Genomic DNA, 144,179 nt, shown 5'->3' with positions numbered 1-144,179 from the left:
CCAGGACTAGAACCAGCGAGGCTGAGACCGGAGCCTGCCACATGGTGAGGCCGGGATGAGAGCCAGTGAGGCCAGGATCAGAGCCAGCAAGGCCGGGAGTGGAGCCTGCCACTCGGCGAGGCCAGACTGAACCCAGCGAGACCTGGAACGGAGCCTGCCCCACAGAGAGGTCGGGATAGAGCTAGCGAGGCCAGGACCAGAGCCTGCCGCACAGCAAGGCCGGGCCGGGGCCTGCTCCACAAAAAAGGCCAGCGGGTCATTCCAACTGCAGTCAGGAAGCACTTGAAGCTGCTGCTGCTTCATCTCATCTTTCAGCAGATTCCCAGATCCAAGTGACCTCTATTAAAAAAATTAGTTGTGAGTGGATCATTTCAAAGTTAACCTTCTGGCTTTCAGGATTCCAGTAAGTTGGAATCAGTGTGCAAAATAAAAAAGGTCTTCCAAGGAAGAAAGAAACTGTAACTGATCGAATGTGGAGAAACAGAAACTCTTAATACATTATTGGTGGGATTGCAAATGCAACCACTTTGGAAAACAGTATAGAAGATCCTCAGAAGAATGATAACGAACTTATGATATGATCCAGGAATATCACTTCTGGGTATCTACCCAGAAGAATGAAAACCAAAATACCAAACTAATGCACGAGTAACTATGTTCCTAGCTGCACAATTTACCATTGCCAAACTATGGAACCAGAAAGATGTCCTTCAACAGATGAGTGGACTACAAAACTAATGGGATATGTACACAATGGAATTTTACCCAGACATAAAGGAGAACGAAATTATGGCATTTACAGGGAAATGTTACAAAAAATAAGAAATCAGATGCTTTCCCTAATATGCAAAAACCAGGGAGAAATGGGTAACAGGAGGAACTCTAGATGAAGAAGGGATCCTATAGAGAAGCAATTAAGGTGATCTATTTGAAGAGATATAAGGAAGGAAAAGAGAAACTCTAAAGCACATGATGTACTTAAACAAACATATCAAAGTCAATCATGAAACCAAGCATGGGAAGGAGGGAGGGGGAAGGAAGGGGATAGGGATTGGGTAAGGGCTAATTGGGTGATGTGTGTACATATATCTCCACAAGTTTCTTACCCCATTAAGATGTATGACTACAACGAACCAAAAAATTTTATTAAAAAAAATAGCTGAGCATGGTGGCATACACTTGTAATCCCAGTATTCAGGTGTCTGAGACCGGAGGATCATGGTTCATGGACAGCCTCAGCTACTTAATGAGACCCCCCCCCAAAAACTTAGACCCTGTTTCAAAATAAAGAATGAAAAACAGGGCAGGGGGTGTAGCTCGTGGGGAAATGCCCCTGGGCTCTATCCCCAGACCCACACACACACAAAAAAAAAAACCTAGCTACGCAGGGCGTTGTGGCGCATGCTTGTAATCTCCGCTCTTGGGAGGCTGAGACAGGAGGATCACACAGGTTCAAAGCCAGCCTCAGCTACTTAGTGAGGCTCTCAACAACTTAGTGAGACCCTGTTTCCAAAAAAAAATATAAAAAAGGTCTGGGAGTATAGCCCGGAGGTAGAAAGCCTCTGGGTTCCACCCCCAGTACCTCCCCCCAAAAAACAACCTAGCTACAAAGCTACGGTAATCATAAAGATAGACATCCAATAAAAAAAAGAAGCAAGAGTCCAGAAATAAACCTGCACATCTATGGTCAACTGCTTCTCAAGAGTGCCAAGACCCTTCAACAGGAGAAAGAACACTCCTCAAAACTGGTGTTGGGACAACTGGACAGCCACATGCAAATGAACAAAGCTGGACTGCTTTCTCACACTGCTTATAAAAATATTTATATTAAAAAATTAACTCAATATAGGTCAAAAGACCAAAGAGCAAAAACTAACCTCTTTTTGAAGATAACAGATCATAATAAACATGACCTTAGATCTGATGATGGAATCTTAGAAATGACATAAAAAATATATACAACAAAAGAAAATATAGATAGCCCATTTAATCAAGACCTCACTTGAAGGTGCCGGTTGATTAAAGAGGCCTTTAATAACTTGGTTGGTGTTTTCCTCCTTCGCAACCCCCAATTCAATTTCAATGTTACACGGCCCTATTATTTAGTCTTTTTGTGTGTGTGTGTGTGTGGTACTAGGGATGAAACCCAGGGGCTTTCTACCTCTAGGCTACACTCCCAGACCTATTTTATATTTTATTTGGAAACAGGATCTCACTAAATTGCTGAGCGCCTAAGTAGCTGAGGCTGACTTTGAACCTATGCAATCCTCCTGTCTCAGCCTCCCGAGTACTGGAATTACAAGCGTGTGCCACCATGCCTGGCTTTTTTGAATAGGCATTTCTGAGGGGAAAAAACCACAAACATACATACATATACATATGTATAGGGAAGAAGAACATGAAAAGATGTCATTAAGGAAAAACCAAAGCCATAATGAGATATTTACTAAAATTCACATTTACTAAAATGATTAAAATTAAAATGATTAGCAACAAATATTGTGAAGGACATGGAAAAACTGGCACTTGCACATACTGCTGGTGGAAATATAGAATAAGCCGGGCGTGGTAGTGCACACTTGTAATCCCCGCGCTTGGGAGGCGGAGAAAGGAGGATCGTGCAGGTTCAAAGCCAGCCTCCCCTGGCTTAAGAGACCCTGTTTCCAAATTTTAAAAAGTATAAAAAAATAAGTCTGGGAGTGTGGCCCGGAGGTAGAACGGTTTCCAGGAATCCCAGTACCTCCAAAAAAAAAAAAAAAAAAAAGAGTAAAAAAATTGGACTGGGAGTGTAGCTCTGAGGTAGAATGCCCCCTGGATTCAATTCCCAGTATACCCACAAAAACTTTGCACAAATGTTCAGGGAAGCACTGTGCATAATAGTAACTTTGTAGCTAGTTTTTTTTATTTTTAGTACGGAGGTTGGGACCCAGTATTGTATCTCAAGGTGAACTAACTACACCCTAGCCTTATTTTTCAGTCTTTTTATTTTTGAAACAGGGTCTCACTAAGTTGTGAAGGGCCTAAGTAGCTGAGACTGTCCGCAAACTGCAATCCTCCAGTCTCCTCCTTCCAAATGCTGGTATTACAAGCGTGTGCAAACATGCCTGGATTGTAGTTATTTTTTTAAAGCCATAAATAAAAAAAATCAATAAATATACAAAATAAGGTACATTTCTACAATGGAATATTACTCAGTCATAAAAAGGAATGAAGTCTGATACATCCAACAACATGGATGAATCCTGAAAACATTGTGCTAAGTGAAAGAATACAGATATTAAAAAATAATAAAATGAACGGGGTGTGGGGGCACAATTTGTAATCCCAGTACTTGGGAGGCTGAGACAGGAGGATCTAGGTTCTCGAATAGCCTCAGCTATTTAGTAAAGACCTCCAAACCTTAGCGAGACCCTGTTTCTAAAATAAAGAATAAAAAAATCGGCTAGGAAAAAAAAAATCGGCTGGGGGTGTAGCTCAGAGGTAGAATGCCCCAGGTTCCATTCCCAGCACCACAAAATAAATAAATAAATAAATAAATAAATAAATAAATAAATAAATGTATTTTTTTCAGTACTGGGAATAGAACCCAGGGGCATTGTACCTCTGAGCTACACTCCTCAGCCGATTTTTTCTTTTTTTTTTTGGTGGTGGTACTGGGGATGGAACCCAGGGCCCTTCTACCTCTGGGCTACACTCCCAGACCTATCTTATATTTTATATGGAAACAGGGTCTGTTAAGCCAGGGGAGGCTGGTTTCGAACCTGCACGATCCTCCTATCTCTGCCTCCCAAGCGTGGGGATTACAAGCGTGTGCCACCATGCCTGGCCTAGTCTTTTTATTTTTGAAACAGGGTCTCACTGAATTGTGAAGGGCCTCGCTAAATAGCTGAGGCTGTCCGTAAACCGCAATCCTCCGGTCTCCACTTCCCGAAAGCTGGGACTACAAGCTTGCGCCACCATTCCTGGCGCTAAAAAATGTAAATTTCAGGTTCTATTCTCTTAGTCTCTGATTTAATAACTTTCCAGGTAATTATTGTCCACTTTAGTTCCTCCCCTCCTTTGGTACTGGAGATTGAACCCAGTGGCATTCTACTGCTGAGGAAAGCTCCCTGTCCTTATTTATTTTGAAACAGTCTTGTTAGATTGCTGAGAGCCTCAGTACACTACTGAGGCTGGTCTTGAACCTTTGATCTTCTTGTCTTAGCCTCTCAAGTATTGGAACTATAGGTGTATACCACCATACCTGGTTAACACTAACTTTTTTTTGTGTGTGTGTGGTACTGGGGATTGAACCTAGGGGCATCCTACCTCTGAGCTACACCCCAACCCTAGTTTTTATCCTTTATTTTAAAACAGGGTCTCACTAAGTAGCTGAGGCTGGTCACAAACCTGTGATCCTCTTGTCTCAGCCTCCTAAGTAGTGGGATTACAAGAGTGTGCCACGAGCTGGGTGTGGTGGTACATGTTTGTAATCCCAGCACTTGGGAGAATGAGACAGCAGGATTACACAGGTTCCAACCTAGCCTCAGGTACTTAGTGAGATCCTGTTTCCAAATAAAGTATATTAAAAAAAAAAAAATAGGTCTGGGAGTATAGTCCAGAGGTGGAAAAGCCCCTGGGTTCTACCCCCAGTACCACACACACACACAAAAAGTATACCACCATGCTTGTCAACACTAACGTTTAAAAACCATTCTATTGCTAGGCGTGGTGGTGCACACTTATAATCCCAGCATTTGGGAGGCTGAGACAGGAGGATAGCGGTTCACAGACAGCCTCAGCTACTTAGTGAGGCCCTTTGCAAATCAGTGAGATCCTGTTTCAAAATAAAGAATAAAAAATAGGACTGGGAATGTTTCTCAGAGGTAGAATGCCCCTGAGTTCCATCCCCAGTACCATATATAAAATAAATAAATAAAAATAAAAACCACTCATTTACACTGTCTCCTTGAAGTTCATTACATCCAATTCTACTTTTCCATTTTAAGCATAGAAGTCATTAACCTCAGAAAATCCACTGTAAGGCCAGGCGTGGTGGCGCCTGCTTGTAATCCCCACGCTTGGGAGGCAGAGACAGGAGGATCGCGCAGGTTTGAAGCCAGCCGCGTGCGCTGGCTTAGGAGACCCTGTTTCCAAATAAATATGTAAAAATAGGTCTGGGAGTGTAGCCCGGAGGTAGAAGGGCTTCCAGGAACCCAAAAAAATAAAAAAATAAAAGAAGAAAGAAAATCCACTGTAAAACAAGGTATAGGTTAACAACTCACGTGGGATTTCCTCATTTCTGTCAATCTTGGGAAAATGTAGAGCTCTCTGATGGTACAGCTGGGATAGAAAGAAAAAAGGGGAGTCACTAGAAATATGAACTGCCTTGCAACTCCTTGATTTGCTTATTTAAAATGCTGCAAACATCACCTGGTTAGTTTTGCATCACTGTGACAAAGTGTCCAGGAGAAATTAACTTTAATGAGGAACCGATTGATTTTGGCTCATGGTTTCAGAGATTTTAGTCCATGGACCTGTAATGAGGCAAAATATCATGATGGGGAGCACTGTGTGCAGTAAAGTTGTTTACCTTGTGGCAGCCAGGAAGGGGTGGGTGAAATAGGATATATCCAAGTATATGTGCCTCATGACCTACTTCCTCCAAGTATGCATCACCTCCTAGTTTTCATCATCTCCCAATAGCCCAATAAGTTTGAAAAACATCAATGAGTTAACCCCTTGAGGTAAGAGCCCTCACAATCCATTCACCACCCAAAGGCCCCTTGGGTGAATACTGCTTCATTAGAAAAAAGCCTTCAACACATGAGCTTTGAGGTCACAGTTAAGATTCAAACCATAACATCTGGATAAAATGCCTCTTTATGGGAATATATACTTTCAGTCTGGGTAAGGGCAGGAAAGGACATATGAAAAATCATACACATGTCCACTGTGACTCTACTATGATGTGAAGAAGTGTCCTGAGAAACAGAGAGATGTTCAAATTTTTAAATTAGGTGGATATAACTGTTTCTATCGGTTTTTTAGAAAACAATATATGCACCATTGTGTTCTCAAACAATTGTTTAAATTATGAACAAATTGGCTGAGCCAGGCATAGTGGTGCAAGCCTGTAGTCCCAGTACTTGGGAAGCTGAGACAGAAGACTGCAGGTTTGAGGGCAGCCTTAGCAAGTAGTAAGACCTGATGAGACCTGTTTCCAAATAAAAAATATAATAGGGCTGAGGGTGTACCTCAGAGGTAGAATTCCCCTGAGTTCAATCCCTAGCAACACTAAAACAAAAACAAACAAAAAAAGGGGTTAAACAAATTACAACATAAAGTTGACACTAAGCTTTCATCAAAAACTATACTAAAGCCGGGCATGGTGGCGCACGCTTGTAATCCCAGCATTCAGAAGGCTGAGACCGGAGGATCACGGTTTGCAGAGAGCCTCAGCTACTTAGTGAGGCCCTCTGCAACTCAGTGAGACCTGGTTTCAAAATAAAAAGAATAAAAAATAGGGCAGGGGGTGTAGCTTGGAGGTCAAATGCCCCTGGGTTCCATCCCCAGGCCAAAAAAAAAAAAAAGCTATACTAAGCCAAGCATGGTGGCACACACTTGTAACCCAACATTTGGGAGGCTGAGACTGGAGGATAGTGGTTCGTGGCCAGCCTCAGCTACTTAGTGAGGCCTTTTGCAATTCAGTGAGACCCTGTTTCAAAACAAAGAATAAAAAAAAAAAAAAAAAAGGCTAGGGGTGTTGCTTAGAGGTAGAATGGTTCCATCCCCAGTACCACAAAAAACTATACTAAGAGCATGACACACACTTGTAATCCCAGTACTTGGGAGGCAGAGACAAAAGGATTGCAGGTTCATGGCTGACCTCAGCAATTTAAAGAAGTCTTCCACAACTTAGTGATCCTGCTTAAAAAAAAAAAAAAAAAAAAAAAAAAAAAAAAGTTGTATCACATAAAACTTTTTCTCAGCTTACCCCTGAAATTAAAGAATTCATTCAGAGGTATGAAAAAAGGATAGAGACTTTAAGGTAAACCACTTTATTGTTTTCTACAACTACATGCATATAATTTTTTAAAACAACAGCCTGTTCAAATCTAGGATCTGCTCGTTTCTGGGAACTCTTGCTTCTCCCAGAAGCTCGTTCAGATGTGGAGGGACTCTCTTTTACGCAGGCTTTTGTTCCTTCTTACTTCACGAGGTGGGATCTGCTCCAAGGAAAATGAGAAATAAGTCTAAGGAGCAAATTCATTATAATTAGAACCTATGCCCAGGGCCACAATTTAACTCTGAATAAACCCTGTCCTATAAAACCTGTAAAGTCTAACCAAGGCTGCTGGGAATATAGGCATTTCTGAACTCAGAAGCAATTAGGCTGTATTTCAAGGGCTCTAGAGACAAACCAGGAAATTCTCGAATCAAACTGCTGCTAAACGGTAAGATTCATTCCTTCAAATCACTTCTTCACACTACATTTCTGCTGAGTGTGGTACAAGCTTCAATAGTAGCTAGCGATTATAACCAGGATGGTAAATCAGGAAATGTCTAGACTTGTTTTCTAGTGTGTAGTTTGCTTGCTAGTTTTGTGAGTTTGGATATATAACTTTTCTCTGTCCCATTTCCTTATGCAGTGGTAACAGAAGTTATGCTGATCAAAGAGTTAGGTTGTAAGAACAGGTGTGTGGGTTTCTTGTTTTCTTTTTTGATATTAGGGATTAAACTCCGGGGCATTCGATCTCTGAGTTACAGGGTCCGGCTAAGTTGCCAAGGCTGTCCTCGCACCTGCGACCCTCCCCTCTGCCTCCGAGGACCACAGATACGCCCGGCAGGAATACGTGTTTCCATTAGCAGCAGGAGCCAAGGTTCCCGGCCAGACCCTGTGCTTCTGTCTCCGGACCCTCGGGGCGGCCAGGGCCCAGGCTGCTCGGGTCCTCGCCTTAGGGACGCCGGGCTCAGCGCTCCGCCGAGCTGTCTCCCGGGGCAACTCGTGCGAGAAAGCCCACCCGCGGCTACACGCCTACGGCTCCCAGCCCCGCCCGCCCCTTAGCCCGCGCGCGACCCCGCAGCGCGCCCGCCACTCCCGCTCCAAGCCAGACCTGGGCGACACGCGACCTGGAGCGGCGGCCCGGCTCCCACCTACCGTCCAGGGTCCCGCCGGGTCCGCGGCCGTCGAAGGACGCATGCGCAGTTGCCGCAGCGGGCCCTTGCGCGTGCGCAGTTCCTCCCCGGAGGCGAGCCCGTGCGCATGCGCAGTGCGCCCCAGTGCCCACACTCCGTTCCCAGAAGCCTTGCGCGGACCGCGGGATCTGGACCTTCTTGCTCTCTGTTTTGCTTAGTTGGCCTGGCTGCCACTCCTGCCCTTTGCAGCCTAGGTGTTTCCAGTACCCCAGATAAAGGGGCTGTGTCTACAATGTGAACATTAGACTAACCAAAGGAAGTAAAGCTATAAATCTGTGTGAATTATAAATACAAGTGAGGGACTAGGGGGTAGCTTAGCATGCTAGAGAGCCTGAGTTTGGTCCCCAGAACCATAAACAAACTAGGAATTTATTTAACATACTTAAAAACAAAGCTGGGCACAGTGATGCGCCACCTGTAATCCCAGGACCTGGAAGGCTGAAACAGGAGGATAGCAGGTTCCTAGCTGTCCCGCAATTTAGTGAAGACTTCCACAACTTAGTGAGACCTTGTTTAAAAATACAAAATAAAATGAGGCTGGGGGTGTAACTTAGGATGTGCCTGGGTTCCCATTCCAGTAACATAACACACACACACACACACACACACACACACACACACACACACACACACGCTGTACTGGCATAGGCAACAACTTCCTGAGTAAAAATAATAGCAGGAATCAACAAATGAGATTCCATCAAATTCAAAGGCTTCTGCACAGCAAAGAAAACAATGAGAGCCAGGAGTTGTAATGCCAGCATTGGGAGGCTGAGACCGGAGGATCCCGGTTCGTGGACAGCCTCAGCTACTTATTATGGCCCTGTTTCAAAATAAAGAATAAAAAATGGGGAAGGGCATGTAGCTTGGAGGTCGAATGCCCCTGGATTCCATCCCCAGATACACACACACACACACACACACACACACACACACACACACACACACACACTACAATGAACAGAGCATACAGAATGGGGGAATTTTTATTTATTTATTTTGTGTGTGTGTGTGTGGGTCTGGGAATGGAACCCAGAGGCATTTGACTTCCGAGCTACACAGAATGGGGGGAATTCTTTGCCAGCTATTTTTCCAGCAGAGAATTGTTATTCTGAATATGTAAGAAGCTAAACTCTTGGATCTCAACCACTGGACTATATTCCCAATATTTTTTAAAATTTGAGACTGGGCCGGGTGTGGTGGCGCACGCTTGTAGTTCCCGCACTTGGGAGGCAGAGACAGGAGGATCACGCAGGTTCGAAGCCAGCCGCGGGCGCTGGCTTAGGAGACCCTGTTTCCAAATAAAAATGTAAAAATAGGTCTGGGAGTGTAGCCTGGAGGTAGAAGGGCTTCCAGGAACCCAGTACCACAAAAACCATATATATATTGAGACTGGGTCTAAGTTGCTGAGGCTGGCTTCCAACTTTCAATCCTCCTGCCTCAGCCTCCTAAGTTGCCGGAATAAGCACCACTATATCTGGCCTGAACAGACACTTCTCAAAAGTACAAATAGCCAATACTTATATAAGGAAATTCAACATCTTCAGCAATTAAGGATATGTAAATCCTACATACACTGAGATGGGATATGCAAATCCTACATACAACTACATAGAGATTCCATCTCATCCCAGTTGCTACAGAGAATAGAAAAAAACAAGGTGAGCAACTTAAAGAATCTGAGAAGCCTGGTGTAGTGGCGCATTCCCAGCATTTGGGAGGCTGAGACAGGACGATCCCAGTTCGAGGACAGCCTCAGCTACTACTTAGTAAGGCCCTTTGTAACTCAGTGAGACCCGGTTTCAAAATAAAGAATAAAGCCGGGCATGGAGGCACATGCTTGTAATTCCCGCACTTGGGAGGTGGAGACAGGAGGATCACACAGGTTTGAAGCCAGCCTCACTGGCTTAAGAGACCCTGTTTCCAAATAAAAAAGTATAAGCCAGGCGTGGTGTCGCACGCTTATAATCCCCGCACTTGGGAGGCTAAAACCCGAGGATGGCACAGGTTCAAAGCCAGCCTCTACTGGCTTAAGAGAACCTGTTTCCAAATAAAAAAATATGAAATAGGTCTGGGAGTGTAGCCCGGAGGTAGAAGGCCCCTGGGTTCCATCCTCAGTACCACCAAAAAATAAAAATAAAAAAATAAATAATAATAATAATAATAAAGTATAAAATGGGTCTGGAAGTGTAGCCTGGAGGGAGAAAGGTTTCCAGGAACCCCAGTACCACCAATATATATATATATATATATATATATATATATATATATATATATATATATATATATATAGGCTGGGGGTGTATGTAGCACGGAGGTAGAATGTTCCTGGGTTTCATACCCAGTACCACACACACACAAAAAAAAGATTCTAAGAAGAACCAGCCATCACCTTCTCTATGCTGTACCATCAGAAGAATCAAACTCATTAATCTGACACCACCCCTCTATGCTTTTTTCCTTTAAAACAAGAAGCCTGTGACCTCAAAAGTGTGTCTCAACCTTGAGTGCTAATACTTCCTTTCCCTTTGAATGTGTATCCTGCTTGCTCTATTTTTTATTTTTCTGAATAAAACTACTTGCTTTTCTAAATAAATCTCCACGTGTCCCTCTTTGATATGACCTCAAATTCCTTTCTGTGGCACAAGTCAATAACCTGCCAAGAGCTAAGTTGAGGTCCCTGTCTCCCTTCTGAGGACCTCCTTAGATACTATCTGGTGAGAGAACTACCATATGATTCATCCGAACCACTCTTTGGTATATACCCAAAGGAATTAAAGTCAGTATACTATAGAGATAGCGGCATATAGAAGTACAATGCACACTTGCTAAATTATGAAACCAATTTAGGGGTCTGTCAACAGATAAATGGATAAAGAAAATGTGGTGTGTGTGTATATATATGTATATGTATATGTATATATATATATATATATGTGTGTGTGTGTGTGTGTGTGTGTGTGTGTATACATACAATGAAGTGTTACTCAGATACAAAGAAGAAAAAAATGATGTCATTTGAAGAAAAATATATGAAAATAGAGAACATCAAGCTAAATGAGATCAGTCAGTCTCAAAAACTTTAAGGGTCATATATTTTCTCTCATATATTGAAGCCAGAGGAAAAATAAGAAGGAAAAGGGACTTCATGAAAATGAGGAAGGAGACCAGTAGAATAGTGGAAGGGAATTGGGGATTGGAGGGGAAGAAGGAGGCTTGAGGAAGGAAACAGGTGAAATCATATTATATTTTATATGAAGTTATCACTACCAATCTAACTAGCATGTATGGAGAGAGAAGAGAGGGTAAGTGAATAAGATGCAGAGGAAAAGACACCAAAAGATGGCATTTGCATATATGAATGTATCACTTTGAATCTCATTGTGCTGTATAATTACAATTCACCAATAAATCTCTCTCTCTCTTTTTCTTTTAAATTTTTTTATTGGTGCATTATATTCAAACATCATATTGGGGTAAAAAAAACTTGTGTGTACAAACATGTGCACATCGCTGAATTAACCCCTAACCAATTCCCACCCCATTCCCTCCTCATCCCTCCCTCCCTTGTTGGCTTAGTGGTTGACTTCGATATGTTTAAGTACATTGTGTGTTTTAGAGATTTTCCTCTTCCCCCCTCCTTTCTCCCCCTTTAGGTTGTCTTGTTTGCTCCTCTATAGGATTTCCTTTTTCAAGAGTTCCTCCTATGACCCATTTCTCCCTAACTCTCACATATTAGGGAAAGCATCTGATTTCTTATTTTTTGTGACTGACTAATCTCACTTAGCATAATGTCCTCCAGTTGCATCCATTTCCCTGAAAATGATGTAATTGTGTGGGGTTTTTTATGGCTGAGTAAAATTCCATTGTGTACATATCCCACAGTTTTGTCATTCATTCATCTGTTGATGGACATCTTGGCTGGTTCCATAGTTTGGCTATGGTGAATTGTGCAGCAATGAACATAGATATACATGCATTAGTTTGGTAGTTTGGCTTCCTATCTTTTGGGTAGATACCCAGAAGTGGTATTGCTGGATCAAATGGTAGATCTGTTCCCATTTTTCTGAGGATTCTCCATACTGTTTTCCAAAGTGGTTGCACTAATTTGCAATCCCACCAACAATGTCTTAGAGTTCCCACTTCTCCACATCCTCGCCAGCATCTGTTGTTGTTTGTGTTTTGAATGATGGCCATTCTAGTTGGAGTTAGGTGAAATCTCAGGGTAGTTTTGATTTGCATCTCTCTGATTGCCAGTGATGTTGAGCATTTTTTCATGCATTTATTGGCCATTTGAATTTCTTCTTTTGTGAAGTGTCTATTTAGTTCATTTGCCCATTTTGTTATTGGATGCTTTGTTTTCTTAGTGTTGAGTTTCTTGAGTTCTCTGTATATTCTAGATATTAGTCCTCTATCAGTGGTGTAGGTGGCAAAAATCTTCTCCCAGTCTGTTGGCTCTAGATTGAGGTTCTTGATAGTTTCCTTTGCTGAACAGAAGCTCTTCAGTTTCATGCAATCCCATGAATTGATTCTCCTTTTAATTTGTTGTGCCTTTGGGGTCTTGTTGAGGAAATGTTTATCTGTGCCTATGTGTTGCAGTGTTGGACCTATGCCCCCTTCAAGGAGCTTCAAGGTCTCTAGTTTAATTTCCAAGTCTTTGATCCATCATGAGTTGACTTTTGTACAGGGTGAAAAAGTGGGATTAACATCCAATTTTTTGCATATGGTTAACCAGTTTTGCCAACACCATTTGTTGAAGAGGCTATCTTTTTTCCAGTGTATGTTTTTGGCCCCTTTGTCAAAAATCAATTGGCTGAAAGTGTGTGGACTTATTTCTGGGTCTTCTATTTTCCTCTTTTGGTCTATATATCTGCTCTTTTGCCAGTACCATGCTGTATTTATTACAATGGCTTTGTAGTATAGTTTAAAGTCAGGTATTGTGATTCCTCCTGTGTGGTTTTTGTTGCTGAGAACTACTTTGGCTATTCTGGGCTTTTTGTTATTCCAGATAATTTTTTTTTTTTTTTGCAGGTCTGGGGATGGAACCCAGGGGCATTTGACCTCCGAGCTACACCCCCTGCCCTATTTTTTATTCTTTATTTTGAAATCGGTCTCACTGAGTTGTAAAGGGCCTCACTAAGTAGCTGAGGCTGTCCGCGAACCGCAATCCTCCAGTCTCAGCCTCCCGAATGCTGGGATTACAAGCGTGCGCCACCACACCTGGCTTCCAGATAAATTTAAGGACTGATTTTTCTATGTCTGTGAGGAATGATCTTGGTAGTTTAATGGGCATTGCATTAAATCTGTAGATTACTTTTGGGAGGATGGCCATTTTAATGATATTTATTCTGCCAATCCATGAACATGGAAGATCTTTCCATCTTCTAAGATCTTCTTCGATTTCTTTTTTCAGTGTTTTATAATTTTCTTTGTAGAGATCTTTTACCTCCTTGGTCAAGTTTATTCCTAGGTATTTTATTTTCTTGTGGGAGATCCTGAGTGGAAGTGTTTTCTGAATTTCTTTTTCAGTGGATTTATGGTTGGTGTACAGGAAAGCTTCTGATTTTTTAAGATTGATTTTGTATCCAGATACTTTGCTGAATTTGTTGATCAGTTCTATAAGCCTTTTGGTTGAGTTTGTTGGGTTTTCTAAATATAGTATCATGTCATCTGCAAATAGTGAAAGCTTAAGTTCTTCTTTTCCTATTTGTACTCCTTTGATTTCCTTTTCTTGCCTTATTGCTCTGGCTGGAGTCTCTAGTACTATATTGAAGAGAAGTGGTGATAATAGACATCCTTGTCTTGTTCCAGTTTTTAGGGGGAATTCTTGAAGTTTTTCCCCATTTAATATGATGTTGGCAGTGGGCTTATTGTAGATTGCCTTAATAATGTTGAGATATGTTTCTTCTATTCCAATTCTCTGCAGTGTTTTTTTTTTAATCATAAATGTATGTTGAATTTCATCAAATGCTTTTTCAGCATCTATGGAGATGATCATGTGATTTTTGTCTTTGATTCTGTTTATATGATGAATTACATGGATTGATTTTTGTATATTGAACCAGCCTTGCATCCCTGGGATGAACCCTACCTGGTCATGGTGTATGATTTTCTTGATGTGGTTTTGAATGCGTGTTGCTAGTATTTTGTTTAATAGTTTTGCATCCAAGTTCATCAGAGATATAGGCCTGTAGTTTTCCTTCCTTGAACTGTCTTTTTTCGGTTTGGGTATTAGTATGATGTTGGCTTCATAGAATGTATTTGGGAGAGTCCCGGTTTTTTCTATTTCCTGAAATAGTTTGAGTAGTATTGGGATTAGCTCTTCTATAAAGGTTTTATAGAGTTCACTTGGGAAACCATCTGGTCCTGGGCTTTTCTTTGATGGCAAGCTCTTTATTGCTGTTTCAATCTCTTTGATTGTTATTGGTTGGTTTAAGTGTTCTATATCTTCTTGACTCAGTTTAGGAAGGTTGTATTTATCTAGGAAGTTGTCGATTTCCTCCAGATTTTCCATTTTGTTGGAGTATAGTTTTTCAAAGTAGTTTCTAATAATCCTCTGGATTTCTATGCTGTCATTAGTAATGTCTCCTTTTTCATCTCTTATCTTCATAATTTGGGTTGATTCTCTCTTTTTTTAAAATTAGGTTGGCTAGTGGTTTATCAATCTTGTTAATTTTTTCAAGATACCAGCTTTTGGTTTTGTTGATTTTCTGTATTGTTTTTTTTATTCTCTATTTCGTTAATTTCTGCTCTAATTTTAATAATTTCCCGTTTTCTGCTGGCTTTGGGGTTCAATTGTTCCTGCTTTTCAAGAGCTTTGAGGTGTGTCATTAGGCTATTTATTTGAAGATTTTCTGTTTTTCTTATGTGAGCACTCAGTGCTATAAATTTTTCTCTTAATACTGCCTTCAAAGTGTCCCAGAGGTTTTGATATGTTGTTTCTTTATTTTCTTTATTTATCTGAGGATTACAGCGAAGTTTAAAGACAAGCTGAATGGAAACACTGATGAATCACCCTCATTGAAGATTCAGGTTTTAAGGAAGTGCTAACTAACACTCATCACCTAAGTGGGTAAGAAGCCAGCAAAGGGAAGATGGGAAAGTTTGAATGCCCAGGCCTGGCAAGGAGGAAGCTACAGTGAAGAGAAACAAACAGCCACAAAATATCACAGAAAGAAAACTCAATGGGAAAGCAAAATACTTGACAATAGTAATAAGTAGCAGAAGGTAGAGAAAGCACAGTATCTGCCTTGTCAGCATACAGATTTCAAGAAACCCCATGTGACAATCCAAAGAATGATGTGCATGTTAAAAGACTTTACTTGACCTCACAGAGAAAATCGCTGTCTGCACATCGGCATCAGGAGAATTCCAGGTTTGCAGCCCGCTTCAGGTACTTAGTGAGGTCCTCTACAACTTAGTGAGACCCTGTTTCAAAATAAAGAATAAAAAGTAGGGCTAGGGGTGTAGCTCAGAGATAGAATACCCCTGAATTCAATCCGCAGTATGGCAAAAATAAATAAATAAATAAATAGAATATATATATATATACAACATCCAGTTTTTAATCAGAGTGCCATGATTGGAATGTCAAAAGTTTGATCACTTCTAATTATCTTTGCTTAAAGATGGTCATAATACAATTTGGGAACACAAATATAAATGTAAACGAAGTCTATTACTATTAACAATTTTTGTTCTAAATATTTAGAAGATAAACACAAATATACTTAACATAAAAAGAAGTCCATAGGCCATCTTGCCTCACAGAACCAGACTCCAGGGAGGAAAAGCAAAGGAGCTGAAGCAACCAGTTGCAGTCCAATCAGATGTAATTCAGCAGTTCTTTCAGAGCAAAGATGGGGGGGGGGGATTCAAGAATTCCCTCTAAAAACTGGAACAAGACAAGGATATCTATTATCACCACTTCTCTTCAATGTAGTACTAGAGACTCTAGCCAGAGCAATAAGGCAAGAAAAGGAAATCAAAGGAGTACAAATAGGAAAAGAAGAACTCAAACTTACACTATTTGCAGATGACATGATACTATATTTAGAAAACCCAACAAACTCAACCAAAAGGCTTATAGAACTGATCAACAAATTCAGCAAAGTGTTGGGATACAAAGTCAATCTTAAAAAATCAGAAGCTTTTTGATACACCAACCATAAATCCACTGAAAAAGAAATTCAGAAAACACTTCCACTCAGGATCTCCCACAAAAAAATAAAATACTTAGGAATAAACTTAACCAAGGAGGTAAAAGATCTCTACAAAGAAAATTATAAAACACTGAAAACAGAAATCAAAGAAGATCTTAGAAGATTGAAAGATCTTCATGATAAATATCATATAATGATATATCATATTTAATGATAAATAAATATCATTAAAATGACCATACTTCCAAAAGTGATCTACAGATTTAACGGAATGCCCATTAAATTACCAAGATTATTCCTACAGACATAGAAATATCAATCCTTAAATTTATTTGGGACTTCTGGAAAGATGGCGACCGAGAAAAGCGGGGCTTAAGAGCCCCGCTAACAACCAATCTCTATTACCACAAAATCAGCGCCTTTCATAGCCAAAAAACACCATCACCAGAGAAACAAAAAAATCACCAGGCTCCAGAGAAGAGGGGGACTCAGAACGGAGCTCAAAGCCACAGAGGAGATATGCCGGCCGCACGGCCAAGGACGTGGCAGCAGTGCCTTACTGCCGGCGGCAGTGGCGACTTCACCGGATGGCTACGGCTACAGACCAACGCACTCAATAGCTCACCAGGCTCCAGAGAGGAGTGGCAGACAGCGAGCCAAGGTGAGCCGCTGAGGAACAGCTGGGCGGAATTCGGCAGATTTTTAGGCGCATGGAGCATCTAAAGCTCCCAGTGGCTGAGCTCAGCACACGCTGCAGGGATTCAGAGCGGAGCTCAAAACCAGAGAAGAAATACGCCAGCCTCACGTCCGAGGGCGTGGCAGTGGCACCATATTGCCATCAGCGGCAGCAGCAGTGAATTCACTGAGTCCACTACAGCTCCATTTGTGTACTCAACAACAGTAAGTCAAATTGTGAGCCCCAGAGGAGAAATCCCAGTACTGTACTCCCAGGGACTTGACCCAGTGGGGGAGTGGAGGTGGCAGAGATATCACACCATAGGAGAACACTCAACCTGACAACCCCCATAGGCTAAAGCAGCCTCTATCGACTCCCTGGGTCTGAGACTCTGTGATACAACCCAGTAAAGGAGTAGTGGGGTCTGAGATACCACAGACTCGAGACCCAGAGCACCTTAAGTGAAGTCATAGTGACCCAAAGGAAGAACCCAGAGAAGTCACAAACTTCGGAAATCATGGGAAAGAGGAATAACAATGGAGCAATGAATGCACACAACCCCACAACATCAGAACCCGATAAAACAGAATTCAGAAATTTCTAGATCAAATCAGGAAAATAACTGTAGAAATAATAGAGGTGTTTTGAAAAGAATTCAGAGAGAGCCAAAAAGAGATAAAGGATGCAATTAATGAAGTAAGGCCTCAATTCAAAATACAAACAACCGATTAGACCACATGGAGTATAGAATCTCACTCTTAGAAGATGATCACTCCAAAAATGAACGCATAGTTTCTAATCTAGAAAAAAATATCCGACAGCAGGAATCTGACATTGAAGAAATATGGGTCCATTTTAAGAGAGCTAACCTAAGAATAATTGGAATAGAGGAGGGAAAAGAAGATGAAACCAAAGGGAACAACAATCTCTTCAAGGAAGTAATAGCAGAAAATTTTCCAAACATAGAGCAAGAGGTTGATACACAGGTCCAGGAAACTTATAGAACTCCCTTTAGACAAGATCGTAGAAGAGGACCCTTCTTCTCCCATGCCACATAATTGTTAAAATGACCAATGTGGAAGCCAAGCAGAGAATCTTAAAGGCAACAAAAACAAAGGGCCAAGTGACATTCAGAGGCAAACCAATTAGAATCACTCCAGACTTCCCAAACTAAGTCATGAGAGCCAGAAGTCTTGGAGTAACATATTCAAAACTCTGAAAGAAAACAATTTCCAGCCAAAAATTTCCTACCTAGCAAAATTTTCTATCAAATTAGATGGGGAAATAAGAAGCTTCCATGACAAACAGAAACTGAAGGAATTTATGTCTTCAAACCCAGCGCTAGAGAAAATACTCAAAGAGATTAACTACAAAGAAGAAATAGGTAACACACACCAGAACCAGAGAAACAAGAGTTTCCATCCAACAGACAACTAAGATTAGTTATCTGTGGAGATTCATTATTTATGTTAGTCTTTTACCTATCTCTAAATTGTATTGTTTGCTTTTATTGTTTCTAATTTTTAGGATTTCTATTTGGAATATTAATATACCTTCAGATATAGCATTTGGAAATATTTTATCCTATTCTATCAGTAACTTTTAACTCTGTTTACATTGTCTTTGGATATACAATTTTTTTTTAATTTTTTAGGGAGTTTGTATACTCTTCTATTGCCTGTGCCATTGAAATCATATCCAAGAAATCACTGCCAATTTCAGTGTTGTGAGGTTTTATGACCCAGATTTTCTTCTAAAAGTTTATAGTCTTAAGATTTATATTTAGGTCTTTTATCTATTTTGAGTTAATATTTGTATATGAAATTACGTAAGGCCGGGCGTGGTGGCGCACGCTTGTAATCCCCGCGCTTGGGAGGCGGAGACAGGAGGATCGCGCAGGTTCGAAGCCAGCCGTGCGCTGGCTTAGGAGACCCTGTTTCCAAAATGAAAATGTAAAAATAGGTCTGGGAGTGTAGCCCTGAGTTAGAAGGGCTTCCAGGAACCCCAGTACCACCAAAAAAAAAAAAAAGAAAGAAATTAGGTAAGGGTCCAAATTTATTCTTTTTCATGTAATTATTATTTTTCAACAATATTTAGTTAAAAGATTATTATTTCCTCCACCAAATGTTCGTGGAAACCTTGTCAAAAATAACTTGACAAGGGGACTTCCGGGAAGATGGCGACCGAGAAAAGCGGGGCTTAAGAGCCCCGCTAACAACAAATCTCCATTACCACAAAATCAGCGCCTTTCATAGCCAGAAACACCATCACCAGTGAAAAAAAAATCACCAGAGAGAAAGCGGACTGAGAACAGAGCCACAGAGGAGATACACCGGCCTCGCGCCTGAAGACGCGGCAGAAGCGGCAGCAGCGCCATACTGCCGGCGGCACCGGCGAATTCACGGGACGACTACCGCAAGCCGAGGTGAGCCACTGCAGAACAGCTAGGCGGGATTTCTCCGCGCAGAGAGCATCTAAAGCTCCCAGTGGCCGAGCTCAGCACACGCTGCAGGGATTCAAAGTAGAAATCAAAATCAAGAAGAAAAACGCCAGCCCCACAGCTGAGGGTGTAGCAGCGGCGCCATATTGTCACCGGCGGTGGCAGCAGCAGCGAATTCAGTGAGGCCAGTACAGCTACATCTGCGTACTCAAGAACAGTGAGTCAAATTGCGGGCCACAGAGGAGAAATCCCAGTACTGTACTCCCTGGGACTTGACCCAGTGGGGGAAGGGCGGTGGCAGAGATATCACACCATAGGAGAACGTGCAACCTGGCACCCCCCACAGTCTAAAGCATCCTTTATCGACTCTCTGGGTCGGAGACTCTGTGATAAAACCCAGTAAAGGAATAGTGGGGTCTGAGATACTACTGACTCGAGATCCAGAACACCTTAAGGGAAGTCATAGTGACCCAAGGGAAGAACCCAGAGAAGGCACAAACATCCGAAATCATGGGAAAGAGGAATAATACTGGAGCAATTAATGCCCACAACCCCATAACATCAGAACCCGATAAAACAGAAAATCAGAGATTTCTAGAAGATCAAATCAGGAAAATAACTGTAGAAATAATAGAGGTGCTTCGAAAAGAACTCAGAGAGAGCCAAAAAGAGATAAAGGATGCAATTAATGAAGTAAATGCCTCAATTCAAAGCACAAACAACCGATTAGAACACATGGAGAACAGAATCTCGCTCTTAGAAGACGAGCAATCCAAAAATGAACTCATAGTTTCTAATCTAGAAAAAAATATCCGACAGCAGGAATCTGATATTGAAGAAATATGGGCCCATTTTAAGAGAACTAACCCAAGAATAAGTGGAATAGAGGAGGGAAAAGAAAGTGAAACCAAAGGGATCAACAATCTCTTCAAGGAAGTAATAGCAGAAAAATTTCCAAACATAGAGCAAGAGGTTGATACAAAGGTTCAGGAAACTTATAGAACTCCCTTTAGACAGGATCGGAGAAGAGGATCCCCACGCCACATAATTGTCAAAATGACCAATGTGGAAGCCAAGCAGAGAATCTTAAAGGCAACAAAAAAAAGGGCCAAGTGACATTCAGAGGCAAACCAATTAGAATCACTCCAGACTTCCCAAACCAAGTTATGAGAGCCAGAAGGGCTTGGAGTAACATATTCCCAATTCTGAAAGAAAACAACTTCCAGCCAAAAATTTCCTACCCAGCAAAACTTTCTATCAAATTAGATGGAGAAATAAGAAGCTTCCATGACAATCAGAAACTGAAGGAATTTATGTCTTCAAAACCAGCGCTAGAGAAAATACTCCAAGAGATTAACTACAAAGAAGAAATAGGTAACACACTCCAGAACTAGAGATACAAGATTTTCCATCCAACAGACAACTAAGATTGGTTATCTGTGGAGATTCATTATTTATGTTAGTCTTTTACCTATCTCTAAAGGGTATTGTTTGCCTTTATTGTTGTTAATTTTTAGGATTTCTAGTTGGAATATTAATATACCTTCAGATATAGCAATTGGAAATATTTTATCCCATTCTATTAGTAACTGTTAACTCTGTTTACATTGTCTTTGGATATACAATTTTTTTTTTATTTTTTAGGGAGTTTGTATACTCCTCTGTTGCCTGTGCCATTGAAATCATAACCAAGAAATCACTGCCAATTTCAATGTTTTGAGATTTAATGACCCAGATTTTCTCCTAAAAGTTTATAGTCTTAAGATTTATATTTAGGTCTATTATCTATTTTGAGTTAATATTTGTATATGGGATTAGGTAAGGGTCCAATTTTATTCTTTTGCATGTAATTATTATTTTTAACAATATTTAGTTAAAAGATTATTATTTCCACCACCAAATGTTCGTGGAAACCTTGTCAAAAATAACTTGACAATATAGGGAAGAATTTAGCTCTAGGCTTTTATTTAACTCCACTGGTTTATATATCTGCCTTTAGAATAGTACTACACTGTTTCAATTATTGTAGCTTTATATGGTTTGAAATCAGAAAATATATATCTTCTAGCTTTGTTCTTTTCAAGATCGTTTTGGGTACTTAGAGTCCATATTCCATATTAGGATAGATTTTTTTCTAAAAAATAAATATATAAATATATGATAGTTTCACCTAAAAAATCGAAAAAAAATTCTCTGGTAAGAAAGAAAGCAAAAAGAAATATTGAACTGTTATCTTTTAGTCATCAAAAGCTTGGTATCAGACAAATGAAACTGTTATGTGAGATTATCATTTTTAATTTTAGATAAATTGCCATAATACTAGATGTCAACTACTAAGCCAAGCATGGGAGGGAGGGATAGGGAGAGAATGGGGTGGGGATTGGGTGGGGGCTGACTGGGAAAAGTGTGCATGTAAGTCTACAAAAGTATGTATCCTACTATGATGTATGAATACAGTGCACCAATAAAAAAAAAATAACTTGACAATATATGGAAGAATTTAGCTCTAGGCTTTTATTTAACTCCAATGGTCTATGTATCTGCCTTTAGAACAATACTACACTGTTTCAATTATTGTAGCTTTATATGGTTTGAAATCAGAAAATATATATCTTCTAGCTTTGTTCTTTTTTGAGATCGTTTTGCGTATCTAGAGCCCATTTCCATATTAGGATAGATTTTTTTCTGAAAAATAAATATATAAATATATGATAGTTTTACCTAAAAAAAAAGAAAAAAATATTCTCTGGTAAGAAAGAAAGCAAAAAGAAATATTGAAATATTATCTTTAAGTCATCAAAAGCTTGGTATCAGACAAATGAAACTGTTATGTGAGATTATCATTTTTAATTTTGGATAAATTGCTATAATACTAGTTGTCAACCACTAAGCCAAGCATGGGAAGGAGGGATGGGGAGGGAATGGGGTGGGAATCGGGTGGGGGCTGACTGTGCGATGTGTGCATGTATGTCTACAAAGTTTTTTTTGTATCCCACTATGATGTATGAATACAGTGCACCAAAAAAAAATTTTAAAAAAGAAAAAAAATCTATTTGGAATAACAAAAAGCCCAGAATAGCCAAAGTAGTTCTCAGCAACAAAAACCATGCAGGAAGAATCACAATACCTGACTTTAAACTATACTACAAAGCCATTGTAGTAAAAACAGCATGGTTCTGGCACAAAAACAGATACATAGACCAATGGAGCAGAATAGAAGACCCAGAAATAAGTCCACACACTTTCAGCCAATTGATTTTTTTTTTTTTTTTTTTTTTTTTTTTGGTGGTACTGGGGTTCCTGGAAGCCCTTCTACCCCCGGGCTACACTCCCAGACCTATTTTTTACATTTTCATTTTGGAAACAGGGTCTCCTAAACCAGTGCGCGCGGCTGGCTTCGAACCTGCGCGATCCTCCTGTTTCTGCCTCCCAAGCGCGGGGATTACAAGCTTGCGCCACCACGCCCGGCCAGCCAATTGATTTTTGACAAAGGGACCAAAAACATACACTGGATAAAAGATAGCCTCTTCAGCAAATGGTGTCAGCAAAACTGGCTTAACCATATGCGGAAAATTGAAAATTAATCCCACTTTCTCACACTGCACAAGACTCAATTCAAGATGGATTAAAGACTTGGAAATTAGACCAGAGACCTTGAAGCTCTTTTAAGAGGGCATAGGTCCAACACTGCAACACACAGGCACAGGTAAAAACTTTCTCAACAAGACCCGAAAGGCAGAACAAACTAAAGGCGAATCAATACATGGGATTGCAAGACTGAAGAGCTTCTGTTCAGCAAAGGAAACTGTCAAGTAGAAGGGGGGGGTAGAAGGAATCTCTAAATCGCACGATGTATTTATTCATATCATAGTCAACCACTAAGCCAAGCATGAGAGGGAGGGATGGGGAGGAAGTGAGGTGGGTTTTTGGAGGGGGCTGGCTGGGTGATGTGTATATTTATTTCTACACAATTTTTGCTTCATTATGATGTATAAATACAATGCACCAATAAAAAAATTTAAAAAGTTTTTCAAAAAGAAGTTCATAGCCAGGTGTGGTGGTGCATACTTGTAATCCTAGTACTTGGAAGCCTGAGATAGGAGGATCATGCAGGTTCAATGCCAGCCTTAACTACTTAGTGAGGCCTTTGGCAACTTAGTAAGACCCTTTTTAAAAAATTAAATAATAGAGCTGGGCATGGTAGCACAGATTTGCAATTACCATGTTTGGGAGGCTGAGACAGGAGGATCACGCAGGTTCTAATCCAGCCTTGCTGGTTTAAGAAACCCTATTTCCAAATAAAATATAAAATAGGTCTGGGAGTGTATCCTGGAAGTAGAAGGGTTCCATTCCCAGTACCACCACCAATAAATAAATAAATAAATAAATAAATAAATAAATAAATATAATAAAAATAGGGCTTGGTGTGTAGCTCGGAGGTAGAATGCCCCTGGGGTTCTATCCCAGGTCGTACACACACAAACAACAAAAAATGTTCATAATACTTAACATTACAGTTCATATATATATATATATATATATATATATATATATATATATATATATATTAACTTAATCTTTACTATTGGAGTGAAATTTAGAATTCACTACTCAGCAGATAACTATAATTACAGCTTTATCTAGGTTAACAGCATTGGCAAAAAAATTAAAGAATAGCTCTAAACCTTTTATTAGTCTAGAGAACAGTGTTATCAGAAACAGGCTTATTATCTGATGGCCAATTGTATATATCTTTTATAGAATAATAAAACATTCAAAGCAAGTAGATATAAACCAAGTCTTAAATGGCAGAGATTTTTGAATGATATTAAACATCAGATACAATAAACATTGCATAAAATGATCAACTATTTATTACCTTGCATGTATATAAAACCTAACTGGTGAGGCCTGGGTCCCTCCAGCTGTTTGACAAGGTCCCAGCAAGAGGAGGACTCCTACAAGGCAGGAGGATGACGACTCTGCTCACATTGACCCTGTTTTATAATCTGTATTCTAACTGGATTATTAATCAAGACAAATGATCTGGGTGGTCTCAATGAGACTTTTTCTCTGCATATAAGATGTATTAGAAAACAGGGTATTACGCCGGGCGTGGTGGCGCACGCTTGTAATCCCCGCGCTTGGGAGGCGGAGACAGGAGGATCGCGCAGGTTCGAAGCCAGCCGTGCTGGCGTAAGAGACCCTGTTTCAAAAAAATATATAAAAATAGGTCTGGGAGTGTAGCCCGGAGGAAGAAGGGCTTCCAGGAACCCTAGTACCACCAAAAAAAAAAAAAAAAAAAAAAAAGAAAACAGGGTATTAAGAAATGTAGGAATTGCTGAGAAATTCATAAAATCCCAAATAGTAAGAATCTCACTAGTAGAAATGAAAACAATTACAGTTGATTATAGAAGCTAAGTTTTTTGAGGAAAGGCCTGACGTGATTCCTGCAAAATTAATTGGGCCAGCTTACATGATTAAAGAGTGTCCATGGTTACCGCTTCAGGGAGGAAGAGCTAATCAATATATAGTCCCCCCTTTCCCTTTTAGAAATAATATAGGATGGGGAGTGTGTTACGGTTTGGGAGAATATGGTTTGGGAAACTGTTCCCCGGGAACTTCTGTGAGGGTCCCAGACACACCTCTCCCAACCCATAACATAACCCAAAACGACTAAAAACAGAACTAAATCACGGGTTCTTGTCCTAAGCTAAGAATAAATATGCATAGCTTGGACAGTTGCTGAAGATTTAAAGAAGTTTATTAGAAAGATAGAAATACAGAAAATAGAAATACAGCTCCATACCAGACTGGCATGGAGGGGTGACTCGAAATGAATACACCAAAGGGATTACACGTGGACCGGACTTTTTATACCCATGACCTCCATCTTGTTTACGTAATTCTGATGTAGTGAACATCCCTGTAAGGTACCTCCCATTAACCCTGTAAGGTACCTCCCCTAGCAAGGTGTGGCAAGGTGTCTCCTTTCATGAAGGTCAACCCCTCCTACCATCTCTGCTAGCTTATCCAATCATGTAGATCTGTCTTTAGATAAAGGCCTAGTTCTCCTCTCCTATTGACTTGCTAATTACATGTAGCTAAGTCAATCTAAGTTTCAATAGCTGTTTGCTTACTGACCAAAGCCTAGCCTTTCTCTGTCCAGGTCTGCCGCCATTTTGACACAATTTTTTTTTTAATTTTATTTTATTGGTGCACTGTATTCATACATCATAGTGGGATACAAACTTTTGTAGACATACATGCACACATCGCCCAGTCACCCCCACCCGATCCCCATTCTCTCCCCATCCCTCCTTCCCATGCTTGGCTTAGTGGTTGACATCTAGTATTATAGCAATTTATCCAAAATTAAAAATGATAATCTCACATAACAGTTTCATTTGTCTGATACCAAGCGTTTGATGATTTAAAGATAGCATTTCAATATTTCTTTTTGCTTTCTTTCTTACTAGAGCATATTTTTTTCTGTTTTTTTATGTGAAACTATCATATATTTATATATTTATTTTTCAGAAAAAAATCTATCCTAATATGGAATATGAATTCTAGATACCCAAAACGATCTTGAAAAAGAACAAAGCTAGCAGATATATATTTTCTGATTTCAAACCATATAAAGCTACAATAATTGAAACAGTGTAGTACTGTTCTAAAGGCAGATATATAGACCATTGGAGTTAAATACAAGCCTAGAGCTAAATTCTTCCCTATATTGTCAAGTTATTTTTGACAAGGTTTCCACGAACATTTGGTGGTGGAAATAATAATCTTTTAACTAAATATTGTTGAAAAATAATAATTACATGGAAAAGAATAAAATTGGACCTTTACCTAATCCCATATACAAGTATTAACTCAAAATAGATAAAAGACCTAAATATAAATCTTAAGACTATAAACTTTTAGGAGAAAATCTGGGTCATAAAACCTCACAACATTGAAATTGGCAGTGATTTCTTGGATATGATTTCAATGGCACAGGCAACAGAAGAATATACAAACTCCCTAAAAAATAAAAGAAAATATTGTATATCCAAAGTCAATGTAAACCGAGTTAAAAGTTACTAATAGAATTGGATAAAATATTTCCAAATGCTATATCTGAAGGTATATTAATATTCCAACTAGAAATCCTAAAAATTAACAACAATAAAGGCAAACAATACAACTTAGAGATAGGTAAAAGACTAACATAAATAATGAATCTCCACAGATAACCAATCTTAGTTGTCTGTTGGATGGAAACTCTTGTTTCTCTGGTTCTGGTGTGTGTTACCTATTTCTTCTTTGTAGTTAATCTCTTTGAGTATTTTCTCTAGTGCTGGTTTTGAAGACATAAATTCCTTCAGTTTCTGTTTGTCATGGAAGCTTCTTATTTCTCCATCTAATTTGATAGAAAGTTTTGCTGGATAGGAAATTTTTGGCTGGAAGTTGTTTTCTTTCAGAGTTTTGAATATGTTACTCCAAGCCCTTCTGGCTCTCATGACTTGGTTTGGGAAGTCTGGAGTGATTCTAATTGGTTTGCCTCTGAATGTCAGTTGGCCCTTTTTTTTGTTGCCTTTAAGATTCTCTGCTTGGCTTCCACATTGGTCATTTTGACAATTATGTGGCGTGGGGATCCTCTTCTCCGATCCTGTCTAAAGGGAGTTCTATAAGTTTCCTGGATCTGTGTATCAACCTCTTGCTCTATATTTGGAAAATTTTCTGCTATTACTTCCTTGAAGAGATTGTTGATCCCTTTGGTATCACTTTCTTTTCCCTCCTCTATTCCAATTATTCTTAGGTTAGCTCTCTTAAGATGGGCCCATATTTCTTCAATGTCAGATTCCTGCTGTTGGATATTTTTTTCTAGATTAGAAACTATGCATTCATTTTTGGATTGCTCATCTTCTAAGAGCGAGATTCTGTTCCCCATGTGGTCTAATCGGTTGTTTGTGCTTTGAATTGAGGCCTTTACTTCATTAATTGCATCCTTTATCTCTTTTTGGCTCTCTCTGAGTTCTTTTCGAAGCACCTCTATTATTTCTACAGTTATTTTCCTGATTTGATCTTCTAGAAATCTCTGATTTTCTGTTTTATCAGGTTCTGATGTTGTGGGGTTGTGCACATTCATTACTCCAGTGTTATTCCTTTTTCCCATGATTTCGGAGGTTTGTGCCTTCTCTGGGTTCTTCCCTTGGGTCACTATGGCTTCACTTAAGGTGCTCTGGATCTCGAGTCTGTATTATCTCAGACCCCACTACTCTTTTACTAGGTTGTATCACAGAGTCTCCGACCCAGGGAGTCGATAGAGGCTGCTTTAAACTATGGGGGGTGCCAGGTTGCACGTTCTACTATGGTGTGATATCTCTGCCACCGCCCCTCTCCCACTGGGTCAAGTCCCAGGAGGCCCAATACTGCGATTTCTCCTCTGTGGCCCGCAATTTGACTCACTGTTCTTGAGTACGCAGATGTAGCTGTACTGGACTCGGTGAATTCACTGCTGCTGCCGCCGCCGGTGGCAATATGGCGCCTCTGCCACGCCCTCGGCCATGAGGCTGGCGTATTTTTTCTTCTCTGGTTTTGATTTCCACTCTGAATCCCTGCAGCGTGTGCTGAGCTCAGCCACTGGGAGCTTTAAATGCTGTCTGCGCCGAAAGATCCCGCCTGGCTGTTCCGCAGCGGCTCTCCTGGCTTGCTGTAGCCGTCCGTTGAGTTCGCCGCTGCCGCCGGCAGTATGGTGCTGCTGCTGTGTCCTCGGGCGCGTGTGTCTCCTCCGTGGCCCTGAGCTCTGTTCTCAGTCCGCTTTCTCTCTGGAGCCTGGTGGTTTTTTTTGTTTTTCTGGTGATGGTGTTTTCTGGCTATGAAAGGCGCTCTTTTTGTGGTAATGGAGATTGGTTGTTAGCGGGACTCTTAAGCCCCGCTTTTCTCGGTCGCCATCTTCCCGGAAGTCCTACAATTATTTTTGAAATGTATTAATAATCATAGCTTTCTCAAATCTTCCTAGGCCATTCCCAATACTGGCACAGAATGGATAGTAAGAGTTAAGGGAAAATAGACTTTTATGGAGATGTTGGTTAGGCAGGGACCTCTTGGTGCCTGCTCACAAAAGCACAAAAGAGCTACAACCCAAGCCCTATGTACCTCTGAGCTACACCCAAGCCCTATTTTTTAGTCTTTTTATTTATTTTATATTATTATTATTATTATTATTATTATTATTATTAGCCAGTATTGGGAATGGCTTAGGAAGATTTGAGAAAGCTATGATTATTAATATATTTCAAAAATAGTTGTGTCAAATTGGCGGCAGACATGGGTAAAGAAAGGACTTGATTTCTGCCTAAAACAGGCAGCTATTCCAATGTAAATTAACCTAACTCAAAGCAATTAACAAGTCAATAGGAGAGGAGAACTAGGCCTGTTTCTATCTAAAGACAGATCTTAAGAGAGGAGAACTAGGCCTTTCTCTAAAGACAGATCTACAGGATTGGATAAGCTAGCTAAGATGGTAGGAGGGGTCGACCTTCATGAAGGGAGACACCTCCCCACACCTTGTTTGGGAAGGTACCTTACAGGGTTAAGGGGAGGTACCTTACAGGGACATTCACTAAGTCAGAGTCACACAAACAAGATGGAGGTCATGAGTATAAAAAGTCCGGTCCAAGTGTCAGCCCTTTGGTGTATTTATTTTGAGTCACCCCCTCCCATGCCATTTTGGCATTGGGCTGTATTTCTAATTTTCTGTATTTCTGTCTTTCTAATAAACTTCTTTAAATCTTCAGCAACTGTCCAAGCTATGCATATTTATTCTTAGCTTAGGACAAGAACCCGTGGTAATTTTCTGTTCTGGGTCATTTTGGGGTTTTGTTATGGATTGGGGGAAAGTGTGTCTGGGACCCTAGCAGAGGTTCCCGGGGAACAGTTTCCCAAACCATATTCTCCCAATCTGTAACAACTATTATTATTATTATTATTATTATTATTATTATTATTATTAGTCCTGGGAATGGAACCCAGGGGCATTCTACCTCCAAGCCACATCCACCTCTTCCCCAGTCCTAGGTCCTATTGTTTAGTCTTATTTTTTTGAATCAGTGTTACTGAGTTGAGAAGGGCCTAGCTAAGTAGCTGAGGCTATCAGACAACCAGGATCTTCTGGTCCCTGCCAACCGAATGCTAGGATTACAAGCATGCGCATGCACCACCATGCCAGGCTCTCCTCTTTTTATTTATTTATTTATTTTTGCGGTACCCGGGATGGAATCCAGGGGCATTCTACCTCTAAGCTACACCCCTAACCCTCTTTTTTTTTTTCAGTCTTTTTATTTTTTGAAACAGGGTCTCACTGAGTTAGGAAGGGCCTCGCTAAATAGCTGGGGCTGTCTGGGAACCTATTTCCTCTGGTTTCTGTTTCCTGTATGCTGGGATTACAAGCGTGTGTGCTGCTACGCTCAGCAGATTTTTTCCTTTTTTAAAGCTACAACACTGGGAAAAAGAGGAAAAAAAGCCAAAAACAATGAATTTTATTTTTTATTTTAATTTTATTTTTATGGTACTGGGGATTGAACACAGGGGCATCCTACCTCTGACCTATACCCCCAGCCATATTTTTATTCTGAAACAGGGTCTCAAGATAAGCTGCAGGGGGCCTCACAAGTTGCTGAGGGTGGCTATGAACCTGTGATCCTCCTGTCTCACCCTCTCAAGTACTGGGATTAAAGTGTGCGCCACCACGCCCGGCTTAAAAACGACTTTACATGGAGGAATTTTCAAAGTAGTTAATTTCGAATAGGGGAGGAAGAGATCAAATTGGTACTGTTGAAGATGGGGGTGGGGAGTTGCTTTATTGCTATCCTCAAACTCCTGATCCTTCTGCTTCAGCTACTTGAATCGCTGCTGCCACCCTGCAGCGATTAACACGAATTGGTAGCTTGTCTTTTTTCTTATTCTGGAAAATAACTGTGATAGATGCAGATTTTACCTTCTCCAAGCACTTCCTTCTCCTGGAGTCACTACACACTGGTTCGGTGCACTGGCCGACTACTGACTCTAGGCAAGAGTAACTGAATAATCTCTCACTAAACAAGGCAGACACTCTGCAGGCGATTCCTAGAGGCATGGGCACGGTGACTCATGGGACGCGCTAACATGAGAAAGGTGCTGAACACTTTACGAGCCAGACACTGCTCTACGTGCTTTTAAACGCAAACGCCTTCATGTTTCGCAGAAATCCTCTCAGCACCTTCACCATCGCAGGTGAAGCCCGCAGCGTCCCTTCCTAGAGCGGCGCTCCGACAGACGGCGTAGCAGGGAGAGGGTCCAGCTCGCGGCCCCTCCTTGTGCGCATGTGCAGCCCGCCTTCCCCGCCCGGCTGCAGTCCCGGGCCTCCAGTCCCTCGTGGGGAACGGCCGCCGGCCTCTGGGTCCACGCGCCGAGGGAGCAGCGGGTGAGCGCGGCCGTGGGCGGGCAGGAGGCGGCCGGTGCAGGGGAGGCCGCGGGCCGTGGCGAGCCGCGCGCTGTCGGCTGGGGAAGGTGGGCCGGGTGGGTGGCCTCCCTGCAGGGGAGGGGGCGGGCGGGAGGGCGGCGCGGGGCGCTGCGCCGGGGCTCGCGGGCCGCACGCCTCAGGCCCTACGCCGAGTCGGGGCTACGGTGGCGGGGTGCGCGTGCGTATCCCGGCTGAGTCTGAGTGAGGGGGCGTGGCTACGCAGGCGCGGGGCTGCTGGGAGGGTGCGCGCATGCGCAACTTGTGACGCGCCGACGTGCGCGCAGCGTGGTGAGGCGTGCGTTCTTCCCGGCCCGGGGGAGGGGCGGGGCGGCAGAAGAGCACTACAGTGTCTGGTGTGAATGAATTACTCCGACAAAGTGATCCCCGCGAGGCTCTCTTTCTTTCTCTGTAAAATGTGGACATCAGAAGTACTTGTCGCCTTGGGTCGTCCTGAGCATTTTCATTGTTTTAACTGCGACTGTATTGATGTCTTGTGTATGTAATCCTCGCGGAGACCCCCCTGGCTGCTGGAGATGGAAGAGGAAGGGGTGGCCTTGCTAGTCACCAAGGCCCTCCCCCGGCCCTAGCATACCCAGATCCCAAGCTAGTCCTTACCTGTCACGTGTTTGCTGTTTATTATGTACAATCATGACACAGTGTCCTGAAGCCATCGACGGCTGTGTGTCCGTGCAAGGTCTGGGACAAGTGTAAGAAGAGCGAGGTGAGCCGGCGCTGAGAGGGGCGGGTACCCAGGCTGCACAGGAAATGGCACCTCTTTGAGTGTGGTCGGGATGCAAGGCTCACCAGCCACAGCCATGTACATGCTGTGATTCCTGTCCCTAAACACTCCTCCCACACCCCTTACATCTTGTTCACTTTTCAAGGTGTCTGGCTGTTCTTAGTGTCTGCCCAAGGATGGAATTTAGACAGATGCGAAGCTTCCTGACCCGGCCTCTGGATGGTAGTGCAGGCAGGTTCATCTGTTTTGACGTTATTTTAAAGATTAAAGAAAAAAGTTGAGTATGAAAGTGGTTCACATCATGCCAGTACGCCCCCAACACACACACATTTTAACTAAAAAAATCCTTGTGAGAAACTATAAGCAAGTTAGAACAAACATTTTCAAAAACCTATCTTTGTGTGTGTGTGTGTGTGTGTGTGTGTGTGTGTGTGTGTGTGTGTGTTACTGAGGATGGAACCCAGGGGCATTCTACCTCTGAGCTATACTCCTAGCCCTATTTTTTATTCTTTATTTTGAAACAGTGTCTCACTGAGTTGCAAAGGGCCTCACTAGTTAGTAGCTGAGGCTGTCCTAGAACCGTGATTCTCCTGTCTCAGCCTCCCAAAAGGATTACAATCTGCTGGGATTACAAGCATGCACCACCACGCCCAGCTGAAAAACCTATTTTGCTTTAGAACCCTGTCCTTTTTTTTAAAAATTTTTTTAGAGGTTTCTTGTATTATCTTACATCAAGAGGTTAATGGAATTAGCAGGTGAATAAATAATGTGGTCTGAGGTTTCTCTTCCCCTACAGCAAACATCAGTACCCATAGTATTTCTTCCTTTATATAACTGTTATTTGTTAAGCTCATATTTTCATGTTTTAATTTTTTTGTGTCACAGAACCTAAATTGGTAATAAATCAATAAGAAACAAATGTTTACATTCACTCAGTGAAAAGTATCATGTCTAAGCTCTACATATATTGGAGCTGCACATGGACATGTAAGTATCTTTTGTGTGGAGCTGTGTAGGCTGGTGAATCCAGGAACTGCAAGGCAGGCCAAATTTCCTCTGACATCTTTCTTCCTTCTCTCTCAGCTCTTCCTCGTCCATTGAGAGTGGAAAATGAACAAGTCTCAGGTGAGTTTTTGTATATTTACTCCCACTTTCTTTTAATTTTATAGAGATTCATATTTTTAACTGAAAAAGTAAAAATGTACAAAAGTTTACATTAAAGGAAATATAGCTAGAGTAGCAAACCCAAAGTAGGGCAGTTAGTAAAATTAGATGAATGACTTTCAGTTTTATGGGATTATCCAGGTTATTTAAAATTTTCTGTGATCTTTCTAATAACACTCCTGAAATAATATAATACATTGTCCGTAATCTTTTCTTGGTAGAAAAAAGTCCAGGGCCAGAACAGAATTCAGGGCATATACTTTTCCATGGACCAAACATTGAATTTTGAGAAGGCTGCTCTCTGATGGTCCTGCTTGATCCAGGAGTAAAACCTGGAAGATGTGGAGAAATGGAGGGCTACATTCTTTCAACCCAACAGTCTTAAATGTGTCAGCTCATTTGTATTTCTAGGTAGTTGTGGTTTATGTTTCTGCATTTGTCATTTAGATTTTAACCTGGTAAGTACACTCTGTCCCTCACCACTATTCATCTGAGTCAGTTCTAGTAAAGGCCACCAAATCAGAGTTAAGGCCAGTGGAGATTGTCCTTGCCTTACCATACCATTCAGTAGCATTTGATAGGATCAGCCACAGTCTCTGTTTTGAAAGTCTTCTCTCTCTGTGTTTGAAATACCACACTCAAAACTCACCGTGCCAGGTTTCCATTCTTGGCCTGCTGCTCTTCTCTGTTTTACTGATTGGTTTCATGTGTTTTGTGTTATTTTTTAATATTTTAAAAAATTAGTAATATAGTAACATGTTTTAAAAAGCAAATATATTAAATATAAACCTTCTAACCAAGAAAGTAAGATAGAAAAGATACAAGAATTTCCTTTCGAGCTGGGTGTGGTGGTGCACGCTTGTAATCACAGCATTTGGGAGGCTGAGATAGGATTGTAGTTAGCGGCCAGCCTCAGCTACTTAGTGAGGCTCTTTGCAACTCAGTGAGACCTTGTTTCAAAATAAAGAATTAAAAAAAAAAAATAGGGCTCGGGGTGTAGCTTGGAGGTAGAATGCCCCTGGATTCCATATTCCATCTCCAGTACCAAAAAAAATTTTTTTTTCTTTTCTCTCAGCCAGGCATGGTGGCACATGCCTATAATCTCAGTACTTGTGGGGGCTCAGATAGGATCGCAGGTTTGAGGACAGGCTCAGCAACTTAGTGAGGCCCTCAGCAACTCAGTGAGACCCTGTTTCAAAATAAAGAATAAAAATAGGGCTGGGGGTGTGTAACTCAGAGGTAGAATGCCCCTGGGTTCCATCCCCAGTACTGCAAAAAAAAAAAAAAAAAAAAAAAAAAAATTATGTGGGGACAACTGGAATATATTGGGACAGTCCCAGACAAACTGGAGTGGATAAATAACCAGGTTTTAATTGTTTCCTGGCTATCCTTTCCATGCTTCTTTATCCAGTTAAAAGAAAATAAAGCTGGGCATGGTGGTGCACCCTTGTAATCCCAGTACTTGGAGGCTGAGACAGGAGGATTGCAGGTTTGTGGCCAGACTCAGCTACCTAGTGAGGCCACCCCCAAAACTTAGCAAGACCTTGTTTCCATATAAAAAATTAAATAGGGTTGGGGGTGCAGTTTGGAGGTAGAAAGCCCCTGGGTTTCATTTCCAGTTGCATGCACACACACACACATAAAAGAAAATGTGTGTATGATCTTATATATTCCCTTTTTGTTTGTTTATCAATTTATTTTAATTTGGGGGCACTGGAGATTGAACCCCAGAGGCATTCTTCCTCTGAGCTATACCCCATCCCTTTTTATTTTTTATTTTGAACAGAGTCTCACTTAACATTGTTGGGGTTTGCCTTGAAACTCATCTTCTATCTCAAGTACTGGGATTTTAGGCATGTACCACTGTAGCTAGCTATTCCCTTCCTATATTTAAATGGGAATCAATTATACTTAGGGCTTCTCAAACATAGATGAGCCTGTATATCTCTAGAAATGTGTTAACATGCAGATTCTATTTTAGTAGATACACGTTCTGAATTCTGATTTTTTTTTTTTTTTGTGTGTGTGTGTGTGTGTGTGTGTGTGTGTGTGTGTGATAGGATTGAACCTAGGGGTGGTCTAGCTCCAAGCTACACTCTAGCACTATTTAATTTTTAATTTTTTTGTGTGTGGTATTGGGGATAGAACCAGGGACATTCCACCTCCAAGCTACATCCCAGCCCTATTTTTTATTCTTTATTTTGAAACAGGGTCTGGCTGTTCTGGAACCGCTATCCTCCTGTCTCAGCCTCCCAAATGCTGGAATTACAAGTGTGCACCTCCACGCCTGGCCTATTTTTTATTTTAAAACAGGTTCATGCTAGGTTGCTGAGAGTTTCACTAAGTTCCTGAGGCTGGTCATGAGCCTGTGATCTTCCTATCTCAGCCTCCCACGTATTGGGATGACAGGTGTGAGCCACCATGCTTAGCATGAATTCTGAATTTCTTATAAGCTTTCATCTGAAGTCAATTCTGCTGTTTGGGGATCACCCTTTGAGTAGCAAGCCTATATGCTATTTTCTATTCTTTTTTCACTTTACACTATGTCTCAGAGATTTCTGTGGCAGAACATGGATTGCTTCTTTGTAACAATTATATGGTAATTTAAGTGTAGATATCCAAGCTTATTAAACTGCTTTTAACTTTTTTTTGGGGGGTATTGCAGAATGAACCCAGAGGCATTCTACCTCTATTATACACCCCCAGCCCTATTTAATTTTTATTTTTGAAACAGCAGCTCACTGATTTGCAGAGGGCCTTCCTAAATTGCTGAGGCTGGCCATGAACCTGTTGAACCTCCTGTCAGCCTCCCAAGTACTGGGATTATGGGTATATGCCACAATGCTTGACTATTTTAGTAATTTAAAGTATGGCATCCAAATGTCTTTTATTTTGTGTGTGAAGGAGTACTGGGAATTGAACCCAGAGATATTCTACCTTTGATCTATACCCCAAGCCTTTTAAAAATTTTTTGTTTGAAACAGGTTCTTGCTAGGTTGCTGATAGTCTCACTAAGTTGTTGAGGCGGGTCTCAAACCTGCAATCAGGTCTCAGCCTCCTGTCTCAGCCTCCCAAGTACTGAGATTGCAATTGCATGCCACCACACCCAGCTCCAAATGTCTTTTGACTATTTTTATCTCAAGAAGTCAGTTTTATTTATTTTTTGTATGTATGTATGTATGTATGTATGTATGTATGTATGTATGTATATATTTTGTGGTACTGGGGTTCATGGAAACCCTTCTACTTCCGGGCTACACTTCCAGACCTATTTTATATTTTTATTTGGAAACAGGGTTTCTTAAGCCAGCACGGATGGCTTTGAACCTGTGCGATCCTCCTATCTCCACCTCCCCAGCGTGGGGATTACAAGTGTGTGCCACCATGCCTGGTAGAAGTCAGTTTTATTTATTTAAATTGTGTGTGTGTATGTGTGTGTGTGTGTGTGGTGCTGGGAATCAAACCTAGGTTTGACAGGCCGTCCACCGTTGAGCTGTATATCCCCAGCCAGAAAAGTCAAGTTTGAATATTCTTCCCTTTTGGAGGCAATCAATCCTTTGTTAGAATTCTGGCTGCTTGTGAGAGTTCTCTCTGTGTATGTGTCTCTATCTCTCTTAGTTGTTACTTGGTGGATACCATTTAGTTCATTTTTCTCTATACATATTTATCTTGTGTTGGGAAGGGCCATTGATTTTGAGATATGATGTCTTTTTTCAGTTTGAGAAAATTCTCAGCCATGCTCTACTTTTCTATAGCTGTGGTGTTGCACACCTGCAATCCCAGATACTCAAGAAGCTAATGTGAGAGGATTACAATTTAATGAGTAAAAATAAAAGGAGGCTAGAGATATAGCTCAGTGGTAGAGTGCCCTGGGTTTAGTCCCCAGTACCACAAACACAAAACAAAACAAAAAACACTTCTCCTTCTCCTCCTCCTCCTCCTCCTCCTCCTTCTCCTCCTCCTCCTCCTCCTCCTCCTCCTCCTCCTCCTCCTCCTCCTCCTCCTCCTCCTCCTCCTCGTTCTTCTTCTTTTTTTCTGTACTGGGAATGGAACACAGGGGCATTCTACCTCTAAGGGACACCCCAGCCTTATTTTTATTCTTTATTTTGAAACAGGGTCTCACTGAGTTGCAAAGGGCATCACTAAGTTGCTGAGGCTTTCTGTGAACACGGATCCTCCTGTCTCAGCCTCCCAAATGTTGGGATTATAAGCATGCGCCACCACGCCCGGCTCACTCTCTACTACTTCCCGTCTGTGATTGCAGTTATACTTATCAGATCTGTGTATTCTCTGTATCTTATCATATATGTTTCTTGTGATTTTTTTTTCTGTTGTTTTATCCTTTCCTGTTTGAACAGACACATGTCTTTCAAGGTGTTAATTCTTCTTTTTTTTTTTTTTTGGTGGTGCTAGAGATGGAACCCAGAGGTGTTCTACCTCTGAGCTGCACCTCTAGCCCTATTTTTTATTCTTTATTTTGAAACTAGGTCTCACTGAGTTGCAAAGGGCCTCACTAAGTAGCTGAGGCTGTTCACGAACCACAGTCCTCTGGTCTCAGTCTCCTGAATGCTGGGATTACAAACGTGGGCCACCACGCCTGGCTTAAGGTGTTAATTCTTCAGCTGTCTTTGTCCTGTTGTAATATCCTGTATTTTTTACCCAAAAAGTTCTTTTCCCTTAAGGAGTCTACATTTTGAGAGTGAAGATTGAACCCAGGGGCATTCCAACTCCAACCTACACCCTCGCCCCTTTATTTATTTATTTATTTATTATTTATTATTATTATTATTTTTTTTGGTGGTACTGGGGTTCCTGGAAACCCTTCCACCTCCGGGCTACACTCACAGACCTATTTTATACTTTTTAAAAAAAATTTGGAAACAGGGTCTCTTAAGCCAGCACAGCTGATTTTGAACCTACGTGATCCTCCTGTCTCTGACTGCCAAGCATGGGGATTACAATCGTGCACCACCACACCCGGCCTCGCCCCTTTATTTTTGAAACAGCATCTCATTAAGAGGCTGGCCTCGAACATGTAATACTCCTGTCTCAGTCACTCAAATTCTTGGATTACAGGTGTGTGCCACCCTACCCAGCTTTCTTTTTTTTTTTTTTTTTTTTTTTATTTTGTATTTTTTTTTAATTTTATTTTATTGGTGCACTGTATTCATATATCATAGTGGGATACAAACTTTTGTAGACATACATGCACACATCGCCAAGTCAGCCCCCACCCGATCCCCACCCCATTCTCTCCCCATCCCTCCTTCCCATGCTTGGCTTAGTGGTTGACATTTATTATTATAGCAATTTATCCAAAATTAAAAATGATAATCTCACATAACAGTTTCATTTGTCTGATACCAAGTGTTTGATGATTTAAAGATAGCATTTCAATATTTCTTTTTGCTTTCTTTCTTGCTAGAGCATATTTTTTTCTGTTTTTTTAGGTGAAACTATCATATATTTATATATTTATTTTTCAGAAAAAAATCTATCCTAATATGGAATATGAATTCTAGATACCCAAAACGATCTTGAAAAAGAACAAAGCTAGCAGATATATATTTTCTGATTTCAAACCATATAAAGCTACAATAATTGAAATAGTGTAGTACTGTTCTAAAGGCAGATATATAGACCATTGGAGTTAAATACAAGCCTAGAGCTAAATTCTTCCCTATATTGTCAAGTTATTTTTGACAAGGTTTCCACGAACATTTGGTGGTGGAAATAATAATCTTTTAACTAAATATTGTTGAAAAATAATAATTACATGGAAAAGAATAAAATTGGACCTTTACCTAATCCCATATACAAGTATTAACTCAAAATAGATAAAAGACCTAAATATAAATCTTAAGACTATAAACTTTTAGGAGAAAATCTGGGTCATAAAACCTCACAACATTGAAATTGGCAGTGATTTCTTGGATATGATTTCAATGGCACAGGTAACAGAAGGATATACAAACTCCCTAAAAAATAAAAGAAAATATTGTATATCCAAAGACAATGTAAACAGAGTTAAAAGTTACTAATAGAATTGGATAAAATATTTCCAAATGCTATATCTGAAGGTATATTAATATTCCAACTAGAAATCCTAAAAATTAACAACAATGAAGGCAAACAATACAACTTAGAGATAGGTAAAAGACTAACATAAATAATGAATCTCCACAGATAACCAATCTTAGTTGTCTGTTGGATGGAAACTCTTGTTTCTCTGGTTCTGGTGAGTGTTACCTATTTCTTCTTTGTAGTTAATCTCTTTGAGTATTTTCTCTAGCGCTGGTTTTGAAGACATAAATTCCTTCAGTTTCTGTTTGTCATGGAAGCTTCTTATTTCTCCATCTAATTTGATAGAAAGTTTTGCTGGATAGGAAATTTTTGGCTGGAAGTTGTTTTCTTTCAGAGTTTGGAATATGTTACTCCAAGCCCTTCTGGCTCTCATGACTTGGTTTGGGAAGTCTGGAGTGATTCTAATTGGTTTGCCTCTGAATGTCAGTTGGCCCTTTGTTTTTGTTGCCTTTAAGATTCTCTGCTTGGCTTCCACATTGGTCATTTTGACAATTATGTGGCGTGGGGATCCTCTTCTCCGATCCTGTCTAAAGGGAGTTCTATAGGTTTCCTGGATCTGTGTATCAACCTCTTGCTCTATATTTGGAAAATTTTCTGCTATTACTTCCTTGAAGAGATTGTTGATCCCTTTGGTATCACTTTCTTTTCCCTCCTCTATTCCAATTATTCTTAGGTTAGCTCTCTTAAGATGGGCCCATATTTCTTCAATGTCAGATTCCTGCTGTTGGATATTTTTTTCTAGATTAGAAACTATGCATTCATTTTTGGATTGCTCATCTTCTAAGAGCGAGATTCTGTTCTCCATGTGGTCTAATCGGTTGTTTGTGCTTTGAATTGAGGCCTTTACTTCATTAATTGCATCCTTTATCTCTTTTTGGCTCTCTCTGAGTTCTTTTCGAAGCACCTCTATTATTTCTACAGTTATTTTCCTGATTTGATCTTCTAGAAATCTCTGATTTTCTGTTTTATCAGGTTCTGATGTTGTGGGGTTGTGCACATTCATTACTCCAGTGTTATTCCTCTTTCCCATGATTTTGGAGGTTTGTGCCTTCTCTGGGTTCTTCCCTTGGGTCACTATGGCTTCACTTAAGGTGCTCTGGATCTCGAGTCTGTATTATCTCAGACCCTACTACTACTTTACTGGGTTGTATCACAGAGTCTCCGACCCAGGGAGTCGATAGAGGCTGCTTTAAACTATGGGGGGTGCCAGGTTGCATGTTCTCCTATGGTGTGATATCTCTGCCACCACCACTCCCTCACTGGGTCAAGTCCCAGGAGGCCCAATACTGCGATTTCTCCTCTGTGGCCCGCAATTTGACTCACTGTTCTTGAGTACGTAGATGTAGCTCTACTGGACTCAGTGAATTCACTGCTGCTGCCGCCGCCGGTGGCAATATGGCGCCTCTGCCACGCCCTCGGCCATGAGGCTGGCGTATTTTTTCTTCTCTGGTTTTGATTTCCACTCTGAATCCCTGCAGCGTGTGCTGAGCTCAGCCACTGGGAGCTTTAAATGCTGTCTGCGCCGAAAGATCCCGCCTGGCTGTTCTGCAGCGGCTCACCTGGCTTGCTGTAGCCGTCCGTTGAGTTCGCCGCTGCCGCCGGCATATGGCGCTGCTGCCGAGTCCTCGGGCTCGTGTGTCTCCTCTGTGGCCCTGAGCTCTGTTCTCAGTCCGCTTTCTCTCTGGAGCCTGGTGGTTTTTTTTGTTTTTCTGGTGATGGTGTTTTCTGGCTATGAAAGGCGCTCTTTTTGTGGTAATGGAGATTGGTTGTTAGCAGGACTCTTAAGCCCCGCTTTTCTCGGTCGCCATCTTCCCGGAAGTCCCTACCCAGCTTTCTCACTGAGTTTTTAGGCTTTATTGTGAGTATTCAGTTCCAAAATATTTTTTTTTAGTTCCAGAATATGATTTTTAAAAATTCTTTGCCTATCTTTAATATCATTATAGCTAATGAGTCTGATCCCTTGTTGTCGGTTTATATTGTATGTAATTTCCCCCTATTTTCTATAACATTACCTTGTTCATTTGATGCTTGGTTAATTTTGATTCAGATCAGGACATTAAGATTCAGGATGTGGGTTTCTTCTTTCAGAGATGATTCATGTACTTTTCAGGCAGACAGCTAAGGCTGCAGCCATCTCAAGTAATCTCTGTACAGTAAATTCCTAGGGCTGGAATATATCTTGGTTGTCATTCAACTCTTGGGTCTCAAACCATATTCTTTGGGCTCTAAACTTTTGTGTTTCCTGTCAACAGATCTCCTCATCTTCTCAACCTCTTACCACTTCTATAAATCAAAAGATGCCCCAAATGTTGGACTTGCCCCTCCAGGTTTTCCAAATCTGGATTTTATAATTCTTGTTTTGTTAGATCTTGATGACTTCAAAGGCACTTAACATTAATTTTTTTTTTATAGTGTTCTCTGTATGTGTAGGGTGTAAGCAGGGCAGGGGAGGGTAGTTCCTGATGACCAATCCCTTGTTTTTTGTTTCATTTTGGTTTTTCAGTACTGGGGATTGAACCCAGGGGCACTCTATACTGAGTTATACCCCCTGCCCTCTTATTTTAGAAACAGGGTCTCCTAAATTTCTCAGGCTGACTCATTGTTAGAACTTTCAAATACATTTTCAGATGGCACCTGGAGAGGTTCTACATAAGTTCCTTCCAGAAACCAATTGAATATTTTATTTTATTATTATTCTTTTTTGGTACTGGAGATGGAACCCAAGGGCTTTCTACCTTTGAGCTACACTCCCAGACCTATTTTATATTTTATTTGGAAACAGGGTCTTACTAAGTAGCTAAGGCTGGCTTCGAACCCTTGTGATCCTCCTGTCTCAGCCTCCCAAGTACTGAGATTACAAGCATGTACCACCACACCCAGCTCCGATTGAATATTTTAAATTATTTATTAATGTAGCATCTTTTTTGCATTAAATTAAAATTTTTATCAATCATATATCAATGTATTGCACATACTGAATCCATTTCTGGGCACTGTCCTTTATAGTACTGATCTATTCGCGTATTTTTATAAAATTCCCATTGTCTTCTTTTCCAAGATTTTCTTTTTTTTTTTTTTTTTTTTTGAGGGGGTACTGGGGATGGAGCCCAGGGACATTCTACATTTGAGCTATACCCCTAGCCCTATTTTTTTTTTTTTTTTTAATTGTGGTACTGGGGATGGAACCCAGGGGCTTTCTACCCCTGGGCTATACTCCTTGACGTATTTTATATTTTATTTGGAAACAGGGTCTCACTAAGTTGCTGAGAGCCTGACTAAGTAGCTGAGGCTGGCTTCGAACTTGTACGATCTTCCTGTCTCAGCCTCTCAAGCTCGGGGATTACAAGCGTGCGCCACCACGCACACTACGCACACCCGGCTCTATTTTTTATTCTTTAATTTTAATTTTAATTTATATTTATTTATTTATTGTTTTGGTGGTACTGGGATTCCTGGAAGCCCTTCTACCTCCGGGCTACACTCCCAGACCTATTTTTTATACTTTTTAAATTTGGAAACAGGGTCTCCTAAGCCAGCGCGTGCGGCTGATTTCGAACCTGCGCCATCCTCCTGTCTCCGCCTCCCAAGTGCGGGGATTACAAGCGTGTGCCACCACGCCCGGCCTTTTATTCTTTATTTTGAAACAGAGTCTCACTGAGTTGCAAAGGGCCTCACTAAGTAGCTGAGGCTGTTTGTGAACCATGATCCTCCTGTCTCAGCCTCCCAAATGCTGGGATTATAAGTGTGCACCACCACGCCCAGTTTCCAAGATTTTCTTGACTATGTTCAATATTTTTTTTTTTTTTTTTTTGGCAGCAGTACTGGGGATGGAACCCAGGGACATTCTATCTCCAAGGTACACCCCCCCTCCCCCAGTCCTATTTTTTATTCTTTATTTTGACTTTTTTTTTTTTTTGGTGTACTGGGGTTCCTGGAAACCCTACCTCCAGGCTACACTCCCAGACCTATTTTATATATTTTTTATTTTTTATTTGGAAACATGGTCTCTTAAGCCAGCGAGGCTGGTTTTGAACCTGTCTCTGCCTCTCAAGCACGGGGATTACAAGCGTGTGCCACCATGCCCGGCTTTTTATTCTTGTCTGTGAACTACGATCCTCCTTTTTCATCCTCCCAAATGCTGGGATCACAAGTGTGAGCCACTCAAGATTTTTTGAACACTGATTCTTCCTTCTGAATTTGACTTTAAAATCCAGATGGTCCTCCTCCCATCCTTTAATAATAGCATTGAAGAATTAGGCTTTAGCCAGGTCTGGTGGCACATGCTTATAATCCCAGCATTCAGGAGGCAGAGACCAGAGGATTGGAGTTCGCTGATGGCCTCAGCTACTTAGGGAGGCCTTTTGCAGCTCAATGAGACCCTCATCGTAAAATGAGAAAAAAAATTATTTTGCAATACTGGAGATGAAACCCAGGGACATTCTACCTCCAAGTGACACCCCAAGCCCTATTTTTTTATTTTTTACTTTGAAACAGGGTCTCACTGAGTTGCAAAGGGCCTCACTAAGTAGCTGAGGCTGTCCATGAACCGTGATACTCCTGTCTCAGCCTCCTGAATGCTGGGATTACAAGTGTGCACCACCACGCCTAGCTTGAGAACACATTTTGTCTGATAACTATTCTTTTCTAATTGAGCTCTCCGTTTTTTTGTTTGTTTGTTTGTTTGTTTTGGTACTAGGGATGAACCCAGGACATTCTGTTTTTATCTCCAAACTATACCTCCAGCTTTTTTTATTTTTATTTTGAAATAGGGCCTTGCTAAACTGCTCAAGGACTTGCTAAATTAATAAGGTTGGCCTTGAATCTGCAATCCTCCCATCACAGCTTCCATGTAGTGGAACTACAGGTGTGGTACCACTGTACCCAGCCTGAGCGCTTAACTTCAGATACTGTGTTTTTCATCTTTACTATGCTTATACCAGTAATCAGGAGGCTGAGACAGGAGGATCTCAGGTTTGTGGCCAGACTTAGCTACTTAATGAGGTCTTCTGCAACTTAGTGGGATCCTGTTTCCAAATAAAAAATAAAATAGGACCAGGGGAGTAGTTTGGAGGTAGAATCCCAATCCCCTGAGTTCAACCCTGCAGTGTGCATGTAGGCATGTGTGTGCATGCACGTATACACACACACACACACACACACACACACACACAGTATGCTGATGAAACGGGGGGTTTCTTGGGTTTCTTGAGAAGAAACCCAGTGTTTCATCAGAGATGAAATGGAGTTTCTTGAGAAGAAACTCGGCGTTTCCTTACCGGGTTCTTGTCTATGGTGAGTGAAGAATAACACCCACAGACTGCAGGAAGGGGAGTAAATGGTTTATTGGAAGCAGCAGGGAATAGGGAAAAGTTGCCGAACACCCCAAAGGAGCTGTCGGAACTCTGGAGTCTAGCGCTGCCTTCAGGACAATACTTGAGAGTAGCCCAAGCCGAATGCCTTCAGTTGCAAGCTTCTTTCTTCCAGAGTCCACGTGATCTGCCAGAAAAGAGGTGCAGGTCACCCCTACGGGCCCTGGTCGGCCTTGATGTCCAGCAGAGGCCTTCAGGTTACTACCCGAGTGTAGCCGAAGCCACGTGCCCTCAATTGCACTCTGCCTTCTCTCAAAGCTAATGCGACCTGCGAGAGAGAAAAGCTCCCCAAAGGGGAGGGATTCCCTGAGAGGGAAAAACCATCCTGGTGGCTGGTCTAAGGTTTTATAGATGTCTTCGTGTCCTCTGTTGGTTGTGGTGAGTTTGGGATTTGGGGAATTCTGGGAAGCAACTCTCAGAATTTGCATGTCCTTTGAAGAGTCTCCTTTCAATAGGGGTGTCAGACTTGCTCCAGTGATGTCTCCTGGGTTTGTTGATTAGCAACCAGATGGTTTTGTGAAACTTTGGTCCTTCTTATCTCTGAACCTTGGCTCCTCGCCCCTCAGGAAATTAAGTTTTTTCTACTGAGGCCTCTTCCCTATCTGCCTATTTCCTTTCTATCTCCTCACTGAGAGAAAGAGAGTAAGTGTTGTGTGTGTGTGTGTGTGTGTGTGTGTGTGTGTGTGTGTGTATAAGAAGTCCCGAGATCATCCCAGGTTCATGAGACTCCCTAGGATGACTCAGCACTTAGTCATACCTATGGCCATGACTTTTTTTTTAGTATATGTGTGTATATGGTTCTGGGGATTAAACCAAGGAATGTTCACCTCCAAGCTACACCCTGAGCCCTATTTTATTTTTTATTTGAAACAAGGTCTCACTAAGATGCCAAGGGCCTAAGTTGCTGAGGCTTGCTTGAACTTGTGACCCTATGTCTCAGCCTCCCAGGTATTGGGATCACAGACATGCACCACCATACCTGCAACCCTGGTGTTTTTTTTTTTTTTTTTTTTTTTTTTTAACAGTAAAAGGATAACATAGCAAAAGGAGTAGGATTTTAGGAGTCTTCTTCCAGTGGAATCTCTTAGAACAAGAGTCCTTTAGCAATGTCATGTGAAATACATATCAGGGAAGCTCAGAAAACACATGGCACCCGGAGTTTTTATAAGGGGCTGGTCACAGAGGAACCCTCTGTCTTATGTACCAAAATTTTAGACTCTCAGTAGGAAAGCATATGTTTAGTAAAAACTTTATTATTTACATAAACATTTCAGGTTCTGTGGTCATTCTTATGAGGAAATGATAAGGTGAGAATTCTCCTGAAATCCAGGTTCCCAGTTGCCAGCAGAGGGGGTTCCCGGAGCAGACCTTTCAAAGGATATTGGTCTCAGGCCTATGTTTTTAACCCTTTTTCTACATAACACAAGTCTGTTGAAGTTTTCCCATCCTCTTATTTTGTTAATATTTTCCTTTATTGGACTCATAAATCATTATTTTGAAGATCTTTGTTAATTCTGGTATGTGAGTCTTTTTTTTTTGCAGTGCTTGAGATTGAAGCCAAGGCCTCTCACAAACTAGGCCTATACTCTACCACTGAGCTACATGCCCAGTGCTTTTTATTTTTTATATTGAGACAAGGTCTGACCAAGTTTCCCAAACTGGCCTTGAACCTGGGATACTCATGCATCAGTCTTCTGAGTAGTTAGGACTATAGACATGCACCACCTTGCGTGGCTAGGGGATGCTTTCATCCTCCTCCTCCTCCTCCTCCTCCTCCTCCTCCTCCTCCTCCTCCTCCTCCTCCTTCTTCTTTCTCTCTCTCTCTCTCTCTCTCTCTCTCTCTCTCTCTCTCTCTCTCTCTCTCTCTCTCTCTCTCTCTCTCTCTCTCGTCCTCCTTGTTTACATGCTATTACATTTTTTTAAACTATATATCAAATGCTATGTTTAAAAAGAAAAATCAACCAGGTGTGGTGGTACATGCCTGTAATCCAAGTATTTAGGAGGCTAAGTCAAGGAGGATCTCAGGTTTGAAGCCAGTCTCAGCAACTTGGTGAGACCTGTTTCAAAATAAAAACTAAAGAGGGTTGGGGATATAGACTGGAGTTAGAATGCCTCTGAATTCAATCTTCAGGACCCCCCCCAAAAAAAAAATCCTTAGAGACTCTAGAAGATGAACTCTTCAAAAAAAGAGAGTTCATCCTTTACTCTGGTAGGCAGTCAAACTGCAGGGCAGTCATGCAGATCATGGGCATCTCAGGACCTGCACCAGAGTTTTTTCAATCCTACTGATTATTTATGTTACTGTTTGAAATGGTGGGGCTTCTTTTTCTTATTCAACTAAGGTTGGTTGAATAGAAAACTTAAAACTAACAGGCAGCTCAGTGCAGCTTTAACAAATCTTTATTACAAAATTAGTAGGAAATAGACTAGTAGGAAATAGAGAAGGAAAAAGCAGCATGCTGACCTGCATGCTGAAGAGCCTGAAAATGGAACTCCAGCCCCTTTTGGGGACCCCAACCTTTAAATAGATTTTGTATTGTTATCTTTCTCATCAGCGTTACCAGGGCAATGGGCTAGTTATTTATTCCTTAGCCAGGTGGTACCTCTTTGTCTCCGGACAGTGTACGTACTAAGTGCAAGGGTTAAGAATCAACTTGGCTCTCGGCTCTATTGTATTGGGTAGTATTAGTTGCTCATCAACTAAGGTGCTTTGAAGCCGTACACAAAGTTTACCTTTCCTATGCCCAAGCCGGATCCCAGAGGAAAGGAGGTAAACAGAGGCACTGGTTGCCTCTATTGTAATTTTAGGGCTAATGGCTTCAGTTGACTCTAAGGCTTTTACTATAAATTAATGATTAGAATGAAGGGCAAAGACAGAGAGGAACTCTGCATTGTAATTGCTACAGCCCCCTACCTGCCTGACTGCTTGCATAGCACCTAAGCTCTGACTATATTTTATACTTTGGAAATTATCAAAGCAATTTTCCAGCACCTTAATACATTTTGATGTCTCTTCCCAATATTGGCATAATTAATTAATTAATTAATTTGTAGTACTGAGGATGGAACCCAGGGGCATTCTACTTCTGAGTTACACCTCCAGCCCTATTTTTTAGTCTTTATTTTTGAAACAGGGCCTCACTGAGTTGCAAGGGGCCTTGGTACTAAGTAGCTAAGTAGCTGAGGGTGGCTTCAAATCTGTGTGATCCTGTGCGATCCTCCTGTCTCAGCCTCCCAAATGTTGGGATTACAAGCGTATGCCACCACACCTGGCTTTCACTGATTTTTTTTTTTTTTTTTTTTGGTGGTACTTGGGGTAGAACACAGGGGCTTTTCTACCTCCGGGATATACTCCCAGACCTATTTTATACTTTATTTGGAAACAGGGTCTCACTAAGTTGCTGAGAGCCTCACTAAGTAAGTAGCTAAGGCTGGTTTTGAACCTGTGAGATCCTCCTGTCTCAGCCTCCCAAGCACTGGGATTATAAGTGTGCACCACCATGCCTAGCTCCTACTGATATATACATACATACACACACACACACACACACACACACACACACATATACATATACATATACATATACATATATACATATACATATACATACATATACATAAATACACACACACACACATATATATATATATATATATATATATATATATATTTTTTTTTTTTTTTGGTGGAACTGGGGTTCTTGGAAACCCTTCTACCTCTGGGCTACACTCCCAGACCTATTTTATATTTTATTTAGAAACAGGGTAAGCCGGGCGTGGTGGCTCACGCTTGTAATCCCAGCATTCAGGAGGCTGAGACCTGGAGGTTCGCGGTTTGTTTACAGCCTCAGCTACTTAGTGAGGCCCTCTACAACTCAGTGAGACCCAGTTTCAAAATAAAGAATAAAAAAATAGGGCAGGGGGTGTAGCTCGGAGGTCATATGTCCCTGGGTTCCATCCCCAGACCCTCAAAAAAAAAAAAAAAAAAAAGAAAAAGAAAAAGAAAAAAAAGAAACAGGGTCTCAAGCCAGTGTGGCTGGCTTCAAACCTGCGCGATCCTCCTGTCTCTTCCTCCCAAGAAGGGGGATTACAAACCTGTGCCACCACACCCGGCCTCCCACTGATATTTTAAAGGGAAAGTTTTACTTCCTGATGAAAAGTAACCTGGTATGTAAAAGACAGCAGGAGAGAATTGTTCCTCTGTAACTATAGTCTACTCTGCACACAGTTTCTGCAGCATCCAGCTTTTGAAAATGCTCAAGTGCAGGGTTTGGTGGCACATGCTGGTAATTCCAGCGCTTGGGAGGCTGAGACAGGATTACACAGGTTTGAAGCCAGCCTCAGCTACTTAAGAGAGGCTCTCAGGATTTAGTGAGACCCTGTTTCTAAATAAAATATAAAAAAGGTCTGGGAATGTAGCCTGGAGGTAGAAAAGCCCTTGGGTTCCCCCAGCACCACACACACAATAAAATATAAATGCTTGTGTGCATGTATCCTAATCAGGGCATGAGTATTTGAGAGCAGGAACCATGTTCTTTTTGTTGTTGTTTTGGCAGGAGTTTGTTTGTTTTGTGTTCCCTGTGGCCTCAGGGATGAAATCTAGGCTCTTGCACATGCTAGGCAAGGCCTCTACCACTGAGCTGTATCCCCAGCCCAGAACTTTGTTTTTTGTTTTCATCAGTGGCAATTAAGTTCCAGATCCTTGGTGAAAACTCAGTTTGTACAAGATATTTTGTACTATTCTATATAGTTAGCACAACTGGCCTCATCTTAGATATTTTTTCTTGGTTAGTTTATCTATTAAAATTTATTCTTCTCCATTTCACCTTCTTTTAGCTCGCATATATTAATGAACTAATTCTACTTGTCATTTTGGGGTAAACTCTGAAGAGATTAGTTCTAGTAATTCTTTCTACACCATCTAATTCTGAGCACTTGATGTAGAAAAGGAATATTTTCTTATAGGAACAAGTGTCATTTAAGGATGTGTGTGTGGACTTTACCAAGGAAGAATGGTATCTCCTGGACCCTGCTCAGAAGGTATTGTACAGAGATGTGATCCTAGAAAATTACAACAATTTCGTCTCTGTAGGTAAGGATTCTTTTTTTTCAAAGTGGCTCCCAATTGCATGCATTTCTTAGTTGCTAAAAGTGAATGCCCTGTGATTTTCTGATTTGAAACTTGAGAATCAAGGCTCTGAGTAACCAATCCCTTTAGCCTTTTATAAAGAATGTGTTTTCTACTTACACAACAGAAAGTGTAGAAACAGAAAATGAGAATTGTAGACTAGATCCCATAATTGATAATTAATTGATGAAAATTAATTTGTTCCATAATTAGTGATAAAGCTAAAATGTGAATGTTAAATGAAGAAAGTATTGATTTAAACTGTAGAAACTCTAAAAAAAAAAAAAAAGAATCTGTTTTTACTTTCTCCGTATTGATTTCTGATACTTTCTTTGAGCATCTCCTGAAGCTGTACCTTTCTTTCCCTTCATTTTTTTCAGAGTTCACAAAGCTAAGATATTTAGTCCCATCCCTGTGTTATTTTTGTCTTAACAGGGTATTGTATTACTAAACCAGAAGTGATCTTCAAGATAGAGCAAGGAGAAGAGCCCTGGACAGTAGAGAAGGGATTCCCAGGCCAGGGGTACCCGGGTGAGTTAGTGCATTTACAGGCAGTTGAAAGCCAGAGGAATCAGTCTTATCAGTCTTATATTATTGGCTTAGGGTTTGTTTCCTCTGGAATATTTTTCAGAAACGCCTCGTTTAGCTCCAGACCTTTGGAAATGCCCAGGACTGTTGGGCCCCTCCTGTCACCGTCATCACTCCCCATTCGTCCCTCTCACTCGTAAATGCTGTTATTTTTCTTTGACATGTTGGAGTAGTTTACTTGTAACCATAATCAAAAGTCAGCTTGCCTCATCTTAGATATTTTTTCCCGGTTATTTTATCTTTTAAAATTACTCATTTTTTCTCCATTTTCTGTGGATACCTTTTATTAGCTAACATATATTCATGCACCAATTCCATATTTCCATTTAACAAGTATATGATGATGAACACTCCCTGTGACCCAGCTATTTTTTTAAATTAATTAATTAGTCAATTAATTAATTAATTATTGCAGTATTGGGATGGAGCCCATGGGCATTCTACCACCGAGCTACACCTCCAAGCTGCTTTTTTTTTGAATTTTTTCACAGGTCTGGGGATGGACCCCAAGGACATTTCGATCTTCAAGCTACAACCCCTGTCCTATTTTTTATTCTTTATTTTGAAACAATGTCTCATTAAGTTGCAGAGGGCCTCACTAAGTAGCTGAGGCTGTCCTCAGGTGATCCTCCAGTCTCAGCCTCTTGGATACTGAGATTACAAGCATGCTCCACCACTCCTGGCTTCTGAGTTTTTATTCTTTATTTTGAAACAGGGTCTCACTGAGTTGCAAAGGGCCTCACTAAGTAGCTGAGGCTATACTCAAATACTCCTGTCTCAGCCTCCCAAATGCTGGGATTACAAGCATGTGCCACCACACCTGGCTCCCAGTTATGTTTTTAAGTGATAACAGAATTATTTCTTTGGTATCACAAAGCAGTAGTTGTTGTTGTTATGTAGGGGGTGTGGTGTTGGGGATCGAAACCAGGGTCATTATTATTATTATTATTATTATTATTATTACTTATTTATTTATTTTTTGGTACTGGAGGTGCAACCCAGGGGCCGTCTACCCCCAGGATATGCCCCTAGATCTACTTTATATTTTGTTTGGAAACAGGGTCTCACTAAGTTGCTGAGGATGGCTGTATACTTGTGATCCTCCTGTCTCAGCCTTCCAAGTACTGGGAATACAAGCATGTGCCACCATGCTTAGCTCAATCTAGGGTCATTCTATCTCCAAGCTGTACCCCTAGCCTTATTATTTTTTAATTAATTAATTTATTTATTTATTCATTTTTGTGGTATTGATGATGGAACCTAGGGGCATTCTACCTTTGAGCTACATCCCCAGCCCTATTTTTTTGTTCTTTATTTTGAAACAGGGTCTCACTGAGTTGCAAAGGGCCTCACTAAGTGGCTGAGACTGTCCACGAACTGCAATCCTCCTGTCTCAGCCTCTCAAATGCTGAGATTACAAGCATGTGCCACCATGCCCAGCTTATTTTTTTAATTTAAAAATAGAGTTTCTCTAAGTTATTGCAAGCCTTCCTAAATTGCTGAAACTGGCTTTAAACCTGTGCTCCTCTTGTCTTAGCCTCCCAAATACTAGGATTACAGGTGTGCACTACCATGACGGACTTAGACTGAATATTATAATCAGGGACAAAGAGTATCATAGAGTGTATATAATAGGGACAAGCATGTGAATACATGTGCATATATAAACTGTGTTTGGTGGCGGTGAGTATTGTGAAGAGCGTTCCCATGGGCGAAAAGAGACTGGAAAATGAGAAGGAGGTCAGAGAAAATGTTTTTGTTTGTTTGTTTTTATGGTACTGGAGATTCTACCTCTTTGCTACACCTGCAGCCCTATTTTTTATTTTATTTATTTATTATTATTATTATTTTTGGTTGTACTGGGGTTCCTGGAAACCCTTCTACCTCCAGGCTACACTCCCAGACCTATTTTATACCTTTTTTTTTTTAAATTTGGAAACAGGGTCTCTTAATCCAGAGAGGCTGGCTTTGAACCTGCGCGATCCTTCTGTTTCTGCCTCCCAAGCGCGAGGATTATAAGCGTGTGCCTCCACGCCTGGCTCTAGTTTTTATTCTTTATTTTGAAACAGGATCTCACTAAATTGCAGAGGGCCTCACTAAGTAGCTGAGGCTGGTGGCAAATCTGCTTATCTCAGCCTCCCAACTACTGGGATTATAGATGTGTGCCACCATGCCTGGCTAGAAAAAAAAATTTTTTTTTTTTTTGTGATATTGGGGGTGGGACCCAGGAGCATCCTACCTTTGAGCTGCAGCCCCAGCCCTAATTTTTTTTTATATTTTTATTTTGAGTCAGGGTCTCACTGAGTTGCAGTGGGCCTCAGGAGTAGCTGAGGCTGTTCGCAAACCGCGATCCTCCTGTCCCAAATGCAGGGATTACAAGCGTGTGCCCATGCCCAGCTTGAGAAAATGTTTTGATAAGGTTCACATTAGACCAATACTTAGTAAAGTAAGAGTATTAGCTGTGTTTATTGAGAGTATTCCAGGCAGCGGGAGCATCAGGTACCATACCTCTTGGACAAGTGTGTTCTTTGACTGCACAGTGGCAGGGAGAACAGTATGATTAGAGGCTGGTGGTTTAGCGGAGATGGTGTTGGAAGAGATAGCAGCTCTGGCCATGGTTGATATAGCAATTTTATTTATTTACCTATTTATTTATTTATTTATTTGTTTGTTTATTTATTTTTGCAGTACTGGGGATGGTACCCAGGAGCTTTCTACCTCTGAACTACACCCCCAGACCTATTTTTTATTTTTTATTTGGAAACAGGGTCTCACTGAGTTGCAAAGGGTCTCACTAAGTAGCTGAGGCTGGCTGTGAGCCTGGATCCTCCTGTCTCAGCCTCTCAAATGCTGGGATTACAAGCATGTGTCACCATGCCCGGTTTAGTAATTTTATTTATTTGTTTGTTTGTTTATTTTGTGGGTCTGGGGATGGAACCCAGGGGCATTCAACCTCTGAGCTACACCCCCATGCCCTACTTTTTATTCTTTATTTTGAAACAGGGTCTCACTAAGTTACAGAGGGCCTTATTAAGTAGCTGAGGCTGTCCGTGAACCATGATCTTCCAGTCTCAGTCTTCCAAATGCTGGGATTACAAGCATGTGCCACCATGCCTGGCTTAGTAATTTTATTTTGAGGGATGTGAATAGCACTTTTTTTTTTTTTTTTTTTTTTTTTTAGTAAATGTAGGTTAGATGAAGTCATCCAATCCAATTTACAGTTTAAAAGGATCTCTCTGGTTTGTGTGTGGTTACTATATTGTGGTGGGTGGCCATGAGCAGGAAGGGGTACGAGTTGGAGAACATAGTGGCTAACTTCTTGCTTCACGTTTGAGAAGTGGTAGGTTTGAACAGTTGCATTGAAAATGGGGGCACAAGGATTTGTTGTTGCATGAAGAGTGTGAGAGAAGTCAAGCATGACTCCAATGACTTATTTCAAGCAATTAGTTAAGGTGCTTTTATTTATTTATTTTTTTTGCAGTACTGGGGATGGAACCCAGGGGTATTCTACCTCCAAACTACACCCACAGCCCTATTTTTTATTCTTTATTTTGAAACAGGGTCTCATTGAGTTGCAGAGGGCCTCACTAAGTAGCTGAGGCTATCCGAGAACTGCGATCCTCCTGTCTCAGCCTCTAATTAAGGTGCTATTGACTGAGATAGAAAAGATTACAGAGGAGACATGATAGGTCAGTTATTACACATTTAATTTTGAACAGAAGCGCTGGGCATAGTGGTGCATGACTGTAATCCCATTATTTGGAAGGCTGAGACAGGAGGATTGCAGGCCAGCTTTAGCAATTTAGGGATACCCTTGAGAATTTAGTGAGGCACTGTTCAAAAGTTAAAAAAAAGCCGGGTGTGGTGGCGCACACTTGTAATCACCACACTTGGGAGGCAGAGACAGGAGGATCATGCAGGTTCAAAGCCAGCTGCGCTGGCTTAAGGGACCCTGTTTCCAAATAAAAAAGAAAGTATAAAATAGGTGTCTAGGAGTGTATCTCGGAGGTAGAAGGGTTTCCAGGAACCTCAGTGCCACCAAAAAAAAGTTAAAAAAAAAAAACAAACAAAGAAAAAACTAGGATGGTGTGTGGCTTGGAAATAGAATGGCCCTGGGCTCAATCTCCAATACCACACAAATTTTTTTTTTTAGCCAGGCTTGATGGCGCACACTTTTAATCCTAGCATTTGGGAGGCTGAGACAGGAGGATCATGGTTCGCAGACAGCCTCAGCTATTTAGTGAGGCTCTTTGCAAGTCAGTGAGACCCTGATTAAAAATAAAGAATAAAAAATAAGGCTGGGGGTGTGGCCTGGAGGTAGAATGCCCCTGGGGTCCATCCTCAGTACTGATTTTTTTTTTTTTTTTTTTTGGACAGGAGAAGTTAGAGATAGTTGTTAGAACCTATGTTGTCTCTCCTGGGTATTGACTGGAAGGTTTGGTATAGCTAAGTATGGAGTATATGGTTAAGGCTGAAACTAGATATATTCCTTTGAAAGGCATCAACTTTAGGATGGTGTTCAAGGTATGGGCTAGATGAAATTTAGACCAGAGATTTGCAGACTTTTTGTAAAAGTCCAGCTAAGTATTTCAGGGCCCAAAGTCCCAAAGGTTATATGTCCTGGTGTTTCTGTTTTTTCTCCTCCTGCCTGTTTCATCCTTCTCTTTTCCTCCCTCCTTTCTTCTCTACTTTCCTACTGCTTCTTCCATCCTTTTTCCTTTAGAAACTGAAGACTCAATTTCTTTTTCTTTTTTTTTTTTTTTTTTTTGGTGGTACTGGGATTACTGGAAGCCCTTCTACCTCTGGGCTACACTCCCAGACCTATTTTTACATTTTTTTATTTGGAAACAGGGTCTCCTAAGCCAGCGCGTGCGCCTGGCTTTGAACCCGCGCGATCCTCCTGTCTCTGCCTCCCAAGCGCGGGGATTATAAGCGTGCGCCACCACGCCCGGCTTGAAGACTTAGTTTCTAAAGCTTCAGGCTATTGCCTGGTAGTCATAGTTTGCCAGTCCCTCTTCTAGTGTGAGTACGTGTGGACAAGAGCAGTCCTGGGATGACAGTCCTTTTCAAAGGCATCATTCTGTCCATTAGAGGAGACTGAGCAGCCTGAGCTGCACAGAGCCACAGAGCCCACCTGCTTCCCTAGCATCCTACCTGAAGTGGCAGCCACAAGTCCCTGTGCTAAATATTCTTTATTTTGAAATAGCTTTCACTGAGTTGCAAAGGCCCTCACTAAGTAGCTGAGGCTATACTCAAACCCGGATCCTCCTGTCTCAGCCTCCCATGTCTCAGCCTCCCAAATGCTGAGATTACAATCATGCACCACTACGCCTGCCTCACCTGCATCTTTTCATATTTTACTTCTCACCAATAACATTCAAAAACAGAATTCCATCTGTGTTCTCTCATTCCTGACCTAGTCTAATGCTTAATTAGCTTTTTTAGACTTAAATTATCCAATATTTTGTTCACTAGCCTGACAAAGTGATCTATAGAAATAATGGGATTAACGTGGGAGTGTATCCTGGAGGTAGAAGGGCTTCCAGGAACCCCAGCACCACCAAAAAAAAAAAAAAGAAATAATGGGATTAAAATATTTTCATTATCTATTACAGTGTCATTCTGTTCTGCCTGTCTTATGTTTCTTTCCTTCTGCTCTCCAGAACTTACTTTAAGCCTCATATTACCCTGTATTTTAAATTGTGTTTGAATGTTCTTTTATCTAAAAATTTCATTCTTCTGTACTTTGCCTTTTTCAGATATTCAATGCTGTCTGTGTAAAGTGTTTAGACATTGCATGGTACATGGCAATGGCTTATTGTTATTATTTCCCTTATTTTAAGTTAGAGTAACTTTTGCTGTTGTCTACATTTTATGACTGTAACCCACCAGTGGCTAAAGTCCCAAATCAGACCTAATTTATATATGGCTTGGAGTTTTCCTCATCCATAAAAGTAAAGAAAAATTGGATCCTGTACTCTCAGACTTTTTTTTTTTTTTTTTTTTTTGGTGGTACTGGGGATGGAACTCAGGGGCATTCTAGCTCTGAGCTACATTCCTAGACCTATTATTTATCCTTTACTTTGGAACAGGGTTCACTAAGTTGCAGAGGGCCTCACTAAGTAGCTGAGGCAAACCTGCAGTCCTTCTGTCTCAGCCTCCCAAGTACTGGGATTACAAGTGTATGTCACCGTGCCTGGCTTTGAACTATTAGAAAGTTGGTATTTACAGAAATTTCAGTTAGTGTTGATGCATAGAAGAGAAGATGGGTTCTAGTGGGAATGTGCCCTAGGCATCTGTATATGAGGAAAGGTCAGGACTAGTCTCTGTTCTGTCTCCAGCTAGCTTAGTTCATCCTCTTAAGCCCTTGGGTACTCATCTTCACTGTTACTTTATATAATTTATTTATTTATTTTTGTGGTACTGGGGGTTCAACTCAGGGGCATTCTATCTTTGAGCTACACGTACTGCAGCCCTATTTTTTATTCTTTATTTTGAAAGTGTCTCACTAAATTGCGGAGGGCCTCACTAAATAGCTAAGGCTGGCTATGAACCCAGATTCTTCTGTCTCAGCCTCCCAAGTACTGAGATTACAAGCATGTGCCACCATGCCTGGCTTCACTGTCACAGTTCCCTGTTTCTGAATCAGCCACTCTTGTTCTTTGGGCTGTAAGCTTCATTTTACCTTTTTATATCCAGTTTTGAAGTTTGAACTTAAAAGTGTTAACTGTCATTGCCCATTTCCTCTCACTGCTTCCACAGCAGTTTGTTCAAAATATTAACAAACCACTCAGCCAGGCATTGTGGCACACGCTTGTAATCCTAGGATTCAGGAGGCAGAGACTGGAGGATTGAGGTTTGTGAACAGACTCAGCTACTTAGTGAGGTCATTAGCAACTCAGTGAGACTTTGTTTAAAAAATAAAAGACTGAGTTGGGCGTGGTGGCGGACACGCTTGTAATCCCCGCATTTGGGAGACAGAGACAGGAGATCACGCAGGTTCGAAGCCAGCCTCTCTGGTTTAAGAGACCCTGTTTCCAAATAAAAAATATATAAAATAGGTCTGGGAGTGTAGCCCAGAGGTAGAAGGCCCCTGGGTTCCATCCTCAGTACCACCAATAAATAAACGAATGAATGAATGAATGAGTGAATGAATGCATGTCTGAGCCTTGAGCCAGGCGTGGTGGCACACACTTGTAATCCTAGCACTTGGGAGGCTGAGATGGGAGGATTTAGCAGGTTTGAAGCCAGCCTCAGCTACTTAGTGAGGCTCTCAGCAACTTAGTGAGGCTCTCAGCAACTTAGTGAGGCCGTTTCCAAATAAAATATAAAATAGGTCTGGGAGTGTAGCTCAGGAGTAGAAAGACCATGGGTTTCATCCCCAGTAACACACACACACACACACACACAAAGAATAAAAAATAGGGGCTGGGGGTGTCACTCAGAGGTAGAATGCCCCTGGGTTCCATCCCTAGTCCCCCCCCCCTTCAAAAAAATATAAAAATATTTGGCTAGGGGTATGGCTGTGAGGTAGAATGCCCTTGGGTTCCATCCCCGGTGCCTTGTTCCATAAGACATGGTTATTTTTCTCACTTGTAGAAAGGAGATGGAAAGCTGGTGATCTACTAGAAAACAGCCAGGAGTGTCCAGAAGAGCACCGGTGGCAGCCCATGTTCACTAGCAAGGCAGTGAGTGTGAAAAGTGGTGACAGACTTGGGAACACCTTCAGTCTGGGCACAGACCCTGTTTCTTCAAGAAATTCTCCCTTCCAAATATGTGACTCATGTGAAATGAGTTTGAAAAATATCTCGGGTTTAATTATTAGTAAAAAAAATTATTCCAGAAAGAAGCCTGAGGAATTCAATGTATGTGAGAAATTATTGCTTGATATTAGGCATGAGAAAATTCCTTTTGGAGAGAAATCTTATAAATATGATCAAAAAAGGCATGTCCTCAGTCATTGCCACGATCTCACGGAGCCAATTTTTGATCAGCCTCTTGAGTATAACAAAAGTGAGCAAGGCTTCCATGAGGAAGCAGTGTTTTTTACAAATCAGAGATCTCAGATAGGGGAGGCACTTTGTAAATATACTGAATGTGGAAGAACCTTCATGGATAATTTAAAGCTCAGTGTATCTCAGAGAACTCGTTTAGAAATGGAGCTGCATCAATGCAGTATCTGTGGGAAATCCTTTTATGTGGATATACAGTTTGGACATCAGAGAGCTCTTGCAGAGGACAGTCCCTATGAGTATAATGAATATGGGGAAATCTTCTGCGATGATTCAGCTTTCATTATCCATCAGGGAGCTTACACAAGAAAGGTTTCCCAGGAATATAAAGCAAGTGACAAAACTTGGGAAAAATCGGCCCTCTTTAAACATCAGATGGTACCCATGGGAGAAAAATCCTATGAGTACCATGGAAATGGGAACAACTTCAGCAAGAAGTCACACCTCACTCATTCTCGTAGAGCTCACTCAGGAGAAAAAACTTTTGAGTGTGGTGAATGTGGCAAAACTTTCTGGGAGAAGTCAAACCTTACCCAACATCAGAGAACACACACTGGAGAGAAGCCCTATGAATGTACTGAGTGTGGGAAAGCCTTTTGCCAGAAACCACACCTTACCAACCATCAGCGAACACATACCGGAGAAAAACCCTATGAATGTAAGCAGTGTGGAAAAACATTCTGTGTGAAGTCAAACCTCACTGAGCATCAGAGAACACACACAGGGGAGAAGCCCTATGCATGTAATGCCTGTGGGAAATCCTTCTGCCACAGGTCAGCCCTAACTGTCCACCAGAGGACACACACAGGGGAGAAGCCCTTTATATGTAACGAATGTGGAAAGTCCTTCTGTGTGAAGTCAAACCTCATTGTACATCAAAGAACTCACACAGGGGAGAAACCCTATAAGTGTAATGAATGTGGAAAAACCTTCTGTGAAAAATCGGCTCTCACTAAACATCAGAGAACTCACACAGGGGAGAAGCCCTACGAGTGCACTGCATGTGGGAAGACCTTTAGTCAGAGATCAGTTCTCACTAAACACCAGCGAATTCACACAAGGGCAAAGGCCCTTTCAACATCTTGAATGTTCAGAAGCCTTCACACACCTCGCAGATTTGTTGTACGATTGCAAAACTGAAATTAAGGAAAGCCAAAGAATGCCTTGGAGTACTAGAATATGATATCTCATTTAAAAACATAAAAGTTTTCAAAAAAATTAAAACTTTCTTTAGATGATTTGTATTGAGGGAAAATATAGTCATTTAAGTAGTATGGTAAAAATCTTTGGAATTTGTTGTTTAATATCTTTCAGATGTAATACCAAAATTGTATTATAAATGTAGTGGCCAATATTAATTCTATCCATATTCGCTGGGAGAACTGAAACTTAAAAATATAATGAAAGTAATTAAACATACGTGTGAAGAGTCTTTAATTTTTATAGACCTCATCTGAGTGTGTCAATGTAACAGAAACTAAGGGTATGTTTGATTGGTATATTGGAGTTTAACATTATTGTGAGAAGAAAATAAAAACCCTTAGTTTAGTAACTATTAAGGTATAAATATTTTCCACACTAAATGCCACCAGTGGCTTTATAGGTTGGTATGATTATGTGTGTATACACATATGTGTGAATGTTGTCTTTATGTCTATATGTATATGTATATATGCATATGTGAATATATTTGTACACAAATGCCTATATACATACAGTGATATGTTAGTTTCATATTGTACCGACTTAAAAGTGCTGCTGATTATTAAATTTTCAGGAATTTAGTGAGCCAGTTACACAGGTCAGTATTTAGAATTGTGTAAAATTATTTTAATAACAAAGGTAATAAATATTCATCACTCGTCGAATCCTAATGATTTTGCTCCATTTCGTTATTAGTTGTGGTTACTTACATATTGGAATCTGTATGGTGAGACTGTAGCTTAGTGGTGTGCTGCTACACACTTGTGTAGTCTCTTCTTGACTCACATTCAGTGCTATCACGTTGGTAGCTTAGCCTTAGTTGGAATATTTATACCATGAAAATTGGCAGAATCTACATATCAGGGTATTTATTTTCTCAGAGAATCTGTTGTCTAATGTTTACCAGCACAACTCTGTTTATATTTGGCAGATTTAAAGTTCAAATCACCTCCCTTACTCTGTTTCCTGAAATAAATGACCATTATTACTGAACTGCCTCTTCAGTAAAAGAAGCCAAAAGATGTTTTGTGAGGTTTTTAACTACCTCTGATCCAGTCCAATTCTAAATACTACCAGTCTCTCTATAGGTTAGCCAGTATATGTTTTTTGCTCTTTTTTTTTTTTTTTGGTACTGGGGACTCAACCCAGAGGCATTCTACCTCTGAAAAGTACCTCCAGCCCTATTGTGTTTATTTTGAAACAGGGTCTCATTAAGTTGCTGAGGGCCTTGTTAAATTGCTAAGGCTGGCTTTAAACCTGTGATCTACCTGTCTCGGCCCTCCAGGTACTGGTATTACAGGTATGCACTACCATGCCCTGCTCAGTTTCTTTTTTTTCCCCTTGGTGCTAAGGATTCATCCTAGAGGTGTTCTACCTCCAAGCTACACCCTCACCCTCAGCCCTATTTTATTTTTTATTTTTTGTGGTACTGGGGATGGAACCCAGGGGCATTCTAACTCCAAGCTACACCCCCAGCCCTATTTTTTTTTTTTTTTATTTTGAAACAAGGTCTGAATTGCAGAAGACCTCACTAAGTAGCCGAGGCTGTCTGTGAACCATGATATTCCTGTCTCAGCCTCCCAAATGCTGGGATTACAAGCATGTACCACCATACCCGGCTCCATATTTTATTTGGAAATGGGGTCTTGCTAAGTTATGAAGGCCTTACTAAATTGCTAAGGCTGGCTTTGAACCTGTGATTCTCCTGTCTCAGCCTCCCACATACTAGAATTACAGGTGTGTTCTACTATTCCTGGCTTCAATACATACATACATAAACATGTATATATGTGTATTTTTTAATTTTTAAAATTAAAAAACAATTGCAGTACAGGGGGTGAAACCTGGGGCATTCTATCTCCAAGCTACACTCCCAGCCCGATTTTTGATTGTTTATTTTGGAACAGGGTCTCACTGAGTTGCAAAGAGCCTCACTAAATAGCTGAGGCTATCCAAGAACTACAATCCACCTTCTTACCATCCCAAATGCTGGGATTATAAGCATTTACCACCACACTTGGCTTCAATATATATTTTAAGTGAAATAATTATACAAAGAACCATATCACCTACTTTTAACTCTTTCCTGGCATGTCTGAGTGAATATGGCCATTATTACCAAACTACCCCTTTAAGAAGTCAAACTGTTTTTCTGAGGCTTTTCAGGTATTTATGGGTCAACCAATATTATAAAAAGAGTACAAAGGTTAATATTAACATCAGTTTTAAATGGTAATACTCCCTGCGCTCTACAAAATATGGTGGTATGTAACAAAATGGCCCTTTCAGCTCTTGGTATTTCACTGTGGCTCCAGGCATGATATATGTAACTAGTTCTGTGTAAGCCCAGACACCGTGTACTTGTATTTAGTGTTATAGTGTCATGTGGTGTTCCCGCTTCCTTTGTTTCATTGCTCCTTATGCTTCCTGGGAACATATTCATAAGCAATTCTAAAGAGCACTGCCCATCTACTACTACTTTTCTGAGCCAAATTTTCTCTCTGTTCATCCTTCCCCCGGGGCATATAGCGGGTAGATCCAAATTAGTTCAAGCTAGTCATGGAAATTCCATTCTAATGATTTTGTTGGATGAACATTGCAAGCAATGAGGTTCTTAGGGAAGAGTTTGCAGTACTTCGGGGAAAGATCTCAGTGATAAAAAATTGTCATGACACTAGATGTGACATGAGAAGAGATTGTCCCACTTCTACTGGACTTCTTCATGTCTGTATTTGATGTTGGCTTATAGTTTGTGTCCCCAAAGGGCAGAGGCCTAAAAATGACAGTGTACAAGATGGGAAAAGCTGGCCCAGAAATGACATTGTGAGCTACTGAACTTTCTGCACCTGCTGTCCTGGGACTCTGTATTATGAAGGCACTTCAGCTGATACAGAGGAACACATTTCTAAGTCTTAACAAGTTCTATATAGTGATTTGGGGGGAAGAACTTTTTTTTTTTTTTTTTTTTTGCAAGTTGATACAGGGATGGGTGTTTGTATAAACCATGGTTCTTTCTGATGTAAAAAGTACATTCCAACTGAAAAGATTTTAATGGCAGACTTATTACAGTGATGTGGGCCAGAAACAAGGGATATTACACACCTAGAGACTATTAGCTGCAGGAATGCATTCCTATTTGAGTCCTCAAGTGGACAAGGGAAACATAATTCCCAGAGCCCAGTTAGAGCTTCTGTCATGGAGGAAGTATTGTCACGATCAGAATGGTGGCACAAATTTGATAGAATCTCCCTCTGAAGAACCCAGTCATATTCATCTGCAGGTGAGCATGGAGGTGGGCACAGCCAAGGGGGAGAGAGTGGGTGGGGAAAATGTAAACTAAGCAATACAGTGTTTTCCTTTTCTGTAAATCCCTATGTAAAAGGTTCAGTATTAGAAATAAAGTTGTGATACTAGTTGAAAGTTAATTGTTTCTGTTTTGTTGTGTTTTCATATTGGTATGAGTATATTTCCTTTGGGACTGAGCTTTGTAGCAGGTACTTCTGTCTTTTGACATATATAATACAGTTAAACTGCATTATTCATGTGTCTCTGTGGCATTCCTTATTATACATAATGTGAGGTAAGTCGCTCTGCATTCTTTCAAATAAATACCCAGGTGCCCTTGTAGTGTTTGTTTTATTCTTCCTTTTTCTTTCTTTTTTTATTGGTGCATTGTAGTCATACATCTTATTCATCTTTTTCTTAGTGATCTAATAGTCATGTTATTACCATGTCCTTAGACAAAACATGTCTATTGCTTTTGTCTGCTCAATGCGACTTTTCAACACGTTTATAGTAGAAAAACCCGCTTTTGTTCGCATAGAGTCAGCATTTGCCCCAGATGGTACTCTCTCTTCCTGGTCTGTATTGGTATTGATCCCATTTTTCCAAAATAGGCCAGTGAGAAACCATTCTAGCGTACTCTCATTGGTAAGCCACCATGGGCCAGAAGGTCTGTGTTCTTGCCACCAGTTACATCAAGAAAATAACACTTGGATTAAGATCTATTCAAAGTCAGTTTAAACACACACACACACACACACACACACACACACACACAAACACAAACACATAGATTTGCAAGGGAGACATTGGTGTTAAATGTTATGAAGAATAATTAGAATAGTAAAAGAGGGATGGTTTGATTTTATTTATTGTTTGTATGTATGCTACTTGGGATTGAACCCAGGGGGAGTCTACCTCCAATGCACACCCCCAGACATTTTTATTTTTAATTTTGGGACAGGATCTTGCCGGGTTGCCTACAATCTTGCTAATTTGATGATGCTGGCCTCAAACCTACACTCAGGGAAGAACCAAGCACGAATTTCAGGAACTGTGTGTGAAAAATACAACAATTTACCTAATTTTCTGTTTCATGAAACATTTACCTGTAACATACTTTGGTATTTTCTTTTGTGTTATAGTACATTCTACTTAAAGAAATACTTGTTCCTGGATAGGCTGTAGTGCAAACCTATGATCCCAGAACTCGGGAGGCTGTGATAGGAGGATTGTAGTATCAAAGCTCACCAACTTAATAAGACCCTGTTTTAAAATAATAAATAATAAAATATAGGGCTGGGGGTGTAGTTCAGAGGTAGAATCCCCCTGGGTTCAATCCCCAATACTGCAAAAAAAATTGATACTAATAAATAAAAAGAGCTGGGGGTGCGCTTTGGAGGTACAATTCCCCTAGATTCAATACCCAGTACCCCCCAAAAAATATTGCCAACCCTAAAATGTGAAGTGGTATCACACTGGTTTTCATTCACATTTCCATGACAAAAGGTTTTTAGCATTTTTTCTAGGTAGTATCAATAAATAAAAATTTAATATAAAAATGCAATACCATTCATTACTGAAACATAAAAAATATTTAGGAATAAATCTTAAGAGAAGATATTTATACTGTAAACTGAAAAATATTGGTGAGAACTGGTTGTGTTGTATGTTTATAATCTCAGAACTTGGAGGCTGAGACAGGACAATCACAGGTACAAGGCCAGCCTTAGCAACTCAGTGAGGCCCTCAACTATTTATTGAGAACCAATTAAAAAAAAAAAAAGGATGGAGGTATAGCTCAATGGTAGAATGCCCCTGGGTTCATTTCCCAGTACAATAAATAAATAGTAAATATTGGTGAGAAAATTTCAAGAAATCATATACCAATAGACTGAGAATATTAAGATACCAATCTCTCTTCAGTTGAATTTATCAATTTTGAAAATTTGTGCATCAGTGGATGCCATCAAGAGAGTGACAAGAGTGGACATGGTGGCACATACTTGTAATGCCAGCATTTGGAAGGCTGAGACAGGAGGATCCAGGTTTGTAGACAGCCTCAGCTACTTAGGTTTACGGACAGCCTCAGCTACTTAGGCCCTTTGCAACTCAGTGAGACTGTTTCAAAATAAAGAATAAAAAAATAGGGCTAGGGCTGTTGCTCAGAGGTAGAATGAATGAATGAATGAATGAATGAATAAATACAGTGGTAAGAAAACTGTAGGATGAGGAAAACATCTTCAAATCATATGTATGGCCGGGTGTGGTGACATACAGTTGTAATCCCAGTATTTGGGAGGCTGAGACAGGAGGATCCAGGTTTGTGGACAGCCTCAGCTACTTAGTGAGCCCCTTTACAACTCAGTGAGAACCTATTTCAAAATAATAAAATATAAATAATAAAAAATAGGGCTGGGGTGTAGCTTGGAGGTAGAATGCCCCTGCATTCCATCCCCAGTACCACAAAATAAACATCAAACACAAACAACAAAAGACAACCAAGATGTGAGAGCTGGGTGTGGTCATTGCTACAGGAGTATTATTGCTTCTGGGCTATTTAGGTGGACAGAGTTAGAAACACACACAAATACACACACACACACACACACACACACACACACACACACCTTGACTCTATGCCATCACAACATAATTCATTCCAGTCTTCGCTTGATTCCTGTGAAGTCTCTCTCCAATAGTAAAAACTCTGGCTCTTGCCAACCAATATCCATTCACTTTGCAATATACTGCAATATAAAAGTAAAACCAGTTCTGAAATGGTAGCATGTACCATTTTGTAAAATACTTTTTACCAATAGGAATACATGCCATTCTTTTTAGCTTTTCAGTTTCCAGTCAATATTTTCCAAAGTTACTCAAGTCAATTCCTTGGTATTATATCATACATTTTGAATTGTTAGATATCTAATTTTCAGTCTGCATTTCCCTCTGGAATCCCTAGACTTCCTTTTTTTGTGGTACTAGGGGTTGAACTGAGAGGCATTCTACTTTTTTTTTTTTTTGGAGGGGGTGGTACTGGGATGGAATCCAGGGGCATTCTACCTCTGGGATACACTCCCAAACCTATTTTATATTTCATTTGGAAATAGGGTCTCACTAAGTTGCTGAGAGCCTCACTAAGTAGCTGAGGCTGGCTTCGAACCTGCATGATCCTTCTGTTTCAGCCTCCCAAGTAATGGGATTACAAGCGTGCACCACCACGCCTGGCTGGCATTCTACCTTTGAGCCACATCCCCAGCCCATTTTTTTTTTTTTTTTGTGATACTGGGGTTCCTGGAAGCCCTTCTACCTCCGGGCTACACTCCCAGACCTATTTTTACACTTTTATTTGGAAACAGGGTCTCCTAAGCCAGCACGCGTGGTTGGCTTCGAACCTGCGCGATCCTCCAGTCTCTGCCTCCCAAGCGCGGGGATTACAAGCGTGTGCCACCACGCCTGGCTCTCCCCAGCCCAGTTTTATTTTTTATTTGGAAACAGGATTTCACACTTAATAAGTCTCACTACTTGCTGAGGCTATCCTCGAATCTGCAACCCTCGTTTTAGCCTCCCAACTATAGGAATTAGTCATGCGCCACCATGCCCGGTTTTCTGGTTGACTTAAATATTATTTTTCATATGGTTGACTGTGTGTATGTGTTTGTGGGCACTGGGAATTGAACCCAGAGGCATTCATCCTCTGAGGTACACCCTCAGCCTTTTTTTTTTTTTTTTTGCAGGTCTGGGGATGGAACCCAGGGGCATTCAACCGCTGAGCTACACCTTCTGCCCTATTTTTTATTCTCTATTTTGAAGCAGGGTCTAAGTTACAGAGGGCCTCACTAAGTAGCTGAGGCTGCCCACAAACAGCAATCCTCTGGTCTCAGCCTCCTGAATGCTGGGATTACAAGCCAAGCGTGTGCCACCGTGCCTGGCTTCTCAGCCCTATTTTTTAAATCTCCAAACAGGATCTTGCTAAATTGCTGGGGCTGGCTTTGAACTGGCAATCTTTCTGTCTCAGCCTCCCAAGTACTGTGATTATAGACATGTGTGACCGCCCCTCGCCCCTATGGTTGGTTTTTAAATGTTTCATATGTTTTTCAAGTGAGTTTGGTGGGGGTAGTCTCCTATCCACCACCACAGTGTAATGCAGAAGTTTCATCTCTTTAAAAATTTCTCTGTGGAGAGCTGGGCATGGTGGCGTAAGAACATAATCCCAGCCTTCAGGAGGCTGAAACAGGAGGATCGTGGTTAGCGGCCAGCCTCAGCTACTTGGTAAGGCCCTTTACAACTCAGTGAGACACTGCTTCAAAATACAGAATAAAAAAAAAAAATAGGGCTGGAGGTAGAATCCCCCTGGTTTCCATCCTCAGTATTGCTAAAAAAAAAAAAAAAAAAAAAAAAAAAAAAAAAAAAATTTTTCCCTCTGTGGAACCAGATAATATATTGATAAGTTTTTTATATTTACTTATTTATATTTTGATTCAGGGGATTGAATCCAGAGACGAGACATTCTACCTCTGAGCTACACTTATGTTCTTTATTTAGTGCTGAGAGTATAGTTGTGTGTCACCATGCCCCAGCTTTTGAGGTTTTTTTTTTTTTTTTTTTTTTTTTTTGCGGGTCTGGAAATGGAACCCAGGGGCATTCGACCTCTGAGCTACATCCTGTGCCGTATTTTTTATTCTTTACTTTGAAACAGGGTCTCACTAAGTTGTGGAGGGCCTCACTAAGTAGCTGAGGCTGTCTGCAAACCAGGAGCCTCTGGGTCTCAGCCTCCCAATGCTGGAATTACAAGCGTGCGCCACCACGCCTGGCTTGAGAATTATTTTGTGAAGTTTTCCGCAAAGGGAAGCAAAGAAAATATGCAATTACTGGTATAGGAAACCTGGTCAGGAGGAGTTTGAAAATAGTCAAGCAGGAAAGAAAAAAAAAACTTGATGTTGGAAAGAGAATAACAGACTGAATGGAGTGCTACTCTGGAGCAATAGGAGATAATAGGATCCAGGATTTCATTGCAGGGTTCCCTAGGTGCACACTGCAGTGGTTCAGGCACAGAAAGAGGCAGGCAAGCAATGGCAGATGAGTGAATATTGTGGGGGAATCTGGGGAAGACTTCTTGTAACCACTTCCATTTTCTTAGCAAACAGGGAGCAAGGAAGACAGATCAGGAAGGAAGAATGGGAGAGAGAGGAGGAAGTGTGAAATACTCGTTGGAAAAAATGGGAGGTTGGGTAAGTCATGTAAAGAGAATTATTAAAGTGAGGGTGGCTGGCATGGTTCTGTTTCCCTCCAGCCATGTTTCAATGCATTGTTGTGGATGGGTCAGATGAAAAATTGGATTTATCCAGGGCTCCCATCTTACCCAGCAACTGACAACATGGCAGGGAAGTGGATAAATTGAGGTGTGCAAGGGATCAGCGGTAATAACTGACATGGAGTGCAGGCTAGCTTCCTAGGGATGAAAGAGATGTCATTAACGGTGGAAGAAACAGTGAATAGGTAGTGAGCTCTGCATTGGAGGTGCTGGGAAGGATACACTAATTTTTGTTTCAGGGCATTAGGTGGAGTGGACTGGAAAGGGGAGGTGTTGGCACAGGCTAGGGTGGTGCAGGGATTGCTTGCAATCTTGGACTTGACAAAGTGTAAGATATGCTGAAGGAAGAGGACAAGAGTGGGCCTTCTGGGGCCAAGAGGATGTTAGGAGAATTATCTACGTGTGTACCGAAATCTCCAAGAAGTAGATGGGTAGTATTGAGGGAGTGGCAAAATCCTAAACCCTTCACAGGTAGGGTAAGTATGTGACCTGTTAAGAAGCCTCCCCAGTAAGGGCAGAGCATATGATGTGTGCAGGGTGAATACCTGTGAACGCAGAGGGCCAGACAAGCTCGCTGTGAAAAGAATAAAGCATAGGGGAGGAGGGTCTCGGTAATTAGATTAGGATTGTGCCGTCGGTGCACAGATGAAATTTCTCTCCATCTTCTAATACCATACCTAACTTTCTAGGTATCCCAAGTAGCCGAGATGGGTGTGAATAGAATTGGAAGGTCCTTCCTCAGGTGCGAACGGGCGGAGTCCCAGGAAGGCAGAAGCGCGAGCCTGTTTGTCCTTCCACTCAGTCCCTAGGTCCTGGCAAACGAGGGCGGTAGAGTGCTAAAGACCTCCACAAACCCCCAGGCCGTGTCTTCCTCAAGAACAAGGAATGGCTCCCCCAGCTGCGGCAATCTCTCAGGTGCGCGGTGTCCGCGGTCGCCGCACCGGACCATGGCCAGCCCACCTAGCGCTAGTCCCGGGCGGGCGCTTCCGGGGCGGGGCGGGGCGGCGCCGCGCCTTCGCTGTACTCAGCCAATTACGAGCCAGCTTCCGGTCTCTTCTGGCCCTTGTTTCCCTCCGGCGAGCCTGCGCGGTGGGTGAACTTCCGCTTCCGGGGGCTTCCACGCGGGACAGAACGCTGGCTCTGTGAACGTGGAAAGCCCGCGTTCTCGCGGAGGTGACGGCAGTGGGGTGCCCGGCAGTCGTCGTGTGCGTGCTAAGATCCTTCCCGCACAGTCTGGACGGAGAGGTTTCGTACCTGCCAGAGGTGCTCCGAGGCCTTGGGGGAGTGGCAGGGTGAATTCGTGCCAAGAGCCGGGACCCAGAGGGTAAGTGGCTGGGAGAGGTCGTTTTGAGGCAGGATAATCCTGACTGATGATCTAGACCTTATCCAACTCTGCCGACTCCGTCTTGTGCTTTTCCCGGCAAAAAGAGGGAGGGGAAGAGAGTGGGCACAAGTAGGGACGATTATACATCTCTGGTAGCTAGGGTAAATGCCCACTGCATGAGGCAGGACGGTTATTAACTTTTTTTGTGTGGTACCGAGGATGAAAGTCTGAGGCATTCTACCTCTGACTTACAACCCCCAGCCCTATTTAATTTATTTGGAAACAGGTTCTCCCTAAGTTGCACAGGACCTAAATTGCCGAGGCTGGCTACGAACCTGTGATCAGGATCCTGTCTCAGCCTTCCAAGTACTGGGATTACCAGGGTGCGCCACCACCACACTGGTCTTACATTTTTTCTTATTTTTTTAAATTTTATTTTGAGCTGGGCGTGGTGGCGCACGCTTGTATTCCAGCATTTGGGAAGCTGAGACATGAAGATCATGGTTTGAGGACAGCCTCGGCTACTTAGTGAGGCCCTTTGCAACTCATTGAGACCCTGTTTCAAAATAAAGAATAAAAAAATAGGGCTGGAGCCGGGTGTGGTGGCGCACACTTGTAATCCGGGAGGCTGAGACCAGAGGATGCAGTTTGCAGACAGCCTCAGCTACTTAGTGAGGCCGTTTGCAACTCAGTGAGACCCGGTTTTAAAATAAATAATAAAATAGGGCAGGGGGTGTAGCTCGTTGGTCGAATGCTCCAGGGTTCCATCCCCAGATCCGCGCCCCCCCAAAAAAAATAGGACTGGGAGTGTGGCTCGAAGGCAGAATGCCCCTGGGTTTCATCCCCAATACTGCAAAAGAAAAAGACTTTTTAAATTTTATTTTTATCATACTGGGGATGGAACCCAGGGGCATTCTACCTCTGAGCTACACCCTTAGCCCTATTTTTTATTCTTTTTTGGGAGGGGTACTAAGGATGGAACCCAGGGGCATTCTACCTCTGAGCTACACTCCCAGCCCTAGTTTTTATTGTTTGTTTTGAAACAGGGTCTCACTGAATTGCAAAGGGCCTCACTAAGTAACTGAGGCTATCCACAAACCCCAATCCTCCTGTCTCAGCCTCCCAAATACTGGGATTATAAGTGTGTGCCATTATGCCTGACTCAACATTTTTTGAACATTGTATTAAAATTTTAAGTTTTCGAGATAGGAGAATCACAAATTTGAAGACAGTCTCAAAAAGTTACTGAGACTCACAGGAACTTACTTATTGAGTCGTTGTTTATTTTATTTTTTTGTGGGTCTGATAATGGAACCCAAAGGCATTCTACCTCTGAGCTACACTCCCTACCCTATTTTTATTCTTTATTTGAAACAGGGTCTCACTGAGTTGCAGAGGGCCTCACTAAGTAGCTGGGATTACAAGTGTGTACCACCACGCCCGGCTGTGAGTTCCTGTTTAAAAACAAAAAAGTAAAAAGAGTGCAGGGGATATATCAGGTAGAATGCCTCTGGGTTCTATCCCCAGATGACTAAAAATGCTTTTTTTTAAAAAATACCACTTTATAAGTCTAGTGTACCTAAGTACATTTGAAATTCTCAGAAGCTACATGTGGCTAATGGTTACTGTTTTGGAAAGTACAGTAGAAAATATTTTCTTTACAAAAATGAATACTGCTGATGTTGATATTCACAATGAATAAGCAACCTTTTTTTTTTTTTTTTTTTTTTTTTTTTTTGCGGGCCTGGGGATGGAACCCAGGGACATTTGCCCTATTTTTTATTCTTTATTTTGAAACTGGGTCTCACTGAGTTACAAAGGGCCTCACTAAGTAGCTGAGGCTGTCTGCGAACCGTGATCCTCCAGTCTCAGCCTCCCGAATTCTGGGATTACAAGCATGCGCCACCACACCTGGCTTTGAATAAGTAACTTAAGCATAAAAGGTAATGTTAGCAGAGGTAACTTCTACTTTTTGGCCTAATAGTGAAGTTGAGGATGATGTTAAGTAGCTTTTACCCCTGTGAATGCTCAAATACATTGTATTCATAATTTGTTCATAAATAAATGAAATTTACTGTTCTCCCAGGCCCCAGGTTGCCTTGTTTGTAAATTACTTACCTCTGTTCCCACTCCATTTTATGTAGGCTAAAGTTATTTGTGAGTTGATAAATAGCCATGATGGAGACTAAAGATCAGAAGAAACACAGAAAGAAACATAGTGGGCCTAAAGCTGAGAAGAAAAAGAAACGCCATCTGCAGGATCTCCAACTTGGAGAGGAAGAGGATGCCCGGAAGAGAAACCCCAAAGCATTTGCAGTTCAGTCAGCTGTGCGCATGGCTAGATCCTTTCACAGGTATGACCAGCTGGAGTCTGGTGGATCTTCACTCTTTCTTGAGTGGTAGGAGTCTCTCAGGTGACATTTGACCTCAGTCTAATCTAGCTCTGAAGGACATGTGCATGCAGTAATGCTTTTACTAAAAGGTGGGAGGGAATCCTTTCTTAGAAGCTGCCTTGCCTCTAATGTCTCCCCACTATTTTTTGCTATGGTTTGCTATTTCTGTCCAAGAGAAAGGAATTTGTAGAACTTGCTATATGAAGTTTGTTTCTATGCTCTAAACAGTTTATGGTGAGCAGTGTGTCCTCTAATATCTTTTTTTTTTTTTTTATGTGTGGTACTGGGGATTGAACCCAGGGGCATTCTACCATGGAGCTACATCCCCAGCCTCATTTTCTTTTTATTCTTTATTTTGAAACAGGGTCTCACTAAGTTGCACAGGGCCTCACTAAGTAGCTGAGGTTGGCCATGAATCTGGATTCTCCTGTCTCAGCCTCCCAAGTACTGGGATTACAAGTGTGCGCCATCACTTCTCGCTCCCATTATCTTTCATATAATTGTAATACAAAGTACTAACATTGTAATATCTAGTACTAAAGTAACTTTAGGGAGTCCTGGCTATGTACCAGCAGTGTACTTACATTGCTGATTTAAATCCTCCCCTCAACTTGAAGACAGTAGGAATTAATTTGTCCTTATTTTATGGATAAGAAAACAGGCTCAGAGAGCAAGTTACGTCCAGTCATATAACCAGTAAGTAGGACAGCCAAATTAATTTCAGAGTCTCTGTTTTTATTATGATAAACTGCTTCAGTGTTTGCCTTTTGTTTTCTTTTAAACTATTAGCTAAGTCTTCCTTTTATGTTTTTACTAAGGAGCAGTTATTTGACTTGGGGCCAGAAGTTTACAAGTTAACAACAAGCCAGGTGTGGTGGTACAGCTTGCAATCCCAGTACTTAGGAGGCGGAGGCATGAGGATCACAGGTTCATGGCCAGACTCAGCAATGTAGCAAGACTTTGAGCAAACTAGAGAGACCCTGTTTCAAAATAAAAAAAGGCTGGGTATAGAATGCCCCTGAGTTCAGTTCCTAGTAGTATACACACACACACACACACACACACACACACACACACACACACACACACACACAATTGTATTCATGTATTATCTGTTCTCCCTATAAAATTTGTACTTTAAGTTTGAGACCTTTTATTGTCTTGATGGTGAATTTATTTGTCTTTTTACAAATAGGACCCAGGATTTAAAGACAAAAAAGCATCACATTCCAGTTGTTGATCGAACGCCGTTAGAGCCCCCACCAATAGTGGTAGTGGTTATGGGGCCTCCAAAAGTTGGAAAGAGCACTTTGATACAGTGCCTGATTCGGAATTTTACCAGGCAGAAGTTGACTGAGATCAGAGGCCCTGTGACGATTGTGTCAGGTAGGGGCTGCTGCCAGAATTGGCATGGCAGGTGTTTTTACTTGAGACCTGTATGTCTTTGTTGTTTTCCTGAGTGGAAAATATTAAAGTAATATTGTCATGTCATATTTCCTCTTTTGTGCTTTTTCTATGTTGGCTATAGCTTTGGAAAAGTATCAGGTCCAAGGTTTAATGATACAAGGGTGTACCTCATTCTGATTACTCTGATTACTTTGATTATACTCTGATTACTCTGATTATAAGCATGCTATATAATCCCCACGCTTGGGAGGCAGAGACAGGAGGATCGCGAAGGTTCTAAGCCAGCCTTGTTGGCTTAAGAGACCCCGTTTCCAAATAAAAATATAAAAAAAATAGGTGTCTGGGAGTGTAGCCTGGAGGTAGAAGGGTTTCCAGGAACCCCAGTACCACCAAAAAAAAAAAAAAAAAAAAAGATCGTAAGTACTTCCTGTGCACCATGTATACCTGCTTTCTTGCTTTCTCCCTTACCACTGTATTCTTGTGAAAGTGAAAGGGAATTTTATCTAATTTTCCTACGAGACTTTGAGTGATGGTGACCTTTTTTTTTTTTTTTTTTGGTGGTACTGGGGGTGGAACCCAGGAGCTTTCTACCTCTGGGCTATATTCTCAGATCTATTTTATATTTTATTTGGAAACAGGGTCTCACTAAGTTGCTGAGAACCTAAGTAGCTGAGGCTGGCTTCGAACCTGTGCGATCCTCCTGTCTCAGCCTCCCAAGCATGGGGATTTTAGGCGTGCACCACCACGCCCGGCTGATGGTGACCTTTCAAGTTTGAGAGAAAATGAAACATTCCCAAAATGGCGATGGTAGAGTTTAAAGTATTACAGTGATAAATAGTCATTGAAACTTTGTCTTCAGGACATCCTTATTTCTTTGGCCATTTTCTTTTTATATTCTTGGAGAAATATTGTTCCATGGACATTATGTCATATCAGACTTGAGGATGTTTGAGTTATAGCAAGGATACAGGAAAATTTGATAGAGGTAAATGCATTGGCCTGCCACTGAATGGCAGGTTCACAGTTAATATGAACCCTCTCCAGTCAGAATTTTAACCTATTTGAGCACTTTGACTTATCTGGCGAGACTTGGTATTATTTTAAAATTAAAGAGAAAACATGGCCAGAAAGCCAAGATGGAATTTATTTTATTTTGCCAATAAAATAGTAGGCAAAACATTTTGCTATTAAGATGAACTTCTAGCACATTCCTATACGTATTTGTGGTGTTTTACTGGTTACAGTTAAATATTGATAATTAGGGATAACAATGTCTTTTCAGGATTTTTAAAAAGTGAAATTCTTATCTTTCCATTTATAGGTAAAAAACGCAGACTCACCATTATTGAATGTGGATGTGACATTAACATGATGATTGATCTGGCTAAAGTAGCAGATCTGGTAAGTCAGTAGAGGCAGCCTGGGTTATTCATCCCATATTGAAGGGAAGAAGTTTTTGTAATTATTAAGGGAATGGTGAATATTATGAAGGATATATGTAATTGTTACTATTAAAATAAAAATGGCATATGCATGGTAAGATATAAGCAAACCACAGGATAGAGAAAACTTAACGGACATAGCTAACAAAAGCTCATCAGAAAACACACACACACACACACACACACACACACACACACACACACACAGATGTATAATAATACATATCATTTCTTGTACCCCTCCTATGTACCATGCTAACAGTTTTCTATAAATTAAGGTCATATAACTTCCAATTCACCTTCCAAGTAACTAGGCGTTGTCTGAACTTTTCATATGTAAAATAGAGACCCTTTCATAAGTAACTTGTGTGAGGATGGGACCCCACACAATGGTGTCAGAACTTCTGCTCTTAGTTTTGATGGCAAAATAAGTATATTGGTTGCCATAGCGACGTCAGAGTTTATCAATGGGAAGTGTAGGCAGCAGTGAGAATGTGACAAACCTGTATCTTCGGTTGCATTTTGGTGTTCATTATTTTTTATCTTTTTTTTTTTTTTTGTGGGTCTGCAGAGGGAACCCAGGGGCATTCGACCTCCGAGCTATGCCCCATCCCTATTTTTTATTCCTTATTTTGTTTTTGTTTTTGGTGGTTCTGGGGTTCCTGGAAGCCCTTCTACCTCCGGGCTACACTCCCAGACCTATTTTTATACTTTTTAATTTGGAAACGGTTTCCTAAGCCAGTGCGGCTGGCTTCTAACCTGCGTGATCCTCCTGTCTCCGCCTCCCAAGTGCGGGGATTACAAGCGTGCGCCACCACACCTGGCCTTTTTATTCTTTATTTTGAAACAGGGTCTCACTAAGTTGCAGGGGGCCTCTTTAAGTAGCTGAGCTGTCCACAAACCACGATCCTCCTATCTCAGCCTCCCCAGTGTTGGGATTACAAGCGTGTGCCACCATGCCTGGCGAATGTTCATTCTTTCTGATACTCTATTAACTGTCTTTTAAACTAACATAATAGATACCTTTTTCATTGTTGCTTCTAGCTCAACAGTTCAGGACAGCAGTTTGGTGGCAAAGAGCTATAAATTTTGTTCTTTGTCCCCCAGGAACACTCTTAAAATAAGATGTAAAAGTGATGCAGATTTTTGAAGCTGTGCCAATAATTTCTGAATAATTACATGTTACAAATTCACACATGATGTAGAGCTTTTGTGCTTCCCAGCAAAGAAAAATATGACAGTTGTTTTTTTTCCTATGAGAAAATTTAAATAAGATATTTTCTTTTTTCTCTTTTTTCTTCTTTCTTTTTTGTTCTTTGAGACTTGTTTCTTGGCTTCCAAATGCCTTACCAAAAAACATGTTTTTTGTGTGTGTAGAACTGAGGATCTGAGCTACACCCCAGCCCTATTTTTTAATTTATTTTATTTTATCTTATTTTATCTTTTGCGGGTCTGGGTATCGAACTCAGGGGCATTTGACCTCTGAGCTACATCCCCTGTCCTATATTTTTTTTTTTTTTTTTTTTTAAACCGAGTCTCACTGAGTTGCAGAGGGCCTCACTAAGTAGCTAAGTCTGTCCGTGAACTGCGATCCTCCGGTCTCAGCTTCCCGAATGCTGGGATTACAGGCGTGTGCCACCACGCCTGGTTATTTGTTTGTTTGTTTATTGGTGGTGATATTGGGGATGGAAACCAGGGGCCTTCTACCTCTGGGCTACGCTCCCAGACCTATTTTTATATTTTTATTTGGAAACGGTCTCGCAAGACAACTGAGGCTGGCTTCGAACCTGCGCGATCCTCCTGTCTCAGCCTCTCAAGCGCAGGGATTACAAGAGTGCGCCACCACGCCCAGCCTATTAATTTATTTTTTGAAACATGGTCTCACTGAGCTGCAAAGGACCTCACTGAATAGCTGAGGCTGTCTGCGAACTGTGATCCTCCCGTCTTAGCCTCCCACATGCTAGGATTACCAAGCGTGTGCCATCATACCTGGCTCCTGTTTTTTATTCTTTATTTTGAAACAGGGTCTCACTGAGTTGCAAAGGACCTCACTAAGTAGCTGAGGTTGTCCACTAACTGTGATCCTCTAGTCTCAATCTCCTGAATGCTGGTATTACAAGTGTGTGCCACCACACCTGGTTCAAAGCCTATTTTTTATTTTATTTTATTTTAGTATATTATTTTGCAAGTCTGGTGATGGAACTCAGGGGAATTTGACCTCCGAGCTATACCACCTGCCTTATTTTTTGTTCTTTATTTTGAAACAGGGTCTCACTAAGTTACGGAGGGCCTCACTAAATAGCTGAAGGTGTCTGTGAACCGTGATCCTCCAGTCTCAGCCTCCCAAATGCTGGGATTACAAGTGTGTGCCACCATGCCCAGCTCTATTTTTTACTTTGAAACAGGGCTCACTAAGTTGCGGAGGGCCTAAGTAGTTGAGGCTGGCTGGGAACCTGCGATCCTCCTGTCAGCCTCTCAGGTATTGAGATTACAAGCCTGTAACTCCATACTTGGCTAAGGAGCTGAGGCTGTCCAGGAACCTCAATCCTTTTGTTTTAGCCTCCCAAGTACTGGGATTATAAGCGTGCACCACCATGCCCAGATTAACTTGATTTCTTGAAGTTAGAATTTCCACACCTGGCTTAACTTCATTTCTTGAAGTCAGACTTTCTCAGGTAATAGCTGAATTAGACCCAGCCTTTTCTGAGTTCTTTCTCATGCAGCCAGATTTTTTTTTTTTTTTTTTTTTTTTGATATTGGAGATTGAACTCAGGGGCCATTGTATCTGAGCTGCACTTCCAGCCCTTTTAATTATTTAAGGTCTCGTTAAGTTGCTGAGGCTGGCCTCAAACCTGTGATCCTTTTATCTCAGCCTCCTAATTATTGAGATTACAGGCATGTACCAATCAAAGCCAGATTTTTGACATGGAAGTTTATGCTCTGGTTGGCATTGTTCAGTCAGAGGGTATTTCTTTGTCAGAGTGTTCCCTAAGAGTCATTTAGTTGAGTCTAGTGCTAGAGTCAGCAAACTTTCATGCAAAGAACAAAAGAATAAATATTTTAGATCTTATGGATCATACAATTTCTGTTCCAGCTGCTTAACACTGCAGTTGTGGGGAAGCAGCTGTTGAGAATATGTGAACAAATTAATATCGTTATGTTTCAGTGGAACTTCAGTTACAAAATTGGGGTGGACTGGATTGATCCATGGGCCATGCTTTGCTGGTCCCTAGTCTGCAGTGTCCTGGTAGCTTCTTTTTTTTTAATTTAATTTAATTATTTTTTTCTGGTACTTTTGTTTTTTTTGAGAAATTACGTTTTGTTTTTAGGTTCTGATGCTTATAGATGCCAGCTTTGGGTTTGAAATGGAAACATTTGAGTTTCTAAACATCTGTCAAGTACATGGCTTTCCTAAAATCATGGGAGTCCTCACCCACCTGGACTCTTTTAAGCATAATAAGCAGCTGAAGAAGACAAAGAAACGATTAAAGCACAGATTCTGGACAGAAGTCTACCCGGTAAGAAGAGGCATTATTATTGAGGACTAACATAATCCTTTTAAAACAAAATGAAGACGGATAGTAATAAATATCTTTATAGGATTCACCTCCTGAGTTTTCTATAGGTATCTGGGCTGGGTCCTTAGAATGTTTCCTTCAAGAGTCTTTGTTCTGAGTTTCTTATCCTGTATCATGTGCCCTTGTACCCCTATACCAGGCAGTTTGGCTTTGTGTGAGGTCATGATTTAATAAAGTGTGGCAGAAATTTCTCCTAGTTAGGGTCCAGGGACGACGACTCCTTCCGCTGTTCCATACTTCTGTGGTTTGTTGGACATCTTTAGTCATCCTTTTGTCTCTGTGACCAAAGTATATTATAAGAACAACTTCAAGGAGGAAAGATTTATTTTGGCTCATAGTTTCAGAGGTTTAGTCCCTGGTCAGCAGGCTTCTACACACAAACAGCATGGCAGAATGGTGTGTCAGAGGAAGGCTACCCAGCTCATGACTCAAAGAAAGAAACAAAGAGGAAAGGGCTGGGGACAATATAGACCCTTCCAGGGTACAACCCCAGTGACATACTTCATTTACCTATGTCCTACTTCCCAGTAATTCATTCAGTAATTACTGGATTATTCCATCAGATTGGCCCCCTGATAAAGTCAAAGCCCATATGATCTGATCATTTCCTAAAGGCCCACCTCCAAATCTTGCTGCATTTGGAGGAGTTACACTTGGGGAACATGCTTTCAACAGATGAGCTTGGATATAGACATTTCCAGTCCAGCTATGACAGACACAGAATTGTCTCTCTGCTCAGGAGTCTCACTACTCTCTCCTGGCCACTGCTTGACTGTAGAGTGGTCTGTCCCTGCAAGTCCTTTATGGGATACATCCTAAAGAAGTCAGCCATGCTCTGGGACATTGGGTTTGAAAAGAGGTCTCCCTTTTCCGAATTGTGTCTTATTTAGGACCTTTGGCACAGTATCAACATGGATTTAATTCTTAATTTTTTTAAAAAATATTTAGGGTGCCAAGCTATTCTATCTTTCTGGAATGGTACACGGAGAATATCAGAACCAAGAAATTCACAATCTGGGTCGTTTTATTACGGTTATGAAGTTTAGGCCTCTCACATGGCAAACTTCTCATCCTTATATTCTGGCAGACAGGTAAAAATGTATAAAAATGTATTTAAACTCCTTTTATTTTTCTCCCTGGCTCATGTATTTGAAAGCTAAATAGATTAGAAAAAGAACAGTGACAACACTTATTTTGTTTCATCACTAAAAGATGCTGTAAACAAATTACTTACTTCAGAAGTAAACAAATTATGCAGTGTTTAGAAAACTGGAAAGATGTTGAAGCAATTACATCCCATCCCACTTTCCACCTTTTAATGCTGTCCTGTGTCTTTGTGCTCCAGTAACTCTATGTGCCTACACTTTGCCTCCTTTTTCTTTTCTTCATGTTTTCTTGGCCTGGAATACCCTCCTTCTCTTTCCAGAATCCAAGCCCCATGAAGAAATGCGGGTCAAGGTTGCCCCTCTTTCATTGAGGGTTTTCCTGAGTATGTTCTCTACTCTTTCCCAACCCCATGTGGAGGTCATCTCCTTCCTGGTGTCTCATGGAATGTGCATCACATGCTAGTTATGAGAGATAGTTGTGTGTTTGCTTTTTCCTCTGGTGGATCAGGTGCACCCTGCATATTTCCTTATTTCTGTATTTTCTAGTTTTCTAAACATTGTGCTTAATGAATAAGAATGTGATGGGTAATTGACACATGAAGGAAGGTACAAGAACATTAATTTCTTCATCATGATGGAGTTTTATTTTTCTAGGATGGAAGATTTGACAAACCCTGAGGATATCCGAACAAACATCAAGTGTGACCGAAAAGTGTCTGTTTATGGTTATTTGCGAGGAGCACACTTGAAAAATAAATGTCAAATTCACATGCCAGGTATTTCCTTATAAAACCTACCATACATTTACAACTCTTAGGATGGTTTTATCTCTCAGGAAAACTGAAAAATACCCAGACAGTGCAGAGCTGCTATGCTGGAAGCTTTAATAGTAAGCCAGCTGTGCATTGGCTGGTAAAGGTGTTGAGTGGGCTCTGCTGGCATCCAGCTCGACAGGCACAGTCCCACTGTTGAATGATACCCTTGTTAGAATCCTCTGCACCTTTGGACTGTAGGGCATTTTTACGAGCATTTGATACTTTTGACTTCCTCTCAGCTGAAGCCACTTCCTGGGTTCTATCTTCCAGGTGTCGGAGACTTTGCAGTGAGCGATGTCAGTTTCCTCCCAGACCCCTGTGCTCTTCCTGAACAGCAAAAGAAGCGCTGTTTGAATGAGAAGGAGAAACTGGTTTATGCACCTCTCTCTGGCGTTGGGGGTGTGCTCTATGACAAAGATGCTGTCTATGTTGACCTTGGTGGCAGCCATGGTTTTCAGGCATTGGTAAGGGAGCATTTGCTCTCAAGTCTCATCATTCTTTCCAGTGTCTTTTTTTATCATTGTAATCAGTTTTTATTTTTTGAAGCCTTTTCACCTTACCCACATTTATAAAATAAAACACATATTCTATGTATTTTCAATATATACATATTGAAAATACATAGAAGCCGGGCATGGTGGCGCACGCTTGTAATCTCAGTATTCGGGAGGCTAAGACAGGAGAATCACTGTTTGTGGACAGCCTCAGGTACATAGGCCCTTTGCAACTCAGACCCTGTTTCAAAATAAAGAATAAAAAATAAGGCTGGGGGTGTAGCTCAGAGGTAGAATGACCCTGGGTTCCATCCTCAGTACCACACACACAAAAAAGAATGAAAGAAAATATGTAGAATATCCTGATGTTTCATTGCGCTAAGCAGAAAGGAAGAATCCTGTCTTCTACCTCTCCCTGAACCATTGTTTCCAGCACAGGAGGCATGGCCGCTGGAGTTCCCTGTGTGGTCTGTCTGCTCTCTACAAACCAGGGCGTTTTCTAGCTCCCATCAGTCTTTTCCTCATCCTGCTTTTCTCATTCAGCATGGTCTCATACTGTTCTTCAAGATGACCTCCAGATTTTTTTTTTTTTTTTTTTTTTTTTTTTTTTTTGCAGTACTGGGATGGAACCCAGGGGTATTCTACCTCTGAGCTACACCCCCAGTCCTAATTTTTATTCTTTATTTTGAAACAGGGTCTCACTGAGTTGTAGAGGGCCTCACTAAGTAGTTGAGGCTATCTGCGAACCTTGATCCTCCTGTCTCAGCCTCCTGAATGCTGGGATTACCAGCATGTGCCACCATGCCTAGTTTATTTATTTATTTATTTTGGTGGTACTGGGGTTCCTGGAAGCCCTTCTACCTCCGGGCTACACTCCCAGATCTATTTTTTATATTTTTATTTGGAAACAGGGTCTCTTAAGCCAGCAGCCAGCATGGCGCATGGATTACAAGAGTGTGCCACCACGCCCGGTGACCACGCCTGGTTTAACATGGTGGTTTTTTTTTTTTTGGTGGTGGTGGTGGTACTGGGGTTTCTGGAAACCCTTGTACCTCCGGGCTACACTCCCAGACACCTTATTTTTTATATTTTTATTTGGAAACAGGGTCTCTTAAGCCAGCGAGGCTGGCTTTGAACCTGCGCTATCCTCCTGTTTCTGCCTCCTAAGCGCGGGGATTACAAGCGTGCACCACCACGTCCGGCACTTAACATGGTGTTTTTATTGGGTTAAAATGGCACTTTCTGAAGCATTGGGATCTGAGGTTTTACTAAGTATTAAGGTGATGTACTCTATGAACTTTTCAAAACTTTAATGAAGATGAGAATGAATTCACACTTTGTTATAAGAACTTTCTTTTCTTTCTGAAGAATATGATAGGTTTTAGGAACTATATCTAAGATAATTTGAGATACTGACTAAACCTTTGTGTTTTTCCACAACACTTGTGCTTTCCTTCCTGGCCCTTGCTGGTGGCCTTTACAGGAAGAGCCTGGGCCCACCAATGAACTGGTCCAGAGTCTCATCTCTGCCCACTCCACTATTGATGCCAAGATGGCTTCAAGCAGAGTGACACTCTTTTCTGATTCCAAACCTCTGGGGTCAGAGGATATAGATACCCAAGGGTAAGTGTCTGCTTTTTATCCATTTTTTAATAAAATATTTTATTACAGTGTCACTTACTGTTCTCCCATCATAACACCTAACACATTTTAATTTCAGTGGATTTATTCCAGGTTATCTCATTTTGCTTTAAAAATGCATGTGTCTTGGGGTTCTTTTTCTACTTATGTGATGTTATACAGGAGTGTGTGTGTGTGTGTGTGTGTATGTGTGTGTGTGTGTGTGCATGGTATGTATGTGTGTGGTATTGAGGATGGAATCCAGGGCCTTCTACCTTCAAGCCATATACCCTTAACCTTGTTTTATGTTGAAACAAAGTCTCACAGAGTTACAGAGAGGCTTGCTAATTGTCTGAGGCTGGCCTTGGATCTGTGATCCTACTCTGTCAGCCTCCCAAGTACTGAGATATTATAGGTGTGTGCCACTGTGCCTGGCTGGGATGTTTTTTCAAAATAAAATTCAGTATTCTTTTACAACAGAAATATTTAGAATATTCCTCTTATACCTAAAAAATCCTTTTTCATAGGTTTTTTTTTTTCCCCCCTAGGAAACCTGAGGCCATTTGGCTGTTTTATTGGCCAAAATTCTAGAAGAGTCAATAAGCTCATTCAAGTGCTACTCAGAGCCACAAATCTTTTGTTTTGCTTATGTTCTATATTTGTGGATAGCTGTCAGCTAACGAATAGCTGATGTGAATTGTTTATTGGTCTGGGTAGGGAATTTATATACCTTCGTACATCATGGGTATTTGCTAATACTGCATTTGTTGTATTGACTTATACCTCCCAATCAATCTGAAAAGAATTATCTACATATTATTTGTTTTAACTTAGCATCATATCTGGCAGATCACAAAGTGTTCACTAAAAGATCATGGTTATAATCAGTGTTATAATTAATTGCCCATTTTTGTGTAGTAATTATTCTTGTCATTTTTTTTCATGTGTATATTTATATTTTTTATTTTCTTTTTTTTCTTTGGTACTGGGTATTGAACACAAGAGCATTTACCTCAAGCCATGTTCCCAGCCCTTTTTAAATTTTGAAATAAGGTCTTGCTAAGTTGCTGAGGTTGGTCTCAAACCTGTGAACTTTCTGTCTTGGCATCCCAAGTTCTGGGATTACAGGTGTGAACCACTACACCTGACTTGTATGTCTTTTTTAGTGTAATTACAGTACATGAAAAAAAATCTCTATTTCTATCCTTAGCATTTTGTTTTTCTACATAGTTTTTATATAGTATTTTGTTATAGGTATCTTCTGACTTATCCTTTCTCTTATGGTATAATTGTTTAGTTTTTTATAATTGATTTTTTTGTGTGTGGTACTGGGGATGGAACTCAGGGGTGTTTTATCTCTGACCTATACCCCCAGCCCTATTCTTTTTTTTTTTTTTTGCTTTTTTTTTTGGTGGTACTGGGGTTCCTGGAAGCCCTTTTACCTCCGGGCTACACTCCCAGACCTATTTTATATTTTTGAAACAGGGTCTCTTAAACCAGCGTGGCTGGCTACGAACCTACGCAATCCTCCTGTCTCCGCCTCCCAAGCGCAGGGATTACAAGCGTGCGCCACCACGCCCAGCTCAGCCCTATTCTTTATATTTTATTTATTTTTATTTTTTTGTGACACTGGGCATGGAACCCAGGGTCATTCTACCTCTGAGCTATACTCCAGTCCTATTTTTGTATTCTTTCTGTGTGTGTGTGTGTGGGGGGGGTACTGGGAATGAAACCCAGGGGCTTTCTCCCTCTGGGCTACACTCCAGACCTATTTTTATATTTTATTTGGAAACAGGTATCACTAAGTTGCTGAGAGCCTCACTAAGTAGTTGAGTCTGTCTGCAAACCAGGAGCTTCCTGTCTCAGCCTCCTGATTGCTGGTATTACAAGCAAAGGGCCTCACTAAATAGTAGCTGAGGCGTCCACGAACTGTGATCCTTCTGTATCAGCCTCTCAAATGTTGGGATTACAAGCATGCGCCACTATGCCTGGCTTCTGTAATAGATGTTTTTTTTTGGTAGTATTGGGTATGGAACCCTTCTAACTTTGGGCTACACTCCCAGACCTATTTTTTATATTTTATTTGGAAACAGGGTCTTTTAAGCCAGCAAGTCTGGCTTTGAACCTGCTCGATCCTTCTGTCTCCGCCTCCCAAGCGCGGGAATTACAAGCATGTGCCACCATGCATGGCTATAATTGATGTTTTAATAGTTTTATATGTTGTACTACATTAAAACTTCATGTAGTTTTTATTTTATGGTTTTAGCATCTTCATAAATCAGTACTAGTAATGGCATTAGTGACTTCAAAATAGAAATTTAAAAAATCTGTCTTTGTTTAATTGCATTCTTTAACATAACTTTTTTTTTTTTATTGCAATGGTATTGAACCCAGGGGCATTCTATCTCTGAGCTACACTCCTAGCTCGATTTTTAAAATTTTATTTATTATTATTATTATTATTATTATTATTATTATTATTATATTTTTGTGGTACTGGGGATGGAACCTAGGGGCATTCTACCTCTGAGCCACACCCCCAGCCCTGTTTTTTATTCTTTATTTTGTAACCAGGTCTCACTGAGTTGCAAAGGGCCCTAAGTAGCTGAGGCTGTCTGCAAACTATGATCCTTCCTCTGGTCTCAGCCTCCCAAATGCTGGGATTACAAGTATGAGCCACCAGGCCTTGCTTTCGATTTTAGTTTTTATTTGGAAATGATCTCACTAAGTAGAAGAAAGCCTCACTAAGTTTCTGAGGCTGGCTTCAAATCTGGCATCCTCCTGTCTTAGCTTCCCAGGTACTGGGATTATAAGCATGGACCACCATGCCCTTAACAAAGAGCTGTCACTTTCACTTTATTTCAGTATCACTGCTGACTGATTAACTTTAATTTCATCTCATTACATTGTTTTTTCTGATGCTTACATTGTCTCAAATTTGGCCTCAGGGACACTCAAGTGGTCTCCTTTGTCCTTGAAGCACATCCCCATTAGTCTCTGAGCACATCTTGCTTTCTGACAAAAGGATGATTTAGACCTGTTTTGTTTTCTTCCTGCTCTGGGCCTGGAGTCAGCCATTTCCCTAACGAGCATATGTTTTCAGTTTGGAAATTAAATCAGTCTTCAAATGTCCAACTAAGCACTAACTTCTTTGTGAAACTTATCGTAAAATGAGATTTTTGTTATTTGAGGAAAGGTTATCCCTTTATTCTCTCTGTAAGTTCTTTATAAATGTGTTGCCAGGGACCTGGGCATGCGTTTCCTTATGAACTATTCCAGTATTTATCAGACCATTTTGCTATGCTTTGTCATCTTACACCATGCCTTTACATTTTCTATTTCTTTGCATTTTTATTGACTATGTTGCCACTTCTATATTAGCCTATTACTGAACAAGTTGCGTTACTCTGCTGTACTTGGTAACACAGGCTCTGGATGCCCAAAGAGGAAAAGCAAGTGGATGTGAAAACAGGCCGGGTGCGTCGCAAAGCTATTTTTGGAGATGAAGATGATGAATCTGCAGAGAGTGATGATGAAAATGATGAAGAAATGTCTGGGAGCGACAGGTTGGAAGATGGCTCCAGTGATGAAGAGGTAGAAGAGGAGGTAGGAGGCATGACAATGACCAGGTATAAGACTGTGAAGGGTGTCAAACGGCAGAAACTGGAGGAGCCAGAGGAAGACAGCGAGGTGGATCTGCCAGCATTTGCTGATAGTGATGATGACCTTGAATGGAGCTCAGAGGAAGAAGGAGAAGCTGAGGAAGCCAGTGAAAGCAGTGAAGACAACAGCTCTGCTGTTGGAGAAAGGGGCACTGTAGAACTCAAGACTGTTAGAGAAGGTGAGGGTGCAAAATTGCCTCCAGCCGACCACCCAAGTGACCGCGTGAGCGTGGACAAGTCCTTGCTGACGAAAAGGGCAGCCCTCACCACATCCGACTCGGGTCATTGCACAGCTGAAGAGGCATTTGCATCTGAAGATGCCTCTGAGGAAAGCTCCTCACTCAGTTCAGAGGAAGAGGACCCAGAAAACCGAGAGATTGTCAGGGAAAATTGTGCAGAGCCTTCCCAAGTAGACAGTGGGCAGAAACTGGGGTCAGAGCACCTCAGTGATGAGACCAGTGATATTGAAGATTTACTCAAAGAGGAAGAAGAGTACAAGGAAGAAAACAACCATTCCACAGAGACTTCAGGTAAATGTTCCTCTGAAAATTCAAGTTTGCTAAAATGTAACCGGTGGCTTCTATAAACTTGGCGCTAGAATGTTTTCAGTATAATGTCTACATCTAGGGGTCTGCCACTTGGGGGATTTAGCTGTTCAAATGTTGTATTGTGAGTGATGTTTAGGATGATTGTGTTGTGAGCCTGAAATGGGAAGGCCAAGTAAGCAGGTGTTATTAGGTATCATCGTTGGTCTTTTAGGTGCCCTCAAGTGGAAAGAAGACCTTTCCAGGAAGGCAGCGGAGGCCTTTCTGAGGCAGCAGCAGGCAGCTCCAAACCTTCGGAAGCTTATTTATGGGACAGGTAAAACTCTGTTTCAAAGCTAGGAATGTCTTTGCCTTTTGTATTATTTTCTGAAAAGGAGGTGAGGGAGTTGGTTGGAGCATTGGGGTAGGACTTTTTTTACTTTCAAAATTCCTGGTCATCACATTTTACATTTGGCCTGTATTTTTAATCATCATCTTAGAAGGACCACAAATTGGCCTTGCAAAATAGATTTATAGGTTTACCATAATATTTAGATGGGAATACTGTCCATTATGTCATTCCATACCCCTTTTTTAGAAGTCCTTCATGAGAAATTTTTTTTTTTTGTAAAATGTCAAGGGAATATTCCTGCCTGTAAAATTCCTTGTTATTTTTCCCCCTAAGACTAAAAATTCTTTGTGTTGCATTCTGTTCTTCCTTTTGCCCTGTTCTTTGATTTTATATTATTAAATTTTTCTAAATATTGTTTTTAGAAAAAGTAATGCAGACACAAATATAAAGTGTTGAGTTTATATTGTATTCCTCAGTTACTATGTGGATAAACATTTGGGCTTAAAGCACTGAATTTGAGGTTGGTGTTTACTGATTTTCATTTCGGTTTTGCCTCAGGACTTGTAGTGACTAAAACTCAACCTTCTTTATAGAAACTCTTCTAGAGTAATCTAAAGCCCTGCCTTTAAATGTTCTTTCTCCTCAACCACCCCCAACCCCCATATTCTAAGTTTTTTTTTTAATGGTACTGGGGATGGAACCCTTCTAACTCCAGGCTACACTCCCAGACCTATTTTATATTTTTATTTGGAAACAGGGTCTCTTAAGCCAGCAAGGTGGGCTTTGAACCTGCGCGATCCTCCTGTCTCCACTTCCCAAGCGCAGGGATTACAAGCGTGTGCCACCACACCCGGCAATATTCTCAGTTTTGATGAGTGTAGAGTCCCTGAGACATGCCAGGTGGGTAGACTCCTGGCCTTTATTGGTGGCTGACTTGCTCTTAGTGCTAATATGCCTTGGGGCTACCATCATACTCACCACAAACAGGAACCCACAGGCCCTGGATTCTGTGATGTGTAACCTACCTGGTTGAAGATGCTGAATCCTTGAGGAAAGAGGGTTTGTTCTTACCTTTCTTTCATGGTGGTCTCTTCAGTGATACAGGATGATGAAGAAGAAGATGGAGACATCCAAGAAGAGATTGGAGGCTTGTTTCGTGTCAACCATCCTGACAGAAGTTGTAAACATAAGGCTGACTCTTTGGACTGTTCCAGATTTCTTGTGGAAGCACCCCATGATTGGGATTTAGAGGAGGTAAGGCCAAGTAGTATGTTCAACTTAGAAAAGAATTAGGGTGGTTGAAGATGCAGTTCATTGGCAGAACAAGTGCCTCCCCACCCCAGTCTTTTCTTGTTTTTCTGATTTTCCCCAGACTGACACCTTGTCATTTGGTTTAGCTTAAATAGCACTCCTCAGAGAGGTCCAATTGCTCTCACATTCGCTATTGTAAATCACTGGGTAGCACTTACGCACTTCCATGAAATTTGTTTAACCTTTTTTTTTTTTTTTTTGTTCCTGCGGTTCCTGGAAGCCCTTCTATCTCCGGGCTACACTCCCAGACCTATTTTTACATTTTTTTTAAATTTGGAAACAGGGTCTCCTAAGCCAGCGCCCGCGGCTGGCTTCAAACTGGCGCCATCCTCCTATCTCTGCCTCCCAAGTGCGGGGATTACAAGCGTGCGCCACCACGCCCGGCTAACCCATTTTTTAATGGTAGAATTTCACACAGATAGAGAAAATTGTATAAAACAACCATTTAATGAATTCTTTTTTTTTTTTTTTTTTTTTGATGGTACTGGGGGTGGAACCCAGAAGCTTTCTACCTCTGGGCTATACTCCCAGACCTATTTTATATTTTATTTGGAAACAGGGTCTCACTAAGTTGCTGAGAGCCTCACTAAGTAGCTGAGGCTGGCTTCGAACCTGCTCAATCCTTCTGTCTCAGCCTCCCAAGCGCGGGGATTACAAGCGTGAGCCACCACACCCTGCTCCCCATTTAATATATACTTAGGTGGCGAATACTCCTGTGACGACCACTTGGCACAAGAAATCAAGCTCTGGCTGCTGCCTAGCAGTGATGCATATGGCCAGCCCAGTCACAGTACTAGTACCTTCCTTCTTTGGGAGGGACTACATCGAGACTCCTGTGACATTTTCTTCACAATTTCATCCTCAGAATTTGCATCACTAAGCACCATACTTTCTTTAGTTTTACTTGATTTTTATTACTGTTTTGATATGCTTTTATTGTCATTTTTGGTTATGGGGATTGAGCCCATGGGTATTCTACCTCTGAGCTAAGCCTACCCAGCCATTTTTATTTTTTGTTTTGAAACAGAGTCTAATTACGTGCTGAGGCTGTTGAACACCTGTCTTTGTCCGCCTTTCTCAGCCTACCAAGTGCTGATATTATAGGTATGCACCACCATACTCTCCTTTGAACTGCTTTAAAATCTCTTAATATACAATCTTTTTTTAATTTTTTAAGTTACTGAGGATGGAACCCAGGGGCAGTCTACCTCCAAGATATATCCCCAGCCCTATTTTTTCTTTTTGCCGGTCTGGGGATGGAACCCAGGGGCATTCGACCTCCGAGCTACACCCCCTACTCTATTTTTTATTCTTTATTTTGAAACAGGGTCTCACTAAGTTGCGGAGGGCCTCACTAAATAGCTGAGGCTGTCCACGAACCACGATCCTCCAGAATGTTGGGATTACAAGCGTGTGCCACCATGCCTGGCTCCCAGCCCTATTTTTATTCTTTAGTTTGAAACAGTCTCACTGAGTTGCAAAGGGTCTTACTAAATAGCTGAGGCTGTCCTCGAATTGCGATTCTCCTGTCTCAGCCTCCCAAATGCTGGGATTATACGCGCCACCACGCCTGGCGCTTAATGTGCAGTTGTCACCCTCCCATCTCTTTTTTCTTTTTACATTTAATTTGTTGAAGAAACCTAGAAATATATGCATATATATGTGTGTGTGTATGTGTGTGTATACATGCAATACATATATATAACATTTCTCATAGTCTAGATTTTGTGGATTGCATTTGCATGGTGTGCAGTTATTTGGGCTTTCTTGTCTGAATTTCCTGAAAAATTGGCACAGAGGAACATTATTAGAACTTTTCTTGTGACTTTTTGAGTACTTTTTTTTTTTTTTTTTGCGTGTCTGGGAATGGAACCCAGGAGCATTTGACCTCCGAGCTACACCCCCTGCCCTATTTTTATTCTTTATTTTGAAACAGGGTCTCACTGAGTTGCAGAGGACCTCACTAAATAGCTGAGGCTGTCCACGAACTGCGATCCTCCAGTCTCAGCCTCCCAAATGCTGTGATTACAAGCAGGCGCCACCATGCCTGGCTCATTGTGGCATTGATTTGCATTTCCCTTCTATTTAATGACATCAAACACCATTTCATATACATATTGGCCTTTGTGTGTGCACTTTGAAAAAATATCTATTCATATTGTTTGCCTGTTTTTAGAATTGATTATTTAGTGGAACGAGTTGTTTATATATTCTGGATACAAGTCTCTTATCAGGTACATGACTTGCAGATATTTTTTCCCCTTTTATAGGAATGATGTTTTCAAGTAGACATGGTTTGGGTGAACAGATAGCAGGGCTGACTTTGTGAAATGCTTTATCACTGCATTACCTTAGAAACAGTAATATATTCTATAGCCGGGCGTGGTGGCGCACGCTTGTAATCCCTGCGCTTGGGAGGTGGAGACAGGAGGATCGCGCAGGTTCGAAGCCAGCCGCGCTGGCGTAAGAGACCCTGTTTCAAAAATATAAAATAGGTCTGGGAGTGTAGCCCGGAGGTAGAAGGGCTTCCAGGAACCCCAGTACCACCAAAAAAAAAAAAAAAAAAGAAACTAATATATTCTGAAACTCAGGTGAAATAGTAAATATCAGTTACTTAGGAGGTCAATGGGCTATTAGTACTTTCCCTATCTGCTGCTCATTGTGGTGACATTTCTGTTTTATTTTCTGTGGTTATTCTGTCAACAACAAAAGAAAGGTTATGTTACAGGCCCACTCGGAATGAAAATATTCATTAAAGAATTTAAAGGCAAGTTGATGCCTGTTACTGTTTCTCAAAAGCAATTGTTCTATTAAGTGATTATTAAGTGTCAACTAAGGGCTTTTTCCTGCTAGGTTATGAACAGCATCAGAGATTGCTTCGTGACTGGGCAGTGGGAAGAGGATAAAGATGCAGCCAAGATCTTAGCTGAAGATGGTAAGTAAGGGCTCTGATTTTCAGCATACTCATTGTAAATATACTTTGCTAATTTTATTTTTAAGTATTTAATCTGGATTAATTTTCATTGGTATATATGCGTGTATGTATGTATGTATTGTATTACTGTAGATAGAATCCAGAGATATTCTACCTCTGATGTACACCCTGGCCTTATTTCATTTTTTATTTTGTAATGTTGCTGAGTCTTGCTTAGGCTGGCCTTGAATTTACAATCCTCCTGTCTCAGCCTCCCAAGTACTGGGATTACAGGTATGCACCACAGTGCCCTGCTAATGTGTTCATTTTTTATCCTATTGAGTTCACTTACTAGTTTTAGAGAGTTTGTGGTTTTTGTTTTTGTAGGTTATTTGTGATTTTCTACACGGATAAAGGTGTTATCTGAAAATAGAGACAGTATTATTACTTCTTCATTTTCAACCTCTGCCTTTTATTTACTGACTTTCTGCCTCCTTCCTGTTCTTTCTTACTGTTGAGAGGTGTTGGCTTGGTCATTCTGTAGTTGTTCTTTGTGTGCTTTTCTCTCTCTCTTCCTCTTGTACTGAGGGCTTGTTTCTAATGAATGGTGTTGGATTTTGTCAGATGCCTTCACCGTCACTTAATGTGCCTGGATGAATTTTATTCTTTACCTTTCAGTGTACAGGATTATGGTAATTACCTTTTTGAATCATGAGCCAAACTTGCATACCTGAAAGTCCCACTTTGTCTGTGATCCTTTGTATGATGTTGGATTCCATTCAGTAATATTTTGTGGAGCTCTTTTTTTGCATCTAAATTCATGAGCGGTATTGGTCCACAGAAGGTTTTATGTTTTGTTTTGGTGCCACCGTCATCAGGTTTTGGTATTAGGGTGGTACTGGCCTCATAAAATGAGTTGGGAAATGTTCCCTAGTCTTCTGTTTTCTTTCAGAGTATATGTAATTGGGATAAATTCTTTAAATATTAGGTATGATTTTCCAGTAAAATCATTGGACCTGGAGATTTCTTGTTCAGGAACAATTAAAATTTTTTTTTTTTTTTTTTTTTTTAATTTATTTTTTATTGGTGCAATGTATTCATACATCATAGTGGTATAAATAAGATACTTTTGTAGACATACATGCACACATCGCCCAGTTAGCCCCTACCCGATCCCCACCCCATTCCCTCCCCATCCCTCCTTCCCACGCTTGGCTTAGTGGTTGACATCTAGTATTATAGCAATTTATACAATATTAACATTGATAATCTCACATAACAGTTTCATTTGTCTGGTACCAAACTTTTGATGACTTAAAGATAACATTTTAATATTTCTTTTTGCTTTCTTTCTTACCAGAGAATATTTTTTTTTCTTTTTTTTTTTTAGGTGAAACTATCATACATTTATTTATTTATTTTTCAGAAAAAAAATCTATCCTGATATGGAATATGGGCTCTAGATACCCAAAACAGTCTCAAAGAAGAACAAAGCTAGAAGATGTATATTTTCTGATTTCAAACCATATAAAGCTACAATAATTGAAACAGTGTAGTACTGTTCTAAAGGCAGATATATAAACCATTGGAGCTAAATAAAAGCCTAGAGATAAATTCTTCCATACATTGTCAAGTTATTTTTGACAAGGTTTCCATGAACTTTTGGTGGAGGAAATACTAGTCTTTTAACTAAATATTGTTGAAAAATAATAATAAATGAAAAATAATAAAATTGGACCCTTACCTAACACATATACAAATATTAACTCAAAATAGATAAAGGACCTAAATATAAATCTTAATACTATCAGCTTTTAGAAGAAAATCTGGGTATTAAACCTCACAACATTGAAATTGGAAGTGATTTCTTGGATATGATTTCAATGGCACAGGCAACAAAAGGGTAAATAAACTCCCTTAAAAAATAAAAAAATATTGTATATCCAAAGACAATGTAAACAGAGTTAAAAGTTACTGATGCTCTTCCAAGAGTTCCTCCTATGACCCATTTCTCCCTAACTCTCACATATTAGGGAAAGCATCTGATTTCTTATTTTTTGTGCCTGACTAATCTCACTTAGCATAATGTCCTCCAGCTCCATCCATTTCCCTGAAAATGATGTAATTGAGTTTTTTTTGATGGCTGAGTAAAATTCCATTGTGTACATATCCCACAGTTTTGTAATCCATTCATCTGTTGATGGACATCTTGGCTGGTTCCATAGTTTGGCTATGGTGAATTGTGCAGCTATGAACATAGATACACATGCATTAGTTTGATAGTTTGGTTTCTTTTCTTTTGGGTAGATACCCAACAGTGGTATTGCTGGATCAAATGGTAGATTTGTTCCCATTCTTCTGAGGATTCTCCATACTGTTTTCCAAAGTGGTTGCACTAATTTGCAATCCCACCAACAATGTCTTAGAGTTCCCACTTCTCCACATCCTCGCCAGCATCTGTTGTTGTTTGTGTTTTGAATGATGGCCATTCTAGTTGGAGTTAGGTGAAATCTCAGGGTAGTTTTGATTTGCATCTCTCTTATTGCCAGTGATGTTGAGCATTTTTTCATGCATTTATTGGCCATTTGAATTTCTTCTTTTGTGAAGTGTCTATTTAGTTCATTTGCCCATTTTGTTATTGGATGCTTTGTTTTCTTAGTGTTGAGTTTCTTGAGTTCTCTGTATATTCTAGATATTAGTCCTCTATCAGTGGTGTAGGTGGCAAAGATCTTCTCCCATTCTGTTGGCTCTCGATTGAGATTCTTGATAGTTTCCTTTGCTGAACAGAAGCTCTTCAGTTTCATGCAATCCCATGTATTGATTCTCCTTTTAATTTGTTGTGCTTTTGGGGTCTTGTTGAGGAAATGTTTGTCTGTGCCTATGTGTTGTAGTGTTGGACCTATGCCCTCTTCAAGGAGCTTCAAAGTCTCTGGTTTAATTTCCAAGTCTTTGATCCATCGTGAGTTGACTTTTGTACAGGGTGAAAAAGTGGGATTAACATCCAATTTTCTGCATATGGTTAACCAGTTTTGCCAACACCATTTGTTAAAGAGGCTATCTTTTTTCCAGTGTATGTTTTTGGCCCCTTTGTCAAAAATCAATTGGCTGAAAGTGTGTGGACTTGTTTCTGGGTCTTCTATTCTGCTCCATTGGTCTATATATCTGTTCTTTTGCCAGTACCATGCTGTTTTTATTACAATGGCTTTGTAGTATAGTTTAAAGTCAGGTATTGTGATTCCTCCTGCGTGGTTTTTGTTGCTGAGAACTACCTTGGCTATTCTGGGCTTTTTGTTATTCCAGATAAATTTAAGGACTGATTTTTCTATGTCTGTGAGGAATGATCTTGGTAGTTTAATGGGCATTGCATTAAATCTGTAGATCAGTTTTGGGAGTATGGCCATTTTAATAATATTTATTCTGCCAATCCATGAACATGGAAGGTCTTTCCATCTTCTAAGATCTTCTTCGATTTCTTTTTTCAGTGTTTTATAATTTTCTTTGTAGAGATCTTTTACCTCCTTGGTCAAGTTTATTCCTAGGTATTTTATTTTTTTGTGGGAGATCCTGAGTGGAAGTGTTTTCTGAATTTCTTTTTCAGTGGATTTATGGTTGGTGTACAGGAAAGCTTCTGATTTTTTAAGATTGATTTTGTATCCAGATACCTTGCTGAATTTGTTGATCAGTTCTATAAGCCTTTTGGTTGAGTTTGTTGGGTTTTCTAAGTATAGTATCATGTCATCTGCAAATAGTGAAAGCTTGAGTTCTTCTTTTCCTATTTGTACTCCTTTGATTTCCTTTTCTTGCCTTATTGCTCTGGCTAGAGTCTCTAGTACTATATTGAAGAGAAGTGGTGATAGTGGACATCCTTGTCTCGTTCCAGTTTTTAGGGGGAATTCTTGAAGTTTTTCCCCATTTAATATGATGTTGGCAGTGGGCTTATTGTAGATTGCCTTAATAATGTTGAGATATGTTCCTTCTATTCCAATTCTCTGCAGTGTTTTTATCATAAATGGATGTTGAATTTTATCAAATGCTTTTTCAGCATCTATTGAGATGATCATGTGGTTTTTGTCTTTGATTCTGTTTATATGATGAATTACATGGATTGATTTTCGTATATTGAACCAGCCTTGCATCCCTGGGATGAACCCTACCTGGTCATGGTGAATGATTTTCTTGATGTGGTTTTGAATGCGTGTTGCTAGTATTTTGTTTAATAGTTTTGCATCCAAGTTCATCAGAGATATAGGCCTGTAGTTTTCCTTCCTTGAACTGTCTTTATTCGGTTTGGGTATTAGTGTGATGTTGGCTTCATAGAATGTATTTGGGAGAGTCCCGGTTTTTTCTATTTCCCGAAATAGTTTGAGTAGTATTGGGATTAGTTCTCCTATAAAGGTTTTATAGAATTCACTTGGGAAACCATCTGGTCCTGGGCTTTTCTTTGATGGTAAGCTCTTTATTGCTGTTTCAATCTCTTTAATTGTTATTGGTTGGTTTAAGTGTTCTATATCTTCTTGACTCAGTTTAGGAAGGTTGTATTTATCTAGGAAGTTGTCGATTTCCTCCAGGTTTTCCATTTTGTTGGAGTATAGTTTTTCAAAGTAGTTTCTGATAATCCTCTGGATTTCTACGCTGTCAGTAGTAATGTCTCCTTTTTCATCCCTTATCTTCATAATTTGGGTTGATTCTCTCTTTTTTTTAGTTAGGTTGGCTAATGGTTTATCAATCTTGTTAATTTTTTCAAGAAACCAGCTTTTAGTTTTGTTGATTTTCTGTATTGTTTTTTTATTCTCTATTTCGTTAATTTCTGCTCTAATTTTAATAATTTCCCATCTTCTGCTGGCTTTGGGGTTCAATTGTTCCTGCTTTTCAAGGGCTTTGAGGTGTGTCATAAGGCTATTTATTTGAAGATTTTCTGTTTTTCTTATGTGAGCACTCAGTGCTATAAATTTTCCTCTTAATACTGCCTTCAAAGTGTCCCAGAGGTTTTGATATGTTGTTTCTTTATTTTCATTTGTTTCTAGAAATTTCTTGATTTCACCTCTTACATCTTCTATGACCCATTCTTCATTCAGAAGTGTGGTGTTCAGTCTCCACATGTTTTTGTTGTTTCTCTGAGTCTTCTTATAGTTGATTTCTAGTTTCATTCCATTATGGTCTGAAATGACACAGGGAAGTATGTAACATTTTTTAAATTTGCTAGTGCTCATTTTGTGTCCCAGGATGTGATCTATTTTGGAGAAGGTTCCATGAGCAGCTGAGAAAAATGTAAACTCTGCTGTAGTTGGGTGAAATATTCTATATGAGTCCAACAGGTCCATTTGGTTAATGGTGTTCTTTAGTTCTGAGACATCTTTACTGACCCTTTGTCTGGAAGATCGGTCTAGTATTGTGAGAGGTGTGTTGAAGTCTCCCAGTATTATTGTGTTGGGATTTATGTGTGACTTCATATCACAAAGAGTTTGATTTATGAAAGTAGCTGCCCCTATGTTTGGGGCATAGATGTTGATTATTGTTATTTCCTCTTGCTGGACTATTCCTTTTACCAGTAAGATGTGATCTTCTTTGTCTCTTCTAATAAGTTTGGGTTTGAAGTCTAACTTGTCTGATATCATAGTTGCTACTCCTGCTTGTCTTCGAGTACCATTAGCATGGATTACCTTGCTCCAGCCCTTTACCTTGAGTTTGTTCCTATCTTTACTTGTAAGGTGTGTTTCTTGTAAGCAGCAGATGGATGGATTCTGGCTTTTAATCCATTTTGCCACTTTATGTCTTTTTATTGGGGAGTTGAGGCCGTTTACATTAAGTGTGATTATAGAGAGATAATTTTTAATTCCCAACATGTTAAGATCTTATTTCTGTTTAAGATACTGTTTATTCTTCTTTGCTTAGTTGTCTGCTGGATGGGAATTCTTGTTTCTTTGGTTCTGGCGTGTATTACCCATTTCCTCTTTGCAGTTAATCTCCTTGAGTATTTTCTCTAGCGCTGGTTTTGAAGACATAAATTCCTTCAGTTGCTGTTTGTCATGGAAGCTTCTTATTTCCCCATCTAATTTGATGGATAGTTTTGCTGGGTAGGAAATTTTTGGCTGGAAGTTGTTTTCTTTCAGAGTTTGGAATATGTTACTCCAAGCCCTTCTGGCTTTCATAACTTGGTTTGGGAAGTCTGGAGTGATTCTAATTGGTTTGCCTCTGTATGTCACGTGGCCTTTTGTTTTTGTTGCCTTTAAGATTCTCTCCTTGGCTTCCACATTAGTCATTTTGACAATTATGTGGCGTGGGGATCCTCTTCTCTGATCCTGTCTAAAGGGAGTTCTATAAGTTTCCTGGATCTGTGTATCGACCTCTTGCTCTATGTTTGGAAAATTTTCTGCTATTACTTCCTTGAAGAGATTGTTGATCCCTTTGGTTTCACCTTCTTTTCCCTCCTCTATTCCAATTATTCTTAGGTTAGCTCTCTTGAAATGGGCCCATATTTCTTCAATGTCAGATTCCTGCTGTCGGGTTTTTTTTTCTAAATTAGAAACTATGCGTTCATTTTTAGAATGATCATCTTCAAGGAGCGAGATTCTATTCTCCATGTGGTCTAATCTGTTGTTTATACTTTGGATTGAGGCCTTTACTTCATTAATTGCATCCTTTATCTCTTTTTGACTCTCTCTAAATTCTTTTCGAAAGTCCTCTATTATTTCTAAAGTTATTTTCCTAATTTGATCTTCTAGAGATCTTTGGATTTCTGTGTTATCAGATTCTGATGTTGTGGGGTTGTTGGCATTCACTGCTCCATTGTTATTTCTCTTTCCCATGATTTTGGAAGTTTGTGCCTTCTCTGGGTTCTTCCCCGAGTCACTACGAGTTCACTTAAGATGCTCTGGATCTCGTGTCTGTGGTATCTCAGTCACCACTACTCCTTAACTGGTTTGTATCACAAAGTCTCAGACCCAGGGAGTCAATCAAGGCTGCTTAGACCGTGGGGAGTGCCAAGTTGGGCGTTCTCCAGTGGGGAGTTGTGACTATGGTATGATATCTCTGCCACTGCCACTCCCCCCCTGGGCTGCACTGCTAAAATCTCCGACCCAGGGAGACTATCTGCGCAAGTCCCTGGGAGCGCAGTACTGGGATTTCTTCCCTAGGGGTCACAATTTGACTCACGGTTATTGAGTGCGCTGATGGAGCTGTAGTGAACTTGGTGGATTCGCTGCTGCCGCCACTGGCGATATGGCACCACTGCCACGCCCTTGGCCGTGATGCGGCGTATTTCTTCTCTGGTTTTGAACTCCGCTCTGAGTCCCTGCCAGTTGTGCTGTGCTCGGCCCTTGGGAGCTTTAGATGTTCCCTGCACCAACAAAACTGCTGACTGCCGCCCGGCTGTTCAGCACCTGCTCACCTCAGCTCGCTGTCAACCGCTCCTCTCAGGCTCCTGGTGGCTGGTTGAATGGATTGGTCTAGGGCCGTCCGGTGAACTCACCACTGCCACCAGCAGTAAGACGCTGCTTCTGCGTCCTAGGCCGCGAGGCCAAAGTACCTCCTCTCTGGATTTGAGCTCTGTTTTGAGTCTCCCTCCTCTCTGGAGCCTGGTGCTGCTAGGGGAGATGTAGGCCGCTCCGATCCGGCCGCTCTGCGCCCGGCTCTGGCTGCTCTGCACCGCGGGTCTGGCCACTCCGGCCGCTCCGGCCGTTCCGCAACGCGGCTCTGGCTGCTCCGACTGTTCTGGCCGCTCCGCTCCGGCTGTTCTGGCCGCTCTGCTCGGCTGCTCTGGCCGCTCCGCTCAGCTGTTCTGGCCGCTCCGCTCCGGCTGCTCCAGCCGCTCCACTCCGCGGCTCTGGCCACTCCGCGCGGCCGCTCCAGGCAATCCGCGCTGCGGCTCTGGCTGCTCCGGCTGTTCTGGCCACTCCGCTTGGCTGTTCTGGCCGCTCTACTCGGCTGCTCTGAACCGCGGCTTCGGCTGCTCTGCACCGCGGGTCTGGCCACTCCGGCCGCTCTGGCGGTTCCGCGACGCGGCAGGCCGCTCCACTCTGCGGCTCCCCCCAATCCGCGCTGCCAACAATTAAAATTTATTTATTTGATGTTTATCGTATGATTTGGGTATTTCATCTTGCTTGAATTTTGTTAGTTTATGATTTTCAAGGAATTTCATGGCCTGCTGAGGAGGTGAATTCACTGAGTGCCTTTACAGAGGCTGGCTCAGTTACTTAGATATGATGTTTATATATATTATAGTTTTTACTTAATACTCTTTTTTTTTTGTGGCATTGGGGATGGAGCCCAGGTATGTTCTACCTCTGAGCTACACCCCCAGCCCTATTTTTTATTCTTTTTTTTTTTTTTTTGTGGGTCTGAGGATGGAACCCCAGGAGCATTCGACTTCCAAGGAACACCCCCTGCCCTATTTTTTATTCTTTAATTTGAAACAGGGTTTCACTAAGTTGCAAAGGGCCTCACTAAGTAGCTGAGGCTGTCCATGAACCAAGGTCTCAGCCTCCCCAATGCTGGGATTACAAGTGTGCACCACCATGCCCAGCTTTATTCCTATTTTTGAAATAGGGTCTCACTGAGTTGCAGAGGGCCTCACTTAGTAGTTGAGGTTGGCCGTGTACCGCGATCCTCCTGTCTCAGTCTCCCAAATGCTGAGATTACAAGTGTGTACCACCAGGCCCAGCTTAATATTCCTAATGGCTGCAGAATCCCTTTTGATAGTTGTTTCATTCTTGATATTTATATACTCTTTTTATCTTCATCCGTTTATTAATTTGATGATTTTTTCAAATAACTAGCTTTTTATCTTGCTTTTTCATATTATTTTTTAATTTCCTTTCTTTTTTTGTGTGGCACTGGGAATTGAACCCAGGGCCATTCTACCTTTAACCTAAACCTCCAGCCCTTTTTAATTAATTATTTTTGGTAGTACTGGGGGTGGAACCCAGAGGCTTTCTACTTCCAGGCTATACTCCCAGACCTATTTTATATTTTATTTGGAAACAGGGTCTTACTAAATTGCTGAGAGCCTCACTAAGTAGCTGAGGCTGCCTTTGAACCAGTGTGATCCTCCTGTCTCAGCCTTCTAAGTGTGGGAATTACAAGTGTGCGCCACCACGCCTGGCTTACTTTTTTATTTTTAATTGGAAACAAGGTCTGACTAGGTTGTGAGTCGCAGTACTTGCTGAGACTGTCCTCGAACCTGCAATCTTTCTGTCTTAGCCTCCCAAGTACAGGGATTACAAGCATGTGCTACCATGCATGGTGCTATTTTTAATTTTGTTGATTTCTGCTCTTAGCTTCATTAATTCTGTTTTGCTTGCTTTAAGTTTATTTTGCTGTCTTAATTTCTTAATAAAACTACTGGTTTGAGACTTTTTTTTTTATTATCATTAACCTATTGTACAAATTAATGGATTCACTCTGGCATTTTCATACATGTGACTGTCAAGCTTTGATTATGTGTACCCTCCCTTCGCCTAACCCCTGTTCTCCCCTAACCTTTTTCCCAGTTTCTGCCTGTCCCTCTTCTACTTGCAGGTCTTTTTTGTTTGTTTTTTTTTTTTTTTTTTTGCACACCCCTATTCCTTTTCATTTTTTAAAAATTTGGTAAAAGGGAACTCACTGTGTTGTTGAAGCTAGCCTCCAACCTGCGATCCTCCTTTCTCCACCTCCCAAGTACTGGAATTCCAGACGTGTACCACCACACCTGGCTTCTCGGTCTTTCATTGCTTCTTTTATGATCATTTTTGGGTACCTCCCTATTTCTCTAGACATGCCTGCTTGGTGGAGGTTTGTGTATTTGGGATATGCCAGAATAATTTCTTTGGCTACTCTATGGACAATATATCAGTGTTCTCTAATGCAGATTTCTATTTTACATTTCTTCGTTGACTCCACTAGAAAGCATTGGTTAAAATAAAAACGAGAGGAAGGAAAAACGTAGCTCAGTGTTCTGACACAGGCTGTTTTCTATGGTCCACAGGCGATTTTATTTTTCTACTTAGAATTAGAAACTGATGATACTTTCACTTTTTCCCTTAGGAAACTACTTCTGGATTTAGCGATCTTACTTTCAGGGCAATTCTGCAGTGATTCTGCCTAAATGCGTCCTCCTTTAATTTCATCCCAAGGCCAAGCGCTAATTCTTGAAATGATTAGTTCCCACTGCTACTCATTTAGAATTTGAGTTAGTGCAGACACGGTTTGCATGTATATTCTCATAACAAAGATCGGAAGAACCCCTTATCTCCAAGGTTTCAGAATTGCTTACCAATATGCAACATTTAATCCAAAATTGTCACAATTTTATAAACCAAGAGCCCAAAAACTCAAGCTCCTTGAACCATCAGGGCCTAATGGCTATTTTTGAATTTAAATACTTGGGATGCCTTTGATAGGTAATGTAGGATGCTATGGATTAATATTGTGATGTGGTTTAGTTACTTAATTATGTCTACCAAAAGCCCATTGTGACTGGAGCCTTGGCCCATAGGTTACTACCCTTGAAACATGGGAGCCTTGGGGGTGGAGCCTAGTGGGAGGTCCGCAGGTCATTGGAGGCTGCCCTCGAGGAGGACTGTGGGACTGATCTGTCTCTCTCTCTCTCCTTCAGCTTGAGATGTGACCATTTGCTCCTACACAGGTGTTTGCCATCTGCCACCCTTGCCAGAGGCCAAACCAATAGGACTGTCTGGTCTTGAACAATTTCTGTGTGTGAATGGTGCTGGGGATTGACCCTAGGAGCATTTTTCTCCAAGCTACATCCCCAGCCCCATTTTTTTTTTTTTTTTTTGTGGTACTGGGGGTGGAAGCCAGGGGCTTTTCTACCTCCGGGCTATACTCCCAAACCTTTTTTTTTTTTTTTTAATTTTATTTTATTGGTGCACTGTATTCATACATCATAGTGGGATACAAACTTTTGTAGATATACATGCACACATCGCCCAGTCAGCCCCCACCCGATCCCCACCCCATTCTCTCCCCATCCCTCCCTCCCATGCTTGGCTTAGTGGTTGACATCTAGTATTATAGCAATTTATCCAAAATTAAAAATGATAATCTCACATAACAGTTTCATTTGTCTGATACCAAGCTTTTGATGTCTTAAAGATAACATTTCAATATTTCTTTTTGCTTTCTTTCTTACCAGAGAATATTTTTTTTCTTTTTTTTAGGTGAAACTATCATATATTTATTTTTCAGAAAAAAATCTATCCTGATATGGAATATGGACTCTAGATACCCAAAACAATCTCAAAGCAAAAACAAAGCTAGAAGATGTATATTTTCTGATTTCAAACCATATAAAGCTACAATAATTGAAACAGTGTAGTACTGTTCTAAGGGCAGATATATAGACCATTGGAGTTAAATACAAGCCTAGAGCTAACTTCTTCCCTATATTGTCAAGTTATTTTTGACAAGGTTTCCACGAAGATTTGGTGGTGGAAATAATAATCTTTTAACTAAATATTGTTGAAAAATAATAATTACATGGAAAAGAATAAAATTGGACCCTTACCTAATCCCACATACAAGTATTAACTCAAACTAGATAAAAGACCTAAATATAAATCTTAAGACTATAAACTTTTAGGAGAAAATCTGGGTCATAAAACCTCACAACATTGAAATTGGCAGTGATTTCTTGGATATGATTTCAATGGCACAGGCAACAGAAGAATATATAAACTCTCTAAAAAATAAAAGAAAATATTGTATATCCAAAGACAATGTAAACAGAGTTAACAGTTACTAATAGAATTGGATAAAATATTTCCAAATGCTATATCTGAAGGTATATTAATATTCCAACTAGAAATCCTAAAAATTAACAACAATAAAGGCAAACAATACAATTTAGAGATAGGTAAAAGACTAACAAATAATGAATCTCCACAGATAACCAATCTTAGTTGTCTGTTGGATGGAAACTCTTCTTTCTCTGGTTCTGGTGAGTGTTACCTATTTCTTCTATGTAGTTAATCTCTTTGAGTATTTTCTCTAGCGCTGGTTTTGAAGACATAAATTCCTTCAGTTTCTGTTTGTCATGGAAGCTTCTTATTTCTCCATCTAATTTGATAGAAAGTTTTGCTGGGTAGGAAATTTTTGGCTGGAAGTTGTTTTCTTTCAGAGTTTGGAATATGTTACTCCAAGCCCTTCTGGCTCTCATGACTTGGTTTGGGAAGTCTGGAGTGATTCTAATTGGTTTGCCTCTGAATGTCACTTGGCCCTTTGTTTTTGTTGCCTTTAAGATTCTCTGCTTGGCTTCCACATTGGTCATTTTGACAATTATATGGCGTGGGGATCCTCTTCTCGGATCCTGTCTAAAGGGAGTTCTATAAGTTTCCTGGATCTGTGTATCAACCTCTTGCTCTATATTTGGAAAATTTTCTGCTATTACTTCCTTGAAGAGATTGTTGATCCCTTTGGTATCACTTTCTTTTCCCTCCTCTATTCCAATTATTCTTAGGTCAGCTCTCTTAAGATGGGCCCATATTTCTTCAATGTCAGATTCCTGCTGTTGGATATCTTTTTCTAGATTAGAAACTATGCATTCATTTTTGGATTGCTCATCTTCTAAGAGCGAGATTCTGTTCTCCATGTGGTCTAATCGGTTGTTTGTGCTTTGAATTGAGGCCTTTACTTCATTAATTGCATCCTTTATCTCTTTTTGGCTCTCTCTGAGTTCTTTTCGAAGCACCTCTATTATTTCTACAGTTATTTTCCTGATTTGATCTTCTAGAAATCTCTGATTTTCTGTTTTATCAGGTTCTGATGTTGTGGGGTTGTGCACATTCATTACTTCAGTGTTATTCCTCTTTCCCATGATTTCGGAGGTTTGTGCCTTCTCTGGGTTCTTCCCTTGGGTCACTATGGCTTCACTTAAGGTGCTCTGGATCTCGAGTCTGTATTATCTCAGACCCTACTACTCCTTTACTGGGTTGTATCACAGAGTCTCCGACCCAGGGAGTCGATAGAGGCTGCTTTAAACTATGGGGGGTGCCAGGTTGCACGCTCTCCTATGGTGTGATATCTCTGCCACCACCACTCCCTCACTGGGTCAAGTCCCAGGAGGCACAATACTGGGATTTCTCCTCTGTGGCCCGCAATTTGACTCACTGTTCTTGAGTACGTAGATGTAGCTGTACTGGACTCGGTGAATTCACTGCTGCTGCCGCCGCCGGTGGCAATATGGCGCCTCTGCCACGCCCTCGGCCATGAGGCTGGTGTATTTTTTCTTCTCTGGTTTTGATTTCCACTCTGAATCCCTGCAGCGTGTGCTGAGCTCAGCCACTGGGAGCTTTAAATGCTGTTTGTGCCGAAAGATCCCGCCTGGCTGTTCCGCATCGGCTCACCTCGGCTTGCTGTAGCCGTCCGCTGAGTTCGCCGCTGCCGCCGGCAGTATGGCGCTGCTGCCGTGTCCTCGGGCGCGTGTGTCTCCTCTGTGGCCCTGAGCTCTGTTCTCAGTCCGCTTTCTCTCTGGAGCCTGGTGGTTTTTTTGTTTTTCTGGTGATGGTGTTTTCTGGCTATGAAAGGCGCTCTTTTTGTGGTAATGGAGATTGGTTGTTAGCGGGACTCTTAAGCCCTGCTTTTCTCGGTCGCCATCTTCCCGGAAGTCCCAAACCTATTTTTCTACTTTATTTGGAAACGGTCTCACTAAGTTGCTGACAGCCTCACTAAGTAGCTGAGACTGGCTTCAAATATGTGCAGTCCTCCTGTCTCAGCCTCCTGATCACTGGGATTACAAGTGTGTGCCCCCACGCCTGGCTTCACATTTTGTTTTCCATCTTTCATCCTTTTTTGTTTGTTTTAGTTTCCACATGTGAGAGGGTACATGTGATACTTGTCTTTCTCTGTCTGGCATCTTCTAGTTCCATCTCTTTCTGTAAGTGACAGTATACATTCATCTTTGCTTGAATGTACACATATATGTGTATTTTTTTTCCCTTCGAGTATTGCAAAGGATAATATTCTTTATCCATTCATCTGATGATGGGCACCAGGCTGATTCTACATCTTGGGTATTGTGAATTGTGCTGCATTAAACATGGACATGCTTACTGCATGCACATGGACATCTCTTCTGACTTCATTCTCTTTAGAGCTATATATACCTAAGAGTGTTGTTCTGGATTATATGGTAGTTCTATTTTTAGATTTTTGAGGAACCTCCATACTGCTTTCCATAGTTCCCCTACAGTATAAGAGTTTCCTTTCCTCCACATCCTCACCAGCATTTGTTATTTTGGGTTTTTAAAAAACTAATAACCATGCCAGGCGTTATGGCACATGCTTATAATCCCAGCGCTTGGGAGGCTGAGATAGGAGGATCACACAGGTCCAAAGTCAGCCTCAGCTACTTAGTGAGACACTCAGCAACTTAGTGAGACCCTGTTTCCAAATAAAGTATAAAATAGGTCTGGGTGTATAGCCTGGAAGTAGAAAGCCCCTGGGTTCCACCCTCAGTACAACAACAACAACAACAAAACAACAAAAAACCCAATAATAATAATAATAATAATAATAATAATAATAATAAATAATAATAATAAATTGAGGTAGTTTTGATTTGCATTTACCTGAAGGCTAAAGATATTGAATATTTTTGAGCCAGGCGTGGTGGCGCACACTTGTAATCTCAGTATTAGGGAGGCTGAGACCAGAGGATTGCAGTTCGCGGACAGCCTCAGCTACTTAGTGAGGCCCTCTGCAACTTAGTGAGACCCAGTTTCAAATTAAAGAATAAAAAATAAGGCAGTGGGTGTAGCTCGGAGGTCAAATGCTTCTGGGTTCCATCCTCAGACCCGCCCCCAAAAAAAAAAACAAAAACCAAGAAAAACACGATACTGAGTATTTTTAAAAATATATTTCTTGGTCATTCATACTTCCTTATTTGTGAAGTGTCTGTTTGGGTCATTTGCCCCCCCCCCTTTTTTTTTTTGGTGGTACTGGGGGTGGAACCCAGAGGCTTTCTAAATCCGGGCTATACTCCCAGACCTTTTTTATATTTTATTTGGAAACAGGGTCTAAGTTGCTGAAAGCCTCACTAAGTAGCTGAGGTGGGCTTCGAACCCGTGCGATCCTCCTGTCTCAGCCTCCCAAGCGCAGGGATTACAAGCGTGCATCACCATGCCTGGCCATTTGCCCCTTTATTAGATTTTTTGTTGTTGTTGGTAGTGTTTTGAGTTTATTTCTCTCTCAAATGAATTAACTGGCAAAGATTTTCTCCCATTCTTTGTCACTTTACTCTGTTGATTATTTTCCTGCTGTGCTGAGTTTTTTTTTTCTTCTTTTTATTGATGGTACTGAGGAGTGAACTCAGGGATCTTTTACCTCCAAATTGCATCCCTAGCCCTTTTTATTTTATTTTGAAATAGTCTCCCTAGGTTGCTGAGAGTCCTAAGTTTCTGAGGCTGGCCTCGAACCTGTTATCCTCCTGTCTCAGCCTTCCAAGTACTGGATTATAGATATGTGCCACCAAGCCTGACTAACTTATCTTTTTTTCTTTTTTTTTCTTTGGTATTACTGGGGATTGAACCCAAGGGCATTCTACCTCAGAACTACACCCTCAGTTTGTTTGTTTGTTTGTTTGTTTGTTTCTTTCTTTCTTTCTTTAATTTTTTTAGTTTTGCGGTACTGGGGATGGAAGCCAGGGGCATTCTACCTCTGAGCTACACCCCCAGCCCTAATTTTTTTTAATTTAATTTTTATTTTTTTATAAGTGGAATATAATGAGAGTGGTGTACATTTACATTGTGCTTCATGCCCTTCCCCCTCCCTTTCCCTCCTCCCCAATAGATAGTGTCCAGGTTAATCATGTTGTATTTATGCTATTACACATATTCATATGTAGCTCCTCCATTGAACAACCTCAGCTTTCTTCCTCTCCTATCCTTCCGTTAAAGCTTTGCTGAGATTTCCCCTCCATCATCTGGAATCCCGCTGGTATTACCACTACTCCCTAGCTTGAACATATTATAGAAAACATTTGTCCCTTCTCTTTCTGTGCTTGACTAATCTCACTTAACGTAATGTTCTCTAGTTCCTTCCATCTTCTTGCAAATGCTGTTATTTTATTTTTCTTTATAGCTGAATAGAATTCCATTGTATGTATTTCCCATAATTTTGCAATCCATTCATCTGTTGATGGATATCTGGGTTGGTTCCATATTTTGTCTATTACAAACTGTGCTGCTATGAACATGGGTATGCATATGTTAACATAGTTCTCTGATTTCAACCCCTTTGGAAAGATACCCAGGAGTAGTATAGCCGGATCAAATGGTGGATCTATTCCCAGTTTTCTAAGGAATCTCCATACTGATCTCCATAGTGGCTGAACTACTTTGCACTCCTACCAACAGTGTAAAAGAGTTCCTCCTTCCCCATATCCTCGCCAGCAATTGTTGTTGTTTGATTTCTTTATGTTTGCCACTCTGATTGGGGTTTGATGGAATCTCAGCATAGTTTTGATTTGCATCTCCCTGATGGCTAATGATGTTGAACATCTTTTCATATATCTATTGGCCATTTGTATCTCTTCTTTTGTGAAGTGTCTATTCATTTCAGTTGCCCATTTCTTGATTGGGTTGTTTGTTTTGCTAGTGTAGAGTATTTGAGCTCTTTGTATATTCTGGATATTAGCCCCCTATCAGAGTGGTGCCCAGCCCTAATTTTTTATTCTTTATTTTGAAGCAGGGTCTCACTGAGTTGCAAAGGGCTTCACTAGCTAGCTTCTTTATTTTTTATTTTAAAATGGAGCCTCACAAATTGTGGAGGGCCTCAGTAATTTGTTGAGTCTGGCCTAGAACCTGTTATCCTCCTGTCTTAGCCCCCGAAGTACTAGGATTACAGGTGTGTGCCACCATGCTTGGCTAACTTGTCTATTTTTAAGAGTAGAACCTGTAATTGAACCCAGAGCTCCAGAAATGAACAGTGGATGTATGAACTCTTACTATGGGCTCAGCACTGTTTTGAGCTCGCTCTATTTTTGCCCTAAATCTATTCTGTGGTTGGTCTCATTGAAGATTTCCCCTAGGTGTGTTAACACAGTTGTGTTGTATTGGTTCCTGTCCAGACTTTTTTTCACATGGGCTGTAGTGGAGCTATGAGCTGTGGCTTTCCTACTCAGTCTTTGGACTGTTGGTTTGGGGACCTCCCCAGTATTGCCATGCCTGCCATGTCTTTGTGTCTCTCATATGGAATGTCTACTACCTGTACTGGAAAAATAGCCTTGGCTAAGTGAGAGTTTTGAAGTAAGTTGGACGTGTGGATTTACTCTACCTAAACAAATGAAGAGGTACTGGTATTTTCTAAGAAGCATATGTAAGCACAGGTTTCTTGTGACATGCCCAGTGATGGATTCATTAGCAATGATGTGTGTGTGGAGTGCAGTGCCTGCCTGGAGCCGGGTGCCAGAGTCACAAAGGGCTGCTCACAGAGCCATTCGGATGTTCTCTTTTCAGAGGAGCTTTATGGAGACTTTGAAGACCTAGAAACGGGGGACGTGCACAAGGGAAAACCAAGCTCGGATACTCAGGTATGTCTGTGGATGCTCTCAGCTTAGTGTGTTTGGGAGAAACCAGTTTTGAGAAAGGCAGTCTTAACTCGTTATCTCTGAAGCTGTACAGAAGCATACACTCTTTCCTAAAAGTCTGGAGATGTGGGGCATATCAAAGGTGGTTTACTCTTAGCCTTTTGAATTATACCTACTACCACCCCTCTTTGCCATAGGTGCTTACTAGATTCCTTATGGTATTTTTATTGTAGAAGTTTTAGCCCAAGTATTCCTCTTCATTGTTCTTTTTTTTTTTTTTTTGGTGATACTGGGGGTGGAACCCAGAGGCTTTCTACCTCTGGGCTATACTCTCAGACCTTTTTTATATTTTATTTGGAAACAGGGTCTCACTAAGTTGCTGAAAGCCTCACTAAGTAGCTGAGGCTGGCTTTGAACCCATGCTATCCTCCTGTCTCAGCCTCCCAAGCACAGGGAGTACAAGTGTGCGCCACCATACCCGGCTTCATTGTTCTTTTTTTGCTATTATTATTTTCTTAAATTTAAGTGTCACGTTAAAAATTCTCATTTTTCCTGATACTTCTTTTGAACAGCATCTGAGATGGGGATACTTTCTGTTACTTTTACTTGTGTTTGGCATTCCCACATTGCAATTGAGAGTGTCAATGAATTGTAATGCAGACACACTGTCTCCTGAGCAATGCATGTTTAAATGTTTTGGTTGTAATAATCATATATAACATTATTTTATATATATAAACATATATATATATATATATATATATATATAATATATATAAAGATTTTTTTGTGTGTTGGGGGGGGTTCTGGGGATTGCACCCAGAGGCTTTCTATCTCTGAGCTTCACCCTCAGTCCTATTTTATTATTTTATTTTGAAACAGGATCTTTCTAAGTTGCTATGGCTGACCTTGAACCTGTGATCCTCCTTGGGATCAGCTTCCCAAGTATTAGGATTACAGGCATGTACCAACACACCTGACTCCGTAATTTAAGATTTTTTTTTTTTTTTCCTTTTGCGGTGCTGGGGATGGAACTCAGGGCATTCTACCTCCGAGTGACAAACACAGCCCTATTTTTTTATTTTTTATTTTGAAACAGGGTCTCACTGAGTTGCAAAGGGCCTCACTAAGTACCTGGGGCTGTCTGCAAACCCGTATCCTCCTGTCTCAGCCTCCCAAATGCTGGGATTACAAGTGTGCGCCCCCACGCCCAGCTAACTTAAGATTTTTGCTGCTGTAATAGAACTTCCCTTGGTTTGCTTTAATCTTTGTTTGTTTGTTTGTTTGTTTATTTTTAAGGACTGATCCGTTTCTTTATTTTTTATTTTTTATTTTTTGGTGGTACTAGGGATGGAACCCAGAGGCTTTCTACCTCTGGACTCTACGCCCAGACCTATTTTATTTTTTATTTGGAAACAGGGTCTCACTAAGTTGTTGAGAGCCTCACTAAGTAGCTGAGGCTGGCTTTGTACCTATGCGATCCTCCTGTCTCAGCCTCCAGAGCGTGGGAATTACAAGCGTGTGCCACCATGCCTAGCTGCTTTAATGTTTAAAAGTAAAGTCTCCATGAATTTGTACATTTCTCTTGTGGAAATTTAAGGTTGAAGGTATAGAAGAAGAAGTTAAAGAAGAAACTGACCCCAGCACAGATGAAAGCGCCAAGCAAAAGCATTTGGATAAGAAGAGGAAATTGAAGGAAATGTTTGATGCAGAGTATGATGAAGGAGAAAGTACATATTTTGATGATCTTAAAGGAGAAATGCAGAAACAAGCACAGGTAAGAAAACCCAGTTCTTGTCAGCCTCCTTCTGAGTCTGGAACAGGGTCGTGAATACCTGACTTTGGTCTCTGTTCCTGGCCTGCATCTGTGGCTTTCTCTCGAATTCTTGGACTGAGGTAACAGAGGAGTATAATGATTCACGCAGCCATCTAACTGCTTCTTCAGTGGGAAGTTCACCAGAATAATGTCAGTGCCTCTCCTTGTTGCCAGCTTGAGGTGCTTAGAAAGCAGAAATGGCCAGACAGTCTCCACTTAGAGTCTCATGGGCGTGACTTGAGACAGTGTGCTCGATTAAATCCAAGCCCAGGCTTCATGTTCTGATTACTGCTCTCTAGTTGAGTGGGTAGTGGCTTGTAGCCTGTGCAGCTTGTGCACACATTGGCGCTCTCCAGGGGAGATTTTCTGAAAACCCATCTCAATCAGAGTTCAGGGAATATTTTGAGTGAGGTCAGATGACAGAAACAAAGGGAGTAAATGGAACACAGGAAGGGTGACAGTGTGGCTTGCCTGAGTACCGAGCAGTCTGTTAGAGGTATGAGCTTAGTCCGATGGAGATACTGAGGTGTGTGCACAGTTGGTGGTGTTTGAGTTCTGCTTTGTTAGCAGGGGCACCAATAATCTATATAAGCAAGAAGATTCAGATTATATGATCTGTGAAAATATGATTAGCACGCTTTGTTCTATGTAGGCCTTCATCTAGGCAGATAAATCTCTCCTGATTAGTTACTAACTTAATGGTTTGTATGTCTTTGACTTTGTGTGTGTGGTACTGGGGGTGGAACCCAGGGACATTCTACCTCTGAGTGACGCCTCCAGCCCTATTTTTTATTCTTTATTTTGAAACAGTGTCTCACTGAGTTGCAAATGGCCTCACTAAGTAGCTGAGGCTGTCCGTGAACCGCAATCCACCTGTCTCAGCCTCTCAAATGCTGGGATTACAAGCGTGTGCCACCACGCCCGGCATGTCTTTAACTTTTGACAGAAAAGACTAAAAAAATATAAAGCTAGTCCTGAAGTATTTCTTTCAAGCCATTTATTATTTAAAATCATCTAGAATCTTACAGGCCATTGTAAAGGACTTTGAATTTTCTCCTTGGAGTGGAATGGGTGGTAGAGGGCTTTGAGCAGAGAAAGGGACATTTGTAATCTGCTTCCTTCTGAAAGAATTGCTCTGGCAAGAATTCAATTAGAGGTCAAGGTGATGACAGCAGGGAGGGTGGCAGTGGAGGTGAGAAAAAGCATCTGCATACCCTTTGGAGTGCGATTGTGCCCCTGCTAGCTTGCTCAGTACTCCCAGGCAGGAGCCCACACTGTCTCCCCATCTGACCTCACACAAAATACCTTCTGAACTCTATCAAGATGAGTTTTCAGAAAGAGTCTGAATGCTTTGAAAGATGGATCAGTAGGATTTCTGGGTGGACTGCTTATAGGGTATGAGAGAGGAAATGAGGTGACAACTGGGTTACTAGAAGGATGGATTGTCTTCAGTAGGGTAGACAAGGCCTTTAGTTGGCACAGTTTTGTCTGGGTCAGTTGGGTTTGAGATACTGTTCAGACAAGCGGATTGTCATATGTGGCCAGAGACTCAGGCACATGGATGTTCCTTAAAGGTAGGAGATGGGCTGGGAGGTGAGCACATCGGGCACTGAGTGGTGTAAAGAGCGAAGTCTTGAGGGGAGCATGCTGGAAGCCAGCTCTAGGGAAAGTGATGCCCTGTTTCAAATCTTGTAGTTCTGATGAAGACAGAATTGACCTCTGGATTAGGAGTGGGGAGGGCTTCCATGACTTGAGCACACATTTTCATGGAGTGGTGGGTAACAGTCTGATTTTAGTGATTTAAAGAAAGTGAGAGCAGAGAATCTAGAGATTGCAATCGTAGGAAACTTGTGGAATTTTGCTGCAGAGAGAAACAGAGAAATGGGGCAGTAATTGGAGGAATTGGAATGAAAAGATTTTGAGATGAGAGAAATGACAGGGAAGATGTATTGGAATAAAGCCCAGCGTGAGGGAGTGGTGTGGTGTGCAAGTGAAGGTGGGGTGAGCCACCCATGCCGGTCCTGCCCTGTAGAACCTGCTGTGGCAGAGAGGGATATTTTTGTTCTTGTCACTGCCACGTGTGGGGACATATGTGCTGATATGACTAAGGACCTGGATTTTAAGTGTTATTTAACTTTGTTACTTGATAGTATAGTGCAGAGCTGTAATAAAAGGCTGCATGCGAGTATAAAGCCTGGTATAGGGCTGACTGGAGATTCTTATGGATTGATAGGTTTGGAGTAAATTAGAAAACAGCCATCAACTGAAAGTGAGGATAAGGGAGGATGTGGTGGGTGTTTGAAGTGGGGGAAGAGTGTCAAATAATTGTTTGGAGAGTAAGAGAGAAAAGCTGTGCCTGAAGGAAGCTGTAAGCATGAGCGTTTGCTGACCAGCATTCTGAGCTCCTCCTCAAGCTGTTTGCTTTTGCTGGGCCTTGGAGCAACAGAAAACACAGTTGAACAAACTGTAGAAGTAAGGTGTACATCATTTTTAATTAGGAGGATAAGCTTAAATCATCCTGTTCTTGATCTTTTTTTTTTTTTTTTTTTTTTTTTGGCGGGTCTGGGGATGGAATCCAGGGGCATTTGACCTCCGAGCTACAGCCCCTGCCCTTTTTAAAATTTATTTAGAAACCAGGTCTCACTGAGTTGCAGAGGGCCTCACTAAGTAGCTGAGGCTGTCCGTGAACCGCGATCCTCCAGTCTCAGCCTCCTGAATGCTGGGATTACAAGCATGTGCTACCATGCCTGGCCTTGGTTTCTTTATTTAGAGAAATTGCTTAAACATGAGCTGGGTGTTGTGGTGCACACTTGTAGTCCCAGCATTTGGGAGGCTGAGATAGGAGGATGGATCGTGGTTTTCAGACAGCCTCAGCTATTTATTCTTTATTTTGAAACAGGGTCTCACTAAGTTGCGGAAGGCCTCACTAAGTAGCTGAGGCTATCTGCGAACTGTGATTCTCCGGTCTCAGCCTCCCAAATGCTGTGATTACAAGCGTGCATCACCACACCCAGCCTGTTTTATTTTTATTTTTATTTTTTTTTTGCGGGTCTGGGGATGGAACCCAGGGGAATTTGACCTCTGAGCTACACCCATTGCCCTATTTTTTATTCTTTACTTTGAGATAGGGTCTTAATAAGTTGCAGAGGGCCTCACTAAGTAGCTGAGGCTGTCTGTGAACCGCGATCCTCTGGTCTCAGCCTCCCAAATGCTGGGATTACAAGTGTGTACCACCACACCTGGCTCAGCCTCAGCTATTTAGTAAGGCCCTCTGCAACTCAGTGAGACTCTGTTTCAAAATAAAAAATAGGACTGGGGGTATAGCTCAGAGGTCTAATGGGTTCCATCCCCGTATCACAAAAGAAGAAAAAAAAGATAACATGAGCCAGGCTTGGTGGCACATGCTTGCAATCTTAGTACTTGGAAGGTTGAAACAGCAACTTAGTGAGACCCTGTTTCAAAATAAAAAATAAAAATAAAATAGGGCTTGGGTTGTAGCTCAGAGGTTCAATCCCCAGTACTGCCAAAGGAAAATAAGAATATAACAGCATGATGGCATATTAACAGTTTTTCCTCCTCTCATATACAGCTTAACCGGGCAGAATTTGAAGATCAAGATGATGAAGCCAAAGTTCAATATGAGGGTTTTCGACCTGGGATGTATGTGCGGATTGAGATCGAAAATGTCCCTTGTGAATTCGTGATGAACTTTGACCCCCACTACCCCATTATTCTGGGTGGTTTGGGCAATAGTGAGGGGAATGTGGGATATGTGCAGGTAGGTGTCCTGTGCAGCGTGCTCAGTACCTTAACTTCTTAGGATGTACTCTGCACTGGTCAATTTATTAAATTTTGCTCCCTGCAGCTGCGTCTGAAGAAACATCGCTGGTATAAGAAAATCCTCAAGTCCCGAGATCCAGTCATTTTTTCTGTAGGGTGGAGGAGGTTTCAGACCATCCCACTCTATTATATTGAAGACCACAACGGAAGACAAAGGCTTCTGAAATACACCCCACAGCACATGCATTGCGGAGCAACCTTTTGGGGTAAAATGCGATTAAAATAATTTGTTTGTAAGATTAATTTATACCTTAGCTCAGTGGCACACACCTGTAATTCCTCTACATGGGAGGCTGAGACAAGTTGAACTGCAAGTTAATGAGACTCTGCTTCAAAACAAAAAGAGATGGGTATACAGCTCAGAGATAGAATGCCCCTGGATTTAATTCCTACTTTCCCTTCCCCTCCAAAAAAGGTTAATTTAACTTTTAGGTTTTGTTCTTTTCCTTTAATGAAAAAGGAATTAAATCTTAAAAGGTATTGTGTCTTTTGGGGGGATGGGGTGGAGTATGTATATAGAATACAGAATGTGTGGCTCACTTTTTTTTCCCTTCCCCTGTTCTTTTTAAGGTCCAATCACTCCACAGGGAACTGGCTTCTTGGCAGTACAGTCTGTTAGTGGCACAATGGTAAATATCTTGGATGTTTTATGTTACAGATTATGTTTACATCCTGAAAGCCAGGCGTGGTGACACACACTTGTAATTCCAGCATTCAGGAGGCTGAAACCGGAGGATCGTGGTTCGCGGACAGCCTCAGCTACTTAGTGAGACCCTCCGCAACTTAGCGAGACCCTGTTTCAAAATACAGAATAACAAATAGGGCAGGGGGTGTAGCTCAGAAGTCAAATGTCCCTGGGTTCCATCCTCAGACCTGCAAAAAAAAAAAAAAAATCTTGAGTATAAATTATGTATATGAAACCTTAAGTTAAAAATTAGAACCACCGGGCATGGTGGCACATGCTTGTAATCCCCGTGCTTGGGAGGTGGAGACAGGAGGATCGCGCAGGTTCAAAGCCAGCCGCGCTGGCTTAAGAGACCCTGTTTCCAAATAAAAATATATATAAAAAATAGATCTGGGAGTGTAGCCTGGAGGTAGAAGGGTTTCCAGGAACCCCAGTACCACCAAAAAAAAAAAAGAGAGAGAGAGAGAGAGAGCCAGGTGTGGTGGCTCACGCTTGTAATCCCAGCATTTGGGAGGCAGAGACAGGAGGATCGTGGTTCGTGGACAGCCTCAGCTACTTAGTGAGGCTCTCCGCAATTTAATGAGACCCTGTTTCGGAGGTAGAATGCCTCTGGGTTCCATCCTCAGACCCACAAAAAAAAATTAGACATTTTTAGTTAGGCATGGTAGTGTCTTACTACCATGGTAGGAAACAGATAGGAGGACTGCAGGTTGAAGACCAGCCCTTAGCCAATTTAGTGAGACCCTGTTTCAAAATAAAAATAAAATGGGGCCAAGGATATAGCTCAAGGTAGAACATCCCTTGGTTCAATCCCTCTCCCAGTACCACCACCACTACCACTAAAAAAAAAAAAAAAAAAAATTACTTGGTTTTGATCTTCCTATTTACTTTTAGCTATGGTGCAGAAGTAGAGGAGAAGGAAATGGAAGAATTCTAATGGTATTTTTAATGGTACTTTATATGGTACTTTATATGGTGGCACATGCTTGTAATCCCAGCATTTGAGAGGCTAAGACAGGAGGATCGTGTTTGCAGACAGCCTGAGCTACTTAATGAGGCCCTTTACAACTCAGTGAGATCTGCTTTCAAAATATAAAATAAAAAATAGAGCTGAGGGTGTAGCTTGGAGGTAGAATGCTCCTGGGTTCAGTCCTTGGTACCAAAAAAAAAAAAAAAAAAAGTATTAAGCAGTGCTCTCCAAGCCTAAAACACAACCATAGCTTCTAGAGATACATTATAACCAGCTATACATAAGGACATCCCATTGTACTTGTTTAGCACAGTATGTTTACAGTCTACATTAATTCAGTAAGAATATGTTTTGTTTTGTGGTACTGATGATTGAACTCAGGGGCATTCTAACTCTGAGCTGTACCCCAATCCCTTATTTTAATCTTACTTTAATTTGGGGGGGTACTGAGGATTGAACCCAGAGTTTATGAGAGCTACCCCAACCCTATTTTTTATTTTGAAACAGTATCTCGCTATGTTGGTAGGGTAGGCTGGCTTCCAGTTAGAGCTCCTGCTGTCTCAACCTCTCAAATACTGTGATTACAAGTATGCACTACCATGCCCAGCTGCAAAACCCTATTTCTTTTCTTTTCTTTTCTTTTCTTTTCTTTTCTTTTCTTTTCTTTTCTTTTCTTTTCTTTTCTTTTCCCTCCCTCCCTCCCTCCCTCCCTCCCTCCCTCCCTCCCTCTTTCTTTCTTTCTTTCTTTCTTTCTTTCTTTCTTTCTTTCTTTCTTTCTTTCTTTCTTTCTTCTTTCTTTTGTGGTACTAGGGATAGAGCCCAGGGGCATTTTACCTCCACGCTACATCTCTAGCCATATTTTTTATTCTATATTTTGAAACATGGTCTCACTGAGTTGCAGAGGGCCTCACTAAGTAGTAGCTGAGGCTGGCTATGAACTGTGATCCTCTTGTCTCAGCTTCCCAAATGCTGGGATTACAAGCATGCGCCACCATGCCCGACTAAGGCCCTGTTTCAAAACAAAAAATAAACTGGGGTGGGATGGCTCATGTCTGTAATCCCAGTATTTGGGAAGCTGAGACAGGAGTATTGCAGGTTCACAGCCAGTCTCCACAATCTAGTGAGGCTCTCCGCAACTTAGACTCTGTTTCAAATTAAAAAGAATAAAATAGGGCTGGGGGTGTAGCTTGGAGGTAGAATGTCCCTGGGTTCTATTCCTAGCACCTAAAAAAAAAAAAAAAAGGAAGTCTTGCTGGAGTACTGAGAATCTAAGTTGCTAGGGCTGTCCTTGAACTTGATCCTCCTGTCTTAGCCTTCCAGTGTCTAGGATTACAAACATGTGCCACCACACCCTGTTCAGAACATGTTTTTTTGGCTCCATATAATTTACTCTGGAGGTCTAAAATTTAATTTCTTAATCATTGTTAATTTTCTTTGTCTTATTCCTCATCAATCATTGTAAAACTATGCTTTTGTGAAATCATTTTAAGGAAGGTATTGCAATCATTAGTTTTCTGTACTATTACAGTGTTAGCTTTTGTTAAAATTCTCTTTAGCATGTTCAGATGTTCACTGTTGTTGTTTCTAGTTGATTGTAAGTGAAATGGACTTACATAATTTATTACATGATAGAGGATTGTGGTTTTCCCTTGTTGATGAATTATTCCCAAATTCAATGTTCCTTTTAGCCTGATTTCCGGATAGCTGCCACAGGAGTTGTTCTTGATCTGGATAAATCCATAAAAATTGTGAAGAAATTAAAGCTAACTGGTTTTCCGTATAAAATTTTCAAGAACACTTCATTTATTAAGGTTTGTATATCTATATGTTCACATTCTTATAAGTGTATATATTGTTAAAGGAAGATCACACGGTATTTATGGTATGCCTGCAGTTTGACTGCCATTTGTCATTCAAAGATGTGTGTGAAATTTCCAGTTCTGGCATCATTTCGGTGCTCAAAAGCTTCAGATTTTGGAGCATTTTAGATTGAAAATTTCACTAATGAAGATGTTTTTGTTATAAACACAGAGCTGAGCCAGGCATGGTGGCACATGCCTGTAATCCCAGTACTTGGGAGGCTGAGACAGGAGGATTGTGGGTTCAAGGCCAGCCTCAGCCATGTTAGCAAGAGTGAGCAACCTAGCCAGACCTTGTTTTAAATGGAAAATTAAAAAAAAGAAAGGGCTAGGAGTGTAGTTTGGAGGTAGAATGCCAGTGGGTTCAATCCTCAGCAACCCCTCCCCCCCCAATACACACATGCAGTTAAGATCATAAAATGAAATGTTGGTAATGGTTATCACTGGCATTTGTTTAGCTCTTTAAGTCTATGCACCCAAGTGATAGGATAGCTGCAGTCCAGCCTGCAAGATGTCCACAAACCTATCTAGCCCAGTTGCCTCCAACAAATACCTTTTGGCTCTTGTATTCTGCAAAGATGCCAGCGGTGAGCATGCTGATGAGCCACAGTAGTGTGTTGATTCATGTTATTGTGGAGAAAATAAAATAGACTTATATCCTTTTTTTTTTCTTTGTGGTACTGGGGATGGAACCTACTACTTCCAAGCTATTCCCTCAGACCAATTTTTTTTCTTTATTTTGAAACAGTGTCTCACTAAGTTGCAGAGGGCCTCACAAATTGTTGAGGCTGGCTGAGAACTTGTGATCCTCCTGTCTCAGCCTCCTAAGTACTAGGATTACAAGCATGTGCCACCATGCCTGGCTCACTTGCATTCTTTTCAAACATAGTAATTCTAGTTTTAAGGGGGAAAATACATTTTGATTATTTTATTACTCTTCAGTGAGATTTATTTATTTATTTATTTATTTATTTATTTATTTATTTATTTATTTATTGGTACTGGGGTTCCAGGAAGCCCTTCTATCTCTGGGCTACACTCCCAGACCTATTTTATATTTTTTATTTGGAAACAGGGTCTCTTAAGCCAGCGAGGCTGGCTCCGAACCAGCGTGGTCCTCCTGTCTCCGCCTCCGAAGTGCGGGGATTACAAGAGTGTGCCACCACACCAGGCTTAGTGAGTTTTTATTTAAAATGCGTTTATAAACGAAGAAGTTATAAAGGATGTAGTTTTATGTCTATTTTTATTTTCATTTGCATTTAGGGAATGTTTAATTCTGCCTTGGAAGTGGCCAAATTTGAAGGTGCTATGATTCGAACTGTCAGTGGAATAAGAGGACAAATCAAGAAAGCCCTCCGGGCTCCAGAAGGAGCTTTCCGGGCCAGCTTTGAGGACAAGTTGTTGATGAGTGGTACATATCCTTCATGATGTACTCACAACTGTCTGTTACCATTCAGTCTTTATTTCTAGCCAGTTGATTAGACATTGGAGTTTGGGTCTGTAGAAAGTTGACGTTAGTCCCAGCTCTGCCCCACTGGAGCATCTTATGCAGTGCCTGATTCATACAGCTTCTTGGGTTACACCCAGTGTTTTGTGATGTACATGAGTAGTTCACTTGGTGCAGTTTCTCTTTAAATATTGTGCAGTCAACCAGATAGAGGAGTTTGGGGTGAATGTTTAGGGACTGTATATATATATATATGTATATGTATGTATGTATGTGTGTGTGTGTGTTTTATAAGATGGATATGAATGAATCTTCTTTAGAAAACAAAGTAAATTTCCTCTTTCCAGATATCGTCTTCATGCGAACTTGGTATCCTGTCTCCATCCCAGCCTTCTATAACCCAGTAACATCTTTGTTGAAACCAGTGGGGGAGAAAGACACCTGGTCAGGAATGCGGACAACAGGTCAACTCAGGCTCGCCCATGGCATCAAACTAAAGCAAAGCAAGGATTCTCTGTACAAGGTACAGGTCATGTGAGGCTCTGTGGGTCACACAGAGGCTTTCCTATGCATTATTTCACATTCTTTAAATTTCCAGGTATACAATCTAATGTTAAATGTGACCAAACAATTGTGTGTTCAGAAAATATTTTGGAAAGGAACACAGGAAAATGATACTAGTGGTTTTCTTTGGATGAGAAAGGAAATTTAAACTTTTCTATCTTAAAAATAAGTTTAATTATGTATATTTGATATTTATAACATGTTAATGAGATATATAGATAGTAAAGTACTATACTGAAGTAAATTGGCTACATATCATCTCATATAGCTATTTTTCTGTGAGACAAGAACACAAATCTATGTAAAAGTTTGTTAAGTCTGTTTAACAAAAATCCCATATATGTTATATTCTTCTTAGCTATAATTTTCATGTCTTTAGATCTGTAGACCTACTCATCATACATAACTTCCATTTTATATCCTTTCATCTACCCTCTTTTTTTGTGTGTATGGTTCTAGGGATTGAACCCAGGGGCATTCTACCTCTGAGCTATACCTCCAGCCCCCCCCTTTTTTTTTTCCTTTTTAAAAGATTTTTTGTTTTGAAACAAGGTCTTACTAGGTTGCTGAGAGTCACTGTGCTGCTATGGCTCTCCTCATACCTGTGATCTCTTGTCTCATTCTCCCAAGTACAGAGATTACAGGCATCCATCACTACACCGATCTTACATCTCCCATTTTCTATTAGCCATTTTTATGTCACCTTTAGAGAAATGTTCAGGCTAGGCATGGTAGTGCATGCTTGTAATCCCAGCATTTGGGAGGTTGAGACAGGAGGATTGCGGTTTGTGGACAGGCTCAGCTACTTAGGCCCTTTGCAACTTTATGAGGCCCTGTTTAAAATAAATAAATAAACAAACAAATAGATAGATAAATAAACAAACAGACAGATAGATAGATAGATAGATAAAGAAAGAAAGAAAGAGACAGACAGACAGACAGACTAAAAATTAGGGCTGGGGGTATAGCTTGGAGGTACAATGCCCCTGGGTTCCATTCCCAGTACCACAAAGGAAAAAAAAAAAGTTTTTTTAGGTCCTTCATTCATTTTTAAATTGAGTTATTTGATTATTCAACTGACTGACTGACTGACTGTCTCTTTCTTCTCTTCTCTTCTTTTCTTTTCTCTTTTCTTTTCTTTTCTTTTCTTTTCTTTTCTTTTCTTTTCTTTTCTTTTCTTTCTGTGGTACTGGGGTATGGAACCCAGGGGCTTGTAATCCTTTTGTCTCAGCCTCCCAAATATTGAGGTTACAGGCATGCTGCCACCATACCCAGATTTGTGCAGAAGCTTTTTAGTTGGATATAATCCCACTCATTTATTTTTGCTTTTGTAGCCTGGGCTGTTGGTGTATTATCCAAAAAAATCATTGTCAATGCCAGTGTTGGGGAACTTTTCAGTCTATGTTCTCTTCTAAGAGTTTTAGGGTTTCCAGTCTTACATTTATGATTTTTAGACATTTTGTGTAGTTTTGTGTATGGTGTAAGGTAGGGGTTCAGTTTTATTCTTTTGTACTTGAAGATCCTGTTTTCCCAGCTCCATTTCTTGACAGTTACTGTCCCTTCCCCTGTGCATCCTCTTGGTTGCTCTTGTTGAATATTGATTCTGTGTTTGGATTTATTTATGAGTGTTCCTTCTGTACTCTGGGTATATGTTCCTGATTTTATGCCAATGACATACTGTTTTGATTACCTTTATAATTTTAAATCAGGAAATGTGATTTTTCCAGCTTTGTTTTTCTTCCTTAGTATTACTTTGGATATTTGGGATATTTTGTGATTCTGAGAACTTTAGGACTTTTTTTTTTCTTATTTCTGTGACAGCCTTGTCAGATTTAGGTATCAAGGCAAGGCTGGCTTTGTAAAATTTGCTTGGAAATATTGCCTTTATATTTGGGGAGAAGAGTTTAAGAAAGTAGTAATGCTTTGATAGTAGTAATTTTTTTTTTGGTAGAATTCAGCCAAGAAACTATATTGTACTTGGGGCATTTGTTATTGATATTGGAAGGTTTTTATTTATTTGTTGTCTATTTGTTACTGGTTTGATCAAATATTCTGTATCACCTCATTCAGTCTTGGCTAGGTTATATATTTTTCTTTTCATACTTTTTTTTTTTTTAATATTGTGAATTGAACCCAGGGGTGTTCTACCTCTGTGCTCATAACCCAGTCTTTTTTTATTTTGAAGCATGGTCTCACTAAGTTGCTGAGGGTCTTGCTAAATTGTTGAACGTGGCCTTGAACCTGGATCCTCTTCCCTCCCAAGAACTGGGATTACAGGTATGTGCCACCATGTCTGGCTTTGTTATCTGGTTTATTGGCATATACTTATTTATAACAGTCTCTCATGATCCTTTTTATTTTGTTAATGTCTTTTGTAATGTCTCTTTTCGTTTCTTATTTATTTTGAGTCTTCTCTTTTCTTTTATTAGCTAGGAATTTGTTGATCTTTTTCAAAGAACCAACTCTTGTTAACTGATATGCTTTTCCCTATGTCTTTTCTGTTTCTTATTTAATTTGATTTTATTCTGATCTTTGTTATTTCCTTCCTCTACTGACTTTGGGTTTAATTTGTTTATCTTTTTCTCACTTCTTAAGGTATACTTTGAGGTTATTTAGGATTTCTTTTTAATGTAGGCATTTATTACTGTAGACACCCCTCTTGAACTTGCTTTGGCTGCGTCCGTAGGTTTTGGTGCGCTGTCTATCATTTGTCTTGACTGGTTGGTTGCTCAGCAATGTGTCATTTTCATGTGTTCCTGGTTTTCCTAAGACAACCCCTGTGAGTGATTTCTAGAACTATTGGGTTTTTTTCTTTCTACAACTATTGTGTTTGGAAATACTACTTAGGTATGATTTTGATCTTTTTTAATTGTTTAGATTTGTTTTGTGAATTGATACATAGTCTAATAATGTCCTGTGTGGGCCAAAGAAGTATGTATGTTCTGCTGCTGTTGGATGGAAATTTCTGTGTATGTCTATTAGGTCCATTTAACCTAAAGTGCAATTCAAGTCCAGTATTTTCTTATTAATTTTCTGTTTGACCTATCTACTATTCAAAGTGGGATACTGCAGTCCCCTACTGTTTTTTTCTTTTTTTTCTTTTTAGGTAATGGGAATTGCTCCCAGGGGCATTCTACCTCTGAGCTACAACCCTAGCCTTTTTTTTTTTTTTCCCCCCTTCTTTATTTTGAAATAAGGCTTCACTAAGTAGCTGATGCTGGCTACAAACCAGCAATCCTCCTGTCTCAGCCTCCCAAGTACTGGGATTACAAGCATGCACCACCATGCCCAGCTCCCTTCTGTTAATTATATTGTTCTCTATCTCTCCTTTCATGTTCATTAATATTTGCTTCATATATTTAACTGCACCAAAGTTTATCATTCAGTAGTGATCTCTCTTGTAGCAAATTTTTAAAAAATTTTATTTAATTTTATTTTTATTGGTACATTATATTCATACAACTTATTGGGGTAAAAAACTTGTGTATACAAACATGTACTCATCGCTGATTTAACCCCTACCCAAATCCCACCCCATTCCCTCCTTGTCTCTCCCTCCCTTGCTTGGCTTAGTGATTGACTTCGATATGTTTAAGTACATTGTGAGCTTTAGAGATTTTCCTCTTCCCCCCTCAATTCTCCTCCTTTAGGTTGTCTTGTTTGCTCCTCTTTTCTCCCTAACTCTCACATAATAGGGAAAGCATCTTATTTCTTATTTTTTGTGCCTGACTAATCTCACTTAGCATAATGTCCTCCAGTTCCATCCATTTCCCTGAAAATGATGTAATTGAGTTTTTTTTTGATGGCTGAGTAAAATTCCATTGTGTACATATCCCACAGTTTTGTAATCCATTCATCTGTTGATGGACATCTTGGCTGGTTCCATAGTTTGGCTATGGTGAATTGTGCAGCTATGAACATAGATACACATGCATTAGTTTGGTAGTTTGGTTTCTTTTCTTTTGGGTAGATACCCAACAGTGGTATTGCTGGATCAAATGGTAGATTTGTTCCCATTCTTCTGAGGATTCTCCATACTGTTTTCCAAAGTGGTTGCACTAATTTGCAATCCCACCAACAATGTCTTAGAGTTCCTACTTCTCCACATCCTCGCCAGCATCTGTTGTTGTTTGTGTTTTGAATGATGGCCATTCTAGTTGGAGTTAGGTGAAATCTCAGGGTAGTTTTGATTTGCATCTCTCTGATTGCCAGTGATGTTGAGCATTTTTTCATGCATTTATTGGCCATTTGAATTTCTTCTTTTGTGAAGTGTCTATTTAGTTCATTTGCCCATTTTGTTATTGGATGCTTTGTTTTCTTAGTGTTGAGTTTCTTGAGTTCTCTGTATATTCTAGATATTAGTCCTCTATCAGTGGTGTAGGTGGCAAAAATCTTCTCCCATTCTGTTGGCTCTCGATTGAGATTCTTGATAGTTTCCTTTGCTGAACAGAAGCTCTTCAGTTTCATGCAATCCCATGTATTGATTCTCCTTTTAATTTGTTGTGCCTTTGGGGTCTTGTTGAGGAAATGTTTGTCTGTGCCTATGTGTTGTAGTGTTGGACCTATGCCATCTTCAAGGAGCTTCAAAGTCTCTGGTTTAATTTCCAAGTCTTTGATCCATCGTGAGTTGACTTTTGTACAGGGTGAAAAAGTGGGATTAACATCCAATTTTCTGCATATGGTTAACCAGTTTTGCCAACACCATTTGTTGAAGAGGCTATCTTTTTTCCAGTGTATGTTTTTGGCCTCTTTGTCAAAAATCAATTGGCTGAAAGTGTGTGGACATGTTTCTGGGTCTTCTATTCTGCTCCATTGGTCTATATATCTGTTCTTTTGCCAGTACCATGCTGTTATTACAATGGCTTTGTAGTAGTTTAAAGTCAGGCATTGTGATTCCTCCTGCGTGGTTTTTGTTGCTGAGAACTACCTTGGCTATTCTGGGCTTTTTGTTATTCCAGATAAATTTAAGGACTGATTTTTCTATGTCTGTGAGGAATGATCTTGGTAGTTTAATGGGCATTGCATTAAATCTGTAGATCACTTTTGGGAGGATGGCCATTTAAATGATATTTATTCTGCCAATCCATGAACATGGAAGGTCCTTCCATCTTCTAAGATCTTCGATTTCTATTTTCAGTATTTTATAATTTTCTTTGTAGAGATCTTTTACCTCCTTGGTCAAGTTTATTCCTAGGTATTTTATTTTCTTGTGGGAGATCCTGAGTGGAAGTGTTTTCTGAATTTCTTTTTCAGTGGATTTATGGTTGGTGTACAGGAAAGCTTCTGATTTTTTAAGATTGATTTTGTATCCAGATACTTTGCTGAATTTGTTGATCAGTTCTATAAGCCTTTTGGTTGAGTTTGTTGGGTTTTCTAAATATAGTATGTCATCTGCAAATAGTGAAAGCTTAAGTTCTTCTTTTCCTATTTGTACTCCTTTGATTTCCTTTTCTTGCCTTATTGCTCTGGCTAGAGTCTCTAGTACTATATTGAAGAGAAGTGGTGATAATAGACATCCTTGTCTTGTTCCAGTTTTTAGGGGGAATTCTTGAAGTTTTTCCCCATTTAATATGATGTTGGCAGTGGGCTTATTGTAGATTGCCTTAATAATGTTGAGATATGTTCCTTCTATTCCAATTCTCTGCAGTGTTTTTTTTTATCATTAATGTATGTTGAATTTTATCAAATGCTTTTTCAGCATCTATGGAGATGATCATGTGATTTTTGTCTTTGATTCTGTTTATATGATGAATTACATGGATTGATTTTTGTATATTGAACCAGCCTTGCATCCCTGGGATGAACCCTACCTGGTCTTGGTGTATGATTTTTCTTGATGTGGTTTTGAATGCGTGTTGCTAGTATTTTGTTTAATAGTTTTGCATCCAAGTTCATCAGAGATATAGGCCTGTAGTTTTCCTTCCTTGAACTGTCTTTATTCGGTTTGGGTATTAGTGTGATGTTGGCTTCATAGAATGTATTTGGGAGAGTCCCGGTTTTTTCTATTTCCTGAAATAGTTTGATTAGTGTTGGGATTAGTTCTCCTATAAAGGTTTTATAGAGTTCACTTGGGAAACCATCTGGTCCTGGGCTTTTCTTTGATGGCAAGCTCTTTATTGCTGTTTCAATCTCTTTGATTGTTATTGGTTGGTTTAAGTGTTCTATATCTTCTTGACTCAGTTTAGGAAGGTTGTATTTATCTAGGAAGTTGTCGATTTCCTCCAGATTTTCCATTTTGTTGGAGTATAGTTTTTCAAAGTAGTTTCTGATAATCCTCTGGATTTCTAGGCTGTCAGTAGTAATGTCTCCTTTTTCATCCCTTATCTTCATAATTTGGGTTGATTCTCTCTTTTTTTTAGGTTGGCTACTGGTTTATCAATTTTGTTAATTTTTTCAAGAAACCAGCTTTTGGTTTTGTTGATTTTCTGTATTGTTTTTTTATTCTCTATTTCGTTAATTTCTGCTCTAATTTTAATAATTTCCTGTCTTCTGCTGGCTTTGGGGTTCAGTTGTTCCTGCTTTTCAAGGGCTTTGAGGTGTGTCATAAGGCTATTTATTTGAAGATTTTCTGTTTTTCTTATGTGAGCACTCAGTGCTATAAATTTTCCTCTTAATACTGCCTTCAAAGTGTCCCAGAGGTTTTGATATGTTGTTTCTTTATTTTCATTTGTTTCTAGAAATTTCTTGATTTCACCTCTTACATCTTCTATGACCCATTCTTCATTCAGAAGTGTGGTGTTCAGTCTCCACATGTTTATGTTGTTTCTCTGGGTCTTATAGTTGATTTCTAGTTTCATTCCATTATGGTCTGAAATGACACAGGGAAGTATGTAACATTTTTTAAATTTGCTAGTGCTCATTTTGTGTCCCAGGATGTGATCTATTTTGGAGAAGGTTCCATGAGCAGCTGAGAAAAATGTAAACTCTGCTGTAGTTGGGTGAAATATTCGATATGTGTCCAACAGGTCCTTTTGGTTAATGGTGTTCTTTTAGTTCTGAGACATCTTTACTGACCCTTTGTCTGGAAGATCGGTCTAGTATTGTGAGAGGTGTGTTGAAGTCTCCCAGTATTATTGTGTTGGGATTTATGTGTGACTTCATGTCACAAAGAGTTTCATTTATGAAAGTAGCTGCCCCTATGTTTGGGGCATAGATGTTGATTATTGTTATTTCCTCTTGCTTGATTATTCCTTTTACCAGTAAAATGTGACCTTCTTTGTCTCTTCTAATAAGTTTGGGTTTGAAGTCTAACTTGTCTGATATCATAGTTGCTACTCCTGCTTGTCTTCGAGTACCATTAGCATGGATTACCTTGCTCTAGCCCTTTACCTTGAGTTTGTTCCTATCTTTACTTGTAAGGTGTGTTTCTTGTAAGCAGCAGATGGGTGGATTCTGGCTTTTAATCCATTTTGCCACTTTATGTCTTTTTATTGGGGAGTTGAGGCCGTTTACTTTCAGTGTGATTATAGAGAGATAATTTTTAATTCCCAACATGTTAAGATCTTATTTCTGTTTGAGATACTGTTTATTCTTCTTTGCTTAGTTGTCTGCTGGATGGGAATTCTTGTTTCTTTGGTTCTGGCGTGTATTACCCATTTCCTCTTTGCAGTTAATCTCCTTGAGTATTTTCTCTAGCGCTGGTTTTGAAGACATAAATTCCTTCAGTTGCTGTTTGTCATGGAAGCTTCTTATTTCCCCATCTAATTTGATGGATAGTTTTGCTGGGTAGGAAATTTTTGGCTGGAAGTTGTTTTCTTTCAGAGTTTGGAAAATATTACTCAGTGCCCTTCTGGCTTTCATAACTTGGTTTGGGAAGTCTGGAATGATTCTAATTGGTTTGCCTCTGTATGTCACGTGGCCTTTTGTTTTTATTGCCTTTAAGATTGTCTCCTTGGCTTCCACATTGGTCATTTTGACAATTATGTGGCCTGGGGATCCTCTTCTCTGATCCTGTCTAAAGGGAGTTCTATAAGTTTCCTGGACCTGTGTATCGACCTCTTGCTCTATGTTTGGAAAATTTTCTGCTATTACTTCCTTGAAGAGATTGTTGATCCCTTTGGTTTCACCTTCTTTTCCCTCCTCTATTCCAATTATTCTTAGGTTAGCTCTCTTAAAATGGGCCCATATTTCTTCAATGTCAGATTCTTGCTGTCGGTTTTTTTTTTTCTAAATTAGAAACTATGCGTTCATTTTTAGAATGATCATCTTCAAGAAGCGAGATTCTATTCTCCATGTGGTCTAATCTGTTGTTTATACTTTGAATTGAGGCCTTTACTTCATTAATTGCATCCTTTATCTCTTTTTGACTCTCTCTAAATTCTTTTCGAAAGTCCTCTATTATTTCTAAAGTTATTTTCCTAATTTGATCGTCTAGAGATCTTTGGATTTCTGTGTTAGCAGATTCTGATGTTGTGGGGTTGTTCGCATTCACTGCTCCATTGTTATTTCTCTTTCCCATGATTTTGGAAGTTTGTGCCTTCTCTGGGTTCTTCCCTGAGTCACTATGAGTTCACTTAAGATGCTCTGGATCTCGAGTCTGTGGTATCTCAGTCACCACTACTCCTTTACTGGGTTGTATCACAATGTCTCAGACCCAGGGAGTCAATCAAGGCTGCTTAGACCGTGGCAGGGTGCCAAGTTGGGCATTCTCCAGCAGGGAGTTGTGACTATGGTATGATATCTCTGCCACTGCCACTCCCACACTGGGCTGCACTGCTAAAATCTCCGACCTAGGGAGACTATCTGCGCAAGTCCCTGGGAGTGTAGTACTGGGATTTCTCCCCTAGGGGCCGCAATTTGTCTCACGGTATTTGAGTGTGTTGATGGAGCTGTAGTGAACTCGGTGGATTCGCTGCTGCCGCCACTGGCAATGTGGCACCACTGCCACGCCCTCGGCTGTGATGCGGCGTATTTCTTCTCTGGTTTTGAACTTCGTTCTGAGTCCTTGCCAGTTGTGCTGTGCCCGGCCCTTGGGAGCTTTAGATGTTCCCTGCACCAACAAAACTGCTGACTGCCGCCCGGCTGTTCAGCACCTGCTTACCTCGGCTCGTTGTCCACCCCTCCTCTCAGGCGCCTGGTGGCTGGTTGAGTGGGTTGGTCTAGGGCCGTCCGGTGAACTCGCCGCTGCCGCCAGCAGTAAGACGCTGCTTCTGCATCCTAGGCCGCGAGGCCAGAGTACCTCCTCTCTGGATTTGAGCTCTGTTTTGAGTCTCCCTCCTCTCTGGAGCCTGGTGCTGCTAGGGGAGATGTAGGCCGCGCCGCTCCGGCCGCTCTGTGCCGCGGCTCTGGCTGCTCCGCACCACGGCTCTGGCCGCTCCGGCCGCTCCGGCTGCTCCGGCCGCTCTGCACCGCAGCTCTGGCTGCTCTGCACCGCGCGTCTGGCCGCTCCGGCCGTTCCGCGACCCGGCTCTGGCTGCTCCGGCTGTTCTGGCCGCTCCGCTCCGGCTGCTCTGGCCGTCTGCTCGGCTGCTCTGGCCGCTCTGCTCAGCTGTTCTGGCCGCTCCGCTCCTGCTGCTCCAGCCGCTCCATTCCGCGGCTCCGGCCACTCCGCGCCGCCGCTCCAGCCAATCCGCGCTGCGGCTCTGGCTGCTCCGCCGTTCTGGCTGCTCTGCTTGGCTGCTCTGAACCGCGGGTCTGGCCACTCCGGCTGCTCCGACTGTTCCGCGACGCGGCTCTGGCTGCTCTGGCTGCTCAGGCCGCTCCACTCCGCGGCTCCCCCCAATCCGCGCTGCGGCTCCGGCTGCTCTGGCTTCTCTACGCCGCGCGGGTGCGGCACTTCGGGCTGGTTTTTTTCCAGTGTCTTGTTTTTCCAGCCCTTTTTCGCTGTCCCTTGTATTTACCGTTTTTATTTCTTTGCTGGTGGTGTTTTCTGGCTCTGAAAGGCGCTGGTTTTGTGGTAGTAGAGTTGGATTGTTAGAGGGACTTGTAAATGCCGCTTTCCTCCATCGCCATCTTCCCGGAAGTCTCTTGTAGCAAATTTTGACTTGAAGTCAATTTTATCAAATGTAAGTGTAGTACTCCTTTTCTGTTTTGGTTACTTTTTCCATAGACTATCTTCTTATAGCCTTTTCACTTTTAGCCTTTGTGTGTACTTAAAGCTAAATAGTTCTTTCAGGGTGGCATATAGTTGGATATTTGCTTTTAATCTATTCATCCTCTCTTTTTATTTTTTTACTTCCTTGTAGTACTAGGGATGGAACCCAGGGCATTCTACCTCTGAGCTACACCCTGGCTCTGTTTTTATTCTTTATTTGAAAAAAGGTCTCACTGAGTTGTAAAGGGCCTCACTAAGTAGCTGAGGCTGTCTCCAAACTGCGATCCTTCTGTCTTAGCCTCTTAAATGTTGGGATTACAAGCATGTACCACCATGCCCAGCTCTGTCCTCTCAGTTTTTTGATTAGAGAATTTATCCTTTTCACTCAAGGTTATTGTTGTTAGGTAAGGACTTGCTTTTGCCTTTTTGTTAATTGTTTTCTGGTTTTGTAAATCCTTTGTTCCTTTCTTCCTCTCTGAAAGTTTGGGGCCATTCTAAACTTAGAGCAGCTAAGACTCAATTCTCAGAGTTCTCAATATTTAACATCCTTCACAGTGGTTGGCATTATCAGTAGTTATTTTTTTAGGATTTCAGTGCCTATCTGGATTCTTATTTATGTGTAGATTTTGGTCTCTGAGAACACTCATTATTTTCTTTAAACTTAATAATAATGCATTTAAAAGATTTCTTTATTTTATTCTAGGATATTCAGTTGTTTTGTTTGTATTCATGGTACCATTCTGTCATTTTGTTAGAAATAGAAGTCTCCCAGGCATTACTTTTCCCATAAAACTGGTAATAATACAATTTCACATCATCTTGCATGAATTTTTATTGAAGTATGCTCAAGACATGGCGCCCTTGTTCAGCCTGTGGTGCTTCTGCTTCTTTGAGAAGCTATCTGAATTGCTTAATTTCCTAAAGTGGTTAGAGTTCTTGAACAGAGGACACTATGTTTTTATTTGTTGTTCTATGATTTGAGCCTGGGGGTATTCTACCTCTGAGCTGTACCCCCAGCCATATTGTGATTTTTTTAAATTTTGAAACAGGGTGTTAATAAGTTGCTGAAGGCCTTGAATCTGTGATCCTCCTCTCTCAGCTTCCCAGGTACTAAGATTACAGGCGATCATCACCTTGCATGAAAAGAACATCAAATATTATTGGGGATGATGACTTTAATAATAAATTTAAATAAATAGAAAAAATATTCTGTACATAGTTGGCATAAAATCTTTGGTAAAGGCCTACAGCAAAATTTCAATTTACTAACAGTATTTCCGAGACTATTTAAGAATTTTGATCATCTACTGGCAAGCCTTGAAAATTCATTGTAAAGTATTTTGCCTTCATTGTTTGTTTGTTTGTTTTTGGGTAGTACTGGGGTTCCTGAAAGCTCTTCTACCTCCGGACTACATTCCCAGACCTATTTTATATTTTTTTATTTGGAGACAGGGTCTCTTAAGCCAGCACTGCTGGCTTCGAATCTGCGTGATCCCTCTGTCTCCGCCTCCCAAGTGCGGGGATTACAAGTATGCGCCACCACGCCCGGCTTGCCTTCATTGATTGTTTAAATCTCCTTTAATTCAGCCAGCCTTCCATCAGAAACAGAATAAAGTTAACCACTTAGTTAGAATCAGGGATGGGGACACTGTGGCTATTGACTGGAGGAAGAACTATGTCTTAAATCCAGAGATTGCTATTCAAGAAGAAAAAGCCGGTGGCCCAAGAGTATCCCAGAGATGAGGCCTGAATTTTCCATTAAGAGAAATGTTGGATCCAGGTGTGGTGGTGCATGGTTGTTATACCAGCATTTGGGAGGCTGAGTCAGGAGTATTGCAGTTGCAGACAGCCTCAGCTACTTTGTGAGGCCCTTTGTAACTCAGTGAGACCCTGTTTTAAAATAAAGAATAAAAGATAGGGCCGGGGGAGTGTAGTTTGGAGGTAGAATGCCCCTGGATTCTACCCCCAGTACTGCAAAAAATAAAATAAAATGATGGATCTATTCATCTGCTCTGGTGAGAGACCCAGAGTTCCATACCATAAAAGGGGCACATTTCTTGAAAGAATTAGAAGCATAATCTCTATATTCTTTTCTTTGGCCTGGAGATGTGGATGTTCATTAAGGCAGTCCACATTCGATTGATGATTTGAATCTTCTGATGGTTAGCAGACTTGTGGAAAAGTCAGTCATTGAGAAGATTTGAAGCAAACGTTTTAAATATACATAGATCATAATTTAAATGTTTCATTGTCTTTTGTATTCCTTTTCAGCCAATCCTGAGGCAAAAGAAGCACTTTAATTCACTGCACATTCCAAAAGCCTTGCAGAAGGCCCTGCCATTTAAGAACAAGCCCAAGACCCAGGCAAAGGCAGGCAAGGTGCCAAAGGACAGGCTGAGACCGGCCGTCATACGCGAGCCTCATGAGAGGAAGGTACTGTTGACATGGCTTATTGCACATTGCATTTAGATATGAAAGTCATGCTCTCAGGAGCACCGTTGGCATTTTGATTGCATCCTCAGTCTTACCGGGAAAGGATAAAGGCCGTAGAACTAGAATCAGTGTTAGGGCCAGCATCCATTGATTCATCGTGTTCTGTGTCTGATTGGGAAATGATAGGCACACAGCTGGTGAGCCACTCTGCCTTTGCTAATTGCACACAGTATCCAAGAGTGGTGAACAGGGGTAGTTTACTTCTATCTCCATGTCGTTGTGACTTCCTAGTTCAGGCATGAATTGTCACTAGATGAATATTTATTTGGGTCATGGTTCCCAAAGGGGCCATACTGCCCCTATAGGGGTACTAGAATGAAACAGAGAGACACAAGAGAACATTAATTTATCTTTCTATTCATTTGGTTAAAGAAAGGAGATTCCTGAGGAGTGCTGAGTAATTTCTTTTTTCCTCTTTCTGGAGAGGGGGTGGTAAGCCTTATAAGTTTGGGTCATGGATTAAATCTAGTTTCAATATCAGTCCCAGTGTTAAGGCCCCTGAAATGTGGGAATTATCTGATGCTCACTGGGTCTTGTCCTTGTCAGATCCGAGCATTGCTGGATGCTCTGAGCACAGTGCACAGTCAGAAGATGAAGAAGGCCAAGGAGCAGCGGCATCTGCATAATAAAGAACATGTCAAAATGAAGCAGAAGGAAGAGGAGGAGAAACTCAAGCGACAGAAGGACCTCAGGAAGAAGCTCTTTCGAATTCAGGGGCAGAAAGAAAGAAGAAATCAGAGGTCCAGTCTCAAGGGGTCTGGGAGCAGTTGAAGTGAGTCTTCAGAATGGAGCGACCATGCTCTGATTCTGTAGAGATGGATGGCATCAAGTCTCACAGTGTTTGTAAATAATAAGATGGAACAGTAGCCTAAGAGAGACCACCAGACCGTGCCTTCAAGAGGAGAAATGGAAACTGCTGATAGGACGTGTGTTGCTTGCAGTATCCACTGATGGGGAGATTTAAACTGTTGAGACTTATGGTTTTGTGAATTATCTCATTTCATCCTGCTTAGTTTAATTATTTTGTCCTACAAAAATAATTAAAATATTTTCCATTAGTAGTTTTGGCTTAGTAGATTTCATTAGGGGTGAGTGCCTCAGTTGCTTGTGAATAATTTTAATTATTTTGCCATGTTCTTCATGATTACCATCTTCATAATAGGTTTTGGGAGGGAGGAAAACGATTTAATTTGTGTGTGTGTGTGTGTGTGTGTGTGTGTGTGTGTGTGTGTGTGTGTTACTGGGGGTGGAACCCAGGGGCTTTTCTACCTCCAGGCTATAATCCCAGACCTATTTTATACTTTATTTGGAAACAGGGTCTCACTAAGTTGCTGAGAACCTCACAAAGTAGCCGAGGCTGGCTTCAAACCTGTGTGATCCTCCTGTCTCAGCCACCCAAGCGCTGAGATTACAAGTATGAACCACCACACCTGGCTTGGAAAATGGTTTAATTCTCATTGTTAATGTAAAATTTTAATAAAGTCCATCCCCAGACCTGTCCCCCCCATTTTTTTTTTTTTAATGAAGGATGTGTGGTTGTTTTGTTTTTTTTATTTGAAAACAGGGTCACTAAGTTCTGAGGGCATCGCTGAGTTATTGAGGCTGGCTGTGAGCCTGTGATCCTCCTGTCTTAGCCTCCCAAGTACTGGTATTACAAATCTGCACCACCATGCCTGGCTTTTAGGTGTTTTTTTTTTTTATTGGTGGTACTGGGGGTAGAACCCTGAGGTTTTCTACCTCCGGGCTATGCTCCCAGACCTATTTTATATTTTTTATTTGGAAACAGGATCTAAGTTGCTGAGAGCCTCACTAAGTAGCTGAGGCTGGCTTTGAACCTGTGCGATCCTCCTGTCTCAGCCTCCCAAGCATGGGGATTAAAAGCATGCGCCACTAAGCCAGCCCCCCCCCTTTTTTTTAATCTGTTGTATTCTTTGATCATTGACCCTAATAGGCATTTTATATTCTCTTATATTTTGCATATTAGCATAATAGCTTGGTAAGAACAAATAAAGTATTTGTTCTTTATTTGGAAACAGGGTACTGGGGATTGAACCCAGGAGCATTCTACCTCCAAGCTACACTCTGGGCACTTTTGTTTATTTTTTTTATTTTGTAACAGTTTCTCTCTAAGTTCCTGGAAGTCTCACTAAGTTGCTGAAGTTGGTCTCAAACCTGTGATCCTCCTGTCTCAGCCTCCCAAGTACTGGAATTACAGGTATGCACCACCATGACTGACCAACAAATTCTTAAAGCTTTATATCAGGTACACATAAAGACCCAGAAAGTGAAACATATAAATGGAGTAGGCTTCTTGTAGTTTGCTCATGTATTATACCCACCTACCTGTATTTCCTGTTTGAATTGAATTTATGGACATCATAATATATTGCTATATGTGGTATATATGATTATATGATTTGTATAATTATGCATGAACTAAATTTTTTTTTATGGTACTGGGGATTGATCCAGGTATTCTGCCTCTGAGCTATATGCCCTTTTGTTTTTTATTTTGAAATGACCATGCTAAGTTTCTGAGGCTGACCTCAAACCTGTAATCCTCCTGTCTCAGCCTCCCAAGTACTGGGATTACAGATATGTGCCACTACACCCAGCTCTTATCTATGCCTATATCATACAACCATAGAGTCATATGCAGTGCACACTTTTCCCACTTTCATGCAATGCTAACAGTTTGCAAATGTCACAGTTGGGATTTTGACATTGATAGAATCAACTGATTTTTATTCATATTTTCCCAGCTTTACTATTGTGTATATCTGTGTATAGAAATATGGCACACTTTACAGATCTACATTTTTGCACGGGGACTATGCTAATCTCTGTCAGTCCAGTTATAGTATGTCTGCTGCTCTTTGAGTGCCATGTTGCCTTATTATTTTTCCTCATAGTGTTGGGGATTGAACCCAGGAGAGCATTCTACCTCTGAGCTATACCCTTAACCCTTTATTTGGAAACAGAATCACCAAGTTGTTGAGAGTCTGGCTAAGTTGCTGAGGCTGGCTTTGAACCTGTGATCCTTCTATCTCATCCTCCCAAGTACTGGGATTATAGCCATGTGCCACCGTGCCCAGCCCACATTGCCTTTTAAAACGTGATCAAAGGCCAGGCGTGGTGGCACATGCTTGTAATCCCCGCGCTTAGGAGGCGGAGACAGGAGGATCGCTCAGGTTTGAAGCCAGCCAGCCGCGCTGGCCTAAGACCCTGTTTCAAAAAATATAAAATAGGTCTGGGAGTGTAGCCCGGAGGTAGAAGGGCTTCCAGGAACCCCAGTACCACCAAAAAAATAAAAAATAAATAAAAATAAAATGTGGTCAAAGCTGGGCGTCGTGGCACATGCTTGTAATTCCCGCGCTTGGGAGGCGGAGACAGGAGGATTGCGCAGGTTCGAAGGCAGCCGCGCTGGCTGACGAGACCCTGTTTCCAAATAAAAAAGTATAAAAAATAGGTCTGGGAGTGTAACCCGAGGCAGAAGGGTTTCCAGGAACCCCAGTACCACCAAAAAAAAAAAAAGTGATCAAAGAAAATTCACCTGGTAGGTTTCCTAGTAGGATGATGACTATCTGGCCTAAGGGGGGAGGCTTTATAAAATTTTTGTGTGTGTGTGTGTGTGCTGGGTATTGACCCCAGGAATGTTCTATCTCCAAGCTACACTCTGAGCCCCTTTAAATTTTTTTTTTAAGTTTTCAAACAGGGTCTCATTAAGTTACCAAACCTGGTTTATTCTTTTTAATTTTTTTAATGGGTGCATTATATTCATACATCATATTGGTGTAAAAAAAACTTGTGTGGACATACATGTACACATCACCCATTTAGCCCCTACCCAGTTCCCACTCCATTCACCTTCCCATTGGCTTAGCGGTTGACTTTGATATGTTTAAGTACATTGTGTGCTTTAGAGAATTTCCTTCTTCCCCCTCCCATCCCCTTATTTTAGGTTGTCTTGTTTGCTCCTCTATAGGATTTCTTTTTTCATCTAGAGTTCCTCCTATGACTCATTTCTCCTTAGCTTTCATATATTATGAGAGCATTTCATTTCTTATTTTTTGTGACTGACTAATCTCACTTAGCATAATGTCCTCCAGTTCCATCCATTTCCCTGAAAATGATGTAATTGTGATTTTTTTTTTTACTGGCTGAGTAAAATTTCATTGTGTACACATCCCAGTTTTGTAACCCATTCATCTTTTGATGGACATCTTGGCTGGTTCCATAGTTTGGCTATGGTGAATTGTGTACCTATGAACTTAGATATACATGCATTCGTTTGGTAGTTTGATTTCATTTCTTTGGGTAGATACCCAGAAGTGGTATTGCTGGATCAAATGGTAGATTTGTTCCCATTCTTCTGAGGATTCTCCGTACTGTTTTCCAAAGTGATTGCACTAATTTGCAACCCCACCAACAATGTTTTAGAGTTTCCACTTCTCCACATCCTCTCCGGCATTTATTGTTGTTTGTGTTTTGAATGATTGCCATTCTGGTTGGGGTTAGGTAAAATCTCAGGGTAGTTTTAATTTGCATCTCTCTGATTGCCAATGATGTTGAACATTTTTTCATGCATTTATTGGCCATTTGAATGTCCTCTTTCGTGAAGTGTCTATATAGTTTGCCCATTTTTTGATTGGATTATTTGTTATTTTAGAGTTGAGTTTCTTGAGTTCTCTGTATATTCTAGATATTAGTCCTCTATCAGAAGAGTAGGTGGCAAAAATCTTCTTCCATTTTATTGACTCTCGATTGAGGTTCTTGACAGTTTCCTTTGCTGAACAGAAGCTCTTCAGTTTCATGCAATCCCATATATTGATTCACCATTTAGTTTCTTGTGCCTTTGGGGTCTTATTGAGAAAGTTTTTATCTGTGCCTGTGTGTTACAGTGTTGGACCTATGCCCTCTTCAAGTAGCCTCAAGGTCTCTGGTCAAATTTCCAAGTCTTTGATCCATCTTGAATTGACTCCTGTGCAGGGTGAGAAAGTGGGATTAATTTCCAATTTTCTGCATATGGTTAACCAATTTTGCCAACACCATTTGTTGAACAGGCTATCTTTTTTCCAGTGTATGTTTTTGGCCCCTTTGTCAAAAATCAATTTGCTGAAAGTGTGTGGACTTGTTTCTGGGTCTTCTATTCTGCTCCATTGGTCTATGTACCTGTTTTTGTGTCAGTACCATGCTGTTTTTATACAATGGCTTTGTAGTATAGTTTAAGGTCAAGTATTGTGATTCCTCCTGCATGGTTTTTGTTGCTGAGAACTACTTTGGCTATTCTGGGCTTTTTGTTATTCCAAATACATTTAAGGACTGATCTGTCTTATGTCTTTGAGGAATGATCTTGGTAGTTTAATGGGCATTGCATTGAATCTGTAGATCACTTGGAAGAATGGCCATTTAAATGATATTTATTCTGCCAATCCATGAACATGGAAGATCTTTCCATCTTTTAAGATCTTCGATTTCTTTTTTCAATGTTTTATAATTTTCTTTGTAGAGATCTTTTACCTCCTTGGTCAAATTTATTCCTAAATATTTTATTTTTTTGTGGGAGATATGAATGGAAGTGTTTTCTGAATTTCTTTTTCAGTGGATTTATGGTTGGTGTACAGAAAAGCTTTTGATTTTTTGAGATTGATTTTGTATCTAGACACTTTGCTGAATTTGTTGATCAGTTCTGTTAGCCTTTTGGTTGAGTTTGTTGGGTCTTCTGAATATATTATCATGTCATCTGCAAATAGTGAAAGTTTGAGTCTTTCTTTCCTATTTGTACTCCTCTGATTTCCTTTTCTTGTCTTATTGCTCTGGCTAGAGTCTCTAGTATTATGCTGAAGAGAAGTGGTGATAGTGAACATCCTTGTCTTGTTCCTTTTTTCAGGTGAGTTCTCGAAGTTTTTCCCCATTTAATATGATGTTGGCTGTAGGCTTATTGTAGATTGCCTTTAATGATGTTGAGATAGGTTCCTTCTGCTTTTATCATAAATGGATGTTGGATTTTATCATATGCTTTTTCAACGTCTATTGAAATGATCATGTGATTTATGTCTTTGATTCTGTTTATATGGTGAATTGCATGGATTGATTTTTGTATGTTGAACCAGCCTTGCATTCCTGGGAAGAACCCTACCTGGTCATGGTGCATGATTTTCTTTATGTAGTTTTGAATGCGTGTTGATAGTATTTTGTTTAGTAGTTTTGCATCCAAGTTCATCAGAGATATAGGCCTGTAGTTTTCCTTCCTTGAACTGTCTTTATTTGGTTTGGGTATTAGTGTGATGTTGGCTTCATCGAATGCATTTGGGCGAGTCCCGCTTTTTTTCTATTTCACGAAATAGTTTGAGGAGTATTGGGGTTAGCTCTTCTATAAAGGTTTTATAGAATTCACTTGGGAAACCATCTGGTCCTGGGCTTTTCTTTGATGGTAAGCTCTTTATTGCTGTTTTAATCTCTTTGATTGCTACTGGTTGGTTTATATTTTCTATATCTTCTTGACTCAGTTTAGGAAGGTTTTATTTATCTAGAAAGTTGTCAATTTCCTCCAGATTTTCCATTTTGTTGGAGTATAGTTTTTCAAATTAATTTCTGATAATCCTCTGGATTTCTACACTGTCAGTAGTAATGTCTCCTTTTTCATCTATTCATAATTTGGGTTGATTATCCCTATTTTAGGTTGGCTAGAGTTTTATCTATCTTGTTAAATTTTTCAAGAAACCAGCTTTTGTTTTTGTTGATTTTCTGTATTTTTTTTAATTCTCTACTTTGTTAATTTCTGCTCTGATTTTAATAATTTCCTGTCTTCTGTTAGCTTTGGGTTTAGATTGTTCCTGTTTTTCAAGGGCTTTGAGGTGTGTTGTTAGATATTTATTTGAAGATTTTCTGTTTTTCTTATGTGGGTACTCAGTGCTATAAATTTTCCTCTTAATACTGCCTTCAAAGTGTCCCAGAGGTTTTGATATATTGTATTCACCTCTTACATCTTCTATGACCCATTCTTCATTCAGAAACGTGGTGTTTTGTTTCCACATTTTTATGTGGTTTGTCTGGGTCTTCTTACAGTTGATTTCTAATTTCCTTCCATTATGGTCTGAAAAGACACAGGGAAGTATTTAACATTTTTTTTGAATTTTGTGGTGCTCATTTTGTGGCCCAGGCTGTGATCTATTTTGAAGAAGGTTCCATGAGCAGCTGAGAAAATGTAAACTCTGTTGTACTTTGGTGAAATATTTTATATATGTACAAGAGGTCCATTTGATGAATGGTTGTTTTTTAGTTCTGAGGCATCTTTTTTTTGTTTTTGTTTTTTTCCTTTGCGGGTCTGGGGATGAAACCCAGGGGCATTCGACCTCTGAGCTACAGCCCCTGCCCTATTTTTTATTCTTTATTTTGAAACCGAGTCTCACTGAGCTGCAGAAAGCCTCACTAAGTAGCTGAGGCTGTCCGCGAACCGTGATCCTCCGGTCTCAGCCTCCCGAATGATGGGATTATACGCATGCGCCACCATGCCCGGCTTAGTTCTGAGGCATATTTACTGACATTTTGTCTGGAAGATCTGTTTAATGGTGTGAGAGGTGTGTTGAAGTCTCCCAGTATTATTGTATTGGGATTTATGTGTGTTAATTTCACAAAGAATTTTTTTTTGGGGGGTTGTCCAGGGGTTCCTGGAAACCCTTCTACCTCTGGGCTGCACTCCCAGACACCTATTTTTTTATATTTTATTTGGAAACAGGGTCTCTTAAGCCAGCGAGGCTGGCTTCGAACCTGCGCGATCCTCCTGTCTCCTCCTCCCAAGTGTGGGGATTACAAGCGTGCGTCACCATGCCCGGTACAAAGAGTTTGTTTTATGAAAGTAGATGCACCTATGTTTGGGGCATAGTTGTTGATGATTGTTATTTCCTCCTGCTGGATTGTTCCCTTTACCAGTAAAATATGACCTTCATTGTCTCTTGTAATAAGTTGGGCTTGAAGTCTAACTTGTATGATACCATTGTTGCTACTCCTGCTTGCCTTCAAGTTTTTTTTAGCATGGATTACCTTGTTCTAGCCCTTTACCTTAAGTTTGTTACTATCTTTACTTGTAAGATGTATTTCTTGCAACTAGCAGATAGATGGATTCTGGTTTTTAATCCATTTTTCCACTTTCTGCCTTTTTATTGGGGAGTTGAGGCCATTTACATTCAGTGTGATTATTGGGAGATGATTTTTTTTTTTTTTTTTTTTTTGCGGGTCTGGGGATGAAACCCAGAGGCATTCGATCTCCGAGCTACACGCCCTGCTCTATTTTTTATTCTTTATTTTGAAATCGGGTCTCACTGAGTTGCAGAGGGCCTCACTAAGTAGCTGAGGTTGTCCGTGAACCGCGATCCCCTGGTCTCAGCCTCCCAAATGCTGGGATTACAAGCGTGCGCCACCATGCCCGGCTGAGAAATGGTTTTTAATTCCTTATATGTTAAAATTTTATTTCTGTTTGAAATATTGTTTATTCTTCTTTGCTTAGTTGTCTGCTGAATGGAAATTCTTGTTTCTCTGGTTCTGGCGTGTATTATCTGTTTCTTCTTTGTAGTTAATTTCTTTGAGTATTTTCTCTAGCGCTGGTTTTGAAGACATAAATTCCTTCAGTTTCCCTCTGTCATGGAAGCTTCTTATTTCCCCATTTAATATTTAAGATAGTTTTGCCAGGTAGGAAATTTTTGGCTAAAAGTTGTTTTCTTTCAGAGTTTGGAATATGTTACTCCAGGCCCTTCTGGCTTTCATGACTTGGTTTGGGAAGTCTGGAGTGATTCTAATTGGTTTGCCTCTCAATGTCACCTGGCCTTTCAATTTTGTTGCTTTTAAGATTTTCTCTTTGGCTTCTACATTGGTCATTTTCACAATTATGTGGCATGGGGAACCTTTTCTCTGGTCTTGTCTAAAGGGAGTTCTGTAAGTTTCCCGAATCTGTGTATCGATTTCTTGCTCTATGTTTGGAAAATTTTCTATTACTTCTTTGAAGAGATTATTGGTCCCTTTGGTTTCACCTTTTCCCTCCTGTATTCTGATTATTCTTAGGTTAGCTCTCTTAAGATGGACCAATATTTCTTCAGAGTCCAATTCCTGCTGTTGAATTGTTTTGTCTAAGTTATAAACTATCTGTTCGTTTTTGGAATGATCATCTAGGAGCAAGATTCTATTCTCCATGTGGTCTAAGTTTATAGTTTGAATTGATGCCTTTACTTCAATGATTGCATCCTTTATTTCTTTCAGACTCTCTCAATTATTTTCGAAGTTCCCATATTATTTCTACAGTTATGTTCCTGATATGATCTTCTAGAGATCTTTGATTTTCTGTGTTATCAGGTTCTGATATTGTGGGGTTGTGGGAGCTCCTTGCTCCATTGTTGTTCCTCTTTCCCATGATTTCTGAAGTTTGTGCCTTCTCTTGGTTCTTCTCTGGGTCACCACGACTTCACTTATGCTCTGGAGTTTGTGGTAATCTCGGCCAGCACTAATCCTTTACTGGGTTGTATCACAAAGTCTCAGACCCAGGGAGTTAGTTGAGGCTGTGTGAGACCCTGGGGGCACAGGGCTGGGCGTTTTCCCACTGGGAGCTGCAACTAGGGTGTGGTATCTCTGCCACCACTACTCCTTTACTGGGTTGAATTGCAATATCTCATACCCAGGGAGTTTATCAAAGCTGCAGGAGTCCCTAGGGGTGTAGTTCTGGGACTTCTGTAGGAGCTGCAATTTCACTTACATTTTTGGTGCACACTGGTCTGGAGCTCTCATGGGCATGGTGAACTTGCCCCTGCTGCTGGTCATATGGCACTGTCTCCACATCCTTGGCCTGAGGCTGACATATTTCTTTTTTGGTTTTGAGCTCCGCTCTGAATCCTTGGGGGGCGTGATCAGTTTGGCCGTTGGAAGTTTTAGAAGTTTTAGACGGTCTTTGCTCTGAAAGAACTGCTGAAGTACAACAAATTGATCTGCAGGTGCTCACTTCAGCTCCTTGCTTACCTTTTCCTCTCTGGAGCCTGGTGCTGTGAGGCAAGATGGTGCAGGTGTGGTCCCGCTGCCTCAAGGCAAGCCAGTTTCTTTTCTCCTTTCTGGTTGTTTTTCTAGTCTTCTTTTTCTTTGTCCCTTGTATTTATAGTTTTTATTTCTCTTTTGATACTGTTTTCTGGCTGTGTAAAGCTCTGATTTTGTGGCAACTCATAAATGCAGCTTTTCTCGGTTGCCCTCTTCCTGGAAGTCCCCATAAAATTCTTTTTTTTTTTTTTTTTTTGGTGGTACTGGGGTTCCTGGAAGCCCTTCTACCTCCGGGCTGCACTCCCAGACCTATTTTTGCATTTTTATTTGGAAACAGGGTCTCCTAAGCCAGCGCGCGGGGCTAGCTTCGAACCTGCGCGATCCTCCTGTCTCTGCCTCCCAAGCGTGGGGATTACAAGCGTGCGCCACCACGCCCGGCGTCCCCATAAAATTCTTAATAGGCCTTGTGTCTTCATAAGTGAAGCGGATATGAGAATCCTGCTAAGGCTGGTTCTACCTAGGAAATGATAGTTGGAACATGCCCAGGATTTCTGAGGAACTTGGCTGTAAATTTTCTTCTATTCCTCAGGAGAAATTGGAAATGTCAATAGCCAATGTAATTCAATTAAAGTATACAAAACACTCTGTGTCATACCATAATTTTCAGTTTATAGCTTACCCCAAATAGACAAAACCTAGTTTTTTTTTTGTTTGTTTGTTTGTTTGTTTGTTTGTTTTTGCGGTACTAGGGATCAAATCCAGAGGTATTCTACCTCCGAGCTATACCCCAGCCCTCATTGAGGGTCTCACTGTGTTGCAAAGGGCCTTACTAAGCAGCTGAGACTGGCCGTGAACTATGATCCTACTGTCTCAGCCTCCCAAATGCTGGGGTTACAAACGTGCGCCACCATGCCTGGTTCAAAACCTAGTTTTTAAAGTATCATATTGCCAGGTATGGTGGTACAAACTTATAGTCTCAGGACTTGGGAAGCTGAGAGGAAGATTGCAGGCTCAAGACCAGCCTCAGCAACTTAGTGAGACCCTGTTTCAAAATAAAAAATAAAAGTTGGGCTGGGGATATAGCTCAGAGGTAGAATACTCCCGGGTTCAGTCCTCAGTACCACAAAAGAAAATAGAAAATAAGTATCTTATACAGCAGGTAACATTTGTTTAAAAGTAAGCCTTGCAAATAATCTAGTATATGTAGCTATAAAGTCTCTAGTACTTTGTGAAGTCATACAACAATGGAGAGGCAAAAGTATATTTAAACACAATTGCAGATTATTGTCTGCAAGGTTAAAAACCAAGGTTAAAATCTTGGTCTGTCAAAGTTGGAGAACAAAGAAATAAAAAGTTTGCGTATTTAAAGCCAGGAGTGTGGTACACGTGTAATTCCTGCATTTGGAAGGATTGTGGTTCGTGGACAGCCTCAGCTACAGCTACTTAGCGAGGTCCTTTGCAACTCAATAAGACCCGGCTTCAAAAATAAAAAGACTAAAAAAATAGGGATGGGGGTGTAGTTCAGAGGTAGAATGCCCCTGGATTCCATCCCCAGTACCCCCCCCCCCAAATTTAAGCCAGGCGTGGTGGCGCACGCTTATAATTTCAGCATTTGGGAGGCTGAGACAGGAGGATCCAGGTTTGCAACCAACCTCAGCTACTTAGTGAGGCCCTCTGCAACTTAGACCCTGTTTAAAAATAAAGAATAAAATAAAAATGGGCTGGGGTGTAGCTTAGAGGTAGAATGCCCCTGGGTTCAATCTCTAGCACCACACACACACACACACACACACACACACACACACACACGAAAAAAAAGAATTAAGACTAGATTCAGAAACCTCTTACACCTGAAAGTAGCCAGAATGTTATTTTCCATGTAGAATTTTTACTGTGTAAGGTTTCAGCTGACTTAGCAATATATATATTAATAGTTTTTTTTTTTTTTTTTTTTTTTGCGGGTCTGGGGATGGAACTCAGGGGCATTTGACCTCCAAGCTACACCCCCTGCCCTATTTTTTTATTCTTTATTTTGAAACAGGTTCTCACTGAGTTGCAAAGGGCCTCACTAAGTAGTAGCTGAGGCTGTCCTTGAACCACGATCCTCTGGTCTCAGCCTCTCAAATGCTGGGATTACAAGCTTGCGCCACCATGCCCGGCTT

General features: G+C 40.9%; 2 protein-coding genes across 2 annotated transcripts; both read left to right on the top strand.

Moving 5' to 3' along the window:
- Window positions 1-32,799: 32,799 nt before the first annotated feature.
- Window positions 32,800-58,722, top strand: LOC308265078 (zinc finger protein 248-like; the record flags this gene model as incomplete). Its single annotated transcript, XM_080698689.1, has 5 exons — window positions 32,800-32,814; window positions 49,272-49,398; window positions 49,870-49,965; window positions 57,622-58,522; window positions 58,638-58,722. 5 exons carry the CDS (start codon window positions 32,800-32,802, stop codon window positions 58,720-58,722), a joined length of 1,224 nt encoding a protein of 407 aa, XP_080554815.1.
- Window positions 58,723-71,338: 12,616 nt separating this feature from the next.
- On the top strand, window positions 71,339-132,774 carry BMS1 (BMS1 ribosome biogenesis factor; the record flags this gene model as incomplete). The annotated part of the gene is made up of 22 exons (XM_080699381.1): window positions 71,339-71,514; window positions 72,749-72,939; window positions 74,282-74,361; window positions 77,732-77,920; window positions 78,929-79,071; window positions 79,741-79,862; window positions 80,172-80,365; window positions 81,879-82,018; window positions 85,444-86,207; window positions 86,437-86,538; window positions 87,650-87,807; window positions 90,718-90,799; window positions 108,226-108,299; window positions 109,897-110,073; window positions 113,702-113,890; window positions 113,978-114,158; window positions 114,523-114,581; window positions 117,296-117,418; window positions 118,730-118,877; window positions 119,261-119,436; window positions 131,782-131,943; window positions 132,550-132,774. 22 exons carry the CDS (start codon window positions 71,339-71,341, stop codon window positions 132,772-132,774), a joined length of 3,855 nt encoding a protein of 1,284 aa, XP_080555507.1.
- Between the last annotated feature and the right edge of the window lie 11,405 nt (window positions 132,775-144,179).

This window comes from Muscardinus avellanarius, assembly GCF_963383645.1.
Source record: "Muscardinus avellanarius genome assembly, chromosome: 7".
NCBI classification, from domain to species: domain Eukaryota; kingdom Metazoa; phylum Chordata; class Mammalia; order Rodentia; family Gliridae; genus Muscardinus; species Muscardinus avellanarius.
The sequence above is the reverse complement of the archived record's forward strand: the minus strand, read 5'-3'. Positions and strand labels throughout refer to the sequence as shown.